The following is a 121,896-nucleotide window of genomic DNA, read 5'->3' on the forward strand; positions in this document are numbered from 1 at the left end:
GCTGAGATTTTAATAAAATCAAACCCCATTTCTGATACTCTTTCTATCCTGCATTTTTTCTGCAACAGCCGTAGATTCTATTATCATCTCTCTATATAGTAGTTTTTATTGGTATTGGCCACCATTCTCCTGCTGAATTCAACTTGCCTACCTAAACACAAGTAATTCAAAGGAAACGAAGTATGCATGTAATCTGCTTCAATTTTATCTCCATGATAATAGCCTTTGTTCACTGATCACTCTCTTTACAGAGTGTCAGAGCTGTATTAAGATATGTACTGCTAATGCAAAAACTGATGAAACACAGAGTTACTTTTATTGTCAATGTGTTGACCACAATTGTTCATCAAAAATGTGTCTACAAAACAAGACAATGGTCGTTTTCTGCCTTTGTTTTTCAGTGGATTATTCTCAATTTTTGCAAGATAGTGATGGAACAAGAAGCAGCGTATCACCCACAATATCTTATTTCTTTTTATATTATGACAGGCAGTACAAGCTGTCTAGGTGGCTTTCTAACACAATAGCAGTATGCCACTTTCACGTCATACTGTTTGGTGTATGGTGTTATTGACAGGTAATTTACAATGTTGTAAGGACCTCCCACTGTGCTTTTTTGCTGATGCTGTTTATGAAGCGATATGGTTGTCCAATATTCTAATAATGTGTTTCTGTTTAAGCAAATTGTTCTTCTTTTTCAGGGGAGAGTTTTTTTTCTGTTAACTTACTACAACAAAAATTGTCTGCAATTAAATTAAATGCAGCACAGGAACTCCACTTCTGTTGGGACTCGTAGATGAGGTGCCATCACAACTTAACTACAGTTCATTTTCAGTACGTTTATGTTCACCTGACCCACTGTGGGTAATCTGTTAGCATCAATACATGCGGGCATGTAACCAAAGAGGTATTCTAACCAACCTTGTCTCAAATAGTGAAGGACAAAGCCTTCACTGTTGGAGACTGACTGAATTAAACCAAGCAAATGCCTACCTCAGACGCCATTCCCTGATTTGTCATCGGCTTAGTCTAATGATGTTTTCAATCAAATGACTAATGAGCTGTAACAGCTCTGTAAGTCACTGATTGATGTGTTGGAGTGGGCAGCTTTTTATAGTGAGGAATGAAGGGTGGGTATCTAAACAATGTAAGAGTGATTGACGAGATGTTTGGAATACCATTTGAGTCTAGCTGGTTCTCAGCATCTCTCCATGTCTCACACTCCCTCCTCTCATTCTCCCTCTCTCTCTGGGTTATTAAATAACTTTCTTTGGGGGTTCCCTGATGCCCTGTCCAGCCATACAAAAGGGTACCATCACCAGCACATTCACACACAGCAACACATACACATACAGTATGCACACAAACCCATATGTAACACACTTTTCTCACATCACCCTTCTCTTACAATACCTCTTCCCAGAGTGCCTGCCAGTCATAGGGGAGCCTTTATCCTGACAATGCCAGCCTTTGTCTGATAAATGAGGTTTAGGGGTATTCACGAAACTTGGCACAGGTGAGCACTTCCAGTGGGCACCCATATGACTAGACTGGAAAGTATAGTGGTGTGAGCCAGTGTGGGGTCACTTGGAGTTTGGGATTAGAAGAGGAATTCCACGTGAGGAACCATTTAATGAGACAGATTGTGCTAAAAGAGGGAATTTCAGAGCATGGAGGGGGTCTCACTTGTATGTGTGTGTGTGATGTGAAAACTCAAACAATCATTGCATGTTTTTTTATAATGTTTTATAAACCCCTTTCATTCATCTAAAAAGGAGATGTTCTTTGGGTAGATGTACCAAAGATATAAACACAAATCCCTGGTCAATGATCCAAAAAAAACTGCCACTGGTCAACAATTACAGTTTCTACTTCATCTGATGGTAACAACATTCTGTATGTAGGATAAACATAGGCTTCTATCCAAAACTGTGATAATTTCAGTTATTTTCATACAGACCAAGTTAGAATATTTGATGTGTATTTGACATGGGGAATAGAGCACAATATGAAGGCAAAGTGTAGTGTAGGTTTACGTAATGAATGTGCACCAGGAGCAAGCTTAAGAAAGACCATAAGTGAATGATGCATTTCACTTTTACACGAAAAAAGGCACTGGAATTTATACTGCCCAGGAGAAAACAAATGGCTAAAAATGCAAGAGTTTGGGTGCAGGAAACCGTTCATCATTGATTGTGAAAGGTAAAGTTGAAACTGATCTGGGTGCATCAGTAAGGCATGAAATCCAAGCAGCCTGGAGTGATTCATTTGTGGTGGGAACATGAACTACAAGCCATACTCTGCAAATTTGAGCTAAATTCCACCTGTGCACTTTGCATACTGGGATGTGAATTAACAAAATCAACAGCTGCTAGCAGCTACACCTGATTTGACTGTTATCAGCCTATTGAATAGGCGTTATCATTACACATCTGTCCCAATATATGGACTAGTAGGGGCCTAATAGCCTACTAATGGGTTCAGGAGGCTGTTATCACCCATTTATTTCAGTAAGCCAGTGTTGATGAAGCCCAGAAGGCACAGAAGGCTTGTTATCAGGCATGTGCTGTCACATGACTGCTGTTTCTTGCAACGTAAACAAAAAACAAAACAAAAAGAATGCTGCCATTCCTTTGTGAGTGGAAAATGCAATATTTTAAGATTGTTTCGGCATTGAAATGCATTTTGATAACATTTCTAGCGAGCAATGTGCATTTTATTTTCATAATCTTTGTTCAATGAATGTATATGATGTTTAGTTTGTCAGTTATTCCAGAGATTCTTCTTTCTATCATTGCTATGGCAGTTGCTATGGACGCTCAACTCAGTATCACGGCAGTTCATGAGATATTCACGAAATTTAATCTATAGATTCATGTACATGGACACGAATTTTCCATTTTTTTCATTTGTTTCTTTCAAACTAATGTATTTCAATTGTAAGTGTGTTTCATGCCAGCATCATGTTTTTTGTCAGCTAGGACTGTAGAGTACAGAAGCTGTATTGTTTTTTCTCATTTGTAATTCATTTTATTTAATTTATATGTTATTCAACTATAACTGCTACATTACTCAACATTAAATCAAGAGATTTCATCCTTGTTTTTATTTTTTTCTATTTCTATTTTAATTTCCGTCAGTCTGGTGGGCGGACAGGATGACCTGCTGACTCGTTGTGTGCAGAACTCCATTCAAAAAAGTGGAGATTTAATATCGTTGTCCATTTCTGAAAGCAGGCTGCTCACATAAAACATGACAAAACCAGACAATTTGACCAACAGATAGACTGAATGTGACAGTTTAACAACCAAGTATCGGGATTAAAATCAGAGTTTTTTTGAAGTTTTCATGAACTGTTGAGTGTTCAGTGAATCAGGCAAGCTAACTTTAGCAGCTTTATTTCAAGCCTGTCTGCCATGATGCATCAGCTGGTTTCCTTTGAAAGGATCCCTGATTAACTTTCACACAGCTCCATAGACACAGCTTTGCAAGCTGTTTTTTGTATTTTTCACAGTAACATTGGCAGTAGCAGGTGCAAACAGGCTAAGCTAACAGTGTGTTAGTGGCACTGCATTAGCAGCAGAGGGGAGGAGCTGTATGGTTCCCACCCTCAGAGTGATGTCAGAGGAAAATGGGTCTATTGTATTGTGGGCAGCTGGCATGTTGGACTCCTTTTTTGGCTCACATATCATCTAGGTGCATTGTAATTACTAGTTTGACTATTCTAAATATTTGATATATTCAGTAGATCTATTTTTTCACAACCCTGTTTACAACCCTAAACCAGAAGAATTACAACTGTGGTGTAGATTTGTATCCAGCTGTATGGCGCAGCTCTAGGGAAATGTAGTTTTGAAAAAATATTAGTGTTTTTCTGAGAATTGGAAGTTATAAATACTGAATTGAGAGGACACTGAGGAGTTTAAGGAGATGTTAAACACATTTGTGGGATCAGATTTTAAATATCTAATTGTTAAATGACTGAAAATTAATTTTAACCATATTTTACCCCAAGTTGTTGACTATACTCACATGAAAGCTGATGTCAAGAGCTCTCTATAACAGTTGGTCCCATGTCTGTACACCCTTTTGTTGCTAAATTATAAACCTTCAAACATGCACCAAGGTCAGGGTTCAAAGGTCAGTATTTCTAAGCAGGAGCCATGTAGAATCTCCATACTGACATCTCTTACTCTCAAGGTCGAGGCCTTTCCAATGATGTATTTAGTTTAGCTCTACGACAAAATTTTAATTTTCGCATTTCATGGACACAAGGCATCCCAGCCCTAGTTTCAGAGAGCACTTTGAAGGCCCAATATATAAAATGAAGCTTTTTGCTTGTTTGTTGTTTTTTTTGGTGGAAATAGTGACCAAAATGAGTCACCGTTGGAGATTACAATACTGCTGACAATCTAGGGCAATGCTACAGGGTTGGAGGAAGGCCTGAAGTACTTGGGTTAGGGTTAAGGCTGGAAAGCCCGACCCGTTCTAAATCCCAGGTGGTCAAATACAGACGCATGCATAGGCTACTATTTACACAACCCTGGAGATTTTTTGCACCTTTATGATTCTTGGTTTTGGGATTTTATGTCAGCATGACATAGCCCACTCAATCAGAAACGTGAAAGAAGCCAAATCAATGGGGAGATGCAACAGGATTACCAACTCATCCACTGATTCAGACCAGAGCAAGCAAACTATGAATTCCACATTTCACAAAGGCCAAATAGTGTCCACTCAAAGAATTTTGATTCTGATTTTGATTGTACCCCGGTCCCACTATGTTTGTTTGCTGGTAAACATGCTTGTACAAAACAAATTAATATTTTGGTTCAGACATGATCTCTCAACATAACGTCCCATTCAACACACAAAAACAATCAACATTTCACAATACATTTTGCAGTTCTGAAAAACACGCTGAGGAAAGAAAGTCATGAAGCCAAATCATTGCTGATCATGGAGATCTCTTTGCTCTGCCTCTAATTGTCCTCTAGCACTCAGTTTAAATAAATACCTGTCACTTTGTTGCTGTGAGTGTGAGCATGTGGTAAGAAGGCTAGAAAGAGGAGACTGATAGCCAAAACACTAATGTTATAACACAGGGTTAAATATCGAATATCAATGAGATGGAAGGTTAGTTTGTTGAGTTGACCGCATTTGGAGTAAGCAGGGTGGAAGCACAGATACTTGAAAGGTCTGTTCGTGCCTTCTGATGAATGAATAATAGGTGGCTGCAGCTTCACCCCCTGAGATCTTGGTTAAAGCGATATGGGATCAAATACTGGGTTCTGGCTGCTGTATGAGTCACCTACTGTTTAACAACCACCAATCATCTCTAAAAACATCTGAAATGATCATTTCTCTCTCTAGCAAAACCTACATCTGACACATCTCAAGAAGAAATCTCCATGCCTGACAAATCAACATCCTGACCATCGACAGGAACAAGGAAGATTTGAGAAAACATCTGTTGAGACAAAGGATTCCTTTGTATTAGTGTGAAGTGGCTTTAGTCACCACAGCAGGTGTCTTTGTCTAAACCTTTAAACTTGGCTCATTCCTCTCCAAAATAGCAAAGTGTAGAGGGAAGATTCAGACCTTTGCTAAAAAACAACTAGGGAGAAAATGAATGTCATTTGGTAAGTGAAGTGTGAATTAAGAATGTAATACATTACAGGAAAACCGGTTACTCTCTCAATACACTTGTTAAACTGATGTCCATATCAAATCTACAACCTGTGATCCAGGATAGGAAAAAACTCTTCATAGTGACAACTGCACTCTTAAAAAAAGGATTGAGGTAATACAGGACACTTTGCCTGATCAACTGATATTTTGTCACTAAAAAGCATACCTTTTATATACATATTGATTATGGACAAGTTAGATACTTCAGTTTATTTACTGTACTGAGAATGCTAATAGTAAATCAATGGGATGTGTTAAAAGACATTTAAAATGAAAACATTGGGGCAATGATGGGAGTCTGTTGAAAAGCTGGTTTTACAAAGAAAATTATTTGTTTGCCTGAGAGTAAATATGTTTTAACAAATAATAAATACTGTATATACACTGTAACTACCAGGCAAGAAAAGATTGCTGAATGTGGCTCACAAATTATCTCAACTCAATGATCTTAATATCTCAAACTATAATTATATAAGCATAGTTTAGAAATAAATTCTCTTTTACTTTTACCTCCTGCATTTTGTAAATCTTGAGACACAATGGATTCGGTTTATCCACTCAGAGTATTTTGAATGTCACATAATACCCTGAATATAAGCCAAAGATTGGTATTGCCTTCTGCAGTGATAACAAATGAAAATGAAATGCATATAAACCTAATTTGTTGTAAATTAGTGAGTTTGTGAATTGTAAAACTCTGAAGGTACCTATGGTACATATGATGACAGGTTATGCTGTCCGTGAATTTACAAGCCTACACCTCTGTCCACATACAGATGGAAACTGGTTACGTTGCTAGGGACATTTTTTGTCGGACAGCCAAGATAATTGTGCATGTGTACTTGCTCTCTATCACCCTCTTCTCTTTGATAGGCACGTGTTCGCACACTCATGCACACATAAAGAGCCTGACTGCAAAACTGAATATGCATTTGCTGACTTGCCTGAAACTGGACTTGTAACAGCAATAAAGTTGTTTACTTAAAAGCATGTCTGAGCAACAATGAGAAATTAGCTTACAGCACCTAATGTCTAAAATCAAATATAATATCAAATGATCTTAGTTTTGTCCAGTGAAGTCGTTTTCAATTCTGTGATGCTTGGAACATTTAAACTATAAATACTAACTGCTTCAGATTCTCCACCTCACCGAGTCCACTACTGCTGCTGCTGCTAGTCAACAATGCATACAGCTTTAAGTTGAGGGTTGCCAGATCTTCAGGTGGAGTATCCAATTTATCCTGCCCTTTCACTCTTTATCATAATATCTCACTTTTTTGCAGAAAACACACAAACCTTACAACTCTGCAGAGATCTTACTATTAACATTACATGGAGTTAAAGCAGCTGGATTGTTGGAGATCAGTTAAAATATTAGTGGGGAAAATCCAGCAACACCTAGATATTGGTAGGGATATTTCCCTACCATCCATACCCATGGCCACAACAATTTAGTATGGGGCTGTAAGCCAGGGAGAGCATTGCCTGAAAGGTCTACTACATCATATCTGTGTTGATCTTGGTTTATTTGGATTTTGTTAGGTTATGCATGGTTACATGCTCCTGACAAACTTATATCAGACTCCAAATTGGACTAGACAAGGGCTAAAGTGCCCATGCTGCAATGTAGTCAGGGCAGCTGCTACCAAGGGAGTTTCCAATGAAAAGGATTAGTGAAAACCAGTTGTCAGTGGATAAATGAGAGCCATGGGAGCAAAAGGGTCTCCCTAAAACACACATACACATCCTCACAAAAGCACAAATTTAGAATTTCAGAATTTTATAGGAGACCATATACAAGCAGACACATGCAGAACATGTAAGAGAGATTACTGTTAGCCAGGTTTACATTTTGTTGAAACCCATAATACAGTTGTGTGATCACATTAGAAAAATGTTATCAACTGTATTGTAATGCACACTCTATTGAAACACAACAAACATGGCCACAGACTGTTGGAAGCCACAAAACAGTTGGTCCTTTATCATTGCTTACAATGAATGGTTAAGGGCTATATATAGTGCCACTATCTATATAGAGCCAAATAGAAGTGTAAGTAGTAAGAAGTAGCATCCCCCATAAAACTGTTTTATACTTAAAACTGTATATCGTGCTTTTGTATGTTGTTGTGAAGTTTTTATGTAAAGGTGTATACATATGTCAATGGGAAACCTTTGGAAAATCTGAGGGAAGTCTCTCACTGTAACCATGGAGATGGCATAGAATCACAATAACTCATGTATTTGGGAAAGAGAAAATTGTCCATTTGATCATTCGGGCATATTTAAATTAAACACTTCATATTGGCCATAGATTCTACAGTGTGTTGGAACATTCAGCATCACTGTGATTTGTCACAGACTTAAATGCTGGACAGATTTATAGTTACAGTGTGTCATCCATTTTTCCATCTCCTTTTTCTCTGATTATTCCATTGCTAAATCTGCAGACCTCCCTCATGTGGAATCTGTAGTTGAAAGGCTCTTCATGCCAGGAGGTAAATAATCTCTCATTTTCATATAACTGGCTTTTAATCATCACAGTTATATATGGGCTGGGTGAAAACTACTTGGGGACTTTTTTACCTTTCACAAGAGGTCAAGATTTTGGGAGGAAAAATTGATTGAGGTGATTGACATAAAGTAGAAAACTTCATGATTTCATAGATAGAAAGGTCAATCACTAGATAGGGAAGGTAGATGTCACAACAAGTTTAGGACTCTTTGTGGCATGGTGGCCACCAATGACACAAAGCAGACTTAAAGGATGACTTCGCTGATTTTCAAGTTGATTCCTATGGTTCTAGTGTTTGTAGTACCCAAGCGGGAAGTGACTTAAACCTGCTTTCTCTCTAAGGGACATCAGGGGGCAACTCAACTGGCTCCAAAAAGAAGTCTGATTGTATGGAAGTCTATGAGAAAATGACCCTATTTCTCACTTGATTTATTACCTCAGTAAACAGTTTCCTAATGAGTTTATGGTCTCAATTAATAGTTTCAAGTCTTCTTCAGTACAGCATGATGGTCATTTTGTAAATTATGGTCCTATTTAATTTAATTTGCATGATAAAGCAGTGTATGCTTTAGGGCATGGCTACATTGTGATTGGCAAGTCGCTACTACAGCAACAATGTTAGTTAGGTAACGTAACCATGGCGTAACTCCTGATTCCACTGACGAGAATTTTGAGCCTCAGGTCATCTTCAGGTAATCTAAAATATATGAGGCTTTTACGATATAACGTTGGAGTCATATTTAGGCTACGGCACTATTGTTACAAGGCCAAACATCGTGCTGTGGAAACAGACAGAGAAGAGTATGGAGACGGATGGAAGCACTGGAGCTAGGTCAAAGCCGCAAACAAGACAGATGCTGCAGTCAGAGGGGTTCAGGTGCTGCAGTCAGAGGGGTTCAGCAACATTGACTAGTGTCAATGGACATTTGCCATGGACAAATGTGTGGTGTCCATGGCAGATGCACTACAACAGAGACAGAAGAGAAAACTGCAACAAACTTCATAGTACTGAGTTTCTTTTGGTAAACTCAGTGATTACACTGTCAACCCTGAGAATTTTGAGCCCTAGGTGGATAGAAAAGCTGAATCTGACACAAAGAAAGAACTAGCTTTACAATATAATGTCGATTCAGAGATGTGGCGCAGCTGTTATAATTTATGAGGCCGAATATCGCGCTGTGCAATCATACAGTACATAGTATGGAGGAGAAAGCGAACACCGGAGTAACGTTACAGCTGCAGCCAAAAGAGAGGCGCTGCAGTCAGAGTAGATTTGCAGGATCATCAGAAAGAAAGGAGACAGAACTGAAAATTCCACACTGCAACAAACTTTGCACTGCTTTGGTAAAACTGACCTTGTTTTCTCACAAAATATTATATTGGACTTTGCCAACTCTGAAGACAGAACAGTACAGTGGCAACTGTGTGCTCCTCGTTGTCCATAGCAATAAAAGAAACAGCATTTGGTTCCAGTTTTACACCCCTTCGACCACAACTGTTTCCCAAACCAAGCTGAAATTGAAAAATGAAAAATGAAGTTCAAGCGACCATCTCACCTTCTCGCACAGGCGTAACCATAGAAACGTTTATGATGAAGGTGACATAGTTTTCTCCTCCAGCACACCAACAGGCGGGCACTGTGCCATGCAGCTACTATAATACTGTATGCAGCTACTATAGTAAAAATCACGGGTGCTGGTGTATAAATGAACCGTCCTTTTATTCCAAAAGTCATAAATAAAGCAAGGGAAGTACATTTTATAAAGCCCTGGAGGGCCGGAGTGGATGAACCCAGTTAAAGAGTACCCGCCCGTACAGGACGCTCTAAGAAGTAAAGCGGACAAGCTTGCAAGGAGGCAGGGATCATTTCATTGGTCAACACTAAACCTGGCCTTCTATTGGTTGGGGGATTTTGACATGGTTGTTGCGCAAAAAATCCAAGAGCAGAGGAGAAATCCGAGAGCAGAAGTTTCACAAGCGCACAGAAGCAGCCTGAGTGTGAGGAGAAGAGCTGAAGCTTGAGCGCAGGAAATCTATGCAAGCAACATTATATTTGAGTGCAAGCACCCAATTTGAGCAGAAACAGAGCATTTCTAAGTGCAAGCAGAGGCTATTTGAGTGCGAGGGCAGGATTTTGAGGGACAAATTACAAAATTTGAACGTGAAATCAATAAATTATGCTCTCAAATTGATATACCACGCTCTTGAACAAAGATAGGAAAATAGCTCCATACAGATTGAGGTTTTTTTGACCAATCTGATCTCACAGAAATACGTGACATGACCACACTGTCCACTGGCACTGATGTGCTCTGGCAGCATTCTGACTTGTGTGCAGATTTCAGTTAATGTGCAATGATCCGCATAACGAACTCCAGCATGCCGTTTGTTTCATGATCCTTGCATACCAGTATGATATTGGACTTGATGAGGAAAACATTTTGTAAATGAAAATACGTCTCAGTAAAGAGATACAACACTGCTCAGTGCCAACTTGTCTCTGCTAACCAGCCGCTCTGCAGGGAAATGCATTCGCCGCCTGCATTCCGTAAACACACCATCAGTAGCTATGGACGAGACCATGTGCACTGCATTTTCATTGTTGAAGGATCCCCTTTTTAGAGCGATAGAGGAATTTACAGCCTTTTTCTGTTTTCTTTAGTCAAAGGGCACCAATTTCAAAAATAACTGCACAATTCTACTCCACAGGTGACCTAGTCTTAAGAAATCACATTTATAGAAGTGAAGTTCCTCTTTAAAGAAAGTAAAATGTCACTTACTATGTGTAGATCTACATATCAAGTTCTGGCCCTTGGAATTAACTGTGTGTGAGTTGAAAATTAACTCAATTTGAGTGTACATGCGTGACCATCGAATAGACTCAAGAGCAGAGTTAAGGTAACTCTTTTCTGGGAGTTGATTTTTTTTAACACTTTTTAAGTGTTACAATGCAACTCTCAACTGCAGTTGATTTAATATGAACTCTTTCATAGTGTTAACAGTCAACATTTAAAGTATTTTTAATAAAACACTTTATTAATATTTAATTATAAAGTGTAAATATTTATATTTAATATTTATAAATATTTAATATTTAATTATATTTTGAAATTAATATTTCAAAATACTAAAAAGGTTTTTGGTGAAAAAGACTACTCTGAATACCATGTTGTTTACTAAAGTGTCTTAATATTATAGAACACATCCACACAATATATTCATGCTGCATGGATAGTTACTTGTGTAACAAATTACGTTTGTGTCTTTACAGTGTAAACAGTGTTAACATGTAACAGCAAACATTCACATTAAAAGTCACTATAAGTGCAGCTAAACAGTATGGTGTGTGATCAAATGAAAATTACACTGAATTTTTTTTAAGGAGATTTACATATTTCAGCAAACTTGAAAAAAAATGTCAATACCACATCCCTATGCATTGTATTGCTTCCACAACATCTTCAGAGGAAAATCCATTAAGTGCAAACACAGTATAAGCAAACTTGTTCATAATGCAGAAGTCTGATAAGATTACAAACCAATCAACAAACAGCAACTTCTCTGTAATGCAGGATTGTGTAACATGAGATAGACTGTATCTAATTTCCAATTACAACTCTGCCGTCAGAACTGCAAGAAAAAAATATTTTTCAATATTATTACTGAAAGCCACCATAATCCCAGAATACTGTTCAGACCTATTGAACATGTCAATGGTTCTAAAAATAATTAATTCCCTGAACATTCATCATGAGCATGCAAGAACTTTTCAGCATTTTTTATAGCTAAAATTGAAAAAATCAAAGTCAATTTGTAACTTTGTCTTTGTAATTAAAGACATATTTGTAATCAAAGACATATTTGTAACTTAAAAACCCACAGTTTTATTCCCTTATTTTTAGTTGATCTCTCTCCAGATGCTGCTGGAGACTGTCTTTCAGCCTAACTGCTCCTCATGTCATTTAGATGTTATCCTATCCAGACTCTGCAAATAGTCTACCAAATATTTGTCCAACTTTTCTTTCCATTAGCAACTGCTCACTAGCCATTGGCTATGTACAATCTTTTTTCAAGCATGCTCTTGTGGGACCTCTTCTCAAAACAAACAAAACAAAAGAAAGATCATTATGTACTCAACAATTACAGACCTACAAACTCCCACTGCAGGTCATGCACTAGGTCCTGGCGATATTGCAAGGCCATCTTCATCTTCTGAAACACACTTGCTTCATCAAGAGAGTGAACAAGAAATGATACAGCCTCCCTGCAGGCATCCTCATCAAGCTGCTGAGGCACTGTGGCTGCTGATCTTCAACAGTTTGGTCCTTGTGCTTGAAGCATTGTGCCTGCCTTGACTGGTCATTGATATTTATTCCTGGACATGGTCTTGAGGCACCATGCTAAATATCCTGTGCCTTTTTCCCCTTCCTAGAAGTGCTCCTGTTAAGTTATTTTCATCATTACAAAGGTCTATCACTCATTGATCTTACAGAAAGCGCAGTTATTGCATTGTGAATGAATAACTGTATAACAGTGTCAGTCAAATATATGATTCCTACGGTATACTTCTCTTTCTGCTTATGAGAGGGAATCCTCCTTTAGAGCAAAGCATTTTGAAAACTCATTACATTCCTTCTTAATATAAACCTCCTCAGACTGAATTGATTTAAAATGAACAATTTATCTAAGAAAAACTTACCCATGCATCTCAGACATATGGCTAGCCAATATGTTGACAAGCTGTCTCCGGGTGTGGTGCTTCAGTAAATTGCATTGAATATGACTTGTACTCTACTCACAAAGGAGAAAAAAACTTTTCAGTGTACAATTCAGTCCCCCAGGCTAAAATCATTTCAATAACAATATACCAAAACGTGTCTGTTCAGACTAAGAGTAAAAGTAATTCACTGCATCACAGGAGGGTCAAAAAACAGCAGTGCTGCAAAAGAAAAACAAGGTAGAGCAGCAAATTGGTGGCACTTTTCTTTGATAATGGGTCAGGTTAAAAGCCAAAATAAGCAATATAGTCTGGTTTCAACTACTGACTACCTGTCAATCAACTACACTGCTGGCCTTACAGAAGACAGGTGACTATTCAATGTATGTGAATGATAACCTAATTTAATAAATGTGTATGTGAAGAAAAGTTACAAAATATAGAGCTGTGCAACAGCCAAACCCTGGGTTCCTTTTTACTTCCTCACTAAATGAAGTTTCCTAACTTTCTCAATCTGGCATTCACCATTCTAAACGTAACAATACCCTGATTGGTGAAAATCTCAATTTAGTTTGACACTTTACTGATGATGATGTTATGAGTCAAAATTGTAAACGACATCTACTGCTCTCAAGTACCTCTTTTGCAGCCTCTGACTCAGAAACATCTGTGGTGGACCTGTTCATGACTTCAGAGCTGGATATATTTCTGCCTGTGGGAATGCCCCATTCTCTTCAACAGGAGAGGTCATTGTCACTTGAAGAAAGGGACATGGTATCCCTGAAGGAAGATGGTGTTGAATGATCTAAGGGAGAGAAATCTTGAAAAACAAGGAAAAATGTCATTACGAAAATATATCCAGTACAAAGGAAACCTGCTATAAATGTGCTAATCAGAGATGATTTGTGATATGGTGATGATTTCAAATAAAATTACTGGTCAACACTTTTGACATTGCAAACTGTGTAACAACCTTATGTAACACAAGCATGGGACAATCAAAGCCAAACCTACATTTTGGCAATTGGATGCTGATCTGTCTTTTGCGCAAATAGTTTCTTTGTTATCTACTTTGTCACAGTAGTCAGACAGTCAGGGACATAAAGGGGTCTCAAATTGACAATATCTGTGCAGCAGAAAAATCCTGAGCATTGATTACTACTTTCATTTGAAATGCTGTCACGTACTATCAGGCATAAGTCAGTATTGGCCTCTATCAGTTCAAGAGGGATGTCTTCCTTCATTGCTGTGTCAGTTTGACTACAGAAAGACTAGCATGACACCAGATAAAGATAACAGAAGCAGATTTTAAACTGCACATAATGAATGACTTAAATTAACCAATTTATCTCTAAAACTAATCTGAAAATGCACATTGCTTTCACTTGTTAACAGCAGTATTATGATGTTGCATTATCAACATTAGAGTGTACAAGATGAAACAGTAACTTTCATACGCAAGTTGAAAACTAAAAGCGCCACCAGCTCTTTTTCCAAAGAGAGATTTCCAAATGAAATGGCACTTACGAAGTGTGGCAACACTTTAATTTTAAGCCAAACAACCAAGGGAGGCAAGTGAATCCAGATGAGGGAATTTGAAAACTGTCTCACGAACAGCGAGAGACAGCATACAAATATTCATTTTCAGTGCTTCCCTTTATTTTGAATGTAAAAATAAACCAAAAAGGCCTGCAACAAGAAGTATACTGCCCTCTACTGACTAAAGCTGATGGTGCCAATATGAACTGTCATAAAAAGGAAAGCACCACTAGTAAAATAACAATACATTATGACACACCAAACATTCCAATAAATTATGCACAGAAAAAACTAGAAATATTGCCTCGCAGTTGTATGCCTCTGCCAACCAGTTAAGTTGCAGTTTAAAACCATGTCTGTCCAGACTCATATAATATTTGTAGTAAAGACTATGAGGGAATTTAATAAAATGTATTAAGTGTATTTTCCTTCTGTGTATTCACATACTTGGTCAATAAAGCTGATTCTGATAGAACACAAAGTTGTAGCCATGATAGTAGACAATTCTTCAGATATGGATGTTGCTGCAAAGAAGCTACAAGTTGTAAAACATGGATGCTTCACGCACATTTTCAACCCAGCAGCACAGAAGATCTATACAATCATGGTTTCAAGGTGGCACTAAGATTAGTGTCACCAATACAGTGTCTGACCAAATGTGAAATATGGTCACATTCTCCCCTTCTGTTCCTGAGTTATAGTGTTGGATAATGGCCAGAAAAGTGTTTTCGCATAACACTCTGATGTCACAATGAAGTTGACCTTTGACCTTTTGGATATAAAATGTTGTCATTTCATCATTTTATCTAATTAGACACGTGTGAAATTTTGTCACAATTAGTGTGGCTGAATCGTTGAGTTATGGCCAAAAATGTGTTTTGTGAGGTCACAGTGACCTTGACCTTTGACCACCAAATTCTAATCAGTTCATCCTTGTCCTGTTACACAAGATGGCTACTCACCTTCATTGATTAATTCCAAATAGGTGAAACCTGACTATGATCTGATGTACTTCTTGGTACTATAGTATTTCACCTTCAACAACATGACATCTTACAGAAACAGCACACAGTGGAGAAAACCAGCTGTTTAACTTTCTCAGGTGCAAGGAGTTATTAACTGAATTTCAAGTCAAACTAAGTAGCCAAAAAATTACTGGCTATTTCAAGTCCTCCAAACAAAGCTATTATAATATTAATTAAGAAGGAAATGGTTAAATTCCCCAATGACCTGCACTGGCACTACTAAATAATTCTATCAGGAGGCAGAAGCTAATTTCTAGGAAACACACACTTAAGAATGAAAATCTAAAGGCTTCTTTAGTGATCAATAGAACAAGTAAGCCTACCAGAGGCTACATGCAGATTTTAGTGACCTACTGATGCTGACGCTGGACTTCAGAAATACTTAAAAAAAAATGTTATTGGTCTTGGAGGGAGTCTTGACACATTATGTAACTGAGCAGGTTTTCTTACCCCTGGGCCTGGAAATTTATCAGCTTGCTAGATATCAAGATTAACTAATTCTAGATCTGGCCTCGAACACTAGCTATGTTTGACCTCACCACCATGAGTTCCAAGTTATTTTTGGTGCCAGTCTGCCAGCAGATAAAAAAAAGTCATCGTGACCAGTGGTGTACCAATGTAGTGCCAGACAAAGCTATCTAAAGATAGGTTAATAAACAGCTAAATATCCTTACAAAATCTCAACTTCAGTCACTCAAATGACAAAGAAACAAACTACTACAACAAACAACTAATTTTAAAAAATGTGGCCTTTAACTATATTAACCGACTGACTTTACACTCTCCCCTGGCTTCGTTCTTCTCCTTCCAACAACTTTGTGGTCACAGTTAAAATAATCTGCGGATGTTGGATAGCTAACAGCTAGCTATGTCCTCTTAACCTAGCGCCAGTGTTTCCCTAAAATGTTAGCCTAATCCACCGTTAGGTGAAAAAAGTGATAAGTGAAGTGAAGTGTTAATTTAGGTAACTTAAGTGTTAAAATAACAAGTCACTAACATTACATCTCCAGGTAGCAAAACCATTTAATTTTGGGCTTCACAATTACATTGAAACACACTATACTTAGTTAAGCTGTACATTTGATGTTCTACCAGAGAAAAATGTGCCCCTTAATTGACTACCGTTAACTGCTTGTTAGCTAGCTAGCATGTTAAGCTAAATTAGCATTAGCTAGTATCCACCAGCTTCAATGACACATATCAATTGCATCACACCCCACTTGATGTTAACACATAATTTTATATGATGATTAATGTATAAGGTAATGTATATATATGATGTATAAGTCAATATATTTGGTTCTTACTTTTTTAAATAGTATATTCCGGACACTGGGTTTTCTCTACCGTCACTGTGAGTTCAAGAAAAAGTGTGTCAAAACTGGATGTGTAATTAACTCAGTCAGGAGTGCATGCACTCAACTTAGGCCTACTTAAAGAACACTGCCAACAGAGCCACGTCAGCACTGTAAGTGCTCAAAAAACATCAAAATCAATACCTATCAACTTAAAATAATTTTCACTGGAAATTTAACAGTGAACAGCACGAAAAAAATGCCCCCAGTGTGTAAAGGCCTTAACTCGATTTTTGAAGAACCTGTCATTATGGCCATCTAATGCATTGTCAACAAAGTGGAGGTACCTCATGATGTCCTCGAATCTGTTCACAGGCATTGCATCTGCTATTGCATTTTGATGAAGCCCTGGATTGGATGACCAGTGCATGCAGTTTCTTTGGTATTTGATGTATGACATCATCAGGTTGATTCCCAGAAAGACTTTAAACTCTGATGTTGTAAGGCCAAGGTTGTCTTTCCCATTCTAAAATGCATACAGGTTTGTTTGGAAGACAATTTCATCTTTAAGTTTGTCAGGACAGAGATTTGAGAAGATCTCAATAGGCTTCTCACCCTGCACATGAAGCTTGTAACTTCCCTGAAATGTGGCTGGGACCCCCTCAAACTCACTGTCCTTACACTTCCAGGTTCTCCTTTTTCTGTTTGGAGAGACTCAGCAGCTACACATTCTCCACTCTCTGTTTAAGAGCAGCTGAGATTGTCACTACAATGAGAACAGCTGGTCCACCTTAAGTCAGTCCACCTTATGTGAACTGGTCAGGTTAGGCTAACCCATTGCTAACTTCAGGGCTAACCCCCTTCACTTTAATCAGCAGGTGGCAAGCAGGATACAGGAACTTGGCTTCTCTTGAAGAGTTGTCACATTTATTGGCTGGACCAGCCATGGACCAGCCTTATAACCGCAGTTGTCTGTGAGTGAGTGAGTGAGTGAGTGAGTGAGTGATGAAGTATCACCATTGTTCGGCCGGCCGAGTGTTGGACTTTCCCCATTGGCCGTTGCTCTTTCAAAATTAATCGGCATGAGATGATGGAAACAGAGGACAGCAGCGCAAAGCAGATTGACTGTGTTTCCTGCTCCAAGCTCTGACACTCTCAGCTGCAGTGTTAAATGCAGTGAAGTCTGCTAAACTCCACACAACAGACACACGTATCCTTGGGCCAGTGTCTTCCGATTGAGGTGATTACATGAGGCATTTTATTCTGATTGGGCTATTATTCCGATTATTAGTGGAATATTAGGGTCCATGTAAATGTAGCTACTGTCACTACCACTCCCCTCTGGAATTTCCCTGGATCACCCTGTAGCTCTGTCTGACTGGCCTAAAGTCTCCCTGAGAGAAAACATATTTTAGGGGTATTAAATTATTGCAGTGAGTGTAATCACACTGTAATGTACTGTAATGACTGCACCGTAAAATTAAGTGTAACAAACAAAAGCTAGTAATGTGTGCGTGTATTTGGGGGCTGCGTGTGCTTGTGAGACAGAACAACAGATAACATCTAACTCTCACATCATCATGCCAACAACTTCAGTTTCTTAGAAGATTCAAGAACAAGAGGATGTGGGATATCAAAGGAACAGAACTGGTTTACATGATGTTGAGACATCATCAGATGGTACTGGTTATTTATTAACCATTTCCTGACACTTCTACCTGCTCCTGAGCTCCAACTCCAGGGTATTTTTGGAGCAACGGACCTTCAGAGCAGTGGGCTTTTGTTTTGAGGATTATGGGCTGTTGGACTATGGGCTAGCTAACTAACGTTAGCATTATCCCCCATCAACTTGTGGGTTTTACAGGTTAGTCACAGTGCCAATACAACAATAAACACACTTCAGACATTGCTTCTCAGTTCAAGGACTTAGCATAACTGTTACACAGTTAATGTTTTTGTTGAGCTGAATCCCTGATGATCTCTAGTTGACGTGAAGCTGCTGCTTAAAATTATAACCTCAAAGATTTTAATTTAAATAAATGTTTTTTAAATCACTATCTAGTTAGTGATGTGTTCGGAAAAGCATAAATAGTGGGTTTTTACAAATATTTATTTCATGTATATATATTTTAGAAATTATTAGTTTTTGGGAAGAAAAACACATCAAATAACTGGGTAGGTCAGTGACAACACAGTGATGACGCTGACTACATTCAGAGCTCAGAAAGTGACAGTTACCCCAGTTTGTGAAAAAAGAAGTAAAAAAAAAGAAAGAAAGAAAGAAAGAAAGAAAGAAAGAAAGAAATTTGGGAGTAAACAAGAACATATCCAAATACACACAATGTTTTAACTGGTCCAAAAACCCAATTTGCACAGCATACAACAACATAGTCAAATACATTTTTGGAGCAAAAGTATCAGTGTGAAATTACTGTTTAATGATAATGTTAAACTGCTCAGCGGCAGCTCATAAGTTCCTCATGAGGGCATTGACGTCCAAAGCATTTAAAATGTCTGTGTGAGCATCAGGGACAGGTGCATGAGCCTCTTCTGCGTCATGGTGGACCTTAACCAGAGATAGCTGGTAGCTAATTTACATCTGTTGTCCATGGCCAGATAGACAAAAAAACCACAGAACAACAATTACACTACATAAAACAACACAATACATATGAAGCCATCAGTGTAAGATAATAAATATAATCAGTATGACAAATAAAAAGTTGGAGAATGATCACTCGGATGAGACTACTGATATAGGTAAACACACACACACAATTGTATGAGTTTTTCACCCTCCGTAAACAGAGCTCTCATTTGAGGATGGAGCTTAGATAGACATGGTGATACATCTTTCACTGTGCTACATTGACATTGCCAAGCATTTTGAGCTGGAGATCAAGGCTGCCTATGTCCAGCTCCTTGAGAAGCTGAAGGGGCTCCAAATTAAGTGTTCCTCCTTCTGCTGCCACTTTAATTGCCGAACCGTCTCTTCAGCTCCACTGACACCAAGTCAACAGCCTTGTAAAACTCGCCAAATCACTGTTGCTGCGTTTTGCCACTGCCTCTGGTTCCTTGGTTTGGAGAAACAACCTGGGGGGGCAACCTGGGGTTGTGTTCACTTCTTTAATGGTGCCTGACATTTTCAAGTCCATTTCCAAGGCACATGCTTCAATCTTGTGGACCATCACCTCCACAATTTTATCATCTCGCAGTGCTGCTATGAGTGCTGCCTTGAGCACATTTGCACATTCAAGTGCACCAAGGGAACTTGTGCAGGCTCTCGGCCACTGCCTGGCAGAGTTCAAACAGTGCATGGCAACAAAGAAGACCAAAAAATGTTCTCCCTTTTCTGGCTTGGTTCCACAGTCCATTTCCAAAGAAAAAAAAGCAGATTCCCATACACACTTATCACCTTTGCATTGAATTATTAAAAATGGTCAACGTTTCGGTCACAGGGACCTTTCTCAAGACATGTCAGTCATAAACTGACATAGTGCTTAAATACAATCCATAATTGCAAGACAGTCCACAGCTGTGTAGGGTGTGTCCTTGATCACACAGTCACACACAACAGGTCACTCATTCAGAATTTCCTCAACTGTCAAAAGCATAGAATATCTATAATATCACACAAAATTCTTTTCATATTAAACAAGAAAAACATTTTTTCATAAAAGCCCAAATCCAAATTTTAGATTGATCAATGTACAAATATACAAAAAATATATATACAAAAACACATTTTCAAGAGGACAGCCCCACCTAAGTAAATAAATAAATAAATAAATATAATAATAATAATAAAATTTAATATACATATATATGTATACACACACACACACACACGCATATATATATATATATATATATATATATATATATATATATATATATATATATATATATATATATATATATATTGGGGATTTGACAGTAGGTTGGATTTGTTTTGCAGGTCATTTTACGGGAAAACTCTGAGATCCAAGTCCTTGTTTCTAATGATGGGAGAGTCTCAAGACATATCTGTCATAAAGTGAGATAGTGCTTAAATACAACATATAATTGCACGATAGTCCACAGCTGTGTAGGGTGTGTCCATGATCACACACATAATAGGTCACTCATTTAGAATTCCCTCAACAGTATGTCTGTAATCTTACACAAGAATCCTTTTGATATTACTAACAAGAAAAACATCTTTTTCAGATAAGCGGTACACACACACAAAACTCAGCCCAAATCCAAACTCCAGATTGATCCATGTACAAATGCACAAAAAATATATACCAAAACACATTTTAGGAGGACTGATGTGATGGTCCACAAAAACAGATAGTAGAGCTGTGACCGAGTTAATACCTGGTCTGCCGTGAGGGTGGTCCAGGGGATTTGTGGATCTTTTGGAGGGTGTACAGTACCAGAATAGAGGGTGATTCAACATATAAGAAGTCAAATTCCTTCTTAGAGATAACACCTCTATTTACAGCCTTCTCCAAAAATTGGTTAACCTCATTTTGGTAGGTAACTGTTGGAACACTTTTCAACTTGAGGTAGTACTTTTCATCTCTGAGTTGTCTCTAAATTTTGGTTTTGTAATCTGACACATTTTGTAGCACAACTGCCTCTCCTTTATCCACTGACTTTATGATTAGACCCTTGTCCAGTTGCAAATCTTTCAAGGCCTCTGGAATGGAAAGATTTCACCTGTTTGGTGGTACAAAAGTACTTTTACTGGGACAAAAGAGCCTCTGAAGTTGTGGGTTTGTTACTATGAAGTTTCCTTGGCAGCTTTGCGGAAGCTGTTGAGGGGCAGCACATATCAGAGTTACGTAAAGTTTCAGCTGATGCAAACACAACACTTCTTGCCTAACTGCTTCAAATTAAAAGCTTTTAAATGACTAAATAATTAGACTTTTATTGTGAAGAATTTACAGGAAGTGAAACGTGTTCCTCACTGAATTATTGGAGCTTCGTCAGCAGTGCTGAAAATCAGTCAAAACATCAACATGTGGACATATTTGGAGCTCTTTGTGCAGTGGATCAGTTGGAAATAATGCAGGGAGGAATAGTACAAGTCGAAACAGCCACAGTGAGATGTTTGATGAAGAGCTGCAGACAACCTGGGGCCTGTTTCAGAAAGCAGGTTCAGCAAACTCTGAGTCTAACCCTGAACTCTGAGTTGATGAATCCCGAGATGGGAAACTCAGAGTTTTCAATTTTAGAACAGCTGATCAGTTAAGTCAACTCTGAGTATGTTCACTCTGAGTTAAGCGCAAACGTGATGAATGAAAAAAGCCATCATCAATGGAGCCCCAATACTACGAGTCACTATGGCAACAGGTAAATAAAAGGCAGAGCCTCCATTTTAATCCGGTGGACACAGAGATATAGATGCATGTGCGTGCAGACACTGCACATTTATCTTAAAAAAAAAGCCTATGTCATAGTGGGAAAAGTGTCAATAAGTCAACACAATAAAGTTTTATTCAGCGTCATCCATTAATTCATCGTTTACCAGACTTACGTTTCCTTAATGGATGATAAAGTGGAATCTGACTGTGTATCAGGCTGCAGCTACATTACAATTCAAATATATTTGTTCAGCTTTAATCTGATGGACAAAACACAGGAGGCAGCAACTGAAGATGAAAAATATAGTTAAAGATTTAAAACATATGTGGATCAAAGACATAGAGACATGACTGTAAGCTCACAGTCTGTAATAATGTGTTTGGTGATTTGCACTTGAAAAGGCATTAAAATACAGAATATTTTAAATTTTTAATCGTCTATTTGTATCTCAGCTCAACAGCATTCAGTGACTTTATTTCCGCTACTTCAACAAATGTAGTAAATTTAAACATTGTCACTGAAATGCTGTTAAAACAAGTTAGGATTATGCTCCCTATTTAAAAATCTTACTTTCAAACTACATGCTGCAGCTGCACCATGATCCTGCTCGCTCAGCATGTTAACATATTATCTCCAATATTATAGGAATTATGTTCCATCAATGCAACCAATCACATCATAAGTGATAGAGATAATTATTCATTGATCCCACATGTCTAAAGCTTCTTACCAATTGTTTAAATTTAAACTGAGATTACACATTATGTGCAATAAAGATTTCAGTGTAGGAGCTGCTCTAACAAACTAACGGCTGTCTTGTCTGCACAGAGTCACAGAGTTATAAGGTTTAGTCTGAGCTGAGGGTGAATTCATGCTGTGTAATATTTGAATGTGAAGGCAAAAAACGCTGTTCAAACAAATGACTGATACGCATAAAAGCAGTAACTTCAGAAAGTCCTTAAATAACTAAACTAATATCCAACCAGGATTTAGATTCTGACAGATGGTAAACATCTGCTAATGAATACAGGCTGAATGAATGAGAAAATTAAACAGCATGTCTGAAGGGAGGAGACATAGAGAAACTCAGGGTTTGTTGACGAAAACCTGCCAGCAAGCAGGTTAGCTTCACAGAGTCAGTTACTGTGGTAACTAACCCCAAGTTTAAGTTAGCTCTCTTTCTGAAACTGAAAACCCAGAGTTTCCCTCATCTCAGGGTGAACAAACTCAGAGTTTTCATTAGGCCCGCTTTCTGAAACAGGCCCCAGCACACCTCCAACAGGTAAACAACTAATTTTACTTTGCAGTGCTGTGTAATGGAGTCATGGCTTGATGTGACTGCCCCCACAACAATGGAAAAATGCTTTATTAAAGCTGTAAACAGCAGACCAAATAAGTTTGGAGACAAATTTTCTTTCATTTGTACATGAAGAATAATAGCACACAAGACTGTTTGTTGTCTTGTTTGTTTGAGAGGGAGAGCTACAAGCTGCTTTTTCTATGCACCTCCCCCTGCTGATTTTGAGTGATTTTTTTGTGATTGCTCTCATCAATAAATGTATTCTTGATGCAGGAGAAAAGAGTTTGTCCAGTGTTGTTGTGGGCATTATAAAATCCAAAAACTAAACAGTGAGACTCAAGCCTGCTGTCAACATATTGCAAATTACACAAGAACTGCTCTGTGGTGTTCACATTAGTAGTGCCATCAACTGTTAATCCATAAAATCCGGATTCCGATGAACATGTCAACATCCCTCTGAATAGCATGGGCAAACTGTTGGATAATTTCACATTGTATAGTGTTAGACATTCTATTGTCTTTTCTTGTCATCCACTCTTGTACTTTAGGGAGATCATTGGTGCATTCCAGCATCAGTTTATAAAGTATTTCATCACGTGTGGTGTCACTCCTGAACGGGATCCACTTGCTGCCCAGGAATCTAATGGATTTAAACAGTAGTTCCAAAACATGTCTTTTGGTTCCCTGCTGTTTGGCAAATGCATCAGACAAGAGGGCATTGATAGGTACATTACCCAAAGCAACATGTCTTTGAATTGAATTGATGTGCAACTTGGATCTTTCATGTTCCTTAAATTTTGCAGTGGCTTTATGCCACTTTCCAAAGCTGTCTGCCACGAATGGATTGTCTGCCCTAAAACTGTCTGCATTGACAGGCTTTTTTTCCACTGCTCTCAGGCAAGCGAAACACAAAACCCGATCACTCTCTGCAAAGTAATGCAGCCACTTCCATATTTTATACCAAGCTGGTGTGAATGCACGATTGAAAGTTTCTGTTCCAAAACGTCTACCAGGAAAGACAAAGGCTACTTGAATGCAGCTAGGGTGCTAAATCCCACACCAGTGGCAGCAGCATTGCACGGAGGAGCGGCGGGCTGCTCAGGGCTGTTACCGCAGATCTTGCTAGCGATTTCTGAAGTAAAACTAGTACTAGGCTTCGGCAAAGCAGGCAATTAAGTGCTGGTCGGGGTGGCTATGCAACGTCCATTGACCATGATGCTTGCATTATTTTAATAATTAATAATTATTCAGTATTGCTAATTATTTCTCAAAACTTAATCAGTCATTCAATTCTTAGGTAAATATTAATGGGAGAATTATTTAAAATGCTTCAATAAGTTTATTTTTTGCGTCCAGCAGAGAGTGGTGTGATGTCTGCGTTTTCCAACAGGGGGTGCTGCAGCACCCGCAGCATCCCTATTTCCCACGGCCCTGGACAGCAGCAAAAAAACAACAAAACAAAGCAGAGCTAGGAGAGAAAATAACAGCAAATGGATGTAGAAACATTTTCAAATGTTTTTTTTTTTCTAATTGTCTTGAATTTTGTTGGTAAAAGTTTATGAACTGTATTATCAGTTCATAAGTCAGTGAAAACCCAATGTAGTTATGTCTAAATTTAAAACATGCCACTAATTTTGTCTGTGCCCAAATATTGTAAAGAATAACTCCCTTCAGCAGTTCATACATTGATTTTCTGTATTAAAATAAAGTTAGACTAATCTTCCTCCTTTTTTTCATCAAAATGATCACTTCTGTGAAGCCTCTGCAGATAGAACCAGAGTTAGTGGGTTCTATCTGAAAAACACCTGATCATAAACACCCCATTTAAAAATGTGATAGGCCTTTTGATATTATATATTTAGAATATATTAAGGGTGTCTATTATTTTGACAAATAAAAGAGAACTATGCTGTATACTCCCTGTAATATAAAACATTGCTGTTACTGCACTACCAATGACTATCGTTACCCAGATTTTCAGCTCTTATGCTTTTGTGAAAGTTGGACCATGGAAGGGTGTGCTATTTCCCCAGACAACACCAGTGCAGACTTATGCAGATATTAGAATGCATCATTTGTAAGAAAAGCGAACTGAAAAGTTTGAAAACTAACAATAATGTCATCCCAATGCAGGTGAGAATTTTGTTCCATCTTTTTCATGTGACACAAGAGAATTGAGCAACAAAAATGTTAAAAACGTACATACACATAGCAATTTACATAACCCCATCTCTCTGGAGAAGTATCTTCCTGAGTACTCCATGTCCACCATGTGAAAGTGTTTGTGATTATGTGCAACTTCCAGAGGCCATTGCCATGTTTAAATGTTCTTGTCTCTCAAGGGCTGTTCCGGTGCTTTCATGGATTACTTTTTTTAATACTGTCAGTACTGTTTTGCAGAATTTGTCCACCAGCCCTGATTACTCCAAGTTGTATTATGTTCATCAAGTCTTTTCTTTGTTTTAAAATCAGATAGAAACAGTAAAGGCTTTTGTTATGTGGGGTAAAGAGAAAAAAACATAGCTACCAGAACATTCAACAGCTTCGCTCATGAAGTTTTGATATTATTCCCACATTTAAGAGAAATGGAAACTATAGCTGTTGAATGCAAGCAAATAATGGCAAGGCAAGGGTCTTAAATTTCAGAAGCAGATACCAATTCACAGTAAACTATGATCAAATTACCCCAGTCTCAGTATCAGTTTAACAGAATGACTGATAAAAGACTATCCAAATTGTGCAACAGAGACTGCTGAAACAAAAGCTTGCCCCTGAGTGGGACAGGACTTCAGATTTCTATTAGATAAGGACATTAGCTACGCTAGCTAAGTGACTGACAGCAACTGACTTTGTGGCTATCTAGCGACAGCAAGAAGATGCCTCCAGCACTTCTCCTTATGCAGGTTTCACTAAATCAAGGCAGAGGAGTGCACCTCGCATTTCATGCCTACAATGCACATCCTGCGATTGTGTACTAAGAGCAACAACCAGCATTATTAATGTATCAAAATGTTTCCAACCAAAAAGACAAGTTTAGGGAAGCACGGATCAAAAGATATTCCAATAAATTACTTGACATCTGTGTGTCGTAATTTGTGGTTATATTTTATTGCACAGTTTTTTGTCTCAGCCCTCCAAGAAATAATTTTGCCTCTGAATTTTAGATCTGTCTCGCTTGTCAGCATCAGATCTCGGTCATCTTTTATCTTTGACCCAGATCGAAGGTAGGAATGTGGTTTTTACTAGTGGAGACATGGATATGTAAACTCCCTGCACTATGGGGTCAGAGGGCACACCACATTCCAAAGGAGGCCCTTTTTTTAAGTCATAATAGTGACAGCAGACATATGTTCATAGAGAATTTATTGGTGGTTTTATTGCTCATTGTTATACTGAACAGATCAACTACTTATGAAACCTTCCAACAGAGGGATTTTCCAAGATGTTATACTCTGAGGAAAAACCAAAACAAATTCAGTATTTTCAAGTATTTATGAGGTTTGGTGGTTAGGTACCCATTATATGAGAGGGAGGAAGGTGCATAATGTTTGGAAACAAGAAAATAACTGTGAAAGGTGTGCGCTCCAAGCCAATAAACTCAGTATTGCCAATTTGGAATTTGGCAAAAAAAAATGATACACTGAGAAGAACAAGTAGTGCAAGACACCACCTTTTATCTGGCGACTAAGCGAAAAATGTTTTCAGTTGCTTTGATTCAACAGCCATAGTTGTAACTCACTGGTTTCTTTCAGTGTTTGATGCTTCCAAACAGATATTTTCAGGTTCATTGACACAACCACTGAGGCAGCCATGAGAGCTTCTGTCAACTTGCATCTCAGGACCTTTGAACTGCACAACCAAAATAAAGCTTGGCTTCTGCTACGGATGGTCACCTATTCTGTCACTGATGGGGACACATGCTGACGGAGGTGATGACCTGTGATGATTGTCCATTGCAGGGAGAGTATTGTTGTTGTTGTTGTTTTTTCTTGTGTGTGTGTATGTGTGTGTGTGTGTGTGTGTGTGTGTGTGTCTGTGTGATAAATTACCCAACGGAGATTGTTGTTAGAGGACTGGATGAGCCACTGGGAGGAGGGTGTGTCCAATGTAATGCCTCCCTCCCTTTGCCCAGTATACTTGCTTTTTCACTTTCCTTGTCCAGATTTATCCCACCAATCTGGGGATCAAACCAGCAACCTTCCAGCCACAAACTTGCCAAACCTCTATGAAGCCACGGTCACTGATATTTATAATATATGAGCATAAATCAAACAAAGATATAAAAATCTGTATTCAGGTACGTTTTTTTTTCATGAAGTAATGCTTGCAGCTGCTCCACTTTCAATGAATTAAAGCTGCTGTAGACTCATAAAATGTGTTTGGGCCTCTGTATCCAAATGAACTTTGGCTCACTGTGTTGCAAGCAAATATGAAATGTGCTCTCCTCACCACAAATCTGCCAATAAAGCTGTTAAAGAGCTTGTCTATTAGTGACAAGCCTGAGGAGATTTACATCCTGCCTATATTTAAATTCAAAAATTAAGTAAAATTTCTTATTGGTCAGCCATTAATGTCTTGCTAAATGCTTATCACACAAAGTCTATTTTATTTTATCTTAAGTCTAGTTTATATGCAATACTACTTCACTTCAAGTACTGTCAGTATCACAGTAGTGGAGAACTACATCACCTGCCTTGATGTTTTATCTGTTTTGACTTCTCTAAACTCCTAATGATTCCCTTTCATGGCCTTATTCTGTGAATCACCTGCTGTATCTCTTGCAGATTCATTCAAAGACACTAATTCACTGCTGTGAGTAAACCTTTGCTTTAATGCCCATTAGTAAGATGCTGTTCAGCTTGTCTGCACTTACACAAATTAAGCATTACTAAAAGAATAGAGGGCCTTCATAGAGGAAGGTGGAGAGGTTTTGTGACAACACAAGACACCTCAATCATGGCAAAAACTTAGCTGTGGATGGGAGCCATGGTCGAAGAGCTCAAAGATAAGGGCTTGGCCTTCCAGGTGGATGATCATTTCTTTGTCAGTTAGCCCATCGGGCCACCTAGCAAAACTTGTGTCCAGAGTGTGCCATAATCTCAAGATATTTCAGTCTTGAGCTTTCACTAATTTTGCAGGACTTCATGGAAAAATACAACTTCACATTCAGTGGGGCAATCTACTTCAGCACCATGCAGTGACAGTGCACGTGTGTATGAGTGTTTGTGTGTGTATTCCTGGGTGGTCTGTGAGCTTTCCATACTTTGATTATCCTGGGAGGTGAAGGGGGTTGTTGGTTTGGTGACTGGTGGTGAATTAAAGTTTGTTAGCATTATGTGCCAATGAGGGATATTGTCCATTTTAATCCATATAAGCAAGTTCAGTCTGTGCAGCTTTGAAAAGCACTTTGGTGCAAATTCGGTTACTTGTTACTGAGATCAGATTACTTACAAAAGGAAAGTTTGTCAACATAGTGAAATAACTGAGTTTGAATTTATTGGTCTTCATTCATTTAGTTACACTGAATAAATTCTAAAGTTTAATATGAGTTCTATTTCAAACTAGCTAACTGTGTTATGGACTTGGCCAGTAATCCAAGAATGTACATCATTCTCTTTACTGTCCCTACTAAAGTATTAGTATTTAGTGGAATTGGACAGTGTTTGCACTTCTTGATCCTATTCATACTTTGGCTGACCCACAGTGATACCTTGAAACTGCCATGGTTCATTGGAAGTTACTGTGGTAGCCACTGTATAAGCCCACACACCCTGCATACACTCTGTATTACAGTCGCAAGATATTAAGCACACTTTTCTTGGGAGGTAGAATAGTGAAGCAGTACTGAAGCAGTGCAGCAAATGTCTATCCAAACATGTTGAAATATGATTATCGGATGCTGACTTAATACTTAAAGGAGGTCAGAGGTCAGTTTCTTGCTTAAAGACCAAATTAGTCTTCAAATCATGTATGTCTGGAAGTTAAAATGTACTACCATTAAAACAGAAAACATAAACATAGTGTACCAATATAGAAATTGGTAAATTGACAGGTCTTGTGAATTCTACTTCACTCATTCAGCAAGAATTTTGCAGTATGAGCATTCTCACATAGTCTACAGCTAAATGAGGAGCGTTGTTCCTTTCCTCATCTTCCTGCCAGCAGGTCCAGTTCCATGCCACACTACGGACACTGGTGGGTTGTGTGGGTCAGAGACTCTTGGCCAGACATCGGTTCCCACAGGGTGAAACCCCGCCACCAGTTTGCAGACATGCAAATGTTTGAGTGCAAAGAGAGAGACACTTTCCTATGGGTCTGGCACTGTAAAATAGAGCTACTGTACAGTAGAAGGCAATGCTGCTGACTCTGGCATCACATTTATCCTAGATTCGTGCAAGATTCAAGCAACGTTTCTAGAGATGGAGGTTTTTATTGCTAATCATTAAGGCCAATTTATTGCACATTTACTGCACATGTTCCTCTGATTTGAGTTGCATATAATCCGCCATCTCTGATAAAAATGTTACAGTCTTTTTCCAGGCAAAGATGAAGGCAGTTATTATAACAGCGCTGCTTACACAATACAGAGGTGGTGAACTTTAGCAGGCTCTCACCCCTGCAGAGTGTCATAAGACTAGCCACTTTGTTTTTAGGTTTCACCCCTCCAGAGATGCTCTTTCTGCCCCAGCGATCACATACAGCTCACTACTAATAATTAGCGCAATTCTCCAGCCCTTCATTTTCATCTTGGGCTCTCAAACAAGAGAGAGAGAATTGTTGCGTTCTCAAGTTAACTTTATCCCCTTATTCCATGAGGAACTGTGGAGATGCAGGTTAGAACCAAGAAAGGTTAGCTACACTTACAACCAGTCTGGGATATTTTTGAGTTCATAAACAGTATATATAGTTTAATACTTTTTTAGACACTGTAACATAAGCCGCTCAGCATTTTCTTATGTATTCATTTAGTCCCTGACAAAACATGTTGAGATATTCTGACACAAATAACTCTGCACTTATCTTGCCTTTCCTATATTTCATGAAAAGCAATATACAAGTCACTATCTGACGAAAAGAAACATTATACTGTAGTGTCACAAATGATCAGCATTTTATCAGCCAGTTGATAATATTGTCCCTTCAAGTTTAACGTAACCAAATGCAAACACCTATTAAAAAGAAACAAAAAGAAAGAGGTGGAAGCAATCTGTGTATGTAAGTTGCAGGTATGGGTTTTTTAAAATAAACGTAAAATACAACATAATTATCTTAATTACTGACAACCTCAAGTAGTAACCTGTGACCTAAACCATTAACTCTGTTAGTGTAATTAAAGAAATCCATGCACTCAAAGAGTAACTAGTGTTTTGATGGGACACTTCTTGCCGAAAATAATGTGCAACTGATTGGATTAATAGCCTAAACCACTACTTGGACAGCAATAGATCAACACGATGATTACCACTATAAATCAGATTAATCAGAATATGTCAGCTATTGTGTCCCAATGTGAACTATCGCTGCTCACGTGATCAAACGGGGTCAGAACAAGACCTCCCACGCTGCAACACTTCTCGGGCCAACTGATGTAGGGCACTGACATCAGCACAATAACTTCACTAATCAGTGGTTATTATGAAGACTAATGCTTGAGTCGCTCAGCCGTGTCCAATACATTATCAAGTTCAGTGGAAGCTATTTGAAAGGGAGGGGTGAGGCAGTACAGTAACATGTTCCAAGTGCAACTTTCCACTGACGTGCTGGCCAACTTACAGTACCAGTGATCTGCTGTCTGGTCCTAAATAACTGCAACAACTAAGCCTCCGTGATTTTACCGATTTCTGTCATAACCCACAAATTTCCTAATCTGTCAGTGGTTCAGAGCCACATATCCACAAACTGAAAATCAACTCACTTAATACTTACAAAAGGCAGATAAGGTGGCAACTTCTTTTTGGCCAGTTACATACAGTGGTAGTACAGTTTATTGTTGTTGGGGTTTTTTTGTCGTTTTCCTGAAGGAAAGACTTGTATTACACTTGGAAAAACTGTATTATCATTTACACACACTCTCAACTATCATTTTCTTCCTTCATGTATCTGACTTTACATTAATGCTGACATGTAATTACTGCTCACCCAGCTAGGCTGCAGTAGAGGTGTTCAGTGCATGTACAAACAAATATTAAACACTGAATCTTCAAGCTGACTATAGTGAATCACCATTGTCACTGACTGAATCAGTAACTTTTATCAGCAGAGCTCCTCACTGGTGACTGAGAGCACCGTTGTTCGCTCAACCGTGATACACAGTATGTTAATTCCTCATTAAAAGCTAATTGAAAGATTGTGAAAGCCACAGAAACAATCATAATGCGATTACTGCCACAAATAAGTGGCTGCTAACATATTAACCTTATAAACAGTGCTTCTATAGTGTAGTTCTGAATACAGTCAGAATAACCCATGGAACATTGCAGCAGAATAAACAGTGACGTGTTCACTTACTGTTGTACGTACTGAAATGCATTTTAGTAGTGATGCAATCACTTAGCTTAGAAAAAATAGTGAACAAACTACATAGTCAGTTACAATGAATCTTTGAACTGAGTTGAATGAAACTATTTGAATCAGCAAAGTGATTCACAACTCAAGGTTGTAATCACATTACTAAAGACAAAGCATGTGCCATACTGCTTTGCTTGAACAATGTCAATGGCAGCAAACACTGTGAACCAGTGCTTGTGGTTTCTATGTGATGTGAACAGTCCCATCATGTTGAATGGAATTAAATGCTGGCAAGTCATGTTCAATTGATGATAAATGTTGATTTTCCTCCTCAAGCTGAACCAAATTCAAATTAAAGTGTCATGCAGGATCAACACATGCAAAGTTACCAGTACTGCTATTGAACACATAGGCTTGCACTGAACCCTTATATTACAATATTCATGTGCTTGCTAATGTAATCCTAGTTTTATCTTTATCTTATGCTGTTGGGTTTCATGCCAAAATACTTTTCATTCATATTTTTTAGCAAAGGTCAGTTTCAGTTAACATTTATTCCAGCAGTGTAGCAAAGGTTACCTTTAGTTAAATATTAATTATTTTGGTAGATAGCATATTTTAGAAATATTTTCTTTACTTCTACAACCCCTGCAGTTCCACCAGCGTCCACAGCAGCTACTTCTACTTCTTAACTAATTCACTGTCCACTGTTCTCCGTAACAGCTCATCACGTCTTTTCTTTTAGTCACTTCTCTTTTTTTTGACCTCTTTCTCAGTAGAGATTGTCTTCTTTGGCTTTGTTCTCTTCCAGCTCAAATGAAAACCAGTGCAACTTCAATAATTACAGAGCCTTATTCCTAAATCTATAAATTGTGTAATTTTCACAATACATTTCCATTTTGAAAGTTTTTGCATGGGCACATACAGTACAGCTTGATGCATTTTAAGTTTATATTATTTGTAACTTAAAATATAAGTAAGTAAATATTGGTCTTCAAAAACATAAAGTAAGATTTATGAATAACTGGGAATAGGTCCAGCAGTGGCCAAAAGCCAGACTTCTGCACCATCTGAAAATATTTAGGCAAAACAGTTGTTTCACTCTGAGCTGATACATCCAAGGTGTATGGGCTACACTTGATGAGGTCAAAACAATAACAGTAAAGACATTGGTATTCTTCGACAGTGGTACAGAATTTCTGCAAAGCTTGACTAAACCTTCAATCATCAAACTAGCTAGCAACCACCGTCTCCCTTTGCTCCACTCTCACCTTCATCTTCCTCTCCCACCTCCCTTCACTCTTGCTCCCTGTCAGCTCCCATCAGCCTCCCCTCTGTGATGCTCAGAGAGGAATTTTACAGCTGCTGTCAGCTTACTACACACACACACACACACACACACACACACACACAAAAGACGAAAACACGCAAGTGTAGGCACACATGTACAGGATCACACTCAAACACACATAAATCACATATGAGTGCATGCACACAAATTAAAGTACTGTCGCACACTTGCACACACCCATATGCACACACAGGTTGATGACAGTTTTAAACCGCTAATTAAATGAGACCATGGAGTGAAAATTACCCGGAGAGACTGAAGCAAAGAGAAACTTTAAGACCCACATTGTGAGCCTTAAAATCATTTATAACAGCTGCCAGAAACTTACACAAAGATAATTGTTTTAATGTGCACATTATTTATTTCTGACAAATATACGATCAAACTCTTCCTGTAGTAAGTAAAATTGTAAATGAATGTTTGCAGCTTGTCTAATGTGAATTGATGCACTTTACAGTATGTGTGAGACAACATGTACATCAGTGTGTGTGGGGGGGGGATGGGGGATGGATGTGATGGAATGATTTCCCTTTATGTGCCAGCTCTTTCCCTTTGTACATTCCCAGATGAAAGACAGGCAGTCAGGCAAATAGTCAAGCTAACAGAGAGACAGGCAGACAGACAAACAAGCAGTCAGACAGGCAGGCAGGCAGGCAGGCAGACTGTGAGGCATACAGGAGCTCAGGGGTTCAGAGGTCAAATCACTCACGGCAGCCAGCTCAGTTTGGACTACAGGGGGTTTCTTTATGCTCAGCCCCTTCAAACAATAAAGCGTCTTCTCCTTATTTCTCGGTCTGCTGTTTCGCTCGACTCGCACACCCCCTACAACGAAGCACTCTACTGTACATCACAGCGCAATCCTGTCAGACTTTCAAAGTTCAAAGGTTTGGAAACTTTCCAATCACCTGTGTACTTTTGCATTTGCTGAACAAACATACCGAAGTGGCTCACACAGAAATATGCTAGCAGTATACTTTCCATACATTCACATGATACCAGTGACCAGTGAGTATTGTATTGCAGTGCGTGCACACATGTTTGCATGTGTCTCGGAGAGTAAGGGGTGTGTGCGTGCGTATTAATGTAGGAGGAGGAGGAGGGGCGATATGACTTCAGCAGCAGCTGACACTGTAAAGATTTCCTGAGCCTGCAAACATATGGTTGGAATTTTCTCCATGATGGCACTTTATCACTGATTAAACCCAGGATTGGCAAATTTAGGCAGAAATCTGGAAGTAAGTGTTGTATATGTATCATTTTTATAGGCTTAAGCGATATTACTCCCAGGTTGACAATGTTTTCACATTTACTTAGTCTAAATTTATTACCTGTGAGGAGCTGCATTTAGGGGAAAGTTCTTACAGTGAATCTTTAAATTGGTCATTTGAGTTTGGTCTTGCCATGTTGTCTCATTGATTCCTCTCCGGTCAATCAACAAAAGGAAATTCTTCATGTTTGACACTATCACTAATCTAACATGACACAGACCATATGTAGCAAACACTTGCACTCCAGTGAGAAACAAACCCTCAGGACAGAGTGTTAAAGAGAGCTCAAGTCCCATCCCGCTTTCAGGTTAGCTTCTGTTACACTAGCATCCATCGCTCAGTGTAATTTGTCATAGAGGTCCTCTTTGAATTGCTGAAATATGATATCAGGGTTTTCTTTCCATATTCCGAGATAAATGGCTGTCTATTGTGCTGCCTAGGAAACTTTAAACACCACGACACCTAACAAAATAATATATTTTTTTGTAAAATTAAATGCATACAAAAACCCAGGTTCCTCATGTATCAGTTTTGCAGAAATTAAAGAAACCTATGAAAAAATATATTGCAGGCTGATACTTACTGAACAGTCTATAACTTAAAAAAGGGTGGCATAGACAAACTCACTTAGAAGCACCTCTGAATCCTCTCATTCTTAATCAGGTATACTGACTTGGTGCCAAAAAAGATCACACTGTAAACCGTCACACATTTATTTCTCCTGCTGCACAGCAGAAAATTCATCTGGTTTTCTTTTGGGGAGGATGAAATGCTCCAGAATATGAAACAAGCGCCCCCAATCCTTTGGCTCCCACACTCCTAAGCACTTCCATGAATGATTGTGGGGAGTTAAGAAATGTTGGCACGCTGCCTATCAGTGCAGCTGCGGAATACGGGAGAGATGGGAGAATGACGCGTGGATTAAACAGGGTCAGAGGTTAAATTTCAGACTGTAATCCATCACAAATTACTGATTACCTGCTGCAGGGTGTAATCTCCAGATCACGTTTTGGGTTACAATCTCCAGACGACTGAACTCAAATAAGCATTTTCCTTCCTGTGTGCATACTTTAATACTTTGAAATGCATCATCAGTGGTTTGATGTGGAGCAAACATAACAAAAAAGTTGTTATTGCATTCTGCTCACAGTACATGTAATTTGTCACTTCATCGCCCTGCAATCTAAAAGAACATTGTACCTTCTTTCTTCTCTTTATCACAGACTGACTCTGTTTCTCTCACACACATCTCCTGAAACCTGAGAGATGGACACAAACCCCTTCTCTCAGCACAGGTGTCATATGTGATTGGCTACAGGCTGTATTTACCAACCCTTCACCCCACACCCCCTCCTCAAAACACATAGACAGTCCTCAAACGCCTTGTGCCTTCAGTGCTCCCTCGGCAAAGCTCCGGGGGGAAACAGATTGGGACAGTGCGACTTGCATAGAAGTCTGCTATTGCCAAGACGAGACACGGCCTATTTAAGACAATCACATGATTTTAGTGGGAGTCAAAATGGTCCGCGGGGGTCACTGGGTAGAGAGAGAGGGAGCGGCACATTGTGCTTGAGAGAGAAAGAGAAGGAGAGAGAGAGAGAGAGAGAGAGAGAGAGAGAGAGAGAGAGAGAGAGAGAGAGAGACGTTGGATACTGGTCGGACTGTCTGAGTGGAAAAAAAGGAAAATGACTTGCCGGGAGAGAGGACTTGAGTTCAAGCGATTCGTCGGGATACTGCGCTTGGAAATGAATGGAGACCAAAGTGGCACAACTGAAGAAGCCTGCATCTGAAAGTCTTTGATGCTTCATTCATCACAACTAGTCCCGCAGATCTGCTGCTGGTTGGACTGCTTGTTTATTTGAGCTCTTGGGACAAGTGTCCGTGTCATTTAAGGCTTCACTTTTTTTTTTTTTTTGAGTCAAGGTGATCCAGAGACATGGCTTTCCTACGGATTTGTGCAGAATGGAGAAACTGGACCCAAGCGTTGTTCTTTTTCCATCTGTTTTTCTTGTTCACACTGAGCAAAGTAAGTCAGTTGCATTATCTCCGCTGCGCCTGTAAGCACATGCATGCAGAGCTCATAAAGTTGTCAACACTTCCCACGACAAAGTGCCGAGTTAGGATCATTTTCCGTGATAATTTGCGGGATAGCAACACAAACCCAGTCACATTTATATTTCCTTTCTTACAGAGCCTGCTTTTAAATAATGATGCTGACAGGACTGAGTCGCAAGGCGCATCGGCTCTTCTCCAATCTCTCAATTTACCTCAACATACAGGTAAGTAGTGAGCACTTATTAAAAATGTCTGGCAGATTGCATCAGTGTTTCTGAAGCTATGATGATAGCAATGAGGCAGAATTTAGTGTGGTACCGGTTTATGTTTTTATTTTCGGCGCAATAAGATATAAGATATAAGATAAAGCCATCCACGTACTGCATCATCCCTCTGTCAGCCAGACAGCATCAAACAGCGCTCACCTGCACGCAGTTCTGCCTCTCGTCACCGCTGGGGGGCGCCCTGCACCCTGACACAGAGCCATCACTGTCTTCTGCAGCAGCACAGCTGAAATTGGTTTTCACAGTAAAGTAAAATAAGGAATTGTTTAATTTTGCAAAGGTTAATTATACCTGTTTGGAGTGTTTTATGGCATTATTGGTCTATGGAACCCTTGAATAATAAGTGATTAAAAGAAAAGTACCAGTATGTCTTTGATAACCATTAAAACCACACACAAAAAAGTCTCCTTTCAGTTAGATTTTTAAAACACATGGGTGTCACCAAAGCATTTAACAAGTATGCACTGATGTCTTCTTATAGCCGCTTAGATGAACCAGTAATTAGTGCAAGCAGGAAGCAAGAGACTCTCATCTGGTCTTTGTTTTGTCGATCTAACCCCATGTGGTGTGCTGAGTCAGCAGCTGCTTTGGCTGTGCATTCTCCTTCATCCTTTTTATGTTGTTGTTGTGTTTTTTTAGTTACCATGAAAAGCAGATACATAGACAAATAATCAAACATCAAAACTCCTCTCGCCGGGCACATGTGGAGATGATCTGAAGCAGAAGAGAGGGGGAAGCCCTTATGACTTCTGTTTCAGATCATCACAGCTAGTACCTTAACAGCTATTGCCCAGTGTTAATGTGTTTAACATTGATGCAGCTATGTTTGAATGGGTCGGGAAAGAGGTCACATGTTCAACCTTTTGTTAAATCTAAGCCGAGGTACCCATTGGTTAGACCTCCTATCAGTACTAATGGCACTCAGGAATCACTAAACCAACAAACTAACCACCGCAGGATCTTGTCTCAGTCCATCAGACAAGATAGGTGTGCGTGTGTGTGCTCTGTTCCCGCAGATTCTTTGTTTGTATACTGTCAGACATGGGTCACTGCAGCTGGTTTTTGAGTTAGGGCAGGACAAACAGAGTTGACTAGGTGTAAATGTGTATGTGTGTGTGTGTGTGTGTGTGTGTGTGTGTGTGTGTGTGTGTGTGTGATGAGGGGGAGGTGGACAAAGCGACAAAGATAGAGGAAGACCATTTTCTGGTTTTGCCTAAGTGCTCTGGTGTCTCCACAGAAAAGGCTTGAGACTTTGGAAGTATCTGTTTGCTCTTTGCAGTCCTGCAGCTCAGTGGCTAGACCACTGCGCAAACACTTCAAGAGTTTGCGATGTGCTTCCCACTGTGGCCACCCATGTCATGGTAATGCAAGGCGCTTTAAATAAATGCATCCACTAATAAGCATATGTCATGTTATGTGGGTAGGGGCTTTAAGTCAACCTCAAGATGCACCAAATACCCAAGTTCAGACCTCAGGCACTCGCACTGCCAATGATGACACACTGTCTGTCACCCTGCGTGTTTCTCCCACTGCCATAACGTGTCTGTCTCTGTGCTATATTTACTCATTATTTGGGCTTGCTAAAGCGGGTCATACTGTACAGTAACTGAGACTGGCTCTTGTTGACTGTAAGTCCAACGTTGCTGTTATTTCTGTGCACTTTCAGCTGATAAACTGACCACGTATCACTTTCCCATGGAAAGACTGACCACATTTGCAACACTCATTACAACACTGTACTAAAATCAACAATGAAGCTGTTTGTTTGCTTATTGGTTACTCATAGAACTAAAGTGTATCAGGAATGTAAAGTTTCAAGGTATGCGATAGCTTACAGGATCAGGCACCTGCTATCACCATTGCAAGAAAAGTTACTGCGAAAACTCTATATAACCTACAGGTTGATAATGTTTCTCCAAGCATCAGTTGCAGAGAAAATAATTCAGTTTTAAAACATTTTGTTACATTTTACACCGTTCTTTCTCCTTGTAAGAGACATAATCTCCAAAACCCTAAAGACAATGACACGCTTCAAATGCAGGATGTCCTACTTACTATACATTAGTTCAGCCCATTCTTATTATTGGCGGTGTCTACTATTATGATTTCTTCTGGAAAACCAATTTTGGAGCAGCTCAAGAAGTCAGCTACTTTTTTGATCTTTGGAGGAAAGCCTGTTATTTTCTGTGGCCACATCGCCATTAGACATTTAACTGATCTAAAAGGCCAGGCCTGTGACCTGCCACCATCTCCCTTTATGACCTGCAGTTACCCAGCCTGAGCTGTAGTAAAAACTGTAGTAAAACACTAAGTCAAACATGATTCATTCTCCGCTGAAGGGGCTGTGTTGGAATTGTCTAAAACCCTTCCTTTTCTTGTAACTCTTTCTTGACCCTGCCAGCAAAAGTATATGAGGCAGGTCAGAGAGAATTTACAAAGGAAGAGGGAAGAGGTTGTAGTTTTTATTCGGTCCATGATGCAACCAAGGTAGCAGCTGACACAGTGCTCACTATATCACAGTAAATGTTGTTGACAGATCAAATTAGTAAGGACTGACCACAATGACAAAGTGTTTTGTTTTTGCCAAGTTACATCAAAATATAGTCCGTGACATCTAGTATCAAAGCTTTCTCTCAACATTCTCTCCCTTTACTTCTCAATATATTTAATATCTATATTGAAGGAGTCTGTGTTTAAACTGGATCCTTTTCCCCATTTTATGTATTTCACTCATTTTTCTCTCGCCATAACGTCTCATTGCATTTAAATTCAGTCTTTCAATGTTATCCTCTCACTGTTTTCATCTCTCTTTCTGTCCAGAATATGAAATTGTATCTCCATATGAGGTCAACCACCAAGGTGTGTACATCTCTCATGAAATTGCCCACCACCAGCGCAGACGGCGACGCAGATCCCTAAGCCCAGATACAGTCTCGCCAATCACTGATGGCAGCAGTGAAACAGTCCACTTCCGGCTAAGTGGCTTGGGGCAGGACTTCCACTTGGAGCTCAGGGAGGCCTCGGAGAGCTTGATTGCACCTGGCTTCACCATCCAGATCCTGGGAAAGAACGGCACCAAGAGCCTGAGGGCCTACTACCAGGACGACTTCTGCTTTTACCAGGGGTCACTAAGGTCAAAGGTCAATTCTTCGGTGGCGCTGTCCACATGCATGGGGATGGTGAGTCTGAACATGGCCAGAGTCGGGTTGCGGGAGGGTTTGGATGAGAAGGAGGGAGTAGATGAGTCGGATGTGTGTTTGTTTGCATCAATGAAAAAGACTCCAGGGTTAGTTAATGTGAAAGTAAGTACAGATTGTTGGACATTTTTATTGTATTTTAATTTTGGCAGCATTTGGATTGATGTACCAACTGAGTAATTACACTCACTAAGCCTGGGAGCCAAATGTAAGAAATTTGGCTCATCCTGGGACTGCTGATAATATAAACACAACATTAGTGTTCTTGTTATGCTGAAACCCAGAGAGAGAGAAAGAGAGAGGCCCATGACCCTTTTTGGGTTTCTACTCAAAGTTTAGAAAACACTGAATTAAGCTTAATACATAACATGTACTGTAATTTTGGGTTAGAAGATATTAGACACCAGATGCCAATCAGACACTGAGCCAAATGAAAGACTGAGGTAGTAGGGAAGGATGAAAGTAGGAGAAAGAGGCAAGAGACTGAGCTTTATTTGAGTGAAAAATCTGCGACTAGGTCTAGATAAAACCACAAGACACTGGCTTTTTCTTTGACACATACACAGTCAACGAGCAGTCAGTTCTGTGTAGCTGGCTTTCACACAACACACTTAGTGCGTTGTCTGGCCGGTCTGGTCAGAAAATGTACTTACCACTGGCTAAATTGGCAAGTCATGCACAGAAGTTCCTTCCTTCAATCTGCCCTGCATCATTAGTTGCAGATCATTCCATGTTTGCCTAAATCAGCTAATGAATAACTAATGAATGGAAAAGTCAAGTCTGTGAACACCACAGAACGTTTAATCGAAAGCCAGGAAAATCCCAAGAACACATCCATGCCAAAGATGTCAAATCAATGTTTTGGTGGTGTTTCATCGTCTTATTTAGCATACAGAATACTGTTTGACCAACTTTCATGGCTGACGTATGATGTACAGTATATGGACATGACATTTAATTCAATATTTCATTATGTAGGTGGCAGATTTTGCATGTTTATTTATTTAGTTCTCAACTCACAAACAATAATCTTTGCAGTTCAAGCACAACTGGCATCAAAGTAGGAAGCTGACTGTGTGCAAAGAGCAAATTATTGAAAATTTAATAGAACTGAATTGTCTCATAGGGAAGGGTGGGGTGCTAGCATGTGAATGGATGGCAACTGGGTAGCAAGCTAACTTGGCAATTTAAGTAATGTTAAAATTAGCATGATATAGTACGTCATAGTAAAAAGCTACACAGCTAATAAGCTGATATCCAATTCCAAAACTGAGCAGAGTTATTGGTGTTGAAATGATTAAGACAGGGTGTTTTTTGTTTGTTTTTTGTTTTTTTTTTGTGAGGTTGGACTGAAGCGTGTGTGAGTCAAAGACTAGTTTTGTATGTTTTCTGTGGTCATTAAGGGGAATTTCGGTTTTTCTAGCCCTTTTCTGGCTATTTATCCAACTTGGTCTGGCTAGAAGTCATTATTATAATATGTAGACTAATATTGCTACATTGACAAATTGTAATTACTACCCCTGGACTTGTTTGTGTTCTGTGGAGAAAGCTGGCCAAATTTCAATGTTTTGCCTTGGTGGTCCTCCTCTGCTGCATGAATATAAAGGGAACTTCACTGTGAGAATGACATTAAGTATGCCTAAGTGAAGCAGCCCCACCTAAGACCCCAAGTGTTATACTAGCCCTCTTAGCAGCCTGGACAAGAGAACAAAGGACCTTATGAATACATACGTAATCCTTGCAGTCTTGAACTTGCATACACAGATATTCATTTAGAACTCAACAATCACCAGAGTGCAGTAACTGGGCAGTAGGCAGAGAACTCCTGTAATGTTACTTATTAGCACTTAAATGTGTGCAATCCTGCTGCTCCTAGCATGAAAGAGGGGATTGTGTCTTGAGGACAATCAGCCCAGTGGTCATTTAAGCTCAAGTTTAAGGATCTTGGTACAGCAGAAGAGAAAACGAAATTTAGTCATTCAGCTTCCAGTCTCCAGTATGACCACATTTCACTTTAGCATGACTTTTTGGTGTTTTTAATTATAATAAATTCCAGGCCTGTCTTTGCCGGTTTGCTGTTTATATTTTCATTGTGGAGGATCTCTGCTGCGTCTGAGAATTGCCCTCTAAAACTACAGACAGAATGGCACATCTCCAGGGATACTTCTTCTCCTGTGTGTGTGTGTGAGTGTCTGTCCATGTGTGTCTGCATTTCAGACCAGAGCCCAATAAAAGATTCAGCCAAAAGGTCCAGGGTTGCAGAGACTGTAAATGTGGTTCTCACGACTGAGGCTGGCTAGGATGGACGGGGTCAGTGCATCATTGGGAATTTGACTTTTTCTTATGTGAATCAGGAAACTGCAAAACTATACCAGCAGGACAAAGGTATTTAGACTCATGGGGAAAGCTAAAGATAGGCAGTTAACATTTTTTTAAAAGACCAAAATGGCTCATTATGTTCTGTTTTTCACCATTATAATATGAATAAAATATGTCACAGAATATAAAATATACTTTTACTTTCATTCCTAATTTCCTATATTAATTTAAATTATGATTCATATATATATATTGCAGCAGTATATTTTTATAATGTAGATACATTTCTATCTTTAAATGTAGTGTAATATGTGTAGTGTATTTTTGTTTCTGGCATGCACTTACTGTAAATTCACATGTTGGAGCACACATATGTTTTGTGTGTTCTGGTCATAACTTGGTAACAAAGTTCACTAAGCCACCTATGAGACCTTGCACTTTGGTCAGGTTCCTATTTGGAAGGAAGCAGGTAAATATTGACCAAAGGGACCCAAACCAATAGCTGTATCAGTGAGAGCACCTAGCCTCCAACTGCACCATGATACCACTTAGGTGAGACCATTCCATTACTCTTATTTGCTCTCCCATTGTCTGAGAAATGTTGCTTGATGAGGCAATTATGTTTTCAGAATTGAACCTGCTATAGACATCACGTATAGGATTTATGATGTTGTCAGCAGCTGTCTTTTCATCAGTCAGAGAGTACTTAGTCAATGTTGGTCATTTGTTTTAATTTTATTGGTTGTTGTAAATTTTTGATTTCTTTAATAGTATAAAATTAGGGCTGTCAAGCGACTTTGTGTAGTTAATCACGATTAATCGCAAATTAATTGCACATTTTTTTATCTGTTCAAAATTTACCATAAAGGGACACTTTTCAAGTGTTAATACTCTTATCAACAAGGGAGTGGACAAGATATGTTTTTTTTATGCAAATGTCTGCATGTATTCATGAAATTCAATTAACAACACAAACCAAAGAAATGAATTGTCAGGAACACTCACAGGTACAGCATTTAGCTTTTTTAAAATATGCTCGAATCATAACTTATGGCAAACTCAAGCTCAACAGGCAACAGATGGGCACATTGGCCAGCTAAATTTTCCATTACTTAGTACTGATTAAGGATCACTCCCTGGATCCCTCACTTCAAAAGCAAATCACACAATGTAATTGTGTCCAACCTCACATGGGAAAAATAAAGGCTCATAAAAACATCCCCTTGTGCTATGGGATAAACAGGATAATACAAAGTAAAACAATCAATAAATAAAGCAGGAAACAGTGGAAAGGGAGAAAATTACTTTCGCTCTTTGGTCATCTAGGTTGTGTACCTTCGATACGGTGGTGGCTCTCAATGGCAATTCAAGGCCAGTCGTTGGATGTGATCTGAATTATTTCAAGCAGACCCTTGTCCTCCACAATATTAACTGGCCTGCGAGCTGTAGCCACACATTTAGTTATTGCTGTTGAAAGCTTGCTGCTTGTAGGTTTGTCCATGGGTTTCCCTCACACACTATCAAATGTGGTTTGCTGCAAGTGGGATGGTTCGGGGCCAACAAGGCTGCCTGCATTAGCATTAGCTGTGTGCTTCGCTAACAAATGGTATTTAGGACTAGATATACTCTGGTGGTAACTCAGTTCACATTGACAGTAACTACAAATAACTTTGGTCTTGTCGACTGACCCATCTGACAGGGCCTTGAAGCTGAACTTGCTATTCAAAATACCTTTTTCTTTATCCATTGTTTCTTGCTAGTTGCCATCTAACAATGTTAGAAGGCTAAACAACAGGTGAGGCAGGGTTTCTTCTTCTTCTTCTTCTTCTTCGTCTTCTTCTTCTTCTTCTTCTTCTTCTTCTTCGTCTTCTTCTTCTTCTTCTTCTTCTTGTTTTACGGCAGTTGGCATCCAGCTTATTGGTACATTACCACCACCCTGTGCTCCAGGGTGTAGACTTACAATCTAAATCCCCATAACAGAACCTGCGTTAATGGCGTCCAAAACAATTAGTAGCATTAAAACAAATTTGCGTTAACATGTTATTATCGTGTTCACTTTGACAGCTCTATAAAAAAATACTTTTTAATTAGATTTTGGATTTGGATTTCGACTTGATTTTTTGTTGTGAACATGAATGCTTTTATAGTCATCCTTCCCAAAAAGGATTTTACATTATTCATCTGCATTCAGTGACTCACACATTCTGTCCTTCTGTTAGTTTTTTTCTCAGGCTGCCTGATGGAGGCAGAGATAAAGAGAGAAAGACAGAGGGAATGTAAAAGCGAAAGATGTAAAGATGAAGGCTGTAAGAGTCATTGTTCCCTCTGTGGCATTTTGTTTCCTCTGTGGCATTTTGAAGTGCTGAAAACCCTCTTGTATGGAGTGTTACCTTGTAAAGCCTATGTATAAATTGTCTTTTCAACTCCCCTCCACTGGCAGCCCTTATAGTGGTTAGGCTGGCTTTGATGACAGTAGGGAGTTCAACCATAAAAATCTCTTACTTACAAGCAAGAAATTGGTGGAATAAAAGAGGCAGGCCAGTCCCACTGACTCCACTGTTTGAAACTCTGCACAGTGACACATATGTGGAAGGGGAGATCATAAAGCAGGTCTGTCTCTGTGTCGACTTTATGCTACAGCGTAATCCACTTTAGTTTTTTCTGGCTTTTATGGAGGTGAGGGTGTTGAGGGGTTAGTGGAGTGCCATGCAGGCATTGTTTAACTCTGACACCATGAGTCATTATTTTCCCCCATATATGATATCTGTTATGATTTTTAGCATGCTAACACTAAGTGGTGGACACGGTACCTGCTTAACCTGCTTAACATCACCATGTTAGCATCGTCATTGTGAGCATGCTTAAGTTAGCATTTAGCTTGAAGCACCACTGTGGCTCGTACATTGTGTTAACTCACACTACACATTTTAATTGACCTTTCTACATGCCCAGAACCTGAGACTTGGGTGCTTACACTGAACATAAGCACAGAAGTCCTTGTCAAGTGACGATTCCAGTAAAGTTTATTCAAACAAGACGACCACAACCTCAACAATGTTGACAAAGTGAGAGAAAGGTAACATTACTTTGTGCAATTCTACTATGATGGAAAGTAAGAAAAAAAAATGGAGCCACAGATGGCTGGAAGATGCAGACAATATGATCTGTCTGTTCGCAGCAAAGTTCAGTTTTATATCTCAGCAGTCTCAGTCAAGACTACACTTTTAGCCATAACATGTACTAGTGGTTACTCCAATAATATTGAAACAAGCTCACTGTAGTTTAAAAAAGATCTTTTGACAGCAGCCATGTGGGAAATCGGACCTTGGAATTGCTCAAACTTCAAGACAGTTGACCAGATTTTCTGACTGGACAGAAATCCAACCGCTCGTCCAGGAGCCAGATAATTGATAGTTCAGGCAATCAATCAGATGTCGTGACCCCCATCAAAATACATGTTAAAACACAATGAATCTGGCAGAAATCTGGCCAAATTCTAAAATTAGCAGGGGATGACCAATTTAGGGGTTGTACATAATCCACACAGAGTCTGTCTGGCTTCAGTCCTGGTAGTCTGTAACTTAATTTTTACAGCTCAGTTACTTGGAGAGTAGTCTATCCTGCCACCACATGCTAGAAATGGTTAATCTCATCAGTAGCATATTTCACACAACATATTATTTGCACACATAAACATAGTTTTGGTTGCCATGCCAGTTACAACAGCATCTTATATTGCTTAATTGCATTGCTCTAAGGCATTGTAATTTTAAAAACAGCTCATCGAGTACTATGAAGGAGAATTTCATATCTTTACTACTTTACAACTAGGAGTTTTTGTAGATTCCATTTAATCTCATAGAAATTTGCCTCTATAATTATTACATAACCATCAGTCACTCTAACTTTAAAGGAAAAGCCTTCTAGCTCTATTTCTGCCTATTTTTGCTTCTAAATGTACATCATTATCACTGAGCTTCACCTACATCTATATCTGTTCATATAATCTAATTTCACTCAATCTTCTAAAACACACATTCCTTTTGTACCAAAAGGAAATGTTAAATGTCCTCCCACTACAAATCACTTTGAGATCTTGTGTTTTCCTCTTGTAAAAGGACGGGCGTGTTTCTTGCCCCAGGGCTTGAAGTAGTATAATAGAATGCTGCACACTCGTCCCACCTCTGGGATTTCCAAGAATATATGAGAGATGTCTATTGATGTGATGAAGCTTTGCATGCGGTGTGGTCTTGACAGGTTGCTATAATCAATTTTCAAAACATGTAAGATCATTTAAATGATCTTGAAGGATTGTTACTTAAGTCAGTTTGGAACGTATGTTGATAGACCTCCAGTTGGTGTAATGTGGACAGCAAGCCAACACATGACTAAAGCATGGCTTGAAGTGAAATTGCTAATAGATTAAAGAATTGTGTCTTATGCTGAAGTGTGTTGTCAGAGTATAATTCTCATTTTCCAATAAGCCCTTTCAACAGTGAGCCAGAGTTTGAATCCTTGCCTTCAACTGTTTGAAATGCAGGCGCCATGGAACCAGTTTGCATGCAGTAAGCACTGTAAAGAATTACTGCTGTACTTTGGTCTGTCAAAAGAGGGGTTGTTTGGAAGGTTTAAGTTATTTGTTGCAATGTTATTGAAGAATAAAACAGTGATGGCAACTTCTCCACTTGCTTTTGGTTACAATACATAAAACCAGGGGTGGTTAATAAGTAGATCTGATTATTTTTCTTAGTTACTGTATTAAACTCTTTGATATAGTATTTTCATTCCCTTGGACTGAGTTGAAAAGCACACTTTGACCACAAACATCAGTCATAAATGTAAAATAAACTATTGTAACAAGTATTTGGTCTCTATCCCATAAGAAAGAGCAAGTTGAAATGAGCCGCAGAGAACCATATACTGCACACACAGTCAGGTGCACCTTGTAATGCACTGAATGCTTCCCCCCTCAGTTCCGTTTTTCTACAGTTTTTTCCCGCCCCCCCCTTCATTCCTGTCGCTGCTTGTCTGGATGCGTCTGACTCCATAGAGTCCAGCTGTTTGCGCCCTCCCAAGTAGTGTTTCAGCATTTTATGACTGCTATTTGCACCTCGTACAGCGCAGTGTGTAATCTGATGACTTTGGCTATTTAGGAAAGTCACTAGTGTGACCTAATCTCTTAACATAGTGGCTTGCATATACACACACTTAGAGGAAGTAGCAAATGCTTGTTGTTTTGTTTAAGGCCATGCTTAAGCTTAAAGACTGTATGAGTGTTTACAGGCTAAAGACATCATAAAAAGATTTTTCTGTGTAGTCTGTTGGTTGTTGTGCTTAGCAAGACAAAGTAGAGGATGCAGGCTGCTTATTTTAAGGCAGAAATATTTTGCATTCAGACAGTCTGGTCTGTGTCTTCAAATGAAAGCATGTCCTAAATATAAAATGTGTATGTTTTAGAAAGAACAAAGAATCTACCAACACAAGTTAAACGTGTGATACAACATCAACATCTGGACTAAATTTCTTCAGCATAGGACAAAGACACAAATGCAGAATTCATTAAACAATAAGAAACATAGATCTTTCTTGAGGAGAAACAGTCTATTCAGTCAGTGTGATAGCAGACCAAGACGATGTGTAGAGAGTGACACGTGGTTCTTGTTATGACAGAGATGCAAATACAAGCCATACCAGTAGTAGATTCTCTTACTCTGTTTTGCAACAAAAGGGTTTTGAAAATATTTAAATGTGAAGAACCCACAATTAACTAGCCTACAGATAAAATAATGAAAAACTCCAATCTGACAACAAGTTTAATAAGGAACCAGGAATTTGAGAAGATAAAAAGTTGTAAAAAAAATGAATTTGCAGTTATATAGAACTGACAGTTATAATGCAGGGAAAGTGTAATCAGTAATTGACTTACATACATCAAGAGTTGTGGTTGGAAATAAGCTTATATAGTGTTTACCATGAATCAATTATTTTGCTGGGGGACAGTTGTGTTATATAAAAATATATTTTGACAGATCGTATAACACTGCCAGTGGATCTATTTTGCACCAATGTGATGACAGCAAAACAAACAAAAACCTCAGCACCAATGTTGGAAAAAAAGGCCATCCTGGATATAGAAACTGTAGAATGTGCTGTAACATGTGCATGTGGTGCTGACAAAGAAGAGACAGAAGTTGCAGTCAGAGAGTCACCATGACATGCAGTTGTAGCTATCATGAAGCTCACACTTGTTGACGTGCCTCAAGTTTGAAAGGCTTTGCAGCTGCTGCATCGTTTTTCAATTTACTACCTTTTTTTAATTCTACTTTGAATTGTTGGCTGCATACATGTCTACATACTGCTCTGAATAGTATAGGGTAGCGTTCAAATACAAACAACAGTGAATGACGTGTTTGGAAATAACTAACTACATGTTTAAGGGAGAGTTGGCAGTATGTAGTTTATTCACAGATGTGAGCAGGTAGTTCTTGTTTAAGACCTTGTCAACTCCAGCCTGCTCTTTAATATATATCAGAATATGGCAGTTTCTATTGCAATTCCTAAGTAAGCAGTCCAGTCCAATGTTGCTGCTGGTAAGACAGGCTGCAGGTGTAAATCTTATGATTGTCTTTTTCCATCATGGATTTCCTCTCCTTTATCTCTCCTATTGCTGCTGTCAGAATGAGTTGACCAAAAATAACAAAAAAAAAAAAAAAAAAGTAAAACCCAGATTTTCCTCATTATTCTCCTCCTGCGAAAGCATCAAACGTCTGCTGTCTACTGTGTATCACACGGCACCCGTTTTCCCAGGAGAGCTGATTTAGCTGCACACTAATGCCCCAACAACCCGAACGGACAGCATAAATACTTAGCATGTGAAGTTTTGAAGGTTGACAGCAGCGCGGTTCAGGTCAGAGGCCTCACCGTGACTTGGAACCAAATTATGACAATCGTCTGTGATTACACAGCGCCGGGGCGGGTGCCACGTGGATGACAGGATCACGCACCGGTTGTCACATGTGATTGCAACCAATGGTCCTGGCAGGGGTTCCCGGCAAGGATTATTTCTTGACCGTTGGCAGGCGAGCTACAGAAGCTGGTGATGCATTAACAAGCGTCTCTCTCCCTCTCTCTCTCTAGTTTTCTCAATAATTGATTCCCCACCCTCCTCTGTCTTGTTTCCCAAGTCAAACTGGAGTGTTTTATCAGGGTCAATCGTTCATAGTCAGCGCCGTCTCATTGCATTGGATTGTTAGGAAAACCACAGCTCTAGCTTATTGGGGTTTTTAGCACAGAGAATAGAAATGACAGTGCTGCTGAGTTGTGGATGTGGCAATACATGCACACTGTCTGAGACGTGAGGACTTCATTATGAAGCATCCGTTTTTTTTTGTTTTGTGTTTTTTAAAAAGAAAAAGAGTGTAATCTTCTCAATAAGTAGTGGTCCATAAAGGTCTGTTTCCGGCTGTAAATATGTCAACAAATATGTTTCTCCGTCTCTGTTTGTAGTTATCTTTTGTCTGTGAAACACCAGTTACTGTACGCTGGGAAATGATCATTATCTGACACAGAAACACCTGCAAACAAACAACTGCTCTCCTACTGGCTCGTGGTGAGCGCATAAAACTTAAAGAGTGGGATTTGAACAACAATGACATCTTCAGGAGTAAAACACATGTATGCATAGTTTAGGTTACACTTTTTAAATCTCTTTGTTCTTGTTTTTCTGTTATAGATCTGAGTTTTGTTTTTTTTAAAAATATTTTTACAACATATGAAAGAGAATAAGAAGCCAATTTGGCTGCTGTAGGACCAATAGTGGATAAATGCATGAACTTTCTTTTGCCACAATATGTGATGAAAGCTGTAAACTGTGGAGTCATTGTGGTCACAGCAGCTTACACATCTGTACTGGCCTGTATTCTGAGTTCATCATTTTCAAATTCAGTGCTTTATACAGTCACAGCATTTTCCAAGGACTCTTTTTCACTGGTTTCCTGATCTGTGGTTGATGCGCTGGCAGAGTGAGAAACTCGAGTTAGTAAATGGTGATGAAATGGGGAAAATCAGTACTGAGGATCATTATAGCACCATCAAACACATCACCAATATAACTCTGCATTAGCATGATTGACTCATTTGTGTGCATTCACCAACTTGAATGCACATATTTGTAGACATACACATTTAGTCGCTCATGTACAGTTTCTGTCCCTCTGGCTATCTTTCATCCATCTTGTACTGTGTTGAGGCAGATTTACACTGTCTGTACACATTCTCTTTCTCACACACACGCATACAATATTCATATACAATCATCACAGGCCAGCCACAACCTCACCACTGCCACTGTGGCAGGCTGTTTCTGTCAGCCAGCGGACTAGCTGCGGTGACGAAGGACCTCACATTCCACTCGCAGCTCACAGTGAAAAAAAAAAGGAGACTGTAGTCAATTAAACGTATTTTAGGGAAACCGCTATTACTGCCAAGCGCAGTTACAGTCCAAACACTACGTGCCAGCTGACTGTCAACACAAATGTGGTGCGTGTTTGGAGAGAGTAAGAGAGACAAAGAGAGAGGCAGAGAGCAAGAGAAAGCAATCTCTAAGTGTCTGAAGCGGCTGTGCTGACAGCAGTTTATTGAAAATGGAATATGAAAACTGAAAATGTGTCTGTCTCCTTGGTAGAGAGACAGAGACAGACTGAGATAGAGAGAGAATAAGGCCAACTGAAGTAATCCTTTGGTGAACTTTTAGAGATTTACAATGTGCTGTCCTATAACTTATCTCCTAAAATGGAAATGATATAAGGCACTAATGGGACCAGTTCTTTAGCATTGTCCTCCATAACAGCAGTTCCAAAGAGTGAGAAAGATTCATAACAGATAAGAACTTATTTTTAAAAATGACTCTTTACAAATGTCATATTCACATGATACTTCTGAGACCACATTTGTTTACTAGATATCTGTGGGAATATTTGAAGTTGAAGTGATGTGAGTATAAGAGAGATGCCCCGTCCTTTCATCCTCACACCAGCTCTTTAGTTTTAAACAGCTCCAACTCTTTCAATCTGACTGAGTCTTATTTAGATTTTGCTGAGATAACGTCTGACCCCAAACAGCAAAACAGATGTTGAACATGAGGAAACACGGTCAGTAATTGAGGCACACAGGGGTTTAAGTGGGTCAGGTTCGCAGTGACCCAGGAGTTGAATCTCAACTAATTGCTGACAGAGACAGATTGGGAGGCTAAACGGATAGCTCGAGAAGGTTATTGTTTTGTCCATTTGTGATTTATGACTGAACCCCCTTAGGCTACTTTGAGAGGTAGAGAAGGTTTGAGGTGTTGGACATATTCAACAAAATATACTATGCAGGCCATTTTTGAATATTTTATTACTAGCAGCTTGAATAAAGGCTAAGTAAATTGACGTTAAAATGAAAGTTAACATTACAAACTTTTGCAAAACTCTTTTTTTTGTACCTGATACTGTAGATGAGAGTATATGTTTCTTTTGGGTCCCCATCTGGCTTAAGTACATACAAGTTAACATGAGTGCAAAAACAGATTTGCCCATGCTACATAGGTTTAAGTACCACTGCTGTAAAGCTAACGGAACTGTTTTGCCTCTAGTCAGGTTTGATCCGAACGCAGGACGCGGACTACTTCCTGAGACCCGTGTCCCATAGCTTCGCCCAGAGAGAGAACTTCACAGCACCTTCCAGTCACCAGCCGCACATTCTCTACAAGAGTGACAGGGACTCCCCAACCGAGCAGAGAGGTCATGAGCCTCGGGCGCTTCAGAAGAGATCCACAGATTCAACTCCTCACAAATCATACAGACACTTTGTCACCAAGAGATCCACAGACTCACAGATGTACCCAACTTCCAACACAGTCAATGGCCAACACCACAACGCCCATCGCCATGATGATGACTACAGACATGGGGAGAAGCAGAGGCAACACTTCTGTGGGAGACGGAAGAAATGTATGTAAGGGCAATTTCTCATTCTAAACCACATGTAGCAGCATTACTACAAACTGCACTGTCATATACCGACTCTTCATGTTGAAATGTATTAAACATTTCTGCAATTACTCTCCCTGTAAATATCATTTGGGAGTGTTTTTCAGTCTCAGGACATAAAAAATACTGTATAAGCCTTTTTCTTTTTGCACTGATAGCATGTCTCTTTACATGCTTGAACATCCCAGTAATATTTTACAATGGCGTTAAATTCACTCACCCATATTGTCCCACCTAAGGGGTATTTAACATTGGATTCTATTTTTACTTTAACTCACTAAATTAGATTATGTTACTATTTTTTTCAGAAAAATGTCATGTAGTCATTGGTTAACATTTGACACTTAAATAAGGAAGTTCCCACCTATAGATATGTCTTTCACATTGCACATCTTAGGCACTGCCATTCTTAAATTTCCAGATATAACTAAATTAGGGGTTTGAACTCAGAGAGGTTAAGCCACAATTTGAGGAATTATTGTATCACTTACAGTGTCATACAGGAAAGAAAAAGATTTTCATACCATTGTAATTCTGTTTGTTGACGTTTTCAGTTAACTCTGTTAGCAGCTGACCTCCCAGGGTTGAAGGAAGTTGGTAACACAGAGACATCACACCATTTCTATTTTATTGCAGTATATGCCAATATTACCGTATAAGAGCATTTAAAATATTTAAAAGCACTTACAGTACTGATGCAGTTAGGACAACACAGTGGTGCCTCATTTTACAGTGTAACACCACATAAGTAACAGAGTCTGTGTTAACGTGTGATTCTTAACACATCGTTAGCCCCCAATGTGTTAAAGAGAAAAACAACACATGTTGTGTAATGCAGCTTTTTTTAAAAAAATTGGGAATGTTTTATATTTGGCAGTCAAAATTTCACTGAGAATTTTGCAACTGTGTAATGGAAATCATTGTGTCCTTGTTAATATTTTTTGATGGATTTCCTTGGAAAACGAACTTGTATTTCACAGGATGACAAAGGTTTCCTCTGAGCAATATTATCTCAATTTATTTTGACAGTTTTTGGTTGACTTCATCAGTGACATAACCTTTGAAAGGTTAAGGGAAATGTTTTATATTCACTTTAGACTGTGACGAATGTTTGCACTTAAGAAATTATCTCGAGATCAGTTAACATTGCCGATATCACAGGGGTCATTTCCAAGAGAGCAGGGATTGGACTGGTACCACCGCCATTACCCTGCAGAACCCCAGCTGTCTGTCCCCTGTGAAAACACACTGATGTTTACATTCCCATAGGATGACATCAATGAACACCTGTGCCATGTTTTAGTCAAAAAGGCACTTTGGTCGCTCACCTGCTTTCCGCCTATATAAGCAAACTTTCGAGCCTTTATAGTTTATCGCAGCCAGGCAGTGATAGGTGAAAGTTTTGATAACCCGAAAACATGGAGATGGAGATTTGAGGCGATAACATTAAAAGTTGCAATGGTTTTAGCCTGTGCTTTGCTTTGACTGCCTTGTATAATTGACCTCATGTCAGTGAATATCGATGTGAGAAGGTGCTTTTTTCCCAGATTGAAAAGAAGAGTTAATGCATTTGCTGTTAAGATAAAGTGATTAAGTGTGTGATTAAGTGTTTGTCTGAGTCATATATACACTTAACACATACAATACAATCTTATAGTGAAAACTTATCACTTATCAAGTTTTCACTATCACTATAAGATTGTATTGTGAATTAATTTTAATGTATGTCAATGTTTTTATAATACAGCTTCTCCTTTCTATAACACACTGATATAATATTAGGCACAAATCAGGATTACATTTATTATCAAGGTGTACAACAATGTTTGAAATTGAGGTATGTTCATTCATACATTACTTGCTTTTACATCTCATGATTCATAAAGAAATGGCCTTTGTCCACAATAATCTGACATTGTGTGACATCTGCAGAACATGACATTTTCTTCATGATTACACCAACAGCTAAATTTACTTTTAGCGCATAAATCCTCCATTCACTGTACCCTGTTGTTGCATTTAGAGAAAATTTCACTTGCTGTAGCTGCTGCTAATGTGCAATACATGACATACTGTGGTTTTACACTATACTAATGGTAGCATAACACTGCAAGTGCCAGAGTCAACAACAGTAAAAAGCTCAATTTGCAGTTTATCCATGACATCAGGTCATGAAAATAAGAGAATAGTTAATCATCCCGAATGGTTGTCAGCTACTTGCCAGGATCGCTGGTTAACACTCACAGGGAAAGGTTGCCATTTAGCTAGTGGCTATAGTTCCATTTTAAATCTTTCGCAACATACAGTATAATCAGCTGTGGGAAGGAAGGGTTGTATATTTGTAATGGACATCATAACTGCTATTAAATGGTTATTATGTGCACTATTGTTTTTTCTTTCATCAATCACTTACAACCCCCATTACCACTCAATTATATCGACTCTGCAGCCATAGTGATTTTCTTAATGATTCATTCAGTCTGTTCAATAGCTACCACATAATTTTGCTTCAAACTTTAATGTTAATTAATACTAACTCCCTTTATCTCTCTCCATTGCTTCTTCCAGACATGCCCAAACCTCCAGCAGAGGATTTCTTTATGCTTCCAGATGAGTACAAGTTCATTCCCAGAAACAAAAGGGCAGTGCTGTTGAAGAATCAGGTCAATCAAAAGCTCAACGTGGAGACGCTGGTCGTGGTGGACAGAAAGATGATGGACAACCACGGCCATGAGAACATTACCACATATGTTCTTACTGTGCTTAATATGGTGAGGGAAACCTAATTATAAGTAGTTAGAAGATCATAGAAGCTAAAAAATATATAAATCTATTGATTTCTTTTTTTTTTTTTTGAATAACAAATGTGATCTAGGAATGTCACACTTGCCAGACTTTACCTTGACTTCAGAAATGCTGTCTTATGTTTTGTCACGCATCATGTAAAGGCAAACATTTATTTGGAAGCCATAGATAAATTCATTTGGAGTTTGCCATATCTTGAGGTTTAGTGACTTGACACCCCTGTCTTCTATTCTCACTTATCAGACAGAGTACATCTAAAAACATGAAACTGATACCTGGGTGAGATCATCACTGCAGTGCTCGCAGTGTCCCCCCCGTCCCATCCCTCTCAGCTGATCTGCAAGCAAATTCCATCACGCTTGTTTTGCTACTTAATGACTGACTGACAAATCCAAAGATAATCCATCTATTTTGAAAACATAGTTCCCTCTAGTAGAAACCAAGTTTGACCAGTCACAGCCCGCCTTAGAGGAGTCACCTAAATACAGTGTGGAGTTTCACAGAAAACAGCCAACCCACTACCCCACCTGTGAGCTCCCATGGGTTTAGAAGGGGTATTTGATATTTGTTGAAAATTAATCTGATACACTGCTCCAGAGTTTGCATAGATTTATGTTTACTTCGCGGCAGAATGGAAAGACCTGAGAAACATTTTGTAATTACCAATATCAAAAAACATAAAACACTGAAGCTCTGTGGAAACTGGTGTGATTGTTTCTATTATGAGGCAGTGAAAACGCTTTGGTTCACTGTATCTGTTGAAGAGTGCAAGCCTGAAACTCTGTCAAACACTGGTGTTCCAGCAGATCTCAGTTTAAGTACAGTAAGTGGTTTTGATTGCCTCTTTGACCTCAGAGTTTTCGCTTAAATTCGGTAACAAACCACAGCCGTGTGTCTACTCATGAGTCAGTGTGGAGGAAGACCAAACATCAGAAACATAAGGAACGAATGAGAGTTTTCCCAAAGAGAAAAAATGGCTTAGCGAGTGGCACCTGAGGTATTCACAGGGCCTGAGAGGAAGACATAGAGCGAACAAGAGCAAAAGATCAAGAGTCCATTTTCAAAGCCCAAACTATTGTGATTGATGGTCAGATATCCATGTGAGTACAAGAAGCTGAATTGGAAACAGCAGTTGTGGCTGTCATACCTCAGCGATACCATCAAAAGGGGTTTGTGAGTTATTTCTATAGGAACGTCAAGGTGTGTTGTCTTCATACATGTGATACAAATCTCACTATTTTGTAAGTCTATGTAGTCAAAAAATACAAAAAAAATGGCCCAAAAAGCCAAATCTAACATATCTAACAGTAAGTCTCAGGTCTCTGTTTTTAAATTCAGCATAAGGTAGAAAAATGTGAACAACATAACAGTTTTGACATCAAAACATAGTGTAAGATAGTCATTCATGTCAGGATTTTATATAACTATACACCAGTTATATAACTTAATTGGCTCCCTGTATTCATGATTAAGAAAAGATCATCAGACCATCAGCTGACAACAAGATGCTACAGTGTGTAATAGGGAGTTATAGAACACATAAAACAACATAGTAGATTAAGCAAGAGACTAATGAGATACACGTCTAAATATTTTTTGCAGAGGTGTGTCTGCTGTTTAAAGATTTTAATGACTGCTTCTGCATGTCTGAAGATAGAGTAACTAAGCCTAACTAAGACTTCACTAAGCCACTCTAAATTCCACACCTCCCTGAAAAATGCATCTTCAAAAGTGATATATGCTCGACTCCTCGACTCCAAACATTATGTTTATCAAGAAAATGAGGAATCAAGTTGGAAATAAACTACTGTGCCTGTAATCAGCAGGAAGATGTCCTTGACAATCCTTTAACTGTTGCCAATGTCACTATTCTTTTTTTCTGTCTGATAAATGGATCGTAGTCAAATGAAAGCATTTTGCTATATGATTAATAAGATGTAATAATGATTGTTTATGTGTCTTCCAGGTCTCCAGTCTCTTTAAAGATGGTACGATAGGGGGGAACATCAACATAGTGATAGTGGGCCTCGTGCTTCTGGATGAAGAGCAGGTGAGCGGTGTGAGGTGAAATTCTCGTATTCAAAAGCCCAGCCTCTCAAACAGCAAATTCTATAACTAATGGCATTGGTAAGGTACAATTTAAGATTGGTTTCTGGAGATTTAGGCTTTAAAATTTTGTTACATAAAGAAGGAATTCATACAAGTGAAGGGACTCTAAGCCCAAGAACAGTGTAAAAAAAAAAGGAAAAAAAGTTTTCTCTTTTTTTTTTTTTTTTTTGCCTGAAGGTCGAGAACTTCTAGGTCTCTGAGAGTTTCCCGAGGTCGTCCTGACTAATAAGGACTTTTACAGTGGTTAATTATAGGGTATACATTTCCTTGCATCTCTGCCAGATTTAGGAGGGAAATTCTCATGGAGTGCAGGTGATGGAAAGACAGCATGAGTAAAAGAGAAGGAGAGGGAGAGAAAGAGAGAGAGAGAGAAACAGGTGGGTTACTGTCAAAGAGTCAAGCAGGTTGAGGAGAACAGATTCTGGTTTCTATCCACCTGTGATGTTAATAGATTTCAGTCTTCCTTAAGAGGTAATTATCAGTGGGAGGAATGCCAAAAATGCCAAAGATGTTGCAGAATTTAGTCTGCCCAGTATCAGAGTCCATTCTCATGTCATCATGTTTCCTTTAACTAACACATACATCTGGTAATCCAAAATTTAACAGATAAGGAATTACATTTCTTTTATTGCATGCACTTCAATGCTTAACACAAATATTACACTGAAAATGTTATACAAGGTCACACATGCAATTAAATGGAAATGGAAAGTAATTCATACCAGCATAGAAGGACACATATTTTGATTGTAACTCTTACATAATTGATCTTTATAATTTCATTCTTGCATTTTCCCTTCATGAAGACCCAATTGTCTCTCCTCCTTACTTCTATCTCCTTTATCTCACAGGATGGTTTGGTGATAAACCACCATGCAGACCACACACTGAACAGTTTCTGCCATTGGCAGTCCACTCTGGGAGGCAGAGAGGGCCGACGCCACGACCACGCCATCCTCCTCACGGGACTCGACATCTGCTCTTGGAAGAATGAACCCTGTGACACTCTTGGTACATCTTTAACTTTCCCTTGATATCACTGCACTCTTGAAAAAACATGCCTTCAAGTGTAATTTGGGATATTACAAAGGATTCTCTTCAAATGCAATGTCAAGAACTGATCCAAATGTTGAAACAATGAGAAATGAGAGAGTATGACTGCTTTTCCTAACACTGACTCATTTGGATAAAGTCACATACATGCCATTTGTCTTCTTCTCTTTTTCTTTGTGTGTGTCTTGCTCTTAATAGAAATAATGTCATTATCTCTCTCTGTCTCTGTCTGTTCCTCTCTGTCTTTCTCTGGGAAGATGTCCCTGTCCTCTGTCACACGGTGTGACCCTGGTCACACCAGCCAAACCAGATGTTGGAAAGATCTATGGCTTTCAGATCTTTTCAGCCCCACAGTATCACCCACTGTACATGTTGTAAATACAAAGTTTAACAGCAGATAGAGTAAAAAGAAAAACCATTACAGTTTTGAAAGAAAACAGAAAAATGAGCAGAGAGGGCAATTTGATTAATTAATCTGGAGCTTGACCTCAACTCCTCTTCTGAAAACGTAAAGCATAATCTAAGTGCTCTTTAGCCATTATCTGTAAGCTCAACTGCTGTACACACACATATGCAAACTTCTTTGTGAGTGTACACCATCTAACAAACTAACAACAGCTTGTTTGCGGTAATGACCATGCTAACACATTGTAGTCTTCCACACTGTGAGAAAAAACTTCCATTTTGTGTCCCAGAGAGATGCAGTGACACACACACAAACACACACACACACGCACACACGTACACACACACACACACACACACACACACACACACACACACACAAACACACACACACTACCTTTAAACCCCAGACTTTAGTTTTGACTTCAAAGTGTTGAGGCTAGCATTAGCCCTAATCGTTGCTATGAAAGCAAAGTTCAAAGGTGTGTGTGTGTGTGTGTGTGTGTGTAGTCAAAAAAGAGTGAGTTCTGACTGAATCCCAAAGGTGCGAGGCAAAATGACCATTGGCGCTACCAGTCAGTATATAACACAGTTTATTTGCATAACAGTTACAGCTCTATGCCTCAATGTTTTCCTCCATATTTCAAAACCACCATGTAATATCAATGATCTACCTCTCTCCTGACACAAAAAGAAACTAAATGGCAGTTCTCACAGTCAATCTGCCTGCTCATGTTTAATATCATTATTCACTTTAGTTATGTACGTGAGAACTTTACTTAAGGGGTATTGCACCCTATAGCGAATGACTTTCAGTCATAAAATAACAAAACACAAGGCTAAATTCTGCCTGAGACACTGAGACGAAAACATTAAGGGAGGCCCTCATGGGCATTACCCTTTTTGATTCCGAGCCAGGGGTGCCGTGTGTGTGTCTATGTGTGTGAAGAGGAGAGACAGAAGGATAGTGGACACATAGAGGCATAAAGGGAGCTGAATAGTAAAAGGGAGTTTAATAGAGAATGGGAGATATGAGAGAAGTGAAGACAGAGACAGACTGTGTTAAAGTGGAGTGAAAGGTCACAGGGGGATCTGGGAATGTTCCCACTGAGTCCCATATTTTAACATATGGAGGGGCTTTAATCCAGTTATGGTGTGTTTGATATTTCTAATGCGTGCAATCCACAACTGCAGCTTGACAGTGGTCATTGTAACTCAAACTCTTGGTAGTTCCTGTTTTTGTTTGATCTGACTGTATTATGGCTAATGAAATAATTGCTGTAGGATGCAAAATTGTGAAACTCTATCGCTGGTTTTGCAGGTTTTGCTCCAATTAGTGGGATGTGCAGCAAATACCGGAGCTGCACTATTAATGAAGACACAGGCCTGGGTCTGGCATTCACCATTGCCCATGAATCTGGACACAAGTAAGGGTTTCCATCCCTATCATAATGACAAAAAGAAATGCTTAAAAATGTGACTGGTAAATATGTTTGTGTTCATATACCCACCGTGATAAATTTTGCAACCCTTGCAAAGAAATCAAAAGAATGTAATGAAAACAGACCAAGATGTGTTTATCAATTGCTGCATTCTTGTTATGCACATTTAACATGTGATATGCATTAGAACATGATTTGACCATGGGCAACAAAATATGTTTTAAGCATTTTTTATCTCCATGAGAAAAGTTCACAAGCTAATGACATAAGTTTTAAACATTTATATACCCACATTAATGTGGGTTCTTCAAAATTGTTGAACACATTCATATCCACCTGCCCTCTACTGTTGTAATGAATAATATGGAGCATGCAGCTCAGCAGTTACTATCTAGAAGTGTTACCATGACTTGTACATGCAAAATCTTTTATAGCTCAATGTTTTTTTATTCCTCAGTTTTGGAATGGTCCATGATGGTGAAGGAAATGTTTGTAAGAAGTCAGAGGGCAACATCATGTCTCCCACATTAGCTGGACACAATGGTATCTTCTCCTGGTCTGCCTGCAGCCGCCAGTACCTGAGCCGCTTCCTCAAGTAAGCAACTAGATTTTCTATTAGCGCTATGCTTTAGTTGTGGTGAACAATCCTAAAAGAATTGATTTAAGAAGCACTTACGGTTAATGCTGACATTAATTGGTAACACTGCTTGGAAAGTCTTATGTCCATATGTTCTATTGATGAGTAATGAGTAAGTTCTCGTGCCAGCTTTTCAGTGATCATTCAGCAAAGACATAAAACACTGTATCAGTTTATAGAACAGAATTATTAACAAGAGTGGTCCTGGCAATAGTCATTTTTAACATACATTGTGTTCAAAGTATTCCGCATGTGTTACTGATAGATGAACATGTGTTGTAGAAAACACATGTCAGTAGCAGATATATCAGATACAAATGCAGCTCTGATCCAAAGAATACCAAGTGAAAAACTGCACTCACATTATGAATATTGCGGGGCTTGCTTTATTTTGCAAAATCAAGGACAAACAGGCCTACTGTCTGTATTTATGTGTGTGAGAGGCTCAGATATATAGCTGACATTGCAATTAAGTTAAGTGATATGTGGTGCTGCTGTTCTCCTGTTGTTATTTTGTGTTATTTTGCAGACTGCACATGTATTATGTGTCAAGGTACATGTGAGTGAAAGTGTGTGAGGGAGAGTGAAGTGAAGTTGTGTGTGTGTTCGTGCAATAGCTGCATTTTCATGAATGCAGCCTGCTCACCCAAGTGAGAAAACAAGCATCACAGACATAGCGTCCGTGTGTCTGGCTGTGTTTCTCTGTGTCTGTGCGTGTGTGTGTGCGCGTGTGTGTTTCTGTGTGTGTGTATGTGTGTGCTTGAAACCAGATAGCTGCAGAGCCAGTGCCCTCCACTAAATTTACCAGTGTGTTAACTGAACTGTCAGATCTCCCCTCTCAGAGTGGTGGAGACAGACAGTGTATTTCCTCGCTGAGTTATTAGAGCTGGGGTGACCTCACGCTTGTTAGACCTGTCAGCCTTATATTAAACTCCCATCACCCCCTGGGGCCACGTGGAGGGGGGATCTCTGCACCACTGAACCAACCATGGGTCGTCTTCCTGTATAATCACTGCATGATAAAAATGCTGAAATGCTGTATGTTTTCCTAATTGCAATCAACAGAATGTTATGATATCAAAGTGTTTTTTGGCAAAATGATTCTTATTGAGTTAAGTGAGACTCCTAAATGTCTCTACCTTCATCTGTTAGTGAAGGGAGCTTTGTGTTAGCCAACATATTTTACATCACGCTCACTCACAATCTACCTCCCCTCAGTCAGCTATGACAGAGAGGTCTGTGCCAACATTGTATGTGTAGTCAGATGTTTTATCAGGGCCCTTGGTCATGCCTAAAATGGATGGACATCTTCCATGACGGGGAAAGCCAAATACCCTTAAAAGCCACTTGTAAACGTTTTTGTTTGTATGAGCACTGGTTTAAAACCCATCGAAGCATCTGTGATAGATTAAAGTAAAAAGATTATTTTCTGGGTTGGTGATACCTCAAAGGTTCACATATCCTTTTTATGTCTTTGTCTATTACAGAAGCTATGTACAGTGTGCATGATAACTCAGCATATCGGGGTGGACAACGTACAGTAGCAGAAACACCTTACAATACATATGCAGTATTTTTTTCGGTGATTTGGTGAAGCTCATAATGTTTGGTCTTGCAGAGGTGTTGGGAAAATCAATGATCAGTAGTTCAATGTAGTTTGTAGTAATGTAAAGCAAATACCCTGGTACAGTAAGTGAAAAGCTCTGCTTATGACTTGATCTTGCCAATGCAAAGTTTTCCTGCATCAGCATACTGTATGTCACAGAGACACATTATAAGAGATGAATTTTCCTGCATATTAGTCTGATGCGCTAACAATCCATGGTAGACAGAAATACCAAGTGATTTTTGTCTGGAAGAGATGAGTCAGGAGATCTGCAGGGAATCCTAGAAAATAATGGGTGCTATTCACGTTCCTTTTTTCATGTCCAGCTGATGATAATCTTGTGGCGTACAGGGCTCACTGCTCAAATTTGGGGAAAAAACATTTGGTCCAATGCTTCTTGCTGTGCCATTAGTGAATATGAAGAACTGCTGTAAGAAAACCTGTCTCTGGATCCTTGTGTCATGCAAATTAGCAACAAATGGCTTGTAACCGAGTGTGTGTGAGTGAATGCATGCATGCACAGGCCTTACATGTTCACCTGTTGATGCATGCACACTGTAAATGTAATGTATTTTTCAGAAACTTTATTATGTGAACAATGTAGGATTGCAGAATATTGAACAGCCATTGTTCTCTGTAGACACATAGGACCCATAAAGCAATAAAGCAATGGAAGGTCACACACACACACACACACACACACACACACACATATTTTCTGCTAAAGCAATCAGGACCACTCACTAGCACGATGGACCTCTCCAACATACTTTGTCTTTTCATGCTCTTTCCACCATATTTTTGTATTATATTCCCCAGACTGTAGTGTTTAAGCAGTAAAATATCTCTGTATAGTAACCAGTGATATCAGTTAACATTGGAAACCCCCCACTGGTGTAAGGATATGAGCGATATGGGCAAGGAGCTTTTTATGTCTGTCATAATTGAGTGTCTGAGGCATTAAAACCATTACTGTCAGGACTTGAGTTTGGCAACTTGATATGTTACCATAGCAACACTTTACGGTACTTTCCAAGGTGGGAAACAATGGAACGAAGGCTATAATATTGTAACCATAGTTCTATAAGCACAAGCTGAGCCCTCTGCTGGATTCTATGGGTAATACTCTACTCCAATCACACACACGCAATCGCCCACTGAAATTTGCATGTACATAGCAGGTCAATCAGGATGCACCTACCACTTACATGTGTCTCACACAGTATATAAGGCAGCACCTTGCTGCCGCTCTCATCCCGAAACCACTTCAGCAGACAGCGTAGGAGTGGCAGGGTCCATAGGTAGAGGGCTCCACCTGTGCGTATAGAACTAGGGTAACAATATGATAACCTTCGTTCTATCTCACACAGGCTCTGCCTTTACTGGACTCTATGGATACAGTAGACATAGCCCGATGAATGTTCGCCATGCTGCGACATGTCATCAGACTGCCTCACTGAGTCTGACTGGCTAGAGGTTAGTTGCCGCGGCCCACTTACTACTTTATAATCCATGCCGCTTCAGCGGACCAATAGGGGGCCCAACCCAGGCCAGATAACATGAACATGAAACTTGGTGTAATCATGGCCTAATCTCGCAGGGGTTCAAAATCAAACAGCAGAAACCCTGAACACCTCATTTCGTGAGTCCCCAAGTGGATCATGGGAGAATGAAGGCGTATATTTCCCAGGGGAGGGCCAGGTGTACCACAGCTGACACTCACACAACCCTTTTCACAAGTCCTGAGTCGCCCCTGCAAGCACAGACATTGAAAAGGAGCCCGTCATGTCCAAGAGATAAAACGTTATGAAAGGACAAAGTGTAGACCAAGACGCTGCCTTGCATATGTCCTTGACACTCACCCCACTGAATGAGGCCGTTGACGCTGCTACACCACATGTGGAATACGCTCAGACCACTGTGGGGGGGTCCTTACCCGCCTACCTGTAAGCTTGGGAGATGCATTCACAAAGCCAACTAGCTAGGTGCTTCTTGGAAAGGGCTTTACTGGCCACACCTCTTCATAGCACACGAACAGCTGTTCAGTGTCCTGAATAGGGGCTGTGCGTTCAACATAACATGTCAACACACATACTGGGCACAAGATGCAATTTTGCCTCCCTGAAGTGCCCATAGGGTGGAGGACAAAATGCCTCTAGTTGAATAGTTCTCGACCTAAATGAACTCTTTATGTTCTTGGGAACAAAGGAGGGGTTCAGTCTGAGAGTAACACCACTGTAGTCACCATGAAGTAGCAAACAGCTGGGGTGAACCGATGGAGTGCACAGCTCACTCACTCTCTTAGATAAAGTCAGTGCAAGCAGCTAAGCTCTCTTGAATGACAACGCCTTCAGAGAGGAGGGCTCCAGAGACTCATTGGAATCACTCAAGCCTCAAGCACCAATGATAGTTCCCACTGGTGGGTGGAGACATGCATCACCAGACGTTGTCTCCTAACCCCCAGTAAGAAACGTTTCACAAGGGGGTGGGCGAAAACTCTCATGACAGGAGGAAATAGCTGCAGAATACACTTTAACAGTGGCAAAGAGAACTTCCCCCACTGCACATGTCAGTGGATCTAATCTCCTTTCCCCACACCAGCATTGGAATCCCAACCATTTAGCTTTGTAGCAAGCAATGGTGGATCCTGTTCTCATGGCATGGATGGTTTGCGCCACCTATGCAGACCAGTCCAGCCCGCATCAGTCTGTCTCTCTCAGGAGCTAAGCCTGGAGAGGTTGGCCCAATGTGGGCAGCACGCATATTGAGCCCACCTCCTGGGACAGGGCCCCCCAAACTTGAGGGATGGTCCAGGGTTGGGCCACCAACATCTGGGTCATCTCTGTGTACCATGGCACCAAATGGCAGTCCGGGGCTATCAAGATGACTGACAGCCGCTCTTGTCTCACTCTCTCCAGCAGAGGGGGAATGAGACAAAGAGGAGGAAAAGGCATAAAGCAGCTTCCTTGACCATGGCGCGTGTGCCACCCCCAGGGATGGATTGTCTTGCAGCATAAGGGAACACCAGAGCGGGCAGCAGGTGTTGTTCCGACTGGCAAACAGGCCCATTTCCGCTTTCCTGAACCAATTCCAAATCTGCTACACCACCTCCTGGTGCCCCTGTTTTCTGTACCCAGAGGGTGGAAGGTTCTCTGCCAGGTTCTCTGCCATCTTCAAAAGGATTGTAGATCGGACTCCACCCTGCCTGTTGATGTAGACATTTGTGGTGCAGTTGTCTGTTCTCACCAACACACGTCTCCCTGAACCAGAGTCAGGAATAGTTGGAGAACCAAGAGTACCACCTGAAGTTCAAGGAGGTTTAGGTGTCAGTTTTCCCCTGAAGGCCACAGACCACCTATCACTCTCCCCAGGCAGGTGCCACCCCAACCCATCAGGTACGCATCTGTGAACACCGCTATGTAGGAGGTCACTCGACTCAGTGGTGATCACATCAACAGATGCTGTGGGGACCCCCAATAATGCAGGTCCTCCTGGACTGATGGGGGAATGTTCACCATGCGGTGCTTGTGCCTCCTGGGATCCAAGCGCAGGGTGGAGAACTACCTTGGCAGGCAGCACATGTTCAGGAGCCCCAGTATAGACACTGGATGACCCACTGCCATGAGCCCCAACACCTGCAGACAAAGCTGTCACTCCCCCTCAGCAGTCCAAGGACTGCCTGCTGCAGGATTCCAACAGAGTCTGAACAAGTCAAGCACGACTCCCAGTTACTCCACCTGTTGGTGTGGCTGGGGAGCGCTCTTTCCAGTTGATGGCAAAACCTAACCAGTTTAGGTGCAGCTCCAACTTGGCTGTGTGGAAAATGGCCCATTCCCTGGATCTTGCCATGACAATGAGGTTGTCTAAGCAGCCGCTGCATGCTCTGGTCATGCAGCAACTGCAGCAACTGCAGCGACTGTAACACTGCGTCCACACACCTGCTGGATGTGTGGGGAGCCAGGGAGAAACCAAACTGTAGCCTGTTGTACGCCTGTTATACTGTTGTAATGCAGGAACGTCCTGCATTTTGGTGCACGACGTGAAAATATGCATCTTCAGGTCGATGGTGGTGAACTGATCACCTGGTTTAACCAGCTCCAGCAATCTCCTGATGTTTAACATGAGGGTCTGTCAGGCAATACACTGGTTCAGGATGCGGAGTTCCAAAATGGGTTTGAAACATCCCATCCTCTTGGGAACCACAAAGTACGCAGAGTAAAATCCCCTATGTCTGTCATGAGTGGGAATGATTGAGACAGATTGAGACAAATTTTAGCAACAAGTCCTGGATCTCCTCGGAGAGAGAATCTATCTCCTCTCGGAAGGATAGATTTATCTCCTTGATGCCCAAGAATGGAGGAGGAACAAAGCAGAACTGGAGTGAATAACCCAGTCTCACTGTTTTTTGTCCATTAAGGTGCAGCTGTGACGCCATTCCTCGTAAAACTGTGTCAGTTGGCAGGCGGCCAGCTGGAGGTCGAGAGCACAGCGAGAGACAGATCTTCTCTGTTTCGCAATGTCGGGCAGGATGTGTTTCTTCCTCACAACATCATGCCTAACATAGTGCTCATGCTCAGGGCTCAGCGCTGAGCTTTTTCCGGCTAGCATAGCATGTAGCTGAACGAGGTCGCCCGCCATCTGCTTCCCTAACTGTGGGAAAAGAGGCAGGGGCACCAGCTGAGCAAGTGCTTTCTGCATTACACAGCCTCTGTGATCAGCTGGATGAAGCAGGCTCGGCCAATATCATCACAGTGTCATAGAGGGCCGGAGAGATGGAAGAGGAGAGAGTGGAGGATTTTGCTCTTTGGTGATAAATGTCATTTGTTTTATTAAAACATTTTCAGCACCGCAGACTCTCCCCATGTTCAGGGCTTCTGCAGGTGTCTGCGGGCATTTTTTGCTGCTGATGTGGCAGGGGCAGATGGTGCTCTGCCCTGCCTGTGCGTTCTCCTCCTCACCATGGTGTTACAGCGATGCACCTCATCACCTGTCTGGCTACAAGAAGGGGCAAGCAGCAGATGGCGGGTCAGCTTCACCTTCTCCCAAATGTCTGGGAGAGGATGCAAAACAAAGACTGGTTGATCCAGATGAGCTGGGCTTTAAAAGCCTCCGTGTGGCTGACTAACCAGTTTTGGTGGGATAGGCGGGGTAAGTGTGAGCCCCACATGCTCCAGTGCCATGGCCATAACCTCTGGGAAGACAAGAGGATGAAATCATTGTCTGTCTGCGAAGCCACTGGGACAGTCTCAGCCGAGGTGACCGGCAGCGGTAGCGGGGCACTGGATGAAGTGGGGGACTCATCATTGATGCAGAGATCTATCTCAAGCTCCGGGTCGCTCTCATCACAGCGGAGCAAAATGTCACACAGCTGAAAATGGTCCCACCATTGCTGGTGTTGAAACGGAGAAAGTCCTTGGCAATAAACACCGGGCAGTGGCTGCATCATGCCACTCCCTGCATGGTCCCAACCAAGGCAAAACAGAAGAGATGTTTGGCAGTGGCGGCAATGTAGCCAGGGCACAATGGGCAGGAACAAGCTTGCTGGAGAGATGACTATATCCATGGAGAAGTAAGATCAGTGAGCAGATTCGTCATCGCTGAAGTGAGAAGGATGACAGCAGCAGCAAAGCATTGCCTTATATACTGTGTGAGACACATGTAATCGGTAGGCAAGTCCTGATTAGCCAGCTACGTACATGCAAATTTCAGTGGGTGATTGCATGCTTGTGATTGGAGAATAGTATAGAGTCCAGTTAGAGGGCGGAGCTTGTGTGAGATAGAACATTGTGGACTGATGCTCTTTGTTGTGAAATTTCTGTGTGCACAGCAGTGAATGTTGTATACCAGCTACCTGACATTTCCAAGATTTATGAAGCAAGGCACTTAATGACATGTATGTTTGTTTATGTCTGCTTGTATGTTGTATATCACCAAAGTTGTTGAAGATTCCTCATTTCTGTCCTTTCCTTGACTTACTTTCTAAACACTTCATCTTTTATTCTCCTTTCTTCTCTGCCCCTGTCCAACAGTTCTGCCCAGGCTTTGTGCCTATCAGATGAACCCAGAGCAGTTAAGGAGTATCGGTACCCCGAGAAGCTGCCTGGCGAGCTGTACGATGCAGACACACAGTGCAAATGGCAGTTTGGGGAGAAGGCCAAGCTGTGCACCCTCGATTTTAAGAAGGTAAACATGATCATGCCATCCCATGCAAATTTGGAAATGAGTTGAAAATCCATGCCATGCCATGATTCTCTCAAGGGTTTTCTCCAGCACACCCAATGGAACCTGAGTGCTTTAAAAAAATCTGGTAGCAATTGAAAAGTTGAGAGAAATCAATAGTAGGATGGAGGGAATGAGGTAGAGGGCAAAAAAATGCATGCATGTATGCATATGCATACATGCATTCTCTCTCTCTCTCTCTCTCTCTCTCTCTCTCACACACACACACACACACACACACACGCACACACACACACACACACACACACACACACAGAAAATAAACACTGAGAGTTATGATGCTGCCCGTGAAATACTCACTGGGATGGATGACTAAATATACACTGGAGCATTGCCAATGGGAATCTCTCTGTGTTACTCTCCCATTGTCTCATTACTGCTGATGTTGCTGTTTGAAATACTTTGCCTGAGTCCTGAGAGCATTTATATTGCTGTAATTTGTAATGACACTGTAGAGGTGTTTTAGAATATTTGTGCTCTTAAGGCTCCTTGTATCTGGATTATAGTTCTTCCTGGGTCCAAAGATTGCACCTAAGGTGAAGCCCATCTGAACCAAAGATGGACTTGTCCATCTGAAAAAGGAATCATTGGATATGTTTTGTTTTTATAGGGACAGTTGCTTTTATTTTCCTAACAGGGGTAAGGGTTAGAATATAGAATATACATATATTATATGCATATATGAATATACATATACTTCTCCATCTGCAAACTCATTAACCCCAAAATAAATTAACATCTAGGCCCAAATAGATCTTGAACTGTAAGAGTGCTGCAACTGCTGTAAGTAACTATTATTAGTTAGTTATCATGAGTGTACATATTGCCATTGGTTGCAACCAGGTGGATCTGTTTGCCATCTGGGGATGCATTTTTTAAATTATAATTTTTGGGTATTTTATGCCTTTATTAGGTAAAGGCCAACAGTAGAAAAATGACTATATGGAAATTAGAGGGGAGAGATGGATTTATGTCTTCACTGTTTCCTACTGAATACAGTATGGCACTTTGAGGTTGTCTGCTTTGTTGGACAGCATGGTGAAGAATGAAAACAGGATGAAAAAGTTTGGAAAGAAGTTTCGAAAAGCCACAGAGTTTATTTTAGGTTTGGGTTCAGGTTTGGTTTTTGTGTCTTTGGTCTAACCTCCACACGTTTTCTCTGCTCATGCACCTGGTAGCAACAAGGTGGACGGTCCCCCAAAGTCCCTGAGCAAAACTAAAGCTCACTGCCTTTCCAGATACTTGTTACTCATAAAAAAAAGAAAAAAACACTACAAGACTCAGCCTCTGTGGCGCAATTTATCACGTAATGAATATTTCACAAAACTTTTTGGCAGGCGTTGTCAAGATAAGGTGCCGCTGGAGGAGCCAAATGATACTCTCCATGGTGTGCATGGTTAGACAGAGCTAGGTTACATTAGCAAAAAGTAAAATAATAAGAATGTGTTTTTCTCTCTTTAGCTCATTCTCTGTCTCACTCTGTCCATCATCTCTCCCTGTCTCCCTCTGTCCTCTTCTTCCATCGCTCACTTAACTCTCCTCCCTGTCTCACTCTTTCTCTTTATGCCGTTTTTTACTGTTTAAATGGCCTGAGCAAGCAAAACAGCTGGACAAATAGGCCTTGGGATCAATTCCAGGGTGGCTCTTGGCAGCAAGAAGCTGAGGCCGAGGTGCCTGTCAGCATCTGCACTGAGTTGTCAAAATCTGATATAGTCATTCAGATATAATAGAGTGGACATGTTAAAAAGTAGCAGGCCATGTTTCTCAGGCAATGTGAGCAGGGAAACCACCCAGCACTCCCATCTGAATCTTTCAGACCACTGCTGAGAAACACAGCCATGACATCATATGAATTTGGTAAGGCAATTGTACCCTCTCAATGCCTGTGATCGCAAAGTAATGTCTTTTTGTCTTAATCTTTATAATCTGCGTGTTTAACTCTCTCTGATGTTAAGATATACTATAAGCTAAACAAAGAAATGTATGAAAATTCTGGTTACAGATTTTTTTCATTTAACTGTTTTGTCATTCAGCTACAGAAACAATTGATGTGCTTTTTTTATTTTCATTGATGCATTGCATTGCCTGTGAGATAATGCCTTGCAACAGCTGGACCAAACTGTGTATATTTTTCGTTTCTTTCTTTTTTTGTTGTTATCCTAGCTACCGAAGCATAAATATTTTGGAGATACAAAGTTGCTGTACACTGATAGCTTGCCAGAAGATCATTACTCAGACAACATCAATTTCAGCAAGTTTCCATCAACATCTTATGATAGCTCTCTAGAGGTGAAATAACAATGCTATCATAATTTATTGTTCTTCCCATCGCTAGCTTTGTTTACAGTTGTTGTGAGAAAGATGCTGATAGTCCCACTTCTGTAATTTGGAACAAGAAAACGTGCTAGAAGTGTCATATAACTTCCTGTTTGTTTCTCTTTCATGTTCTTCCAGGATATCTGCAAGGCTCTGTGGTGCCACCGTGTTGGGAGGAAGTGTGAAACCAAGTTTATGCCAGCGGCTGAAGGCTCTGCCTGTGGACCTGATATGGTGACTTAACATGTGCTTTCCCACATGTGTTTGTGTGTGTGCGTGTGAGAGGGAGGGGGAGGGTATATGCTCACGAGCTTTGTCACCTCAAGAGTGGCATCACAGGACTGCCATGAGATTCCATTCACTTCTGTTGGACTTTTTTAACCATAGCCTTTGAGGCAATTCAAGTGGTTATACCAAAGATGTCTCCAACAGCTACTAGGGACATGCAGCTAGATACCTTTCCTTTGGGATGTTATTAATCATGTTTTTTGGGGAAAATGCACCATCTATTCAGGGAATAGAGATACCCTGATACCATTACTAAGGTAACCTTTGTTCCATTTTAGCCAAAGGAGCCAATATGATCTTGCAGATATGCCTTTGAAAAAACCTTGCCTTGTTTTGTCAAATGAGGGTGGCCTGTGTTTTTTTTTTTCTTTTTTTTTGACTGTTGCCAGCACACTGCAGCATCTCACCAAATAAATCCACAAATCAAAGGCACCAAACAAGAGCCTCTCACAAACATGTCTTTGCAGTTTTGTTGAAAAAAAAATAATGCTGTCCAACAGAACAACACAATTCAAACAAGAACAATGAATGTGACAGTTCTCAGATTCCCTACTCAGTAACAGACTGAGCAGCACAAGACCAATAAAATAAGGGGCTTTCCCTTCAAGACATCAATTGGCACAGAGATTTTTTTTCCAAGTGCTGCTTAGTATTATGTGACATTTCGTATAAAAGGGGTAGAGCTTGTAAAGACATACACACACAGATACACACATGCATTCCTCCTCCAAGGGATACCACAGACCTCTGAGTGACTAAATGGCACATGAGACAAAGAGTGATAGTATTTTATAAGGTGAACAGGCTAAATTGAAGGAGATACTACTATAAAAAGTAACATTTATTGAGTGTTGTAGTGTTATAAAGTGCTGAAGACAAAAAGTCTAGAATTGACTGACACTGCACTTCTTTTAACTGCTTCTTTTTAGTCATTAATGTCTGTGTATCCAAGCACAGGCTAGTTAATTTACTTGTAAGCTAAGTGAAGACTTTGAATCAGCTTCACTATGTTTTAGATTTGACTTTGTTTGATCGTAGTGTCAATAAAATCTCCCCTTTCAATAGAGGTACCACACTCTCCCTCCATTATTTTACCTCAGGGAGCAGCTGCAATTGGTTTGTTGCTGATGTGGCAAAAATATACCACTGGGGTCTGCGCCAAAAAGCAATCTGTGCTCTTTATTTATTCTTTGTTTCTTTCCTTCCTTCTTTCAAGATGATTCTCCCCAAAGGCTCGCTCTCTCTCTTACCCTCTCTCCCCTGACAGCCCCTCATTGACATTTGCTTCTCAATATATTGAATTTGATGGTTTAATCCCGCCCTCTCCCTCCACGGGACAATTAACTGAACACAAACAATGACAGGCTCACTTAGGAATCCGTGGCACTCAGCCGCAAGGGGAAAACTGAGGGGAAATCAGCTGTTCTAGTTCTTAGTCAAGAACCACGAGATTAGTTGGAGGAGTGTGTGTGTGTGTGTGTCTGTGGGCTTGTGTGCAGGCATGAACACACAGCGAGAACAAGAATAGCTGAACATATGCCCCCATATCAACACTGATGCAGAAGGGGGGTTATGTGTGCACTCTTATGTGTGTGCTTGCAAGAACTGAGATCACTCCAAGGCTATAGCAATTTAGTACAACATGCCTGATGTCACCTTGACATTATAAATCCAGTTCAAGACTGAGCCAGGAAACAGCTTGTGACATAATGTTGCTTTAAGTGGGTCTAGATTTCAGAAAGTCTTCTCACATTACATTCAGGGATTTTGAGGGGAGTAATGCTCATTTTGGAACATGTGTTGGTTGGTTAATGACTCAGCCTTTTTATGATTTACACTAAATATATTTAATTCAGGAGTATGAGGCATGTGACACCTCTCATCTCAGACAAACTGTATTCGCATAACATCTAATCTAATATGTTTCTTCTGATTCGGCTGGTTGCCTCATGGAACCCATTTGGCAGTGTTCATGGATGGCCCTTATGTAGAGTGTGGTGGTATCTGAAGAGGTAACTGTGAGCCCCAGAGAAGCTCCTCACTGTCAGGTAGTGATTTCACGTGTACTAGAGTATATGGGCTCTCTACACAGTCCTCTGACCACTTGTAAGGGTTATAAGTGACAATGACTGGAGTAGAAAGGGAATTGGCCTTTTCAAATTGGGAGAAGATGAGGAAAATGTAAAAAAATAAAATAAAAAATAAAAAATTGCCAGTTCTGGTTTGCGCCTTTTTTAAGAATTCCGAGAATACTAATAAACAAATCACTAAAAGGCAGATACCCCACCCTTATTGTTGATTTGCTCTGGAAAGAAGTTAAATTATCTCAGTGCCTTGGCAGATAGTAATTCTTTTGTTTTAGATCTGTTTTTCAGCAGTTATGAAACATTACTATATTGATTTGTGCATAGTTACCAACAGTATTTCTACCTTTTATTTTATGGGTTGTTTGTCTTTTTACTTTTGCTACTTTTAAAAGAGGAGGTAAAAAGGAATAGTGAATTACAGTGTAGTGCAACATAAAATGCAACTTTACAGCGGTTAGTGGTTGTAATATTTTAGTGGTTATAATATTTTATGCACTGGCGGACTCAGGGGGAAGTGCCCTCTAAGGTGCCCCCACAGTAGAGCAAACATGATATGCCCTTTAAACAAAGAGGATGTGATGTACTGCCCTGTGAGTTTCTGTTTTAATGGGGTGAACTGGAGGTTCTGTATGGGTGCCCTTCTAGTGAGAAAACAAAATAAAAAAGGAAAAAAAGTGCCATTTAGGGTGCCCCTTAGTCTAACATACTGAAGTGCAGAATTGGGTGCCCTTTCAGTGAAAAAAAACAAAAACACATAATTAAGTGCCCTCTTGGGTTCCCCCACGTCTAAGAAAACATGATGCCATAATGAGTGCCCTTTTAATTAACAAAAAACAGTGTCCTAAAGGTGCCCTATAAGGTGCAATGTACAGGAGAATAACATTGTGAAGAGTATATCTGAATCACCCTATAAAATGTTAATCTTAATTAGGGATGTAGCCTTTTTAACAAACATGCATCATTGTTCTCTGCAGATGGGGGCCCATTGAATGTATCAGGTGCTCTGTATATATTTTTGCCCCTGCCCCTCACACAGCCTGAGTCCGCCACTGATTTTAGGCTAATATCCTTGTCAGGTATGAGACAGATTTTCCACATTTCAGTTATATTTGGCTTAACTCTGTTAATTCTCGCTGATGACAGCTCAAGGTAGAGAATGTCCAAAAAGCAGCACAACTGGAGTTTCACTAATAAATTGTAAGTAACCAGGACTGGACCACAACCTTTTTGACAGCAGTTAACCTGAAAGCCATATCTTACAGACCTCTTCTATGGTTTGACAGACAGTCATCATAAAGAAGATAAAAGTGCTAGGTCTGTTGGAAAGTCTGTACTTTTTTTTTTTTGGACACTTTTATGACACTTTGCTCTTTGCTTGTGTGTGCCTCCCTTCTTCTGCTTCCTTCTCTCCCACTCACTATTCCCCTCTCTCTCTCGCTCCAGTGGTGTCGCAGGGGCCAGTGTGTGAAGCAGGGTGACGAGGGCCCAAGGCCTCAGCATGGCCAGTGGTCAGAGTGGACGTCCTGGTCTGCCTGCTCACGAAGTTGCGAGAGCGGAGTCACGTATCGAGAGAGGCAGTGCAACAACCCCAGGTAGAGAAAAGGATAACGATCCCTTGCATTCAGGTACAGCAGAGCATTTTAGAAAAGATGAGAACCGCACATAAATGTAAACATCAGCAGGCATTTTTAAAGGAGTAGTTTGACATTTTGGGACATTTTTCACTTTCTTATCAAGAGTTAGATGTAAAAAGCGATACCGCTCTCTCATGTTTGTAATTTGTCATGAGCTGGAGCTAACAGTCGATTAGCTATAGCTTAGCTAGCACATCTTAAGTTCACTCATTAACAGATTGCATCTGGATTTTTTAATTAATTCATAAACAGAAATGTAAAAACAACAGTCGTTGTACAAGGTGTCACGTGCTGTAACTGTAACTTAGCGAGCAAGCGGGTACAGAGACTCCCTGGAGTGCTGTTGCTTGTTCGCTAAGAAAAAGCAGTAGCATGTTACTCCAATTAAAATCCAAAAATGCTGATTTTCCATTTCTTACTGTGTTAATTAGTAGCTTGAGAGGTGTTGGAAGGGAACATTTTGAGCTTTGGAGAGTGCCAGGCTAGCAGTTTCCCTCTGCTTTCAGTGTTTATGGAAAGCTAGGCTAACTGCCTACTGACTCTAGCTCTATATTTAACAGGCAAACATCAGATTGACACCACCATCTAATTCTCTGCAATTAAGCAAATAAAAAAGTATTTTCCAAAATGTCAGACTATTCCTTTAATAATTCTGCCCACACTGACTACTAAGTGGAGTCTTTCCAACCACAAAAATGACGCAAATGAGTGCAAAACAAAGGTCAAAACCACACCTAAAGCTGACTTCTTAAGGCCTGGTCACACCAGAAAGTGGCACAGCGAAATTAATTTGCAAAATATGTGTTTCCAGAAGTGTGGAAACACATAAAACACATAAAAGCTCCCCAAGCTCACAAGCTTGCTAATTGTCAGTCAGCATGCTCATTAGCTTGGCTGCTAACAGGACAATAAGTTAACAGATATAAAAGATATACTATTTGTTTCATTGACTCTTGTGTTACAACAGAGGAGGTAAAATAAAAGTGGATGGGGCTTCCTATGTTTTTGGACTTTACAGCTCTTTTCCCACAAAGGTCACACTGTCTGATGACTGCTTGATTTAGCTACTACTGTGCAAATGTGTAGGTAATAGATCACCAAAGTTGAACTCATTGGGAAAAACTTGTGTGGATTTACTTAGGCTCGGCGATCTGAATGGTTTTGATTATTGATTTTGTCATTTTTAATACGGGTGTAATCAGGCCTTTACTGTGTTGCTGTCATCTACATCCACAATCATACACTAAGTATGCAGCAACTTACATAACTAACAAGTATGCGGTTAGACACAGACATGTTTACATACAACTGCACACACAGAGGGTTTATTTAGAGATGACATTAGTTTGAAGAGATGTATGTGTGTGTGTGTGTGTGTTTTGTGATCACTTGATATGAGGCCAAGAGTATATTAAGATATGTGATTAAAAATAGTGAAGATCACTCACATGGGCCTGTCACTTCATCACTTATCTGCTCACTTAGTTCCTTACTCATCATCAGTCACTCAGGATTATTTGCATTGACAGTCAGTCATGGGGCCCTATACCAAATGCAGGGGCCTCCTCTTTATCATGTCATGCCAAGATCCTGACAAGTGGCGGGCTAAATTAGACAGAAAGTGACAAGGGGGAAGAGAGAAAGAGAGGGGAGGAAAGATGGTGGAGGGGGGAACAAAGAGGCTGGGGAGAGAGAGAAAATGGGGGGGAAGGGGCAGAGGAGAGATGACAGAGAAGGGATTAAAACAGAAAAAGATGAAGTGCAGAGATATGAAGCAGGAAAAAGAGAGAGGGAAAGAGAGATAAGTGACAATGTGATTGGAGGGCTTATAGAAGGTGTAATTGTCCCGTGGAAGGGATTTTTAGGAACATAGCCTGGGGATATACACCTGTTATTGGAGAAGCCTTCACAAAGGCACACTCACACACATCCACATATAGCCAAGTATACTCACTTGCCAAAACACAGAATTACAATGAAATTCAGTTATTTGTAATATAACACACACTTGCTCAATCTGCCGATCAGATGTAACAAGGGTGTCTTTTTTCCTCTTAATTTTATGTTAATATATCTGGTATTACCTGTAATTGTTACAACTCACACATGAGAAATAATCTGAACATTACACACAATAATGTCGTTGTAAGCAGATATGAGAGTTTATTAATGTATTGTACTGGCTGATAATGAATGGCAATATTGTAAAACACAATTGTAATAAAATAAAAACATGTCTTCATAGTAGGGGACAAATGTTGTAAATAAGTTAACATTTAAAAATGACTCAAATCTGCTTAAAACTACAGTATAGTGTGTTATTAATATACATGTATTAAATGTTCATATAGGGCTTATAAGTGCTAAATAGGGGACTTAAAATAAAGTTTTACCATTCAATTAAATACGTAGTATTATGTAACTAATGGAAAGCTTTGTTTGCATGATATATGTTTGCATTTCTCTCTGCAGACCTGCATATGGAGGGAAGTACTGCGAAGGCTCCTCCAGGTCATACAAACTATGTAACACTCAGGATTGTCCCCCCAACACCATTGACTACAGATCGCAGCAGTGTGCCGAGTTCAACAGCAAACAGTTCAGAGGATGGCACTACACCTGGAGACCATACACCAGAGTGGACGGTGAGACATTTATTTCCAGAATTACTCAGAAAAAATATGTAAAATGATAAAAGAGAGTTTATTGGGGAGGCTTTTAGCAACTACCTATATCATGGTAGATGGCAATTTGCTTGTTTTCTGCAACCAGTTTGGTAATCTCTTTATTTAAACTGTCTTTCCTCCCAGATCAAGATGTATGTAAGCTGTACTGCTTTGCTGAAGGTTATGATTTCTTCTTCGCCCTGGCCAGCAAAGTTAAAGATGGGACACTTTGTTCACAGGACAGCTCTAATGTCTGTATTGACGGCCTGTGTGAGGTAATCCTTTTAAATGTCAAGCAATGAGACAGTAATACGCTTTGATTGAAAAAATATTTTGTAGTTAGTGCTAGACTTTTTTTTGAGGGATGATATCATGTGTGAAGTCTTTGAAGTGGAGAACCATCAATAGACACTCTTATTGTGCTATTTCACAGTTAATTGAAATGTCATGAAAAAGAAAATGGTAGACTTGTCACCACATAATGGATAAATGATGGTAGATTTCAACAGTTTTACACAGTATGATGATGTAATGCTGTATTTCAGTTTTCCTCTGGATTAATAAAATATGTCTAATATTCTTATTCTTAATGTTGCATTGAATTAAATCTAATGTTTTGTTAAAAGCAACAATGTTTTTGTCCCACAGAGAGTGGGCTGTGACCGTGTGTTGGGCTCCACAGCTGTGCCTGATGCTTGTGGAGTGTGTAAAGGAGACAACTCCACCTGCAAGATTTACAAAGGACAGTACACCAAGCAGCATTATACTAACCGTAGGTCATAGTAATTACACTGTTCAGTTCATTTGTTTTGATGATTTGTTCTTTGCAATATTTTAAAAGCTACAGACTTTTTTTCTTTATCCTTGATCCCAAAATCTAATTTTCCCACCTTTTATCATCTTATGGCTCAATGTATACACAAATATTATTTCATCTGGTTTGTTTTCGTAGTTCTTTACAGATTTTGGTACTTTGTAGTACTTTTTTTAGTACTTGTTTTTAGTTTTGTTGCCATTGTGACAATGACCCGTTTAAAACGCTGGTAAGCACACATCACAAGCTGGTGTCTGCATGCTTGGCCTGAGTTGTTTTTTCTGCTGATGTTTTCATTTTGATATTTAAAAAGTTAGTGAGGATTGCTTGTTTTGCCAAATGTCAACAGAGTGATGCATCTGTCAGTCAATAAAATGATCGATCATTTTCCAGCGCCATACATTGTAGCTGTACATCCAGGTTGTAGCTTGACAGTATTCATATAATTTTATAATTTCTTAAAAAAGCTAATTTCTTTAGTCTAATCAAAACAAATTTAGTTATATGTCTGATATAAGAGGTATGATATCAGTTCTTGTATTATTTTATTATCATTTTCTAGCACTCAGCAGGTGTGCAGTTTTCACAGTATAGTTTATTGTCCCCCTTGGAAGGAGTGGTGACCCCCTAAAAAAGTACCAAAGACCCTTTCCCAGATAGTCCTGGCTCAAACATTGGTTTTGTGTTCTCTCTCAGAGTACTATGGGGTGGTAACCATCCCAGCAGGGGCTCGGAGTATCCGTGTGATGGAACTGAATACATCAAGTTCCTACCTGGCTGTCAGGGACACTCAGAGGCGCTACCACCTGAACGGACATTGGACGGTGGACTGGCCGGGCAGACACCCCATTGCCGGAGCCATTTTTGAGTATAAGAGACCCTACAACAGACCAGAGAGCCTCATATCAACTGGCCCTACCAATGAGACACTGATTATAGAGGTAAGAGATCAGTAGACACCAAAAATATTGCTTTGACCAATGCATTTCTTCTCCACAACATATGTTTATGCATTTATTATGTCACTTTTGTGCAATTAAGAGTTTGTCTCTTAATATATAAGATCCCCTTTCCTTCTTTCATTCCTTTGCTTCTTTACTTCCTCACTTGTACCTATAGTTTTACCTGTCTACATACAGTATATTTGTACTTTTTTACTGCCTCACATCTCATAATTCTTACCATATTCTTTCTCCTGTAGATATTGTTGCAGGGCTGGAACCCAGGTGTACGTTGGGAATACACTCTGAAGAAAGCTGATGAGAGAAAAAATCACATCAAACACAATTACACGTGGGCCATCATACGCTCCCAGTGCTCAGCAACTTGTGCCAGAGGTAAGTGCAAACTAGTACACATGTAAAAAATGAAAAGACACGATATGTTTTCGCAAAGTGCAGTGATAAATGTGTTCAAAGTGAAGTAAGGTCTTTTTCATCATCATTAAATTTGCCATACTTTTTTGTGTTTTTTTTTTTTTTTTTTTAAATATAATTGTAACCTTTAACCTTCAATCTGGGCCAACCCATAGATTAAGTAAATCAGTGGACAAGCATCTGAAGCTCAGCTCAGCCTCTGTGATCTATAATAAGGCTTTTAGCTGCAGGTTAAATGGAGAGGGGAGCGTTCCCATCATTACTGCCAGGACATTAGTTGCTCTTGTTTGGGACTACTGGGCCCTCTTCTTGTTCTATTGCAGATCTGCTATTACGTGCACACACACACAAACAGATACGCTTAAGCCAGCAAGCACACACATGCATGGCTTCGACCAGTGGCCTTTGTCCCACCAGAGGCACACACACACACACACACACACACACACACACATGCAAAGACAGCTGTAATGACCAGGGCAGTCCCTGGGATGGTGATTTGAAGCCGGAGGTCAGTGCACAAAAGTGTGTATGTGTACATGAATGTGTGTGTTTTTACTCACACTACTCACACATTTCCCCTTTGTAAATGCTTGCATAGATGTGTTTGTGTTTGTGTGTGTGTGTGTGTGTGTGTGTGTGTGTGTGTGTGTGTGTGTGTGTGTGTGTGCGTGTGTGTAATTGCTTGCCTTCATGAGTGTGAACAAAGCCCCCAGTGTAGTGTTCCTATTGATTGACCCTGCAGGTTAAAGTTCCCCACCCTGCTCTGTTGTGGTCCACCCTAACCACCTCCACCTCTTTGTGTCGTGATTGTAGGCCATGATGGGTTGGGGGGTCTTTGCTTTATTAAAGAGTGTGACTGACTAACTGGCCTGTACGAGTTGAGTTGTGCAGATTGACCTTGCCTAAAGCCAAATACCTGCCAGAGATCTGTGAACCTGGGATTCAAGTTTCACATAAATCAAGCAACACTGTCAGTTTGTGTCAGAAGTTACCCACACAATATCAGGGCATTTTTAAGTAAAAGATAAGACTTATCTTTAATGGAGAAAGTCTAAAAAACTATTTAAATATTGTTTTCATGTGTTACAGGGACAAATATTTTCTTTGAGGTATGTTGAGAACTATAAGTTATATTATGTTCATACATTTGATAGCATCCTGACAAGCAGCTTGACATTCATTTCTGTTTATTTGTATGCTGGCCAAATTACATTTTGTCAAACTTCTCTTTCCAATGTCAAGAATGAACCTTCAAGCTCAATAACACAGATGTTTTTATACATCTCCATAACAAATTCAACCATCATAGTAAATATGAAGTTGCCTGCAGCTTTGTTTTACTGTCATTTTATAGTAGCCAAGTGGCAGACACAGTAGATTGCAACTTAAAATAAAAATGATATCCTCCATTTATATTGTTGTGCCTGATCTTTATGCAATATCACCCATGCAGGCCAGATGAACACCAAGTCAGCGTGCTACAAAGACTTGAGAGTGCAGGTGAATACATCGTACTGCAATCCCAGATCCAGACCAGTTACTGGACTGATGCCCTGCAACACACAACCATGTCCCGCCAGGTCAGTCCCTCTGATTTTTTATACGTTAAATGGTTGGTTTCTTCGTTGCGATTGGTTCTGTTTTGTTTGAAATTAGTTAATGCAACCAAAATATGACAACTCATTCAACTGAAACCTCAGTAATGTCCGTGAACATTCGTGGCTTCTAAAACTGCTCACTTTTTAACCGTGCTCTCAGTCTGGGGGTTACTGAATAAATAGTATTTGAACTTTGCAGACATGTCTACATATTTTCCTGATATATGCTTTTGGATGGAAAAAGACTGAATATTTTAACCTTCTAGACTTGCTCAAAAACCTATTCAATTGACATACCCTGGAAGAGCTATATAGGTGACATGACAGCCAAAAAACTTGTTGGCTGCCACAACTCAACATTCTGCACATGCATGTTCATGTTGGAACTTAAGGAGGCAGATGATTATCCAGGTACGTTGATATCTAGTTATTCAACCTCAGCATGCTAGTGAAGAGATTATCTTGTGGTCATCTCACAGCAACAGCGTTTTAACCGGCAGCATGCCGAATTTTGTCTACCTACTATCCTTCTTTCTGTCTCTTTTCTGACTGTGTCTTTACCATTTGGGATTTTAATCTTTTGTCGACTTAGCTTCTGTCCTTTTCACCTTCCTCCTCCCTAACGCCTCCTGACAAGTGATGTGTTATTGGCCTACAACACGTACACATCTGTTCTGCAATTTCTTGACGTGCAGTGTCAAAAAGAGCTGTTTATTGGTTGAGTCAACTCTTCCATACTTCCCACACTATCTCCTCATATTAAAGCGAATGGAGGGTGTCAGGCAGTACCGACACTATTCTCCACCCTTTCCCAGCCCAGTAAAGCACCTGTTCTATGATGACACCATTTTCCTCTCATGTAATGAAAAAGAATTTACATTTTGGCCAAAACATGCGTGTGAGACACAGGGAAGAAAGGGGAAGTTCCACTGGATATTCTGTTTGTGTCTTCATCCAGTTCAGCGTGATACCTCACCAACTGTCATGGTTGGTTAGCTTCTGTGTTTGTTTAAAGCAGCAGGCCAAGGACTTGTAAACCTATTCACATGTACTCTCACTATGGGACCCAAGCTCATAACAAATCACTAGCTCTCTGGCTTTATCAAGATCCACCAGAGAGATCACTTTTGGATGTGTAGTCAGTAGTGTATGCAAAATACGCTGTTTAGCTTAATTGGTGGGACATGTTGGTTAATTTCCAAACTCTCTTGAGCCTCAGAACATATTTTCCTTCAATGGTGCACCAGAAATGGGACTTATATTCATATGAAATTGGACATAACAGTGTATGGAGTATTATTTTATGTTGAGGTTCACGTCTATGTTGCTGTGGGCAAGAGGAACTTTTTTCTATGTTGTATAATGTCACTGCTGTCACCTTGAGTGCCAATAACATTTCTCTGTGATGTATGACAATACCAGACAGAGAAAAATTGGGATTGAGACCCACTAATGGTTCTGTGGTTTCAGGGTGTGGTTCAGTGGGATCTTGGCTCAGCTGACTTGGTTCGGTCACTGTCTATACCCCTGACAAACCGGGCCGAGGCAGAGGATCAAAGATCAGTCAACGTGGTCCGATGCTGCGGACATCCTAGGGAGTGGTGCACTCGTTGACAGTCTGGGACATGTATGAATGCACACAAATGTGAAGACACACACAAGGGAAATGTCCCTCCCTTGTCTGTGCTGCTCTGGACAGTGTCATGAAGGGTAAAGCCCTGGCCAGAAAACAAATCAGCGAGGGACACTTGGGATAACACTGTTTGTAATGAGGAAGGAACTTAAGGTTTTCTTGATGATGATCATGTTTCATGAAAATGATTTTTTTTAAAAGCCAGATATGCATGTATAGGCCATTATAAGATATTTACACAGCAGTATAAAAGGGATGTTTTATAGAGAAGTTTTTTAGGTTCTTGGGTTGCAAAATATTTACACCAGGTGTACCAAAGTCAAATCTGCACAGTGACCAGAAGAGATGGATTGTATCATCCCTAACTGTTGCCGAGGTATTGCTTCCACTGACTGTATTTCGTGCAAGTGTAGTGAGACTAATAACTTCTAAGATATCACGCAGACTTGATCTCTTGGGCGGCAACTCCTGTAGGACAAGGAGGTACTGCAGGACAGATACAGAGTAGATGCCTGTCTCTCAAGGAATAACAAGTGCATTTATCTAGAGGCTTTTGACAGCTGCTGTTGAGGCGTCAATTCCTCTGTGCCTCTATTCTGAGTATTCCCCTGTACACTCTTAGCAATGGTCTGAAATATCAGCCAAATTCTTGCAAATGAAGTAGACACCGCTGACAAGTTGCTTTGATTTATGAGCAGAGAAGGGTTTAGCTGAGACACTGACCTCATCTTGGTCAGTGTTGCATGTGGATGTCCAGAAAAATTTCTGTTGTTGAATGTATAAATGTGACTTTGTCCCCTGCATGTAAAACAGATTTGTTATGTCGCGGCCAAGTCTATCCATTCAAAATGTTTCAAGAACTCTCGTTATTTCTTGATATTAGAGAGCCATGTCATAGTCAGGCACATGAAGACCTTGTTGCATCCTTTGCGCCTGGACATAAATGCCTTTGATGTTGAGTCACTTTCTAAGAGTGTTTCCCAAATGCTTGAATTGTAATACAATTAAACCATACAGGGGGCCTGTTCAATGTTTAGAAAGCAGGTGCAACAGAGAAAGACAGAGTATCTGTTGAAACATTCTATGATGCAGGTATTGTTGTACTTGCAACATAGTTTTTGTGCTAGTACAGATAAGTGTATATAAGTATACAAAAAATGACTGGCCATCAGCTGCTGTCTGGTGTGGGTGCACACACACACACACACATAGACACACATATACACACACACACAAACACACACAGGAGGAAGACAGGGCAGCTCATCAGAGGAACTGTGGTGGTGTCTGGTTACTTCGCAGCTCTTTCCCACCCAAACTCTCTCATCAAGACTCCCATGGGACAATTTTAAGTGTCCCTCCTGCACCCCACCCCAAAAACACTGCAGTCAAAAGTCTAAAACTACAGAAAAATCTCCAAGCACAGATGCGTTCATTTGCAGATGTATATTCAGTTCAAGTGTCTCACCTCATCTCTTTTTCTAGATGTTTTTTTTTCAATCTCTCCCCTTTTGCATCTGAAGTCATCCCTCTCCTAATCCGCATTCCCAGCACCTGCTTAAAAACCTGCTGTCTCAGAAATATTGTCTCAGGGATACAATACCATACGGGGCAACAATATTATGTAATCAGCACTGAAATCATGGAATCCCAATTACGTTACCATTTATCTCATGTTTTATGGTAACCAACAGCTGTTTAAAAGGGGATTTTTCCTCGGCAGCAGTGTCAGTGCCTGAATATTTCCCGCTTACTCAGTCTGTGTATGTCTCCGTTTTGGAACAGGTATCCTAGGAAAATCCTGCATGATGACCACAGAACTGTCTCATATTCACAGCAACAAAATACATATATAAAATCATCAGAAAAGGAGGCCATGTCTTCCAGAGCTTTGTTAGGTCAGACATTTTAAGTAATAATGGCATGTTTGTGGTTCATGTGTCACCATGTGTAGTAACAGGCTGTATATTATGTAGTCATTCCTGCTTTGTTTTCTCTATTATATGCAAGAATTACTGGTGCTGTGAACACAACCCACTACTGCCAGCATGACAGATGATTCCCACCCAGCATGTGTGAAGGCTGTCCATACTCATAGAGTTGTGAGGCTATTTGGATCAAAGAGTCCACCAAATGTTATGTTAGGATGGCTACCACTGTACTCCACCTACAATCTGCATTATTAACTGTAGAGTTACAATGTGGGAATTGCTGTTTCTAAGGGTTTTTATGTACACAACATCACAACATTATGAGTCACTTTATAATATGTAATCAAAGCTCAATGAAGACTGACACAATTCTAATTAACACCAAGCTTCACCACTGATTGTCAGCTCACAAGATGACACGTGCTGTAAAATATTACTTTATATAAATAAATACATCAATTCTATGTGAGTACTTGGCACAATAGTGGCACCCTAGACAAAGGGTCAGAATGCATAACAGCAGCCTGTTATACTTGATGACAGTTATGACACAAACAGACTACAGTGAATTAAGAAGCAAGTGCAGAGTGGGATTCTTAATGATGTTTAACTAAAAAATGTTCTGACCTTCCTCAGTGGATTGAGATCCTCAGTTGTCATGGAGATGATTTAGTTGTCATCACATGACCTAAGTATTGAACTTCAGTTACAAGATAAAATGTAATGCCTCAAAAATGTGATATATGCAAAAAATGGTGGTAGCAAATTTGTTTTTGACATTTTTAACAAATGTAACAATTCTTTATGCACTCTATTTTCGCATTCGCATTTTGTATCAATTACTGTAACTGAGCCATCATTAATGTCATTAGTTCCAACTGTGCTTTTCCTGCTATGACAAGTCAAAATGTCTGCTGTGAATCTGATTAGTTTTTGGAAGATTCACTTCATCGAGATTTACAGGAATGTTTTTCTGCCTCCAAAGGCAATAAAAGACATCTGAGAACCACTGGGTTACATAAAATTGAAAGACTAGAATTCTAGTAAATATCAAAAGTTTATATTTTACTATTACAAAAAGTGTCATACATAGCTTTAATATCTAATTTAATGCACTCTATATTGAAACAAGAGTCACTGAAGGTTCTCAAATATGTATGTGAATTATACTCATGTAACATATTACTATATACTGTACACATACTGTAAACCTTATGTGTCTTTGGTACGCTTACAGTGAAAAATTGAACCATGCTTCTATGGGTGAATGGATTATAGTGAAGTCAGGAAACCAAAAGTTCACTGTCGAAGAGAAGAGAGGAGAGGAGAGAAGAGAAGAGAAGAGAAGAGAAGAGAAGAGAAGAGAAGAGAAGAGAAGAGAAGAGAAGAGAAGAAAAGAGAAGAAGTGGTTTAGCCAAACAATTCAACCTTTATCTAGACATTTACAGTGTTAACACACTGTCATTATCTGTTAGCCAGATACAGTGACAGATAATTTCCATAGGGTTCAGTCAGTAACTGCTTACTCATCTGTCAGGATACTGTAGGTACAACAACAGATGTTACATTTTCCAATACTTCCCAACACACACACACACACCCACACAACACTTGTCTGGCTGTGAGTGGCTGTTTTGCAAGGGGCATGGCCTCTCTCTGTCCCCTCTTTCTTACCCATATCATGAAAGCAATACAGTCTCTGTCTGTCTCACTGTCTGTCTCTGTTTCCCTCTCTCTCTCTTACAAACATACAGAGACTCAGAGGCATAGGTGAAGCCTTTGAGGTCAGTAGTGAGACCTCTGTGTCCCATTTCCCTCCCATCCACATACACACACGCACACACACAGATTGGACACAGCAGCAGCAGCAGACTTGGTTGTAAGACCTCCAGTGCGGTGTCCATTACCTGGGTGGCTTCAGGCTTGGCTGTAAACATAACCCTAATGGCCTGGACACTTTGATGTGACGCCCACCCCTCCCTCACACACACACACACACACACACACACACACACACACACACACTCTGATACCACCGAGCAACCAGCCAAGGATAGCTGTCATTCAAACTCAGTTGTGCTCAGGTTGCAGCACTCCAAATCTCTCAGCAGGGATTTGTGGGGCTGTGGGTTTATGACAAACACACACACACACACTCTGTCTGCTCGTCTGTCTCACTGTCTGTATCTGTTTAAAGTCATAAATGTGTTCAAACTCACTTTCTCTTTCTCATGAATACCAACACAGCTACTCCCATGGTCCCTCATGGTTATCTCAGACGTTATCTCAGATGCTCCTCGCTGATATGTCTTTCCACTTTTCACTCTCTCTCTTACCTTCCCTCTCCACTGACAAAGTTACAAACACCACATCAGCATTTACTCACTAATGGATTTGTGTGTTTACACCAGTTGTGGAAACAGTGATAATAGTGGCTGTAAAGTCACTGTTTGCACTCATCTCTCTGGCCTATCACCTTAATTATCTACAGCCGGTGCTGCTTAAGTGTGCCTGTGTGTACATTCATGTGTGTTTGTGTATTTGTCTTAGAGCAACCAGGTGTTTGCAAGGCACTTACAAGACTATACTGCTGTTTACATGTTTTGTATTCAGGAATATGTGACAGATTTTGAGGGTCTTTGAGAACCGATAGTTAAACAACTGTCATCTATAAACTTGTAAAACGTAATTAAGATCCACTTTTGAATTAGCTGAAAACATGAATGACTGTTAGGAAAAGTAATGACACCACAGTATTACATCAACAAGTAATTATTAAGTTATTTGTAACAACATATTTTTAACAAATGATGCAATAATAATGATAACTAATGTAATACCTCAATTAATTGCACACTTATGCCATTATCGGTCAGTGTTATTACTACATTATCTAAGTTAATTAAATGTCAAACATTTTCATTTTAAAATGAATATGCAAATTGGATTATTGCATTTTAATTGTATTTTTTACTCACATAACACATACATATGTGGAAAATTATAATGCTATTGTGGAATTACATTTTCATTTTCAAGTTTACGTTACCATTTTAATATAGTCTGCTATAGGCTTCCATATTTTTCCTGTTGGCTGCAATTTAAGCCTCCAGGCTACATTTCCATGCATTTACATTGGAGTTATTTACAGCAGATCTCAGATTTCCTATTAAATTTTTATAACATGCATGCAATATTGTTTGTTTGCATTGCAGTGTTCAGATTGCTGGTGATAACATTAATTTGTGTATCCTGCTATACTGGAGTTCTGTTTCATTATTTAATCCACTAGAACTGGTTTTAGTTTGACATTTGTCAAATAGTGGACACATTTTTTGGTCAAACCAAACTGAAACATGCTGTCCCAGTGTGCATATGTTTCTTTTTCTTCACTGAGCATCTGGTTTTTCAAAGTGCATCAATTTCTTACAGTTTGTGGGCCCTCTTCAGGCATAAACTGTCAGCTGAGACAAAACATGTGCTGGACCGACCAAAACATGCACGCTAGACCAGACTAGCTGGCTGTGGTCATCAGTCCATCTCTGAAGGGTCATACTATTCTGAGGCCCTGCAGTTATTTCATTTTGCTGTGTGTGCATCCAGTGAGTTGGACCAAAGAGGGATTACATCATGGAAAAAGGTTTCTGATGCCCTGCTCACATTTAGAGCATGATATCATTCTGCCTCACAGTGGGGGCATACACTGATATAAGCAGAGAAACACCCACACACTGACATATAAACGTGAAAGTTCAAACACACAAGCATGGAGATTTGCACACAGTGGCACACCCATAAACACTGGTAAGAGGTTATTTAATGCCCCTGGTGAGCATCGAGACAGCGTCATTTAGACCACAGAGGCTATATGACACTCTGTCCACATGATATCTGATCCCCTGTGCTCCTGTCCAAAGAGTGTGGTGCTTTACTTACTCATCCTCCAGCAACACTTAAAGATAACAGCCTAGGCAAAGATCACAAGGTGGTCTAAAATTTGATATGGCTTTAATCAGTATATTATGCCAATGAACATGCCAGTCGGGTCACTAAGGTGAAAATTAATACCTTCAGTATTATAATTAAAGCTCCAATATGTCCCTTACCTTTTACCACATTAAAAACATTTAGGTTATATGACTATATTTGACTTTTCTCTGCAGAAACTGTGCAAAATGTAACTAAGTGGTGTAACGGAGCCAAAATAAGATGTCATTAAGTATGCCAATATGATGTCATACTGTTGCAAGTAGGTAAATGTTCTGACATAGCAAATCTAAGATATCAGATAACCAATACAAGCCTGTATATTACATCATAGAAACCCTGTGCAGTTTTAAGTTCTGGAATAATTATAGAGAAATACAAATTAAGAAATACAAGATATATTGAATTTCCTCTTGAGGCCAATAATGCATAAGCGTAACGTGTCCAAATATGTCTCAGCTCTTAAAAGACACGATGTGACTCTAAAAATTGCAGTGACTTTAGTTGGTCTTCTGCGTGCATTTATTTATGTACTTAATGACACCATGAAGGTTTAGCTCCTATCACTGCGCCAAAGGCTAATAAATATGTCAGCAGATTGACTGTGTTATGTGAATATGTTGATCACTCGGTTAAAAGTTCAAAATAAACAGCCGAATAGAAATTTTCTTCTCTGCGTTCCCTTCATCCTCCCTCAAAACATCCTTTGATGATACTACAGTGTGTATCTTCCTCCCGACAACCCATAAGAGCAGATGGAATTTCTCCCTTGTGTTTATTTAGATTCAATAGTGCATGTATAATGCCCTTTAGAGCTATACTTCTCATCCTCCTTATACAACATTCCAAGCAAGTGATGCACCAAATTACTACAAATAAAGTTTAGACTGTTAATATATACAACTCTGTGCTGTGTGCTGGGTGGGTAGATTGGGGTGAATTTTGGCAGAAGAGTGTGTAAGCTGCCTGCACCTTGAGTTTGGGGTCACTTTGGATAGATGCAACGAGACTTTGAGGAAGAGAGAAGAAATAGGAAGCTCAAGGATTAGGCAACTTAGACGTATGATCTGCTGGGTGCAGCATTGAAAAAATTGCACCAAAAATAACATAAACTGTACTGTCCTAAACTAAAATTGTGTGTCTAAGATGCATTCAAACTAAGGATACTTGACACATATCTTGAACAGCCACATTTTTTGTGATTGCCAAAATGTTTGTTAAGAGTGTACGCTATAAACGGAAGTAATTATGAAAGCAGCATGTGGTGGTGTTTAGTTTTAGTGGGGATGAGGGCCAACTTTAGGCGAGGAGGGGATTTAAAATTGTGCAGTGAGGTTTAAGTTACAGTTTAAAAGCCTGGTGTTTCAGTTGTTCTGATTTGCTCTGAAGCCAGTCAGCCATGAACAAATGTCTGACACCCTATAGACTTAGGCGTTATGGCAACACCACGGTGTGTCAGATGTCAGTGATACAGTATATGACAACTGGGCTTTATAATGTAATAGCGTTGAAAAAGTTGTGGATATTAATATTTTCATCTGAATACATATTACTTTATACCTATTACTAACAATATTATTTGCTCCTCTGTGAAAAAGGATTTTTTTTATAGGAACCTAATGTTTGAAATACCAAGGAAGAGCTATTCGTTAGACATAAGTTCTGGCTTTTACCATCACTTATTCTATAAAACGTGAAAAAATAAGCTGCAGAGATTACTGCAGTGCCACTGGAGAAGAGAAGAGGCTTCGAGGGGGTCTCTATCATTGTACAGTTATCATGTTGTCATTTGTGAATTCCCGCAGGCCTGTCTGAATAAGTGATTGAGTTGCTGTGTTTGTTGACTCAGCGGGCTCTGTTGTGTGTTGTCCCAGCTGGTCTGTAGGGGAATGGGGGGTGTGTAGCCGGAGCTGCGGAGGAGGGGAGCAGACACGGCAGGTCCAGTGTGTCCAGAGAACCAGTCAGACCAACGTAGACGCCCTGGCTGACTCTCACTGTGCCCAGCCCACCCCAGCCAGGAGGCAGACCTGTAACACACACAGCTGTCCACCAGTGTGGACCACTGGGCCATGGTCACAGGTAAGCATGTGTGAAAGTGATGTGGTATAAGAATAAGAGTTTTCAGTGTGCTTTCACTGATTTCAGTGAGTAAAGGCTTACTACTATAGTGCAACATTTTATCCACATCAGAGAAGAAAAACACTTCAAAGCTGCATACTGGCCATTCAGCCTAAAGAGCTCTACATACTGTGCTGTTAAATGAACCTCTGCCTTGATGGTTTCACCACATTTTATGACCGTGATCTCAATAGCTTTAACTATGAATGTGCCCACTGAGACTACTTTTGTTCTCTGTCCAATCCTTATACATTAAGTGTGGTGACTTGTTTCACTGTTAAACTTTTTTAAACTTCCATTTTACCCCAAATATCCCTAACTACCTGCCACAAACGGTGTCCAGTTTACTTCCTCTCTGCTACTCTGTGGCACAATGTAATGAGTCACTCAGCTAGTTCCTTCACCCTACTGCCCCCTTTTTCTTGGATAGAGGGGAATACTTTCAAGATTTTGATTAAGGCTGTGCCATAAAATGTGTGCATAAGATCAGTATGCATATTGAGGAAATTGTCGGAATACCTCAGAGGAGTTATTAAGGAAGCAAAGCACAATAAGTCACTGTGTGGAGTGTGAATATATGGTAGCCATGCTGAAATGCTGTCAGTGCACTTGACGCATAGTTGGCTTTTTAAGATCTTTGTTCTGTGATATTTCTTTCTATGCTTAAGTAATTTAAAACTACTGTATGGAAGTAATTTTGATAAATACTTTCAGTGAAAGAAAGTAGAGCAGCTATCTGAAATGAATTCAAGATTTGGATGTACTGGAATGAAAAAATGGCGTATATAGCCAATATTCATTTATAATACTGTGCTCTTGTATAATGATAGAACGTTCCTTAGAAGGAGGCCTGGACAAACCTCTAATTCCAAAGAAACTCTAAATGTTAGACACTGCTGTTACAAGAATGTTCACAAATGTGCCCTTCTGTTTGGCCTATGGCAAAAAAAACAACAGAAAAACACAGGATACAGTATTCCTTTAACCATAACGGAAGGTGAGGATTCATATCTCAGTTGAGATTTCATCTATGTACTGAAGTTTCTTTCCTCTTGAGTTAGCATGTTTCCTCCTCACATTTTTGGAAGTATCTGTTGTAAATAATATTGTACTAACCAGATGATCTACCTACAATAAAGAGGAAGGTGTAGCCTAAAACATCAAAAGATATAAAATATCATCATTATCATGTTTCTGTTTGGCAGTGTTCTCGTAAGTGCGGCAACGGCTTGAAGAAGAGGACAGTGCTGTGTACGAGAACCAACCTGGGTGCCCAGGCACACACACTGCCAGACAGTTTGTGCTCAGGCCTGCCGAAACCTGCCAGTCAAGAATCCTGCTTCATCAAACGCTGCCAGAAACAACGCAAAGTCCAGTGGTTTGTCTCCACGTGGCAAGAGGTAATTCTAGAGCAGTTGTGAGGACTGGTGTAAAAAATATGACATCAAAATGAATACAGAAGTTGTAATGCAGTATGTGAAATGTATTTTCTTTCAACAAGTTCTCTCTTAATTTATCTGCTGTTCCTTTCCTTCTTTATTCTCCCAGTGTTCAGTAACATGTGGTCGTGGGTATCAGGCTCGTTTCATCAAGTGTGCAGAAAAGGTATATTATACATGATTTGTCAAGTTAGTAACTTTAAACATTAATTGCGACAGATCCCTCTGTTTCTTGAGTGTGTCATGTTATGTAGTGGCATCTTGTAGCTAACATTTTTATATTTTTCCTAATAAAGGATTCTGCAGGAAAATACAGAGAGCTTGCTGCCAAAAAGTGCCACCATGTCCCCAAACCTGTAGTGGAGTTCCAGAGGCCCTGCATCGTAGCTGAGTGCCCCATCCGCACTACCCCACCAGTCCACCGATGGAGCACACATCATCGCACCCATCCACCTCAACCCCTCCCTCAACCTCTGCCGCAACCAGAATGGCAGTCATCTCCTTGGTCTCAGGTAAATTAAGATAGTGCTTGATCGCAATAGGGAACCATACAAGGAGCACTGCACATTTTCTGATCTACAATGGAAAACATTTCACAACGTTTCTGCTTTTCTTTGTTGTTTTTTGGTTAATTCATCAACTTGGTGATTGAAAGGAAAGGAATGCATTAAATGTGTTAAACCTGGCGCGTGCCAATTATAGTATCCCTCAAGCCCTTGTTTCTTTGTCCTACACAGTGCACAGTGACATGTGGAGGAGGAGTGCAGGCCAGGACAGTCCAATGTCTGGCCCAGGGGAAGCCCTTTTCCGGCTGTGCTCTCCATCTAAAACCCTCAATGTCCCAGGCATGCAACACCAACTTCTGCCCACAACCTGAGAAGAAAGGTAATAATGCAGTACTATTTTAATGCTTGTATACAAACTAAATCTTCTAAGCTTCTTGTAATCTGTAGTCTGAACAGTTATCTCAAAATATATGGTCAAGATTGAAAATTCTGCAAGAGGTTTTCATTTATCTAAACAGTAGCTGAAATTGATCATATATTTTATTATTTACAAAACTGATTGATTCCTTTTATTTTTTCTACAGACCTGGCATGTAGGGATTACTTCAACTGGTGTTACCTGGTGCCCCAGCATGGAGTCTGCAACCACAAGTTCTATGGCAAGCAGTGCTGCCAGTCCTGTTCAAATTCAAACCTATAATCATACAAAGTGACTCCATCTGCGACACAGACTAAAAGTAGTTAGATAAACAAAAGACTATATTTGACGTCCATGCTTGACAAGACGGTGTTTTTGCTTTAAGTGTGTGGCGAGCACTGAAAAACAAAGGACATTTCAATGGAAGTGCAAGAGAGTTGCAGTGCCCTTTCCTCTCCCCGCGATGCAGGACATCTGGATACAAGAACTTGATGCTGACAGCACTACACAGGAATGTGATCAGGACAGTACAAATAAAGGAGAGAATTATGAGGAGGAACTCGTAAAATGGGAATCTTGATTAAAGTGAATTGGACTGACATGTCCAGAAGAAACTGAAAACCTGAAAAATCCCAGCTTTGTTTATATATGGTATGTAGTTGAACAGATCTGTACCAAAGACACCCAACAGCTCCCAGTCAACCACAGGCCAACAATGGCGGGCCAACGGTTGACAAGTTTTCCAGAACTGCCATGCAACAACATGTGATACAGCCTTGTCTGCACTGCAATTCTTGATCAATTGGAAATGTGAGGTTTGATAATCAAAAGGGATGTTACAAAGAAGCAAGTAGGAAATATAATTTTACTCTGATTCTTGAAGAAAACAGGCTGGGAATAATCAAAGTGAACTTCCGCAATAGCTGAATGAAAGCTCTGTGCTCTGTGCTGTCATGTAAAAGATTTAAAAAAAAAAAAAAAACTACATGTATCTTACTTGAGAGAACTATCATGAGATGGGTCAAAGCTATGTGAGCTGACTTTCATACTCAGTGGTGCTACAACGTTGTCTTTTGTCACCAAATCAATGTGAAATCCTCAAGTTTCAAGAAAGAACAAATGAATTGTGTGACCCATGTACAGTATTGTTTGTTTTATTTATTGGCTTTACAATACAGCGTTGCTGGAAGACTGTATTAATAAGCAGTATAAATGTGTCCTTTTATTACTCTACCCTAAGCCCATTACCCTTATATTTTGTATCATGTTTCATAAGATTTCATGCTGACAAACTGCACCTTTTTTTATTCAAAACATTTATTTTATTTTTGAAGAAAAATTCAGCGGTGTCAAAAGTGTAATTCAGCCACGTCAACAATGATTGGTGATCCTTTACAACAGCTGCAGAGTGGAAACAGTAATAAAATTTATGAGCATGTTGTTTCAATTGTCACTGTTGCCCTGTTAAAATCCGCATTGTTACTTACAACAACAATGCAAGTTTGCAACAATGCAACCTTTTTAGGTTGTTACCATCCTGCAGTAATACACAAGGTAGTCATGAATTGCATGCATTGATTATGACACAGAAATAATACATTACATATTGGTTATGGTTTAAAAGCACTGACAGATGATGGCTAATGCAATATCAAGGTGATTTTTTTTAACAATGTAAATGAAATAACAAGAATAAATGTGTGTCATGTCAGCAACTCAGCTGCAACAGGAGTCTGGATTTAATTTTTTTCAGCTGTCAGTCGGCGTGAATTCGATATCACTAGCTGGATGTGAAACTTTAAAAGTTTGAATGTATTCTTGCAAAAGAGAAAAGGGTTCAGGAAGGTAACTTGATCCATTTTTTGGCTGAAGTCTTCAACTGGGCACGGTGTTGTCACCTGTCCTGACAAAGGATTTTTCTTCAACAAACATATTTATAACATCACTATCATCGTTACATGTTTTCACCTCCCTCTTTAATAGGGACTAGACTGTTCCTTTGCATATTAGACACTGTATCTTTAATACAGAACTATGTACCTTTCAGACTTGACAACTGCAATGTCAAACATCCTCTATGTTCCTTTGCATGCTTTAAGATGTCACCAGGCAGGGCTCTTCATTTCCCCATGGACTAAGACAAAATCATCCTGCAATAACATTTTCCTACCATAAACCCTTTCTTTGGAATAAACAATTGGTAATCTGTCCATAATTTGTGTTTTTCTTGTGACTACTAACTTTTATCCTTTACCTCTATCTCCACAATTCAGAAAATGAGCGTAGTTTAGGCTTAGTGCAGGCTTAGCTACCTTTCTTCAGCCTTTTTTTAGGAACCTTTAGCAATTGTTAAGCAGTTGTTGGCCACTTGGGTGCTCCTTTTAGCTGTTTTGGTCTTCACTAACCACTGAGGGAAATATCTGGCTCTTTAGCAGCTAAATGCTCCACTTTATTCACTAGTTAGTTGCTAACTTTGTCTGTCTGCCATGGTCAGGTAGCATACAGTAGGTTTTTAGAGCTATTTCGATGAAGACAATTGCTTGGTCCAACTCAAAACAAGGCTGATGAGAGCTGTGAGACTGAATCAAGATAGTACAGTTGCGGCCAGTAAAACCAAAACATAGCTGAGAATGCTAAAATGCTCCATAGAGCTGCACGGGTATGTCACTTCCAGCATGACCTTTCACTTGAATATAAAGACATCAAATAGTGCAGCTTTAAGTTTAGAGGATGGGGTGTTCATCCTCCTTTATGGTTTCTTGCTATGGCTATTCTTTATATATGTATCCTCCTAACACTGCTTTCTCTTTCAAGTGCCATGCACCAGACCCCACCTCTCATGCATCAGTGTTCTTAAGGTAAGTATTTACTGGGGTATTTGAGGTATACAAGTAAACTTGTTTGCTATGATAACACTCTTTTTTTCTAGCCAATATTAGGTTTAGTTTCTTAGACTGAGCATGTCCAACACGTATTTTGAAACCCATGTGTGTGGTTAATTTCATGGATTTCAAGGTTTTTATTGTCATTCTGACACATGTAGAAGTAAAGAATAAATACTGAAAAATACCAGGTAATAAGAATGAATATTATAATAATTAAAAGTATAAATCTTTAAAATAAAGTACTTAAGTACTTTAATGCACCAGCACCACACTACAGATTAGAATTACATGTCATAGTATAGCCTGGTGAAACTCAAAGGAAATATGATTTGGTGTTTAAGAAATCATCCTGTAGCCTGATACTTAGACTCTAGTCTTCAGTCTACAGAGGAGTGCAGCATATAAGCCAGCACCCTGGCTAACAGTAATGCCAATGTGGTATTAGCCATTTCAACACCTATGACATATTGTGTCTGGGCTTTACTCTTTAATCATTTCTCACTAAGTCAAGGAGACACAGATGCCCAAAACAAGATCACCATTGTCATAATCCCTGGGGCACAGCGCTAGAGCCTTTGGAGGGAGTGTGAGGGAAGAGAGAAGCAGGGTCTGAGAAGAGAGAGAAACAGAGTAAAGAGGAAAAGGGAGGAGTGAGGGCATCTATGTATTTGGTGCTGTCATACAAAAATGCTGTGAGAAAAGGAGGGAGTGAGCCAGAGGGAGAGGTGGTAGAAAAAAAGGGGTTTTCCTCCTTGTCAACCATGTCTCTGTAGTTGATATACAGTTGGCCAGCTGTGGGCACTGTATTACTCTGTGTGTGTGTGTGTGTGTGTTTGACTGTCTTTGTGTCAGCGTGTGCAGAAACTATTTCACTCAATAAATGTAGGCCAGGGTAGGGCATGTTTTGTGTCTTAAGACATTCAGTGACACAAATCTGTTTTATTAATCAATGCCAGTCTGCTGACAAAAGCAATAACAACGGCACACACACAGAGTCAGATTACTCTAACCCACCCAAGTTTCTGGAATGTACCATCATCAGCCACTTTGCATCCCAGTCAACTCAAAACTCAATCTTCTGCAGAAGAGAGGAAAGGAGAAGTGAAAAGTTTTAGTGTTACTGTTCAAAGATCAATGTCTTATGTCAATAATTAGGCAGGTCCAATAATATTTCATTGCTTTCATTTGTGACTTTTTCTTTGACTTTCATTTGACAGTTTAACATTCAATAATTTGCTGCTGCAGTTTAACAAAGAAAAGAAGAGGAGAAAATCCAACCACACAAGAGGAAGGGGATTGCAAGGATAAAGCTTTTTTTGTTTATAAAAAGATAGCGATCAGACAAAGGCTTCCTGTAGATAGAAAGAGTTGATTGAAACAAATCTGGCAACATCTAAAGTGTTACCTAACCCATGTAAAGTAACAGGAGATTATCTGTCAGAGACAGACAGGAAGAGAGAAAGCATGCACAACACCCCCTTTCCACTTTAAAGAAACTATGCTATCTCTGACTGCATCTGTGTGGAGAGAGTTGGCTCTTTAGCCTGGAGGCTACACTCAGAAGGTTCATCTGAAGTTACAGGGTTATTATCTTTCCATCAGGATGCACCTACAGCAATCCCATCACATTTAGTTGCTTCCTCTCAGCTATTGGAATTACCAGGCTGGAGACAACCTGCTGCCACAGCAATAAGGACCATTGTGGAGCACAACAAACTGGGACACCCGTCTCCAAAGTGCATCTCCATTTACTTCAAAAGCTTTTTTAAAATTTTGGTAGAAAATGGTGTACAAAGGGTCAGTTTGAAAAGGAATGTAAAATAAATTCTTGAACTTATCCAGTGGGTTTTAAATTGCACTTATGAGCAATCAGTTACAATTCTTTGCCTCATCTTAGGTTACATTGAGTAACATTGTGAGCCAAATCAGTTTAGCACAGCGACACAGTTGGACTGAGGGCAAAGACCAACTCAAACAGGACCATAATAATGAGGGTCTGCATGGTTATCTCCTGCTGAGAGGGCATACAAATGCACTTAAACTTCATGTCTGTTTTACAGTTTAAACTGGGACTCTTTGGACTCTTTTGTAACTGGACCATCCAAATATTTGCATGTCTAATGGTGAACCCATTGGAAAGACGGAATTTCAGCCAATCATTCTGGTACTCCAGTAGAATAGTTATACAGGATATGTTTGTGTGTGTGTGTGTGTGTGTGTGTGTGTGTGTGTGTGTGTGTGTGTGTGTGTGTGTGTATGTGTGCAAGACAGAGAGAGACAGATAGATTGATTGATAGATTGAGAGAGACCAAGAGAGATAGAGAGAGACAGTGTGGCAGAAACGTTATCTGTGCAACAGCACCCTCTGCTGACCATATATAGAAATCCAAAGCACACTGCAGCACAAAAATAAACGTAAACCACTTGATTCCAATTCAAACAAGTTCGGGTCAAACAAAACTGTGTCATTTGGAGATGTGGAACAGTTAAGGTTGTTGGGATATCGCTTCCTTTATGTATTCCGACATTTAGCATTTGGAAATGTTAAACTGCGCCACTTAACTTCGACCACTATACTACTGTAACGACTGTAGTTTCAGGATTCAGATCATTTTGTTCTATGGCAGTGGAGTCTCTATTACGCCTCAAGAAAAGGCTAGTTCCCTGACCGGGAATCGAACCCGGGCCGCGGCGGTGAGAGCGCCGAATCCTAACCACTAGACCACCAGGGAGACTGTTTCATGTCGAAAAATCCTACTACTATATAGACAACTACACGCAGAACTAATGAGTACTTCTACATTGTTGAGGAATGTACAACGTTAGCTCACTAATTATACACTTAGTGAGATGTATCTAACTCACTGGGGTCTGCCGACTCGTTCGGGACTGTAACATTTGGGAAACACAGCACAGAAAACCACAAAAGACCGACATTTGGCTCTCGGTAAACTATACAGGTCAATTTACATAGGATATTCAGTCTATACTGCCTCTACTGGCCGGTACCATGCATGCATCATGCTGCTGTAACGTTAGCTCATTTGTGTCAGTTACGCCCCCCGTATGTCATAATGAACTGCCTGAACAAAAATCCAAATGACCGCAAACATCGTAATTCGGTCGACAGAAAGTGTAATATGTCCCTGTACACCGGCCTTACTCATACTCAAATAAATGTGTGCCAGAATTTGAATCTGCTAACGACGTAACGCGAAATGTGAATATTCCGTTTAACCGGCATTTCACGAAGCTCCTCCTTCTTGGGTCTTGACTTTGGGTCCTTGGTCAACGTGGGAGACGCGAAAATGTGAAGTTGTTTTGAACCTGTGTGGAATTTCTGTCACCGAGACATGGTCGTCATTTTAAGTAGTTTAGCATAACGGCTCTAAGAGTTTCAGTGGAATTTGTCTTACCATGATGCCAGGAGACAACCAGTCCAAAACGGTCGCAGTTGGCGCGGACGCCACGGTTGGAAACTGTCAGAACTGCTGTGTTTTGCACCAGGTCTGATCACCTGATTATGTCCATTTAAAAGTTTCGTGTTTGTACAGTGAACGTAAAGTCTGTGTGTTTGTGACACGCTTCCTGTTTGTTTTTTTGTCTTAGCGGCTAAATGAACGTGTTCGTGGTTATGAATGTACCTGATTTGTTTTTGTTTTGTTTCTTTTCGCCCCCTCCGATTACAGAGCCTGACCGAATATGTGTCGTCATTTCTGGCTCTGAAACAGAAGATAACGGTTTCAGAGTGAGTATTAACTGATGTTGGTTGCCACGGTGACACGTTTCAACATAGAGAAACTTCAGTTGGACACTAGCATTAGTTTGTCTATTGAAAACAAACACAGTATTTTTGATTTGCACTAAGATTTCTGCGCAGCTCGGAGCAGGTATCGGTAGTTATTTAGTCAGCAATAATAATCAAGTGACTCAACTGGATAAACACGAGTTAGAACTCTTTTACCATCTGATTTTAATTCTTTACTGAATATGGTCACGCAATGATATCAAGGCTATTGTATGATAATTAGCCGTAGGTAGCTAACGTTGCTGCAATCTAAAAGTGTGTCCGTAGTGGTTGGTTATTGTTTTCCTTGATTGGTTCAAAAGCCTTAAAGATATGAGTAAGATAGTTCATATTTTCTACGTACATTTTCATAATGGCATCACTAAGTAAGTAAACACACTCTGATCATGCTGTTTGTATGTGAGGAAATATTCCTAAAAATATTTTAACACAGCATATTGACTTTATCTTTTGAAAGAAGAGTGAAAATATATTACTAATATTCGTTAAAGGTCTCAGTTAATTGTTTTTCCCTGTAGATACCTTCATAAGTGCTCTGAGCATGAGTTTAAATAAATACTATTATGCTGAAACATAGTCTAGTGATATTGTATTTAAGTATCACCAACAATATTAGTGCACAGATGTCTGTCAGGACACAGTTGCTTTATGAAAACATAAGGAATCAGAGCATACAGAATACATTCTGATGCATCTTGTAGTGTTGCATGCCACTGGTTTAACATATGTATGTGCTGTTGACATGTCTCATGCAGTGACACAATCAGGCTTCAGCAACAGCTGGAAGAGCTGCAGATCCATTTGGTTACTCTGGAGAAAAAGACAGCGGATTATGAATCTTTGCAAGCCAAACTTGAAGAAAAGAAGGTATACCCTCTCTCTGTAGAATCCTATTCAGAGGATATTCCTCCTGGTGGTAATAATGTATCTGTCCCTTAATATTTGTATAAGTTTCGTGCTGACATTTAGACTTTGTTTTTTATTTACTTTTTTATAGAGTGCACTTAAGGACTATGGACAGATGTCTGTAGAGATGGAAAAAATGAAGCAGGAGAACTGCAAGACAATGGCAGAGTAAATGATCATTCCAATAATAATTATGTCACACATGTAATGATAATATTGTTATGGTAAAATGTCAACTATTATGTTTCTTATCCCTTAGGAAAAAGAAGCTTGAGGACCAGCTAAAGGATGTAAAAGGTACATTGCAGTCACATGCTGTAACTTTCAAAGTTGCATTATTTGTAATTAATATTTAGTTTAAAAATGTATTAAATGCACTTCTGATTTTTTTGCTAAACTGTCGTTCACACTTTTAGAACTGATGGAAACACAGTCACTTGAAAGTGCACAGCTGAAGAGGGAAAAGGCCGTAGTAGAAAATGATTTGCTAAAAACACAGGTAAGCAAAAAAAAAAAAAGGTCCTCTAATACACTTGAGTCATTTAGGCTGTTACTGATGCTCTCAGAAACTTCATGTACATCTGCTAAAATGTACATTTCCCTCGTCAGACTTCCTTGAGGAAATCTGAGGCACAAACAAATCAAGTTGAAAAATTGATAGAGGAGAATGCCAAGACAACAAGCATGTAAGAACTTTTACTTGTATTAGAGATGTGATAATGATGTTTAAATTATATATTAATGATTGTCTTTCCCTCTCTTAGAATTTATTTATTTAGTTTTTTATTTAACTAAGTCATGGTCTGTATGGGGGGGGGGGGGGGGGGGGGGCATTTTAAACAAAGTATGTTAAATGGCTCTATGTCTTTTTCTCATCAACAGAAAGGACAACCTTGCAAATAAAGTGAGACAGCTTGAAGGTTTGTATTTAAAACTGGATTTTACACAGTATTAAAAAAAAAAAAGTATGTTTGGATGAATTTGTGTTTATATGAAAACCGTTGTTCATTGGTTCAGCGACACAAATCACTTTATTTTTTCTTATTTCAGAATCAGTCTCCAAACAGAATCATCAAATATCCCAACTGACCAAAGAGAAGACCCTGCTGGAGAGAAACATTGATGACCTGCAGGTACAGTACTGACATTTATGAAGGGCGAATTGGAGGAAATGTTTTTTTATCTACTATTGAACTGATTCAGAATAAGCTTGTTTGGCAGTTTTTATGAACACCTAACCATGTGAGGAAAAATCCCTTTCACCCAGTGAAGTGAAATGTTAGATCAGAAATGAAATTGTTGTCTTCAGAACAGATTTAAGTTTTATTTTCAACTGCAGGTAAGGCTGATGAAACTGGAGAGAGAAAGGAATAAAGGTAAGAAAAATATAAAGTGGAATTTACAAGTACAGTGTTACAATGAATGTTAGACTAGAATGAAAAGGTGCAAACAAAATCTGAATCGTCTCCACGCAGAACATCGGAGCACATCGACTCAAGCAAGAGCACCTGAAGAGCCTAAAGTTGACAAAGGTATGCAGTTGGTTTCACTTGTTATGCATCAAATTAATTTGATGAGCTTATCACATGCATTAACTATTATAGCAGATTCTTGTAAGTTTTATTTTTACATCGTATGTGTTTGTGCGTCTTTTTCAGAAAAATTCCGGAATCTGCTGGAGAATTTGTGGGCATGTGTGGAACCTCAACAGCAGCAGTTAGCAAACCTTTTGCACATACCTGGTGAGGCATCATGAAGCCAGTCAGCTCAGTTGCACCTTTTAATGAAATCTTTTACTTCAGATTTTTAAATTTTGTTTGTATTTCTTTCACCATTCCAGAGTCCAATTCCAGCTCCAATTCCAAGGAAGTTATGTCCTCTCCACGAAACAGACTCTCTCATCTGACTAACTCACCTCAGTCTGCATCTCACAGGAGGAGTGAATCCCAAAATTGCCAGATACAGACTAAAGCCACTTATACACAGTTAAAATCCTCTCCTCGTGCGCAGAAAACCATCAAGCAACAAGCATCTCCACATTTAACAAGTAGCAAGAAGCAAACAGACACTCCTACAAAGGGCAAGCGATTATCCAAGCAACACAAAACTGAGGAGTCATCTACCGGCATGGACAGCCCCGACATACCTCTTGAGGAGATAATGAAATTGTTCAAGCCAATTCTTCCATGCATATCACCACTACCAGATTTGGTAAGAATTCAAATATGATGAAAATTGAATGTGTATTAGTGTCAACTATTTGCTCAAGTCACTGTTACAGAGTTGGCCTTTTTTAGTAATTTTAGTAAAGCACAGGTTTTGCTCACCTGGTTATTGTCATGCCATGGTAGTCAGGAGTTTTCACAAATGACATGCTTGTTTTGTCATTTCTTTCAGGACCCAGGGATGGAGTCTATGGAGACAGAGGATAGGGAAAAGGAAACCCCTTCCAAACCTTCTGCTGACTCTCTTCCTCCCCAACAAGAGGAGTCCTTACTCATCACAACATCAAGCCATTGCCTAAAATCTTCCTCATTGCCAGCAAAGGAAAATGTATCGCCAGTGGTCACAACACAGGGAATGGAACAGAGTTCCAATGAAAATGACTCCAAAGACTTGAGAAAAAATGAGTTGAGTGTCATTACTGATGCTGATAACAACTTAATGAAGGACAAAGTACACTGTACAGATGGTGAAGAAATGCATCTTCAAAAAGACATGCAGACTGAGAAGGAGCCAGCAACTGTGCAATTAGTATCCACATCATCATCATCTTCTTCTTCCACATCAGACATAGCAATTTTGGTTGAGGTTGCCTCATTAAGTGCTGGAGCGCGGGAGCCAAGCTGCAGTGTGCATCCCAGTAGTAGCACCAATGAAGATTCAGAAAAAGTATTGCTGGAACACGCTCAGGGAGAGGCGAGCAAAGATCAGTCGGCAAGTATTGCAACAACAGATGTAGACACAACCTCTGGTGATGTCACTGGTGCCAAAATAATCACCCCTGATGGAGGAGAATCACCCAGAACAAGTCATAACACTGAAGTCGCTGAAGATGCATTAGATGTGCAGCCAGTTACTTCCTCAAAACTCACTGGCTCTGTGCAGGACAGCGAGGTTACAAATAATGAAAATGGCTCAGAACAAGGAAAAACTAACCAGGACTCAAGTGGTTTAGAACTGGGAAGTCATGATGCCGCAGACTTGAGGCCCCAGGAGAAGGAAGGGTCTCTTGTTGAGGACTCGGAAATATCTGCCTGTTTGTCAAGCAGTGACAATATCAGTAGTATCTCCAATAAGAAACTTGAAGAGAGAAATGAAAATGATGCATCCATAAATGCTGTCAGGGAGGAAAATGAGAATGAAGCACAAAGAACCGATGCAGTCAATGTAACCGCTTCTCCCTCAGATTCAAATGGTGGCATCAGACCTCCATCACCTCATAAATCTCCAGTGTTGAGGAAGGATGATGTGCATGAGGCCCATGCTGACCAGGATTCTGGTCATGTAAATGATGAGACATCTTTAATAAAGGATGTTCACACAGAGACATTGAGCAGTGAAATAATAGCTGATCATGGGCCTTCTCCTTCTGACACAAAGACTGTTAACTGTGAATCTTTGGAAGAAAACGTACATTCTCTATGCAGGCAGTTGAGTCCATCATGTTTGTTACCCACTGTCAACCTGCAGGCTTTGGAAACTCACCCAAACCCAGAAAAAGTTGACATAAACGGTGAACACCTTTCAACAAACCAAAAAACTCCACAGCCTGTTCACACTTTAGAAGAAGATAGTGTTGTAGAAAAGGCTATTGTCAAAGAGTTGCCTCAGGACAAAATAGATACAAGTGACAAGACAGTGAACAAATCTTCTGTTGGACAAACTGTTAGTCATACCACCTCATTAAAACAGAGCGCTGCTACCACAAATGGACAAGATAAATGTTTGGAGTCATTTACGGAAGGGCTTGAAAAACAAAGCCATATGATCAAAGAAGGAGTCTCCCCAGCTGGCCCAGTGGCATCTGCAGAAACAGCTAAACCATCAGATTCCATAGGCCAACTTCGATCTGAAATGGGCCCTCCACTCCCTCCTCTCCTAACCCCTCTGAGCACACCTCCAAAGCAGGGCAAAACGATCAATCCAAGGCAGGCTATTGGGAAGCTTTTATTTCCCTCTCCCATGGACAGATTGGCTTCTCCTACCACTCCTGTCCAGACCCACTCAACACCCAACAGTCATCAAGTGAGTTCCTCAACCCTCAACAGTCCACTCCCTCCAAGCGGAGTCCCCTCATCACCCCTTCAGTTCGGCTCTGCCACCCCGAAACACGCCGTGCCGGTCCCAGGTCGCCTGCCTCTGACAGCAATAAATTCCTCCCCTTCCTCTGCCTCCAGTCCGTCTCAGGAAAACTCCATGAGGATACTTGACACCATGTACCCAGAGCTTTCTGCCCGCGCCCGAACTCTGAGCATTCTCAGAGGAAACGTCAGTCTCAGCATTTGTTCTTCAGAGAGCGGGACATTAACTACAGCAACCGACAGCCAGATGTCCGGTTTTAAAACTATCAATTCCGCTTCAACGGCCTTCACCAAGACTGAGACGAGAGGAGAAAAAAGACATGCCATCAATTTGCCTCAACTGAAAAACAGCAAATGTCTCAGGCTGGATAACTGCTCTCCTGTTGTCAGTCGCAAGCAGGTGCCTTCCTCCTCTTCAAACAGCGGAGATGAGACCGCCTCACCCCAGACTTTGAGGCTCGGACTGCTCAAAAATGAGACAACTTGTCCATCCATGGAAGGTGGAGAACCCACAGAGCAAAATCTAATAGTCGGCTTTTTAAAGAAAATTGAAAACCAGGTCTTTGATCTGTTGCCTGTAATCCAGAGCCACCTGTATGTCGGGAACCTGCCCAAAAAGCCTGTCTTAAGAGATGAGGAGAAGGAGGTCATCTCTGAGATTTGTCAAAGCAGCGTGGTTAGTATGCTGGTTTATTGTATTTAATTCACCATCTGACTTTATTAGAACACTGTGTAATGTTTTTTTTTCAGTATGAGTAACTGCTCATAATAGTAACACTCAGCATCTTCTTGTACCTACTGTATAAAACTACAAAACAATTGGATTCTTATCCTGTGCAATCAGTACTACAGATTTTTATATACACCCGATTTCTCGTGACATTATTTACATCTGCATAAGTGAATCAAACTGAAGGAGTGAAATATCTTAAGCTCTATACATGTTTGTCATGAACATATCCCATTATTAAGAGGAATGGAACTGTAAGACATTGGTTGCTAGCTTAAACAAAACTCCTTTGCTACTGATTTCCATTTATTCTTATTTAATTATAATAGTAAGGATCATTTTAATATTCACCTGCAATCAAAATTTCTGGAAAATGTTCATGCCATGTGTTTCCTAGATGCATTATCTCTAGATCTCAAGGAGAAACAAGATCTATTAGGAAAATAACATTCATCAGGCTTACGCTGTATTGCAACAACACTTTACTAGTTAAAAAAATGTATTCTCATTGACAGACTTTGCGCATTTCCATTAGTACTTTGGTTGTTGCAAAAGTGAACGCAATACCCCTCTGTGTTAACAGAGGTCAGCACAGGAAGTAGGTTCAGGAGGAAGTACAGATGTGAATGTAACCTCAGTGGTTCAAATATAGCAAGCAAGTGTTTCATGCGTGGCCTCATGACAAAAAAAGAATATATGTAAACAAATCACTGCACTTGGCTCGTGTTTTGTTTTCAAAAGGCTGTGTCCATGTGAACTGAAATTCTGTGCATGTTTTCTGTCTTTTCTCTCCAGATCAAGGCAGATGATATGACTTTGGCCATCCTGAACAAGCTAAAAGCAGAGAAAAGAGACCTCAGCCAAAACTACATGCAGGCCCTCTGTAGAGTCTACACAGGGATCTGTCGACAGAACAAAGACTGGGAGAAGGCTCATGTCCTGGCTTACAGCATTCTTGCAGAAGGTTAGCAATGAACATCATACTGTATTTCTTAAAGCCCTCACACACCCTGTTTTAATTTATTGTGGCTAATTAAGCCCTTTCTCTTAAATGTGTGGACTGTGTTTAGTGCACCTAGAAGCACAACGTATTAGTTTTTTTCATCAGTTTGATTAATGCTTTTTCTTTTCTATTGTGTCCCTATTCCCGCCACAGATTTCCCAGATTGTGCTAAACTGATTTTGTTTATGGTGACAACATGGCCCACTGTGCTCTCCAGCAGAAGTTCTCTGTGCCAGGCAGTACATGCTGCTACCAAACAGAAAGCTCAGGAAGATCTCTTCAGCTGCCTTTCAGCGTTCCTCGGTTGGGAGAAGGTGAAGTATTTTTTAGAGTTAGAGCTTCTGCCTTTGTCATGTTTATATTATTTTACTGATATCAAACTTGTTGGAACATCTGTTTTCCGATCTTACCATAAAATGTCTTTGTTTATACATTGTATAACTATATTTCCACATTTAAGCTGTGCAGTTACACATTGTTGTGAAAACCTGGGCGTTTTATTGATTTCTGTGGAATTTTAGATACTTACAAGGGTTTTTTTTTTACTGAGCAATATCTAACCTGTGTGACCTTAGTTTAGAGTCAGTTCATTATCATATAATCTCTTCTTGTCTGTCTTTCCTGTTGTGTCATCAGACTAACTAGAGTGCACCCTCTAAAATGTAATCTCCCTGTATCTTGGCAGAACCCTCCCTGTGACATCGACCAGCTGATCTCCAGAACAATGTCTAAGATCCGGTCAGGGTCGGGGCTGTCTTTCACAAAACACAGTCGGTATGGGGATGACCTTGGGACTGAAGCTTGGGAACATGTCTTCACACTGCACCTCCTCTGTACACAAAAGACATGGAAGTGGACCTATGAAAATTTGCTAGGGTATGTTATGTTTTCTGACCTCAGCCATAAGTTCTTAATGACTCAAAATTTTGTAACCCGTTTTTTTTTTAATGCTATTTTTAAAGCAAGCATCCTGTGAACCTGTGCTAATTTTTTGCCCTGACAGCAAAGAGTTGTGGCCATTAATGAACACATGGGTGACGCAGTCAAGAGACCAACAAGCCCCCGTCTCTGATGTGACTGTCGCCACCGTCCTCCGGCTCATAGGTCAGTTGTTTTGTTTATTTACTTGGGTGTCAACCATAACTTGACTAATATGAAATTAAATAATCACCAGAGGACAGTTGAGCATGTCATTGTCTTTCCTGTTTTCAAATAGGACGTCTTGGTCAACTGGGAATCAAAGAGAGGTGTTTTTCCTCTGTGGTAACTGTTGCCAACGTCATCAACACATTCGGTAGACACGGACAGAGTGAAGGTATGAAACATGAGAAACCACAGTGAATACGCAAAGATTCTGTTTCGCTGTAACTGATACACAGCCTCTATTGTGTGCTTAAAGCGCTGCCAATTTCCCCCACACATGCCTGTTAGTTTGTTTCAAAGCACAAATCTGATATTTATCTTTTTCATATGTGGGCGCACAAGTGCTTGCTTCTCTGTAAAAAACATATTCCAATACTTCTTTGTTGGCATGTTAATTTCCGTGTTGCCCTCATTGTGCCAGATGCACTGAATGATGATTATCCTAGTGTATTGAAAGAAACAATGCCAGCCAGCAAGTGGATGTTCTTTATGACTAAGAATTCTAATCTTACCATGTCTTTTCTCTCCAGGAGTGCCATGGGAGGTCCAGTTAGCAGCTGTGTACTGCATCTATGAACTGTCTCCCTGCAACCCCAAACAAGCACTGAACGCACTTGCAGGGTGGAGAGAAGAAACGTCTCAGAGCGTCCCATCTGCTGTCACCAGCTGCATTAACCAGTTAGCTTCTGTCTGCAGACAGGTCAAGAGCTGAGAGAGACGCACATGCCGTACACATACATATGGACGTCAAGATTCCGGTCTGTAGCTGTTTTAAAGACTAAATGAATGTCACTGTAAATGTAAATGTAAATCTACCTAAAAATTCATATTATATACAAGCTGTTTACCATTTGGCCATAATTTGAGAACACTGATGGGTCAAAGACAGTTTCAGACTCCTTAAACTGTTGCCTTTTTGTTTTTCATGTGCACTTCTACTCTATATTGAACATGTAAATGTCATGTATGTTCATTCTAATTTGTATCAAATGTTTCCTCAGTTTTTATTCTTTAAGGCATGAGAATTTGGTCTCCTAAAACTTTTAACTGTCCACACCCTGTAATAAATATCCTGACCCACTGCCATTATGCTGTACTCAGGTAATGCTCTAAAATATTGTAAAACATGTACATGTGTGTTCTGGTTTAGCTGTGGTGCTGCTGTAAATGTTACCTTATTCACTTTTTGTAAATATGAGTTGTCCGTGTTTGCAAAATAAGAATGCCACAGTAAATGTTTGTACAGTTTGAGTTTCAGAGGTTATTTAATTTTTCAAATTAAAAATTATACATATTGAACCAAATCATGGCTGTTTTGGTGCAGTCTCTCCTCATCTGCCTCAATGCAATATATTATATAGCCATGAAATTGCCAGTCTGGGGTTAAGAACTGAATATACAGACCTAATATGCATCTGTCAGCGCCATGAGAATCGGGCATTCAAATTCTGACAAAATACAACGCTGTTTAGTGGTAGGTGTTTGAACATTAGACCTCTGTGTTATTCACCACAAGATTAATATAACCACATTAAATATTAGTGATAGAGTCCGCGGCAATAAGATCCAACTAAATTACTACTACAATCACGTTTCACCCTGCCAAGTCGGACCAATGTCAAGAAGTCAAACACACAAGAGCTTCTGTATCCGGCTTAGCCTTCAAAGTAAAAGCCAACACTTGTTCATGCCAACAGAAAACATTTAAAGATGACATCACCAAAAAGCAGTAAATGTACTAACACAGCAATATAAAAATACTCCATTACAAGAACAAGTGCTGCATGAAAAATCCGACTTAAACAAAGGTACATAAGTATTATCAGCTTGATGTAGTTAAAGTATTGCAGTAAAAGTAATGGTTTGGTCCCTCTGATATATTATTATATATGACATCATTAGATTATTAATACTGAAGCATCAGTGTGTAGGCAGCATGTTACTGTTGTAGCTGCTGGAGGTCGAACTAGTTTGAACTACTTTATATAGTTAGCTAGTTTAGTGAGATGATTAATGGGAGAGAAAAGAGGAAAAAACAAAGTTCTGATGCGCAAATCTGTTTTCAGTTTTTGGACCTTTTTTTCCAATCTTTGATTTTGGTGAAATATTGGATTATTTGAACATTTACTGAAATAAAACCATGTGAGAAGTTTAGAGGAAAAATCACTATTTGGTGGAGCTGTTACCAACTCATATCTGAAATGTGACCCCATCTACACACTGCTTTTTGTAAGACGTCAAAAGCAAAAAAGGTTTGAAACCACTGGTTTCATCTCTAGCGATGTGTTGTATTTTAAAAGCTTGTTATATTATCCATTGTGTCAAATCTCCATCTAAAGAATAACTAAAGCTGTCAAATAAATGTAGTGGAGTAGAAAGTACAATATTTCCCTCTGAAATGTAGTGGAGTGAAATCATAAAGCAGCAGAAAATGAAAATACTCAAGTAAAGTACAAGTACATCAAAACTGTACTTCAGTACAGTACTTGAGTACATGTACTTAGTTACTTTCGACCACTGCTGAAAAGTGAAATTATATATATAATAAAAACAATCCATATAATCAATTATCAATCAGTCCCTTTACAGATTATTTTTGAAATATTTTTTTAGTTTTTTATACAGATATGTGTACTACTTATACAGTACTCAATCTAAAATGTCACATTTTTAGTATCTTATCTTTAGTGAGAAAAGGTTCGTGTAAAAATGCAATGCAGATACAGGAGACAATATGTAACGTATCCTTGTTGTGCGTAACGTCCGGTGTGTGCATCGTGCAGTGAACTTGACGCACCTCCGTCCTGAGGGGTGTGTTCAAAGATTTAAATCCCTCGCACATGCGCAGATGCTGCTCCGTGCTGCTGGGTGCGCCATATTGGCTGGCTTACATGGGGAGTACATCTATGGAGTGGAGCTGTGCAAATCGCTTGTAAAACCTAACCACTTTCCGAGCATGAAGCAATTCGAGGACAGCAAGTAAATCAGCGCGGTAGGATTTATTTGTTTCCTTGAGTGCAAAGTATTTTAACTTGTCAGTTAGCTCGCTATTTTCCTGTGGAGAGGCTCTCGGTAAAGTCGAGTCCAATGGATCCCAGGACCGCTTGGATCCAGCCGGAGCAGAAGGGACCTGCAAATTCCCTGTGGATGCACATTTGGGAAACCTCTCAGGGATTTGGAGCAAACTCCGGCATCGACAACCTTCACCACCAAGGCAACTTTACGACGCAAAACGCACACTCCAAGGACTCAAACGGCGAGTGTTGCAGAAACGTAGCGCCGCCGCCGGGGGTTGTGTTCGGGAAGCTGCCGGAGCGAGACGGCGGCGGAGACAGGGGGAGTGTCCGGAGGAAGGGCTCGTTGTCGCCGTCCTCCTCCTCTCTGGACTCGGAGGCCGAGAGCTCCTCGCCTTCCGGCTCCTCTCTGCAGATCGACAATTTGAACGTCGCAGAAGAGGCCAGCCGGTTCCTACACTACGGCGAGCATGAGTTGAACGAGAACAATCTTAGACAGAAACACCCCCCTCCGCCGTTTCACACTGTTCAGCAGCAACACTGTCGCAGCATGCAACAATCTGGCGGCCACACCCCCAGTGGGATGAAAAATCAGCGTGGGAACAAGCACCACCATTATCAGTCACATTCATCCGGCCGCAGAAGGCATCTGAACAGAGCCAACACTTTTCATGGCATCAACCCGGCCCTGTCCTACGGCTGCAACGGACACTATGTAGACTCCTCCTGCAGTCTGTGGAAAACCAGGCGATACAGCCCGGGTATAAATGGGTAAGGAGATATAAGGAGATTTTTTTTTTTTTTGGACAGTCATGTAAGGCTCCTCAAAGTGTGTTTCTTTAAGGAATTCCAGGTGGTCACCCAAGAAAGAGTGCTTTATGTGCAGTATTTCAGTCATTGTTATCTTAGGGCCCTTACATTTACATTGTGTGTGTCTCTGCACGGTATCATATAAATGTGCATCTAGTTTTTAACAAATCCCATCCAACAGATAAAACTGCATGAACCCTTCGACAAAACCCTTGAATGTAATCTGTGTGTATAACTCATAGTCAGATGTTTAACACTACTAAGTTAATGTCTTAACTTTTCATGAAACTTATTTAATGCACAAAACTATTCTGACACATTTCTTTCCTGCACTTTAAATACTGTAGTTTACTTTAGTGTTTGTGTGACATGGAGTTTAGGCTTCAGTAGGCCCATTTCTAATACCATATAGTCCTATATAATCCTCCATCCTCAGTCCATGATCCCAGGTGTCCTTTTTTCCCCTCTGTCAGTCTTCATGAAGAGATAGTGGACTTTTTCAACTTCATGTCACCACGACCAGAGGAGGAGGCCATGAGAAGAGATGTTGTGAACCGAATAGAAAATGTCATCAAGGACTTGTGGCCCACAGCACGGGTGAGTGTTAGTAGGAAAGCTGTGTGCCCGTGCCCAGACTCGGAGAAGTAACTCAAACTATGGTTCCTGCCTGTGGGAGCCGCCATCAGATTTAGCCAATCAGGTTGCCTCAGTATATCTATAGTACTGCACTTGCAACATGAAACCATTGTATGTAAGGCAGTTTTAGAATTAGGTTTTTTTTTTCCTGACAGCTTCTCATGCAGGTTCCTGCTGTAGTATTGGACATCTCAAAATCTCCTTTGAATAAAGCTTAGTTTTTCTTTGAGCAAGTATAGCTTTCCAAAAGATTTTAACATGATGAAACTGAAACAGTTAAACAGACTGGTACACTGTCATTTGCTTTTTTTAAACTTATACATTTTATAAATCCTTCAGTATGTTGTTCTCCTCTGTCTGTAAACACACTGAGCCACTACTGTGTATATATCCACTCAAAACCAACAGTCCCAGCAGTTTAAAAATACAGTTTTGCTTGTGCTACCTGGTGTGTATCAGACCTTTTAACCCCTCAGTAACCACAGTGGACCAATAGTGTAAGTGACCTGCTTCTACTGCCTCAGCTCCTACCCATGACTTACACTTTCACCAGAATGCATTTTTACTGTAGGATTTGTCAGTAAGTTTTACTAACTATTAGCATATTCTAATTGATGAACTGGTTTTATCATTGTGTAACTTTGGTTTTTAATATGACATTTTATTCATCGTGTTGGCTTTTGTTTATTGCTTTTGTAAATGACTTTAAAAAGCTGTTATGCGCGGTATAAATCAATGTTATTGTCTTATATACTCTGCAGCCCGTGTGTCTGGAGGTTTACTGCACTTACATATCCTGTTTGGCCATGTTGTAGGCAGTCGGCAGTCTCATTATTCATGTCACTTGCATTCCCAAAGTAACTTTATTAGTGAATTTCCATTGTATACTGCCAGCAGAATGTTAGACGTACTGAGTGTACTTTGGAATAAATTTTCTGTTTAACATTATAACCATTTTCTGATTAACATTATAAACATTTTGATATAATCCGGGCCCATAGAAATCCCACTGGGCCTCGCTAAGAATTTTTTTTCTAAAGACCATTTTGTGTTTCTCTTCCAAGCTGTGGCAGACTACAAATATTTAATTTTTGTAGCGGTGGCCTACAGAGAATAAGGTTCCACACCAGTAAAGTGAACATAAGACTGCGTCAGTAATAATTTCTGACTAAATAAAGAAAAATACTTGTAGAAACAGTGCCCAAAAGCGAGCTGCTTTTGGCATTATACTAACCACAAGTACAATTTTAGACGTATTTATTCAAAATAAATATCTTATCATGCAAGTCCCATTTTTATGTACAGCGCATACACTTGCATAAAAGCATGAAAATAATGCGTTTAGCTGCTTTATTCTATCCTGACTTGTTGCTTTATGAGCAAACACAGACACACACCAGGCAGTACGAGCAGTGACACTATATTTTTCTTGAATCTTCTTGAATCTTATTTTCTATTGCTATTTTAATCAAAAATGTGAATAAGAAGTGAAACAAATGGGGAAAAAAAATAGTTAGGCTAAACTGCTCTTAAAGCCATTTAAGAGTCCACACTGCCTACACACATTAAGGTCATTCACCCACGGGGTTGATTGGGTTATATGATACTTCACAACTTAAATCAGATGTTTTTTTTAAACTAATTTGTGTTGTTGTCTATAGGTGGAGATATTTGGCAGCTTCAGCACAGGACTCTATCTTCCAACAAGGTAACTTTAGTTTTTATGCCTTTCTTGTACAGTCTAGACCTTCTTTAAAAAGTCTTTTTTTAAATGTCTCACCACGCTAGTTTTTAGGAAGTGGGAGGCTATTTTTGAGAGGGTATATTTATGTTTTTTTTTTTTTTTCAGAGAGCTACAGTTATATGCTACTTTACAGTATTGAGAGTTTCTGTTCAGTAGCATAACTACAACCGCATTGCTGGAAATGTAGGTTTTCACTCCTTTTTTTAAATTTTTATTTTTGTCATAAGTTTTTATGGTGTTTATTATAGAGTATGTTTCTGAGGGACTTGTTCTCATGAGGGGTTATAGATCTTAACTATATATGGGAAAAAATGTAACATTTCAACATATTTGATATGCAAATAAACAATAGTAATTACATGCCTTTCAACAAATGAATGTTGGTTTTATCAACAATAGCTTGGAGTGGGGGGAAAAAGGCAGTAGTCATGATTTTTTTTTTTTTTTTTTCCCCACTTTCTTTCCTGACATTGCACCACTGAATTCGTTTAAAACTCACTCATCACTCACTCACTGATCAACAACGTATGAATTATGGATTAGAAGCAGGTCTTTTGGAGTAACTTGTGAATCAAAAGGTGATCAGGAACATTTTGGTTCAGTTGAGGAAGAAAAAAACAATGTTGCTACGCTGCAAATTACAGTTATAGTTACAATTCTTCATTGTTTTGATCTGTTGTTCCTCTAAAAGTCTTCATCTGTCAATTTGTCACTATGTGCTTGCATAAACTCTTCCCCCCAAATCTTCGTGTCACTGCCTCCCAGTATACTCACAGATCTGTTATAAAACAGGATTGTGTACTTTCCCAAGACCCTGAATCGATTTAACACAAAAAATGAGGCCATAATGTAGGGTTATTGGTGAGCTGTGTGTCAGTACATGCTGTTATTTACTCTGTGTGTTGACAGAATCCTTGAGATGGACCAATAAACTTTCCTGAGGCATAAAAAAATATACTCTGTGTTTTTGTTCCTAGTGACATTGACCTGGTGGTGTTTGGAAAGTGGGACCATCCCCCACTGCAGGAACTGGAACAAGCCCTAAAGAGACACAATGTGTCTGGCCCATATCCCATCAAGGTCCTCGACAAAGCTACAGTAAGTCAGCAGTAGCTGAGAGTCTTTTTACTTTTGTGATCCGCACAGTTAAGTTAACAACTAATATTAGGTTTTAAACACTAACTTAATAAAATACATGTCTGTTGGTTCATCATGAATACCTTTTGGATTGATTCCAGTTTGACTCTTTGTCCTCAGGTGCCAATCATCAAGCTTACCGATCATGAAACAGAGGTGAAAGTGGACATAAGCTTCAATGTAGAGACTGCTGTCAAAGCAGCACAGTTCATCAAGAGCTACCTTAAGGTAAGCACTCAATACTTGCCTTCTTAAATGGACAACACAAATGTGGCCCTTTTTTTGGTTGTCTCTGAATGTTTTGTCTTCCTGTCTTGTAGAAATACACTGTTCTGCCACCCCTGATCTTCGTTCTGAAGCAGTTCCTACTCCAGAGGGATCTGAATGAAGTCTTCACTGGAGGCATCAGCTCTTATAGCCTCATATTAATGGCCATCAGCTTTCTGCAGGTACATGCGTATGCATGATCATTATCATAGCAATCAACTCGAGAGTGTGCAAACACATCTACAATCATTCCTTTCTTGTCTATTCAAGATGCTATAAATGTCATTTCATACATTTTTGTCAAATCAGCAGCAGTTTTCCACTAAATTAAAAAGCTCTCCACTTTGACATTCTTACACACTCTTACCTAAAAGTTGTTGTTTGTGCAAAACATAAGAGGGATGTCCATAATCTTGTAAATCTGATTATGGATTTTGTGCTGGTCTTGATAAGTGAATGCAGAATTATGTTAATTTCAAGTTCATATAAATTTTATAGAGCAGTATAAATCAGTCTTCATATAACTCTTCAGTCTCTGAATAAATGATAATTAATGTTAAATACCTACCGGTGTATCCAACACTGTTAAAGGTCAGTGAGTTCAGTGGTATAATATTAGAATGTGAGTAATTATGGAGTGCACATAGATGCAGATCTGTCTGTAGGTAAAAGTGTAGCTAATGAGTTCTCCCTGGTCTGCCGATCATAGTTACACCCTCGCATCGACACACGACGTGCCAACATCAACCTGGGCATCCTACTGATTGAATTCTTTGAGCTGTATGGCCGTGATTTCAACTACATGAAGACCGGCATCCTGGTGAAGGATGGAGGAGCCTACTTGTCCAAGGAGGAAATGCTCAAAGCCATGGGCAATGGGAACAGGCCCTCCATGCTCTGCATAGAGGATCCAATTCAGCCAGGTCAGACTGGTATTTGAATTGATAAGTGAATGGAGAAATTAACCCATAACCTTCTCACTTCATCGCCTTTTTTATTTGTACTCTTTATGAGTGAAGTCTTGGTGATTTTAATCCTACTTATAACAGATTTCAGATGGCGTTCATATCCAGATTGTAGCATAATCCAGCAGTGTACATTAGTCTGTAATCTCCGTATGTCGTTTTTCCACTTGGTGATCTCCACAGGGAACGATGTGGGCAGGAGTTCATATGGTGTCCTGAAAGTCAAGCAGGTGTTTGACTTCGCCTACATGGTGCTGAGTCATGGTGTGTCTCCTCTAGCACGTGCTTACCCCAACAAAGAATATGACAGGTTGGTATCTTGCTGCTGTCTTCCGCAACTAATTATAGCACAACACAAGTGTAAAATTGTACACATTTGTGGAGGCAATTTGAGCTTACTCCTTGTTTGTCCTGAAGGAATTGTGTACAATGTCTACCTCTCTGTGTTGCAGTACTTTAGGACGCATCATCAAGGTTAGCCCCGAGGTGTTGGCCTACAGGGACTGGACAATCAGGAAATGGGGAGCCAAGCAGTACGCCAAGCTGGAGAACCATGGTAATGTCATTATGCATATTGTGTGTTCAGTGTATGAGAGACATTTTAATTTGACTTGTGTGGGGATATCTTGATTTATAAAAAAAAAAAAAAAAAAATGTTTTGCCTGTGATTCAAAACATTAAAGTATCTGCCAATACAAACTCCCAATCTGATATTTATTTTTTAGCTTCTTAAAACACTAAATCAGTGCTCACATAGCCTTAAATAGGCCTAAAAATATTGTTTGCACTTAGAACAGAGTTGTATATTGTGATGGTTATTTTTTTAAGAATCAATTCAGAAGTCAATTCAAACCTTTTTCTCATTCTGTTTGGTTCTAGATGTAGAGACCTGTGAGCAGGACCTTGCAAGGCTGATGCTGGTTTCTGTGGAGGATCAGAGAGACACTTCCTCCCCCCTCAGTGCTGACTCCCCCTCACCTTCTCCAGTCTTCCTCGGCAGCCCTCAACACCATTCATCATCATCCTCTCCATGCTCACTCTCCTCCTCCTCCTCCGGAAGTGACATAGTAAGGCCAAAGGATGTTTTTTCTATTCAGATATTGACTAGATCAGGGAATCATTGTTTCACTACAACTAGTGTAACGACATGGTCTCGGATCACTACCTGTGCAATGAATTTGTTTTCATGCATTCACAAAGATCACTCAGAATAATGTGATCATATCAACTGTGATACCCTCTGCCATTATTTGTCTATTTATTTTTTTCCATTCTGTGCAACTTTGTTAATCTGTGTGTATGTCTGTTTTGTTTTTTTGTTTTTTTTCCAGGAGTCTGATTCTCCCCCAAGCAGTAATGGTGCAATCCCTCTACACCCCTTTACCCTGGCCTCAGTCCATGCAATGATGCAGATGGCTACTGACCTTAGGGCCACACATCCAGCAGGCTTTATCCACACCACATCTCAGGTCGGTTTCATTTATTTATTTGTTTTTTCCTTTTTATAGTTTGCAGAGAAACATGAACCTTTTACTAATGTTTCTGCGGTCAGACTGTGTAAAACCCATGAACCCACTACGTTTTTTTTATTTTCTGTCCTAAAACTAGATAATGTAATTTAATGTGGGCCTGGAAACTATTTCATTTCTCTTTTTATCCTGAATTTTCAAACAAAAACCCGACAGGGTGGTATAGTTTTTCAACAATGTAAAAAAAACTCACTGTTGACAGAATCCTCATTCTATATTCTGCTTCTTTTTTTTTTTTCTGGGTCCAGATGCCTCTCCCCTCTCTCTCCAATTGCCAGTTCTACCACGAGAATCTGCCTTCCATCAGCGTTGTGCACCGTCAGACATCACAAGCTGTCTCCCAGCACACTAACTCCTCGAGCCCTCTACCCAGCCCCCTCCACCAACTCCACCACCCTCAGGTAGGAGGGCAGCAGAGCCACACGTACGCCATGAGATCTGATTCCCATGGCTCATTTGAGCCACACAGATTTGGCTTCAAGCACAACCAAGGCGGTAGCCTCCGAGGTCAAAATCACTCTCAAGGTAACTTCAGTCCTCAGCGGCGGTTTGTTCCCCAGGGTCACAACACAGCACCGGGTTTCAGGAACCAACAGCAGTACAGCCGTAACACCTGGCGACGCAAAAAGAGGGACAATCTTCCTGCTCTTAACCAGAGTAGATGAAAAACTGAAGCTGTTTTTGAAGGCCTCACTCAGCCCCTCATGCGTCTTCAGTGCCATGAACGATTCATTAAACGTGTTTTTTGTTGGAGATTCTCAGAAACCAACCTTCATCATCCTGGAAGTCCCAAGTCAATTCAAGTCATCTCAAGTTGTTCAAGGTGACGAAAGATCAATCTCTGTTAGCTTTGTGAAAGCACTAAGTGATGCTACAAAACTCTTGCAGGTGAAGAGAGACTGACTGTGATAGGCCTCAAGTCTAAACTGTGCTTATATTGTCACATCAGTCTGATTGTTGTCTGAAGTCCTTCCTCTAATTTGATGCACACCAGCACAGACTTGAGTTGACTTAGGATTCCCGGACTGGCTCTTCTCTCCAGTGTCACTTTCCCACAGCTAAAGACTATAGCTGGTTGGTTGAAGAGCTCGGTCAGGTATTGATTTTTTTTTTTTTTTTTTTTTTTTCCCCCCCATCTCAGCAAGCAACGTCATGTGCCATAGTACTGAACTGGTTCATCAAACCCTACCTGGTCTTTTTTGAAGTTTTGACTCCTGTCGGGCCTTTTTGATCAGGTTTTACGGCTCATTTGGTCTTCTGGATGCAACTCCATTAGCTACGCTCTTGATTCAGAGCTCTTACAGCTTGAACTATAATCAACCAATTGTACTCTGGACTGAAGCGAAGCACTACCTTTCTACCTATGCAGCGCAACGCTGACTTGATGTTTTTGGTGTGATGGCACAAAACGGACCTTGTCTCAAGTGCTTAAACTGTGATGACTTGTTTGAATGTACCAAGTGTTTATTTTTTTGTGTGTTTATTCTCTATTGTTCTCTTTGTTTTTGTCACTGAGGGATTTTTTTTCGTTCACATTGGCACTATTATGTTTTGTACTGTAAACATTGCCACCTTATTTTACGTTTGTTGCATTTATGTGCAATAATTACTTGCTTTTATTTAATTTATTTCACATTTTAGTTTTATTTCAGGGGTTTTCCCCACTATAAGTTAGCTTTTTTTTTTTTTTTTTTTAGACTACATTGACCTGTGCAATAGATGGATTTTTAAGGGCCTTGAAGGAATGTTTGTATGTGTGTGTGTACAGCTTTCCAACTGAAGGGGGAGCTATGGTATAGCAACATGAGAAATGTGCCAAAAATCCCATTATGCCAACATTTTACTCATGTTTAATTTACCATCGCATTATGATCACTTGAAATTTTGCTGACCACCTGTACAAATATTTTTCCACCACTAGTTCTCATTTTAAACATATCACTCTTTTCAATAGTTTTAGTTTAGTTTAGTTAGAGTTATTTTGGGTGTATTTTCTTATAGGCTACATTGGAGAAATTCACCCTTTTTGCTTTTTGTCATGTCATTTCAAAAATGGTTGGTGCTACTTATTACCAGCAAAGTGCTTGTTTTCTGCCTTATATCAATGATTCTGTTAAAGCAACAGGTTGACTGCCTTCTTAAACGACCAAATTTTCCCTTTTTCCTGTACGTAGCCAGAGCTTTCTGTATATGTGTCTGAAAGCACTGCCAGTTTTACTTGGCTTTTACTTTTTTTCCATGCCGCTTCCAGGTGTATGCTCCAGGAGTAGACTCCTACTGCAGTTGGTTATTAGCATCATGTCATCATGTCTTTCAGGTTTCTATCCATGTTCTTGGTTCTTGGTGTGAGAGTCCATATCCTTTATTTCTCTTTGATATGTAAAGTCATTATTCCCAAGACAAGGTTTCAAAGCTACATTATTTACGCAGCAATCCATAAGAGGACTTGAGTTTGGGATATCTCACATTTACCATTGCAGGAGTTGAGTAACAAAACCACAAGAGTCTACAGTTATTACAAAACCCTGTGGACCAAGATGATGGAGTCAACATCATACTGTTAACATTATCCCCTTGTTTTCAGCATGACCTTTCATTAAGCTATCTAGAGGATAATTGGTCCATTGTTACTCTTTTGCCACAAACCAAATCCCCAGCTCATATCTGTGTAATTAAGGATGGATTGTTATGTGTAAATGACTGACATATAGATATATTCCTTGTTTTTTTTTAAATCTAAGTTTTTCTATTTTTTTAATAAACATTTTAAAACTCCACTTCTCGATTAGTGTGGTCTTATTTTGTGTGTGTGTGTGTTTATGTTCTGTGTTGTGCATACTTGTACTGGCCAATGCATTGTGACTTAAAGATGTGTTAACAATTTTACAAATCTGTCTTAAAACAGTAGTCAGGTGTCCAAATGAACATTGAAATAGGTTTTTCTTACTGTAATCGTTCCTCCTGTTCATGCTGGCCATTAGAAGATCCCTTCATAATGCAAATGTAATGTAAGTGATGGGCCAAACTCCGTAGCAGTCCCTCTGTGCCAAAGTGTATTTTAAAGTTTGTCTGAACCTAATACCAGCTGTCCAAAGCAGTCAAACCAAGTAGATATCTTTCAACGTTAGTGTTTTTAGTGCTGAAGTCCCTCTTGTTGTTACTATACTTCCACTGCAAGTCAACAGGGAAACACAGAGAGAGTTGTTTACTAAAAAGACTGTAAATGGGGCAGATATCCAATTGATATGACTAAATCAGACTTTTGAAGCCTCTTCTTATAAGCTTTAGATAAACTTTCTTAAATGCATTTTGCACAAAATGACTGTGTGGACACACTGGATTTTGGCCCCCATCACTTACACTGAAAGCACATTTGAAGGGGATCTTAATAGTCAGTACGAACAGGAGCAATGATTACAGCGAGGAAAACCTCTTTCAGTGTTCATTTGGGCACTTG

The 121,896-nt window shown here is 39.8% G+C and overlaps 3 protein-coding genes, 1 long non-coding RNA gene and 1 other non-coding gene across 12 annotated transcripts; 3 read left to right on the plus strand and 2 right to left on the minus strand.

Annotated features, from left to right (window-relative positions):
* Window positions 1–11,381: 11,381 nt before the first annotated feature.
* On the minus strand, window positions 11,382–17,483 carry LOC121905934. Of its 6 annotated transcripts, none has more exons than XR_006098492.1 (4): window positions 17,398–17,483; window positions 13,562–13,743; window positions 12,906–12,997; window positions 11,382–12,646 (listed from the first exon to the last, which is right to left on the minus strand). It is a non-coding gene; the product is annotated as an uncharacterized LOC121905934 (long non-coding RNA). The 6 variants fall into 6 exon arrangements; XR_006098490.1 differs by lacking the exon at window positions 17,398–17,483 and adding an exon at window positions 17,130–17,233; XR_006098489.1 differs by lacking the exon at window positions 17,398–17,483 and adding an exon at window positions 16,795–16,888.
* Window positions 17,484–36,200: 18,717 nt separating this feature from the next.
* LOC121906334 (A disintegrin and metalloproteinase with thrombospondin motifs 16) lies at window positions 36,201–96,135 on the plus strand. Of its 2 annotated transcripts, XM_042425146.1 has the most exons (25): window positions 36,201–36,404; window positions 36,488–36,590; window positions 36,756–36,843; window positions 39,724–40,082; window positions 52,051–52,408; window positions 55,016–55,218; window positions 57,219–57,302; window positions 58,213–58,372; window positions 60,141–60,246; window positions 60,719–60,856; window positions 68,534–68,687; window positions 71,199–71,294; window positions 74,879–75,027; window positions 77,542–77,714; window positions 77,880–78,010; window positions 78,384–78,507; window positions 79,246–79,490; window positions 79,751–79,886; window positions 81,382–81,508; window positions 90,952–91,156; window positions 92,401–92,595; window positions 92,744–92,800; window positions 92,931–93,146; window positions 93,372–93,519; window positions 93,725–96,135. In XM_042425146.1, exons 2-25 carry the CDS (start codon window positions 36,501–36,503, stop codon window positions 93,838–93,840), a joined length of 3,858 nt encoding a protein of 1,285 aa, XP_042281080.1. In that variant the 5' UTR covers window positions 36,201–36,404; window positions 36,488–36,500; the 3' UTR covers window positions 93,841–96,135. The 2 variants fall into 2 exon arrangements, with proteins under 2 accessions (XP_042281080.1, XP_042281081.1); XM_042425147.1 differs by lacking the exons at window positions 90,952–91,156; window positions 92,401–92,595; window positions 92,744–92,800; ... (1 more) ...; window positions 93,372–93,519; window positions 93,725–96,135 and adding an exon at window positions 82,997–84,196 and having other exon boundaries at window positions 36,201–36,590.
* Window positions 96,136–99,103: 2,968 nt separating this feature from the next.
* Window positions 99,104–99,175, minus strand: trnae-cuc. The gene has a single exon. It is a non-coding gene; the product is annotated as a tRNA-Glu (tRNA).
* Window positions 99,176–99,531: 356 nt separating this feature from the next.
* ice1 (KIAA0947-like (H. sapiens)) lies at window positions 99,532–109,641 on the plus strand. 2 transcript variants are annotated; one of them, XM_042424833.1, is made up of 20 exons: window positions 99,532–99,950; window positions 100,133–100,191; window positions 101,007–101,118; window positions 101,249–101,325; window positions 101,417–101,454; window positions 101,574–101,656; window positions 101,767–101,843; window positions 102,040–102,077; window positions 102,208–102,290; window positions 102,497–102,533; window positions 102,633–102,689; window positions 102,816–102,899; window positions 102,998–103,368; window positions 103,555–106,137; window positions 106,987–107,155; window positions 107,348–107,508; window positions 107,880–108,070; window positions 108,198–108,298; window positions 108,411–108,509; window positions 108,868–109,641. In XM_042424833.1, the coding sequence occupies exons 1-20, from the start codon at window positions 99,861–99,863 to the stop codon at window positions 109,047–109,049; spliced, it is 4,692 nt and encodes a 1,563-aa protein (XP_042280767.1). In that variant the 5' UTR covers window positions 99,532–99,860; the 3' UTR covers window positions 109,050–109,641. The 2 variants fall into 2 exon arrangements, with proteins under 2 accessions (XP_042280767.1, XP_042280768.1); XM_042424834.1 differs by lacking the exons at window positions 99,532–99,950; window positions 100,133–100,191 and adding an exon at window positions 100,231–100,333.
* Window positions 109,642–110,958: 1,317 nt separating this feature from the next.
* Window positions 110,959–121,216, plus strand: LOC121906198 (terminal nucleotidyltransferase 4A-like). Its single transcript, XM_042424916.1, has 12 exons — window positions 110,959–112,122; window positions 112,635–112,758; window positions 114,459–114,505; window positions 115,519–115,639; window positions 115,799–115,906; window positions 115,999–116,127; window positions 116,655–116,868; window positions 117,094–117,220; window positions 117,363–117,466; window positions 117,790–117,977; window positions 118,242–118,379; window positions 118,688–121,216. Exons 1-12 carry the CDS (start codon window positions 111,425–111,427, stop codon window positions 119,102–119,104), a joined length of 2,415 nt encoding a protein of 804 aa, XP_042280850.1. The 5' UTR covers window positions 110,959–111,424; the 3' UTR covers window positions 119,105–121,216.
* Window positions 121,217–121,896: the final 680 nt, after the last annotated feature.

Source organism: Thunnus maccoyii, chromosome 10 (assembly GCF_910596095.1).
Source record: "Thunnus maccoyii chromosome 10, fThuMac1.1, whole genome shotgun sequence".
NCBI classification, from domain to species: Eukaryota; Metazoa; Chordata; class Actinopteri; order Scombriformes; family Scombridae; genus Thunnus; species Thunnus maccoyii.

Bases quoted from the DNA above. Each gene is read 5' to 3' on its own strand.
- LOC121906334 (XM_042425146.1), top strand. From the start codon at position 36,501: ATGGCTTTCCTACGGATTTGTGCAGAATGGAGAAACTGGACCCAAGCG. The intron at 52,409-55,015 runs GTATGTAAGGGC...TGCTTCTTCCAG, and splicing joins CTGTGGGAGACGGAAGAAAT to ACATGCCCAAACCTCCAGCA. The intron at 81,509-90,951 runs GTCAGTCCCTCT...GTGTTGTCCCAG, and splicing joins ACACAACCATGTCCCGCCAG to CTGGTCTGTAGGGGAATGGG.
- ice1 (XM_042424833.1), top strand. From the start codon at position 99,861: ATGATGCCAGGAGACAACCAGTCCAAAACGGTCGCAGTTGGCGCGGAC. The intron at 101,326-101,416 runs GTAAATGATCAT...CTTATCCCTTAG, and splicing joins AACTGCAAGACAATGGCAGA to GAAAAAGAAGCTTGAGGACC. The intron at 108,299-108,410 runs GTCAGTTGTTTT...GTTTTCAAATAG, and splicing joins CACCGTCCTCCGGCTCATAG to GACGTCTTGGTCAACTGGGA.
- LOC121906198 (XM_042424916.1), top strand. From the start codon at position 111,425: ATGGATCCCAGGACCGCTTGGATCCAGCCGGAGCAGAAGGGACCTGCA. The intron at 116,128-116,654 runs GTACATGCGTAT...TGCCGATCATAG, and splicing joins TGGCCATCAGCTTTCTGCAG to TTACACCCTCGCATCGACAC. The intron at 117,221-117,362 runs GTTGGTATCTTG...TCTGTGTTGCAG, and splicing joins CCCAACAAAGAATATGACAG to TACTTTAGGACGCATCATCA.